The sequence below is a fragment of the Lemur catta genome, chromosome 25, assembly GCF_020740605.2.
Source record: "Lemur catta isolate mLemCat1 chromosome 25, mLemCat1.pri, whole genome shotgun sequence".
Lineage (NCBI taxonomy): Eukaryota > Metazoa > Chordata > Mammalia > Primates > Lemuridae > Lemur > Lemur catta.
In genome coordinates this window covers 472,249-603,438 of record NC_059152.1, presented here as the reverse complement: position 1 = coordinate 603,438, position 131,190 = coordinate 472,249, and the positions used below count along the sequence as shown (strand labels likewise).

Genomic DNA, 131,190 nt, shown 5'->3' with positions numbered 1-131,190 from the left:
TGCAAGGCAGGGTCACCAGTCAATCACCCCCATCCCAGGTCGCCAGTCATTGTGCTCAGGGAGCCCGGACAGCGAAGACACAATGCATTGTGAAACATTGTTTCCCGACAGTGCGGAGACAATGAAACTATTCCTGAAACATTGTTGCCCAACAGTCCTCCCCTCTGGGCCACTGTGGAACAGGGGATGCCCGTACCCCAGGGGGATGAGGAAAGAACAAAAGGAGAAGCCACATTTCAGCCTCTTGTCACTTGAACCTGGAAGGAACATGAGCCGATTTACAACAAATCATCTCTGCAGTTGCTTTCCTACAAATACCAGGCCTGCAGTTTAAAGGCGAGGCTGGTGGCCTTGCCCTTCCTCCTGTGCATCACATGAGGCTTCCTTGAGGTACAGAAAGCACTCTAGTGAGCTCTGGATCCCCTGAGGATCTTGGTACCAGGCAGATGCTGGCTGCATAGGTCTGGAGAGGGCCCTGCAGCTCTGCATTCTTAGGAGCTCTGGATGCCTGGCGCTGACCACGCTTGGAGTAGCAGGGCTCCAGGCAGCATGGAAGCGGGCATGCTGTTTATCAGGGAGCGCTTCCTGGAAGAGAAGTTTGGACCAGGTTTTGTAGGAAGAAGGGATATATTGTCTAGCAGGGCAGGCAATAATATTCCCAGTGAAGGATCAGGATGGTTGAAAGGTGGGAATATTAATATGTCAGGTAGATGTAAACGAGAAGCAGACTGACTCAGCGCTTCTGGAGAGCTGGAGACATAATAGTGGAAAGAAATAAATAATGGATTAAGGACTTTGGTGGCCCTCTTATGACATCTGAGTGTGTCACACCCAGCCGGCAATTCTGAGGTTGTGTTCACTGGTGCAGTGTCAGTCTATAGGCTGTTCATAGGAGTCGATTTGATGGTGCAGTCAAATTAGGAGAGGAAATTCTGAGGTTAAACACATTTCTTTCTAAACTTAATTTTTAAAATGCTTATTTTTTTCTTCTCAATGCCAGGCACATGTTATCTATTGCTTTTGTGCTTTTTTTTGTTTGTTTGTTTTGTTTGAAGACAGGATCTTGCTATGCTGCCCAGGCTGGTCTCATTTTCTGCTCTTTTAAAAATGGTTCGGGTTACTAAGTATAGGTTTTCTTACAAGTTGCCAAATGACATCTCTTTTTTTCTCTCCCTTTAAAATAGTGATTTGAATGATCTGGGAGCTTCTCAGAAATGTCATTATCCAGGTCTTGTCCCTAGACACTTTGATGTAGTAGCCCTGAGGTGGGGCCTGGGAAACAGTACTTTTGAAAGCTCCTCAAGTGACTTGAATGTCCAGCTCTCTGATCATTATCTGACCCAGCTCTGTGTGCAGCCGGTCGCCTAGAGGGTGAGCATGGTGTCCACGGCCTCACTGGTAGCGAGAAGTTGTTGGAAGAGTCAAAGGTTAGGACAGTCTCACAAATTCTTTGTAGATCATTACCTGTGTCTGACAGATTTTATTAACACACATTAGGGAATACACAGCAGTGGTCAGTAGTTGTCTGTGAGAGCCAAAATTAGACCCACTATTTACAAGGAACATTAGCTTAAGAAACTCACGCTTGCAATTTTAAAAGATGAACATTGGCAGTTTATAAGAACAGACCAGGAAATAAATGGGTCTAAAATTTTGGAGGAGTAGAGGATTCTCCTTTTTAAAAAGATTGGATCAGTGGCTTTGAATCCATTTGGAAAGGAACTTAGTCTAACAGTTATGAGCAGTTTGGCAAGAGCCAGAGAAGCCCAGACATCAGTGCAGACTACAAATAGTTTTGGTGGCAAAGAGCCTTCATTAAGAGCTTTATTTTATTTGTGTATTTTCTTCTTTTTTTTAAATTAATTCAATTGTTTTCTTTCTCTAGAGTTTATTGAAGTATAATCTACCTAAAATAGGATAGACCCATTTTAAGAGTCCAGTTCAAGAATAGTGATACATCCAACTACGTAACCATCATCCTGGTCAAAACACAGAACATCACTCCAAAAAGTACCTTTGTGAACTTTGCAATCTCTTTCTCCCCAGCCTTGCCCTAGATAACTCTACTGGCTCTCATTTCATTTAAGTGAAATGAGAATCAGTAGTTCACTTTCTTAAAAGTATCGAACAGTATTGTGGAGGTACTACAGTTGTTTTCTTTTTAATCCATTCACTTGTTGACTGACATTCGGGTTAATTTCAGTTTGGAGCTATAATGAGTAAAGTTGTATGAAGATTTATTTACAAGTCTTTGTGTGAAACTATGTTTCATTCATGTAAATAATTAGAAGTGAAATAGTTAGAACACAGGCTAAGTGGGTCGCATGCTAAATTTATAAGGAACTGTCAAATTGTTTTCCAAAGTGGTTGTAACATTTTACATTTCCTTCAATAATGGATGAGAGTTACAGTTGCTAAACATTCTTGTCAACACTTAACATTCTCAGCCTTCTTAACTTTAGCCATTCTAGCTGGTTCCTAGTGGTATCTCACTGTGGTGCTAATTTCCATTTCCCTGATAACTAAAGACTAAACAAATGTCAGCCCATACCTCAAACCATACATCAAAATTAACTAGTAATTAATTATAGATATAAACATAAAAGGGACAACTATAAAATTTTCGTGAGAAAACATGGGAGAAAATATTTGTGACCTCTGGGAATAAGCAAATATACCTTAGACAACTCACAAAAAGCACTTGAATATGGAAAAGAAAACGTGATCATTCAAATTTCATCCCAATTGAAATCATCTGCCCTTCAGAAGACAGCATTAATAAAATTAAAAGGCAAACCCCAGACCAGGAGACGATATTTTCAAAGAACACATTTAGTAAAGGGCTTGTATCCGGAATATATAAACAATTCTTACAACTCAAAAGTAAACCCATATAATAAAAAGGGAGGCAAAAAATTTGAATAGATACTTTAAATTTATTTTTCTCACCCATAATTCCACACAAGTAGTAGGTGCTGTGGAATTGCTGGCTATGCCCATTGTTCGGTTCACAAATCTTGAATAAGCACCTACTAGTTTTTCAGAACCCATTTGAGACTCCAGGGTGAAAAGAATTGACAAAAATCCCACTTTCCCAGTGGAGCTTTCATGCTGGTGTAAAAGTCTGCAGTTGTGTTTACAGTTTAAAAGTATTTTTGTTGTTCTGATAGATATAAAGTAATATCTCATTATTTCTTTTGATTTGCATTTTCATGAAGTGCGTTTACCATCTTTTCACTTATAAATTTGATGCTTCTATTTGCATTTCTGTGGGTTATCCACTTATATATTTTTTGTCCACTTTAAAATTTTTTGATCACTTTTGTTTAGTATAGAAATTAATACTTTTCTGTCTATTACAAATTCTTTTCATCCAAGTCTGTGGCATGTCTGTCGACTTTGTATGTGGCATCTTTTGTCAGGTTTGTTTTTCATTTTGATATAGTAGCTAATTATTTCCATTGTCATTTAATAGCTTTTAGGTGATAAGATTTGTCACATTCCTTTGTCCCTGTAGTTGCTAAAATATTGCTGACAGAATTTTTATTTTTTAATTTTTCACATTTAAATCTTCATCTAAACTTGACTTTTGGAAACGATGTTATACAGGGTTCCATCTTCTTTCCCTTCTAGGTGAAAAGCCAATTGTACTGACCCTGTTTCTTAAGTAGTTCATTATTTTCCTCCTAAATTGAAATGAATATTTAACATCTTATATACACCGTATGTTCTGCTTCTGAATTACTTATTCTATTTATAAGTCTGTTTGTTCTTACACCAATGCCACTTTGCTTTTATTATATTTACTTTTGGGGGGTGTTGAATAGTGTCCCTTCCCTGTTCTTTTTCAGTTGCTTCAGTGATTCTTGGACATTATCCATCCATATTGACTTTAGGATGATTTTCTCTAATTTTAAAAAGCAGGAGTTCTAATTGGAATTGAATTAAATTGATATTGTCTCTTTAAGAATACAGTATGTCTTTCCTTTTATTAAGATCTTATTTCTGTATTTTTAATTACATTCTACGGTTCTTTCCATATGGGCACTGTGTTTTTCTTGTTAAATTTATTCCTAAGCATTTTGTAGATTTTGCTGCCATTTTCAGTGATTTAAATTTTTCATTTTCACTTCTAGGTGCTACTGTTGAATGAAAGAAAATTTCTTGATGTATTTATTTTATCTTGCACCCAGTCACTTTTCTAAAATTACGCTGGTAGTTTTGATCAGAGTATTTTGGGTTTTGATGGGTGAGAAGAGATAACATTTTCTTCCTTCTTAGTGTTCATATCAGTTATTTCAGGTTGCTGTCTTATCCTATATGTTAACCACCCCCCTCAGAAATGCAAAAATTAATGGTAGCAACCATCTCTGTCCAGTTTCTCTTTTTAATTAAAACCATCTTACTATTTTGGTATTCATTATAATATGTTGTTATTTAAGTATATAACACCTGTTATGTTTAAAATATTTCTTTTTATTTCCATCTTACATAATGCCTTAATACAAATGGCTTGTGAAATTTCAAATTTCTTTTCAGAATTAATGGGTATGATTTTTCTACTGTAACATAGTGGTGAGTAGTTTACACTGACACATCACTTGGTATTGATCTCTCTTGTTTTTCTGGAGTAAATTCCGTCTACTCATAATGTAGGATTCTCTAGTTACAAGGTTAAGTATGTTTCTTTACTGCAGATTCTCAAAATCTTTCATAAGCTAATGATCCTTTGACCCCTTAAGAGGAGAACTGGGTGGAACATTTCCTAAATTATTTTTGAACCCCTTTATTAAGGTATGTTTGACATATTAAAAACCAAACATATTTAATGTATACAACTTGATGAGTTTGGGAATAAGTATATCCCCATGAAACTGTAACCACCATCACCCTCAGCCCGGGACGCCCCCCACCATGACATGTCACAGCAAGGGGACCCTCACCGGGCGATCGCACCTTGCTAGTGGACTTGCCAGCCTGCAGAACTATAAGAAATAAATTTGTTTTCTCTGTAAATTATCCATTCTGTGATATTCTCTTATAGCAACAGAAAACAGACTTGATCTCACGTGAAGTGGTCATGTGATTCCAATTCAGTTTGTTAGTAAATTAAAAAAATTCAGTCCGTCCAGCTGATTATTCTGTTGGGGCAACTAGTTGGACAAATTTTTTGCCCACGTTAGAATAACTGAAGTTGTCAGGCTTTGGATTTATTGAACCTGCATACCTTATGTTTATTGGATCTAGGTTTGGTCTCTTCACAGCCCTTTAGGATTACTGGATACCATTTAAGCTGTGAAGTTTGGGGATTAGTTTCAATAGTTGCTTCGATTTACTTGCATAAAAAAAATTGAAAGGCAACAGAAAATAAAGAGAAAAAATAATTAAGGACTGTGATATAATGCCCCTCCCCCAACTCCCACAATCAGAGGAAACTCCCAGGTGGTTACAGAGTAAGAGAACAATAATTCCCATTTATTGAGTGGCTACTATGTGCTAGTACGTCCAGGTCAGCATCTTCCTTAATGGCATCTCCTTGAGGCAAGTGTTGGATTCCATGTGACCGTCCGGGAAATCCAGGCTCCAAAACTGTCTGTTTCTTTCCCAGGAAACTGAGCAGAGTTGGGATTTATATCTACGTCTGTCTCCCTCTAACATTCTTAACGCTAATCTCTCTCTTCTGTGATATCAGAATACAAACTTTAAAGATGGCAAAAAAAGCCATAAATAACTAAAATATAACCAACTCATGAGCTACAAAAATGTTGTATTTAAGAATAATGCTGGACAAAGTCAATGAGTGTTACTTTTTGATGGAATTAGCAGATTAATGCACCGGGAAAGCAGTGGCTGTAATGCATTTTTTATATGAAGATGGTGCTCCCTTTTGTTTGTCTTGCAACACAATTTTTCGGTTGGTCTAAATTGCCCTTTTAGCGTCTCCAGGAAGCTGTTATTATCGACAGGAGGAAAATCCAATTGCCTCAAGCATCTTTTGCAGTGAGCTAACTCCCGGGCTAGCTGTTCTTTAGCTGGGCTTCTGTCGTTCCTGGTACCGGCGTTTGGGGTAAGCTCCTGAGCCAGAGAAGGGGACCCTGCAAAGTCTCTGCTGCTTCTTCACAAGCTCTTTCCTGAGGCCCTAAAATCCTGCTCTCCCTCTCTGCGTACCCAGCTCACACTTTAAGACCTAGTTCAAGTGTCTTTTTCTCCATGAATCATTGCTCAATAATAATCCACATTGAGTTTCTCTTTTCCAAACTATTGTACTGATGGAATCATTTGGTCATTTGCTATCCTCTGTTGTTGTCCTTAATATCATCAATCTTGACCCTCCAATAAGGCTTATAGGGTCCTAAGGCTGAGCAACCTTCAGAATCACACTGAGCTTGAAAAAAGTTGCTCATAAACACGACTGTTATAGACTTGACCTGAACTCCTGCCCATTCGGAAATAAATTGGGGCACGGTCTGAAAGAGGCTCTGGAAGTTTGAGGAAATCTATGCCCCTTTAATTAGCTAAAACGTGGTGAGGGTTACAGCCAGAGCACCAGGGTCTTCTTTTAGTCCTTTCTGGAAACTCATCAGCATCCCGAGTAGACAAGGGGTTTCCAGCCAGACCGTGCATGTCTGCTGACTGTAGGTTTCCCCGGGGTTTCGGTTCAGGTGTGGTGTGTCCGCCTCTATTGAGAGCCACAGCTCAGAATGCAGCGGACTGTCCCCCAGCCCCGCAAGCCTCCATTTGTAGAGTGGCGAGAATATTTCCAGAGCCCTCATTGCGAAAGGATGAGCCCTCGGGAAGAAAGAGAGCAGCACAATTCCCACCATGCTGCGGAGAGGAAAGGAATGACAGCAGCATGTGGCCTGCCAGGAGCCCATCTGTAACTCACTGGGACACAGTGTGGCTGGTCGCGCTTAGCGGGGCTGCCCCTGCCCAGGGCTTCTGAAGCCAGCCTTTCTCCTCCCTCCTCATCACGGGAATCATGGCAAACGTCTACCGCAAACAGCAGGCTGTCTGGAACTCTGGGGGGCAGCTCACGAGAAATTGATGTAACTAAGTATCGTTTCATAAAGAACTATGCAAACCAGGCCCGGTGCGGAGGCTCACACCTGTCATCCCAGCACTCTGGGAGGCCGAGGTGGGTGGATCGCTCGAGGTCAGGAGTTCAAGACCAGCCTGAACAAGAGCGAGACCCCGTCTCTACTAAAAATAGAAAGAAATTATATGGACAACTAAAAATATATATAGAAAAAATTAGCCAGGCATGGTGGTGCACGCCTGTAGTCCCAGCTACTCGGGAGGCCGAGGCAGGAGGATCGCTTGAGCCCAGGAGTTTGAGGTTGCTGTGAGCGAGGCTGATGCCATGGTAGCCCGGGCAACAAAATGAGACTCTGTCTCAAAAAAAAAAGAACTATGCAAACCGTAGGATACCATTCTGGGGATTAGCATTGCAATGTTCGAGAAGATTCTGAGTGCACACAATATCATGGTTGTCGTAGACTTACCTTGCTTTAGTTTTAACCTCTGTTGCAAAATAGTTGCATGAGCTCAATTAACTTACCCTCCTTGTCAGAGAAGGAGCCTACCCTACCCATCTCTGCATGAAGACGGAAGTTGAAGCCAGTGAGGAAAACCTTCCCCCCTGGCTGAGCCACGGTTTCTGCTGGGCTCCTTATTTGGCTTTTCGATGTGCCGGATGCAGAGTAGCTACTCGATGAAGAGATGCTGCATCATCTGCTGATTGATTTTGTAGCTTTTAAATTGACTTGGAATCCTCCTCTCCTCAAAAGTCAGCCTCAAAAGTGCCTGCCAAATGTGGGGGTATCCTAAAGCCCTGCAGCAAATAACGGAATGAGAACGGCCAGAGCAGGAACAGAACTTGGGGAGTCCTGGCTTCCCAGGGACTGTCCCGGAGAGACACGCAGGGCCGTGGCCCACCGGGGAGGACGAGGACCAAGGTCGCCGAGAACGTCCTCCTGCCTCCCCCTCGGGCCGCAAGTTTGGACTCCGTCTCCATCCCGCTCCAATCACAGAAATAGGCTGGAAAAGACCAAATGAAATGAGAGAATCAAATCCATCCCGCAGCCAACAAACGAGGCCATCCAAAACGCAAGAACAAATAAAATAAAAACCTTCTGGCAGAGCTAAGAGGAAAAGAACTGCAATTCAAGGGGGAACTGAAATTACTTTTAATAGATCTTCGTAAAGCTGGTGAGAGGCCTCCGTCTCTCAGCTCTACATATTATTTATTGATTGGGCTGGAGGCCTTGCTGCATCTTGAGTGCTTTATAGATTTACACACGATTCGGGCTACAGAATGCAGCCCAGGAAAGAGATGCCTTTGCTCTGGGGCTATTTCTCCTGCAGCGATGTGGTTTTGTGGTTTCTCCCGTGCCTCAATTTGCTCATCTGAGAAATGGGGAGAAACACATTTCTCACCTCTTGTTCTCAGAACTACCTTTACTAAGCAACCATGGTACAATGACGAAGACTTCAGAGCTTTCGGATTTAATTAGGGACTCTTCCAAGCCACACTTACTACATTTTACTTATAGTTTATAAGCCCATGAATCTTCAAAAAGAAAGACACTAAACATTCTTGAACTTGACTGCAACCAGTCTGTGGTTACACGGGCAACCCAGGATTCTCTGACAGTTACCACGTGGTCCGTGAATTGTCCTGAGAGGATTACTTACGTAAAATCAGAATTTGGGTTCTAGTCTTGGCTCCACCACCAGCTTGTTATAAAGGCTGGAATGAGCCCATTTATTTATTTCACTTGTAAAATGAGAAAATTGGACTAGGTACCTTTCGATATCCCTGCCAGCTCTTACAGTCTGTAACATTGTAGTTTTGAAATTGGTGACATTGCTCTTTCAAGAAGCGTAAAAGTTTGGCATGAGAGACACAGAAAAAAAAATGGTATCTTTCCTTCATGCCATTAAGAATAATCTTCTGTTGCCAAATTAGTGACGACGTGACTTGGGGTCACAGTATTCAGTGTCTCTCCTTGGCCGGCACAAGTTGGTAGTCAATCCCCGTTCTGTGAAATAGAACATTCTCTTTGAAACAAGGCACCATCAGTCATGTAAATAATAAATTCAGAAAACATAGTTTTTTTTTTTGCCTACATCTGTTGTTAAACAAGCAAGCTTTATGTTTGAGGCTAAGACAAGAATATATTTTATGAAGTCACCAGTGTCCATCTGTACGTCCCCCTGTCTGTCCATCCGTATCTTTCCACACTGTCCCTTCTGCCTCTACTCATGGATCTTCAGTCTTGTATTGAATATACTTAAAATTCTCAGCTCAAAGAAAAAATAAATCATCCCATCTTGGATATTAATGCTCAGCTGTAATATTTCCTATTAACCTAAGAGCCTGAACGTAACCCCTGAGCCAAAGACTGAGCTGTGTTTTATTTTCTTTTGATTTATTTAGTGATGATGAGAGGAAGATATAACCTCTAGAATTTGCTAAAAAACAATAGCTAACGTAGGATTTCACCAAATGGTTGTACTTTTTCATTTTATATGGATATTACAGATATTTTTTCTTTTCTAAAAGTCAGCTTAAGTGAGCTGATGCCCAAAGAGCCACTGCCGAGAGGAAACGCTAAGGACCTTCAGCGTTGCTACTCTGACCACTCACCCACGGCTGCGTAGATCTGGGGGGAAAGGCAGGGAGGGGCCCAGGCCAAGGTCAAGGGCAGCGTGTAACACGGAGAAAGGCCCAGCACTGCAGAGGGACCCTGCAGGAACACACCTGTGTGGTGGGCAAAGCAAGCAACATGAAGAACAAAGAAATACAGCACATAAGTTTTGGGCAGTGAGTCCCGCCTACTGAGCTTGCAAAGATTTTTGGCAAATCCGGCCACCCCTCAGTGCACACACTGAGACCTTCGGTGTGCTCAGCATCCTGCAGGACAGTGTGGCAGCTACAAAAATCCCATCACATTCTCCACTCGAAAATATTTCTTCATCATCCAATAAGCGCTGAGCTCTGTGCTAGCCACAGGGGACAAAAGAGAAGGATAAAATCAGACGTAGGCAGCACCTCAAACACTGTGATTCAGGCCGTCCCATGGCTGAGGGCTCCACTACCGAGATGTCTACGCGGCCTCCCAGGGCCCGGCCAGCTCTGTCTAAACGACTCAGCCAAACTGACGAGTGCTTCGCCATGTAGAAATGTGTATCTAAGCAGAATCTTTCTCCAAATGGGTTTATGTTCTCCTAGAACTTTCTTGTGCTCAACGCCTAGTTTGTTAGGCCTTTTCCTTATTTATGTTCCTGAGACACTCCTATTGGTACTTTTTTTTTTCTATTTTTTTTTTGCCCATGCCCCCCACCCCCTGAGTCAGAGCTTCAAGCGTGTCCATTCCCCAGACAGTGCGCATCGCACTCATCATGTAGGCATACACCCATCCCCTCCCCCACCCCACCTCTGCCCGACACCCAGTTGGTGTCATTCCCAAATGTGCACTTAGGTGATGATCAGGGAAACCGATTTGCTGGTGAGTACATGTGGCGCTTGTTTTTCCATTCTTGGGATGCTTCGCTTAATAGAATTGGTTCCGACTCTCTCCAGGAGAACAAAAGAGATTCTATATCACTGTTATTTCTTATAGCTGAGTAATACTCCATGGTGTACATATACCACATTTTACTAATCCACTCATGGATTGACGGGCACTTGGGTTGTTTCCACATCTTTGCAATTGTGAATTGTGCTGCTGTAAACATTCGGGTGCGGATGTCTTTTTTGTAGAATGTCTTTTGTTCTTCTGGGTAGATGCCCAGTAATGGGATTGCTGGATCGAATGGTAGGTCTGCTTGAATCTGTTTAAGGTATCTCCATATTGCTTTCCACGGGGGTTGCGCTAGTTTGCCGTCCCACCAGCAAACTACTTGTACTTTAAGACTCACCTGCACATGTTTTCCAGGTGATGGGTCATCAGTTCTCCATCACCAAACCCCGCTTCCTCCATTTCTCTGTGCAAGTCTCGTAACACCGCTGAAGAATGCGTCATTCTCGGGGAGTGGTTTGTGGCTTATAATTAAACATCACAGCGCATTTGGCTAATAACAAGTATGCAAAGCATCACGGAGAGGTCAGTGCTGTTCTCCGGTCCTGTGCTCACGATCTCGGTCTCTTTATCACCTTTACCGTTTTCAGTGTAATTTAAAGGCATGTCAAGGAACACTGGTGTTTTATCGGTATTTTTTACTTGCTGAAACTCATGTTTTAATTTTTTTTTCTCAATGGAATCATACGTAACTGGACTTTAAGCAGCTTCTGTTCAATATTAGCTGGAAGGTTCGGTCAAATTAATGTTTGGTGTTTTGACAACAGTCCTGGATTCTGCGCAGATGAGAACTCTCATTGCTTTGAAATTTATTCTTAATGTTCCAAGGTATTGGCATTTTCTCCTTTCTTTAGTCGCGTCGCTTACTGTGTGATGGGCAATTCCTTTTCGTGTATTGTGGGAACAAACGTAGCACGGCTTTATCTACTTGGGGGTATATTCCTTTCTTAGGTCTAGCAAAGCATTTGGTAGCTGGTTTGCAAGAAAATATGGAACCGTCGTTATTCCTTGTCTACTGTGGAAATGTACCTCACTAATATGAACATGTGCCCTGATGATCTATTTCCACTTATTTCTGCATCTACGATAACTTTATTTCAATGCCAAATGATAGGGAAAACTTCCAATTTCCAAACATGAGTCAGTTTTCAGAACCAAGAGCTATTGGCTAAAGAAATGGCCAGGTTGGTGCCTCTTCTTGCCCAATTGTGACTGGGAATAAACAAGCAAGAAGGAGACCAGACCCCCCAGAAATGAGATTTGGGCCATCCCGCACCCCCAGTTGGGCCAGTGAGTGTAGCAGAGGTCATTGTGGAGGATGACGGCAAATTGACATGAGTCACTCATTGGGCCAGTTGGGGTCTTTAGACCAAGGGCAGCCACAGGGCTTGGAGTTTGTTATACCAACTTCCCTTTTTTAAGTTTATACTTAGGGGGAGAGGGGCTGTTCTCTCCCGTGTGTAGACAAGTAGATTGCATGGCACAAACTTCCCGGACATGCAGAGGGATGCACTTTGCATGTCGGAGAAAAAGAGATGAGCCGCTATTCTGTTTCCCCTTCGGTAGAATTGCTGCCCAGCTGCGAGGAGCACAGTGAGCCACCGGTCCCCAGTGGTCAGCTCTTTTCGGGGTTCACTTGAGCTTTTCAATTGAGGTTATGCTTTCCTCGAGGGGACTCTAAGCCAGTGACTGAGCCAGACGGTGGCTCGAGAGTGTCATCATTTCTGCCCAATGCCAGGCTCCCTTAGTGGGCAGTCATTGGTCCAGAACCCTGAATTTGGCCGGTGGAGACTTTGTCAGGACTGTGTCACAGTTGGACGACACCCCAGCCCAATCCTGTTTCCTCCTCTTTCCTTTCACGAGTCTTATTTCTCAATAAGCCTTTTGCACTCCTGACTCCATCTCAGAATCTAATTCTGAGAGAACACGACTGGCACAATTTTATGAAAATCATAACTAAAAGGACACAATTCCCTGCCTCTCCGAGGTACTCAGATGCCATTCAAGGCCCTAGAATGGTAGCACTGCTGTAGTCACAGCTGAGCCAGCTGACAGTCTCAGATCCAAATTCATACAGCTGCAAAGAGACAGAACAGGGACCAACAGATATTCAATACATCAAAACTATTAAGATTTATGGAACAACTGACAGGCCCGAATAAAACTTGGAAATAGAGGTCAATCTAATTAATGCCACGATGCAGCTCCAGGTATTCGCACATATTTATTTAAAAACAAACAAGCAAACCAACAAGGCCACAGGAAATCAGCCAAACAATGGAGCAGACCGTCTCAACATGAAAGGATTTTGAATCTTGGAACTATTTCCTCAAACGTCCACTTCTGGAGGAGAAGAGAAAATGTTCTTATTAACAGCAAAACATGAAAACGGGCTGATTGAAGAATTAAAGGAAAAAATTAAAGAGAGAGAACTTGCCTCTTGAGAGCCAAAGAGATTGTATAAATGATGTCAGCTGAACAGACTCAGGTTCCCGCTCGACATGATCAAAGCCACATGTTACGAGCTGCAAGACATTCCCAACAGCCAAAATACGTCCTCCCTCCCAGCCCCAACGGAACGTCAATGATCCCAGCTCAGAAAGTACTAGAGGCTTTGGACTGGTTCCCCGAAACACAGAGGGGTGATGCATTTCGTATGTGTTGCCCACACAGACCACTGCCTGGGTGGTCTGTAATCAGCCTTCCTGGAATCTTTCTTGCCCTCGTGCCAATCCATTTGCACATGGCAGTCAGAAAGAGCATTTGAAAAGCAAACTGGATCATGTTAGTGCCTTGCTTAAAAACTTTCAGTGATTCCATAAAGATCACTGTTTAGGAAAGAGAAGGATGTACAAGACGGGGCCTCTCTCTCCCCTGAGGAAGTTAGAATGGAGCTGAAAGTACCTGCTCAGGTAGAGCTTGGGGACTTCCTAAGCCAGAGTAATTAGAGTAAGTTAATACTGAAAAATAAAGGGGACCGTGTATGATAGGCCACGTGCTTTACATGTACAACCTCATTTAACCTGCACAGTTAATAATGTCGCTGTCGACATTATTCCCATTTTACAAACCAGGAAAATGAGATGCAGGTAGTTTGAGTAACTGACCTCACACGTAGCTAGTCAGTAGCAGAGCCAAGATTCAAGGCCAGTCTAACTCCGGCACCTTCTAACTTACTACACTCTCTGCCTATCGCAAAGGGGTGTCAGGAATAAATTATTCTTTAGAAAAAAGACTTTGATTGTGCTAAGTCAGAATAAGCATTCTCACTTAGGTCTTATGTCCTCTAAGTCTCATACGAATTCCTACGGCCAAGAGAAATGCCCAGTTGGGAGGAAATCCTTGGGCAGCTGCAGCAAACCCGGGCAGATCACCGGGTGCTTTGGAGGGGTGCTCACGTGTGCACCCCTTCTCCGCCAGACAGTCCCATGGGGAGAGCCTTTTTTAGGCTTCATAGGAACCCCAGCATTTAGAGTAGTGCCTTGTACGTAGCCGCTGCTCAATCAGTACTTGTTGAATCAAAAGAACGAATGTGCAGAAGCTCATCAGGGCTAAGGAAGATTCAAAACAGCCCCCTGTGTGCCACCTCCTCTCTTCTCCCCGATATCTCCATCCCACCAATCCAGCATCCCCGTCCCCTGAAGACTTGTGCAATAGAGACATGCGTTGTGTTGCAGGGGACCTGATTTTCCTCATGCCTCAGGCCACTTGGGGACACCTTCGTGTGGCCTCACATGCCCCGAGGTTGGCCCTGTCCCAAGCACAGGGAAGCCAGCCTTGCTGAGTTGCCGGACACACTGGAAATAGCAGCCTTAATTCTTGGACCTGAGCCCACCCCAGTCTCTCCCCACTGGATCAAGTTTCCTACTAGAGAACAAAGAGGATAGCTCTCACACTCCCAAACGCTACCTTCAAGTCCGCACGCTTGAGCGAATGATTTGCTTCCTGCTTCCCAGAGAGGTTCCCAGTAGGTGATGTGACAAATGTTACTCTTGCTGACCTCGCTGAAAACGTCCCCGTGACGACCAGATTTCCAGTTCGGTTTTCGGCCGCCTCGCCCAAGACGATACATAAAGTCACCGAAGACCAGGAAACCTATCGATCAACCCCGGTCGAGGGACAGATGCCTGTCTGCTCTCTGCCTGTCGTCTCCGTACTTCCATCCCAGGACCTCCGCGCGGTTTATTGTTTCTCCCTCCAGCTGCGGTGAGATTTTGAGAGCAGGGATTGAGTCCTGTCCACCTGTCCATTCCTTGCGTTTATCACAAAGTCAACGAGGTGGCTGGGGCTCAATAGATATTGATTGATTGCATAAAAGTTTGAATGAACAAGTGAATGAATATCACCAGTTAATAATAACAAACACGAGTGACTCTCTGTGTGTTTCTAAGTGATGGAATATGAATATAAGTATGTATATACGCCTACTGGTAGTAGCCCCTTCTTAATACATAACCCATAAAATTCAAATCTCACAAGAAACAGCATAACAGAAAAGGCCAGGAAAAAAAAACAACACTGTAACGTGACATTCCATTTTCATCAAACTTCAGAAACACAAATCGTCCATCACTGGGTGAATCACAGGCAGATAATGGCCCAGTCTCAGCCAAACAGTGCTATTAAAAACACAAACAACCGAACGCGGCGTACATTCCAATTTCCCTTGTGATTCCAATTAAGACCACACCAATTAAGTGAACTTACCATTTTGTATCACGGAGTCCTTGAAAATGGCATAAAATTCAAGTTGGCATCTTCTCCCTTCCCTGATAAGGAAGGGACATGATTGCATCACACTGATTGCATATTTAGCTCGCAAAGCAGCTGCACAAACATTATAAGCAATAAAGGAAAACAACAAAAAAATTGGGAAGAGACTAGTATCAAAGGATGCATTTCTGAAGCAGAGCATGTTAGGATGTTACGGATGGCTGGTTCTGATGGAGGGATGACTCAGAAGTGGGTCAGCAGAGGAGTAGGCACGGCCGGGGGGGATGGGATGATTATAAACCCCCTGCCACCCCCACACCGAATCCTAGAGTCAGAGTCTTTGTTCACAGAACCTCAAATGAACTTCCCTAGTGACAGACAGTGACAGCATCACCACACCCATCAGAGTGAACAAATGTCCCCAATGCCAGGATACCCGGAGGTCAGACTTCCGCTGGTACCATCTTCCCACCCTTTAGAAACCTTCCCAGAATGCCCACATGATCCCTGCCTAGCACAGCTTCCTGAGGATGGAGGATCACGAATGGTAACTTAGGTCCACCCTTCAGCCTATGTATTAATATTAACTGTTGGTAAGAGCTTGGGCTTTGGAGCCAGAGCCGAAATGCTGGCTCTGGCTCAGACCAAGCTGTGCGATCGTGAGTAAGTTACTTAACCTCTCTGTGCCTTGTTTCTTCCTTTATAACATGGAGAAAATAACTCTAAGTATGCGATAGGGTTGATTTGAAAATTAAACATAATAATGCACATCAAGGACATGAGGAGCATCATCATCTCTCAGTGAATGACAGCTGCTACTGCCGTCACGTGTTCTGTGGGTATCGCTGCTGTCACCAGACTGACCCGGACGTTGTTGGTTCGAGCAATGCTCTCAAAAAAATGAAACTGTCCCCAGATTGCAATCTTCCCTTCTTCCCGGTGACGCTGCCCACAGATCCCCCAGAATTGGAGGCAGGGCTCTCAGCAGTCTCCTCTCTAAGACAATAAAATGTATTTTCTCAGAGAAATGAATGCTGATTGGTCCTCAGATAAATACACAGAATTTATAGTGGATAAACGGTAGAAAATCATATTGCTGTCAATACTCAGTATGGAATTTCAGCGACCTTTTGCATTAAATAGGCTTTTGTGGCTTAGTCCACAAACCTGCATAATATTATTATTTTGTATTCCAGGTACTGACTGATTTGTGAAGGGACTTCTGGACTTTGTGTCCGGGTACTTCGTGCAGCAAGGTGGGTGGGATTAAGAGAGTATCTCTGTCTTATAGAGGAAGCAGCTGAGGCCCGGAGAGGCTGTTCCCATGGCAAAGCTTCAAGGATAAACGCAAACCAATATTCCAGGCACAAACCAGCTCGCTGGGATCTCAGGTCTGAGATACAGGAGCAGCTGATGGCTGCCAGGAACCACTTCTCTGTTGCTCTGCTAGAATGTTCTCCCCACTCCCACCCATCATCTCTGCTACGTCTTGTTCCTGTTGTCCTTCCAAATGTGGTTGAGAGAGAGAGAGAGAGAGAGAGAGAGAGCGCAGAAGGAAAGCCACTGCAATGTTAATTGTGGTTTCTCTGGGAGGTTGGATTAATGGGGAGACTAATTTTCTTTTCTTGTCCTATTCTAATACAAATTTTCTGCAATAAACATCTAGGACACAGTAATCAAATTATTTGTTAAAATTATTTTTAAAATCCTGCTCAGATTCAACCGTTTCACAAAGCCTTTCCAAATGAGTCCCATTTGTCTCTAACCGCTCCACGCAGCCAGAGCTTCAAGGATTTGGTTTCGATGTGCACGGACGCTTCCTTTCCCATTTCTATTCCTTTCCTTCCTCCTTCCCTCCCCTCTCCCTCTTCCCCTCCTCCTCTTTCTCTTCTTTAAATTCATATTATATAACAGCTTCTGTGCTGAGAGATTTAAAAATGACACTAGTGGTCATGAAAACATTCCAGTTGTTAAAGATTCAAAGGATACCAAGGTTCCTAGGGTGAAAGTTAACATTCTTTTCTAACTTTACCCTTTTCTCCCAAATCCCATTCTTCTCTACCTATAGGCAGTGACTGTTAAGTGTGGAATGTAATTTTAAATCTGTCACAGGCAAATAGATAGTATATGTGTATGGGATTGTGCATTTGTACATATGCATAATGTTTTTGTTTTTAACAAATGAACTGGAACATTTTCCTTCCTGTGAAACAATTCTGATTACTGCCTCGGAACGGGTTTGGGTCTGAGCCGAGGGCCTGCAGGGGAGAGGGACCAGCAGGACTGTCCTCGTCTGAGGGCCACGGGTGACAGTGGCCTGCCTGCAGCCCCAGCCCCGGCCTCACACGTGCCCACACGTATGACAGCAGCACACACAGCCCGTTCTGGCCGTCGCGTCTCCTAACAGCAGGTGCAAGTGCTCCGTGTCACATGTGTCCTCTAAAAATAGGGTGGAGAAAGAAGGGGTCTCACGGCCAGCCCCCTCAGGGGCCTCTGATAAAATGTTCAGCTCGTGAACTCTTAGCGGAAACAACACGATTTCGACATGATATCGCTTGCTGTGTTCCTACTGACAGCCGTGTCGGGCTCAGTCGAAAACCCAGCTCGGTACTTTGACCAAAACGGTAAAGCCAGGATCTCCTAAGCAGCTTCTGTCGTCATAAAGCTCCTCAAGGAAAAAGAAAGGTGAAAACGCTGAACGCGTGTGTCGGGGTGAGACGTGGTCCTTCCACTTTTCTGGGGCAGGTTTTGCCTCGAGCCTCTGCTCCCCCTTCAGCCTGTGTTAGCTGTGACCTGTCGTTCATTCGGGAAACTTCTGCAGACAGGAAGGGATGTTAGCCGATCACGCTGATGATGCTGATGGAAGAAAACACTAGACGCTCACTTTCTGCATCCCTTTTTCAGGACGAAACAGAGAAAAAGAATGCTTTTCTAGCAGGCATTTGGGGAGATGATTTCTAAACTAGAACAAGTAATGAAGAGAAGCAATTTTCCATCTAGGTCGAGGGCAGTACCTCATTTTGGTGTGTCCGCGAACGCGAGTTCAGAGAACTCGACCAATGCCGATGTGCATGCAGCAAACACAGAGGCCGAGCACCTCCCGCGTGGGAATCCCGCAGCGTGGGGGGGTCTGCCGTGGGCCCCGACTCGGCGCGGTACCTGGTCCCACGCGATGGGATCGTGCAGGTGGCATCTTCCCCTGCACACGTTCCACACCTCCTCGTGTCAGTAACCCCATTCATAACTGACACGATGGTATGACAAGCAGCGTTATTTTTACCGCTCAATAAAAGCAGGGAAAAGAGTCACAATTGGGCAGAACGGCAGATATTCGGTTATCAGTTGAAAATTACAAAGGACATCAAATATTAAAGAATATCAACATTAAAGAAACAAGTCATTCTAATCATTTTCAAATGCCGCAGGCATGTATGTGTGTCTTACTCTTACAGAGGGATAGTTAGCTGCTTCTGCCTGAAACGGAGAACTTCACCCTGGTTTGTGCGGGACAGAAAGCTCCCTAAGGAGTTGGGAAGGAAGTTGGTGCTTGACTGGAAGAGGTCGGGCTGGTCTGGATTAGTGTGGGAGAGACAGATTTTAGGCATGAGCCACAATTTGAATGACCCATGAAAACGTCCTCAATAATCCGGGTAAACTTCCGAACTCCACCTCCTCTGAATTCCACACTCTAGTGGTATTCTATTCTGCGTTGTGATTTTCTTTTTTTCTAGTTGTTCCATGTGTTCAGCCCTTGTCTCCTCAATTTATAAATCCCTTAAGGGCAGCCACCAGAACTGTCTGCATTCTGATGGTCTTACATTGGGTACGTGGTAGATCCTTCTAGATTGGCAAGGGCTCGTTGAGGACGACAGCCTCACGTGAGTGTGGGTGCGTGTGACATCCGAGCTTTCGTGTCCCTGCCCTTGCTGTGACCCTTGTCCTGCGCTCTGGTGGCTCCTTCTCCCCCCGCGGCCGGGCAGCGACTCCTAGACGAGGGAGCAGAGCCTGGTGGGCCACACACCACGTCTGCTCTGTGACCCGAGCCTCCCGACGTTCCAATCCGCCTTTCAGGTGACAGACAGGTCCCTGAGTGCAGCATCTCCCCCCCCGGGAAGCACATGGACCCAGGCCCACGTTCCTGGGGACCGAGTATGACAAGGCCATCTGTGCGGGGGACGTGGGTGCCTGGAGCATCCGGGCTCCCCTTGGAGCAAACGTCTGGGTCGTGTGCCCAGCCTCCCTCGTGCGACGTCCCCGGGGGGCAGGCTGGGTCGCCAGCGAGCTGGAGCTATTTTTGAGGAGGCCCCTGGCAGAGGTCTCCCCATCCGCTGCCCAAGTGCCCCCCAGTCTTCGTTCTCCGTGCCAAGGCTCGGTGGAGTGATTGCAACAGCGGAGAGAGAGGAGCCAAGGGAGGGGGGGGACCGTGAGCAAACCGGCACGGTGGGAGCCAGGACCGGCTACTCCCCATCCTCACCCCGGCTCCGGGTGTCCTCAGAGGACTCGCTGGGTCCTCCGCCTTCGTCTGCTCCCGTGACATGGGCCGGGACAACTGTCTCCCCTACTGGAAAGTGGGGAAAGACAGTTGAAAGAATATTAAACCATACAAGTAGAAGTGCTTTTTAGCATTAAAAAAAATGCTAAAAACATTTTCTATACACAGGAGACCATCAGCTTATTTGACCCACGAGCAAGGGCTCTCGGGGACAGATTGGAGCAGCTCTGCTGGGGGCACTGGGAACCTGGAAAGTTCTGAGGGGGCACAAAGTGATGGGATCGAAGAAATGCGGCCCCGTGGCCGGTGAGGGGCGATGCATAGATCGTTTCTCTATGGTTTAGGTGCCGGGCCTTGGTTCATCCCCCGCCCCACCTGCACGGTGTCAAATTAAACAAGCAGGAGGCCAGCAGCCTGAGGCTTTCTCTGAACTTTGAGTTCCCATGCAACGAACTGCAACTTGGTACATCCAACAAATCGAAACCTAACTAGGAGTGTATGTTTTTGTAACAAATAGCTGAATTTCACCCAACACAAACAGCTCCGATTCAGCCAATCACTGCACCTGCCAAAACAGGGCACATGCCGCACCCCAGCCAGTCGGGGGGTTCCGTTCTTTGCTTCCTGGTTTGGCCCCTAAAATCTTCCTGCTCATACCGTTGGGTAGAGTTCTCCGAACCTCTGCTGGTTCTAAGTGATGCCGGATTAATAAATTGTTCTTTGCTCAGATAAGCTCTGTTAAATTTAATTTGTTTGAAGTATGTCGTTTAAAACTCATTATTGACATGTTTAGAATCGCATTTATATTTATTGATTCACTGTATTGAAACAACAATTGAGAGAGACAGAGGGGGAGACAGAGAGAGATTCCTCTTTTTGTTTTGTAGAAACGGAGCCACAGAAAGGGTCAGTGACCCACCCAGAGAAAGTTCATGATGGGGACAGGACCCGATCCCAGGAGACAAAGCGGGGCTGTTTATTTGGGTTCTTTGTGGGGTTTTTTGAGGGCTTGAACCCATTTGAATTTCAGATAGTCTTTAGTTACTACTCACAGGAAACTGGCTTTCCTCTCCTCTAAGTGCACGGAAGGCTGCATCGCCTGCCTGATTGTGGTTGAGTGAGTCTGAGAGTGTTTCTAGATCGGCCAGAAGCCTTCGAGAGCAGGGCGCAGTCTGCTGAATCCCCAGGGGGCCACCCGAGCCGGGTGCTTCATGTTCTGACAGGCCCCCCCCAACCTGAGAACAAGGAATGCTTGTTGTTTCCAGCCACTGAGAATTTTGCAGTTGGTAATTGTTGCAGCCAGACTTATCTTGGCTGATAGAGGATCATGGAAATGAGTATAAAAGTCACACAGCATGAGAGCATTAGAGTTTTTTATTTAGAAAGAGTCCAAGAGATGGTTTTCCATGCAGGGAGTTGAAGGCCGGGTTTCCTGACCCCTGCCTCTACTCAGAGTCCTTTTTGCCTCCATCCACCTTACAGTACCGGATCCCCCTGAATTCTGGGCACGGCTCTCCTGACGACACTGCCAGGTGGTCTCTGAGTATTTGAGCATCTACTTGGATACCTCCAGCAACGGGGAATCTGTCATACTCCCCAAGCATTTCCTTTCATTGTTTTCTCAGCAACCAGTGATTAAAAAGTTCTTCTTTAAGTCAACATTTTCCTGTAATGTATATTTAATTGTCCCTGTTCTTTTCTGCAGAGCCACAGAGAACATGTGTCATTCTCTCTTTATGTAATCCTTCTGAATAATTTAAACAGCACGAACTCCCTGAGCTACTGCTCCGTGTCGAACACTCCCCGGTTCCTTCAGCCTCTCCCTGTGTTGAATTATTTTGAGGCCCTTTATCATTTTATCTTTTTTACCAGGATAGGTTCAGCTTTTAAATGTACTATTAAAAATCTGTGCCAGACGTGCACATAGTATTATTGATAGTACGACCTAACCCATGAGAATGAAATGACATTATTATATTCCGAGTGTTCTAGTTCCATTAACCCTAAATTTAACGACAGCAAAAGGTTTCGACTTAAATCCCTCAATTTTGTGGCCTGATTCTCTCACTACAGTGTTGGGTTCCATTCACTAATTGCAGCTGTAAGCTATTTACGAACTCATCACAGACCGTGATGTAATATTGAACTGGGTGCTGGCCGGATGGAGTTTTGAGCAGCACCAACGAAGACATCAGTCTGTTAGCAAAGATTCTCTGGATTTAGTCACTAAGAATTTGCATTTCTCTGCCAGTGACATTATCACGCGGTTGCACTTCTCTGTCCAATATACGAGGTCACCTGTGAATTCTTTGTCAAATGACAGACATGTGATTATTCCACCTTCTGATCTAGTGATGACTTGTCACAAACAGACATGTGATGAGTTGGCTACACTCTTCTTTTGCTAAACCCACACTTGTTAGTAGTGATCACTTCTTCGTTTCTAAGCACACACAACCTGTTCTGGAATCCTACTTAGAATTACTGGCACACTTGTTGGTTTATCTACACTTTTCCCCTTTGGAAATATTATGGCATCATTTGTCCACATGTGTCCTGTTCTCCACATTGTCTTGAAGAAAACAGACTGTCGCTTGTTATTTGTATGTAACCCCTGCGTGTCCTGAGATGACGTTTGCTACAATTAATAGACATAAACATGCTGAGAGCAGGTTGCGCTTTCTTACATTTTTTTCACCTATTCTAGTGAACATTTGTTCTACTTTTTTCTTGTCTGAAAAATCATTCTCCTGTCAGAGAAGACAGAGGTGAATTGGGAGTTCAAGATTAGGAGTTTATGATCCAGTGAATTAAAGTACCTTGGGGTCCCCCGTTTCAGAGGCTCGTGAATTTGCAGCACACGTTTGTAAATATTTACTACATGTTGCTCCTCTTTCTCCCCAGCTCCTCTTGCTCCCTACTTGCTTCCTCCCAGACCCTTTGCCGTCTTTGTTCTACAGCTTGATCGGATCTTCTAAGGGGTCAACGACTCTCTAACATCTTAATGGAAAAGAGAAAATGTCTCTTATCTTTGTCCCTGGTGCTCACCAAAAGGAGTCTCAGTACGTAGTGGGGTATTCATACACTTTGGTTGCCTGAATAAATCAGTACTTCAATGTTGCATCTTTCCCAAGAAAAGGAGCTGCAGTTTTCTCCTTCTTATTTACGCTCCAAATGTGTCTTATAAAGAGTCCTTTTTCTCCCTTGAGCTCTTTTTAAGCTTTAGCTTTTCTGACATTTCGCCTGCATGCCCGCTACGCTCCTTTTTAAAAGTAAAATCCATTGCTTTTATGATCTTCTTATCTTTTGCATGCGTTCATATCGATTTCTCTAATTAAAATGATTCTTCTCTGTCTTCATGGGATGAACTTTATGCGTAGTTATTAGTAAGACCCCTCCGTGGCTCCCGATGGCAAACGACTCAGATCTCCTTGCGGGAAACCTTCCCCTAGCCAGGAGCACAGCTGCTGACCACCTCCTGGCTGTTGTCCCTTCGGATCCACCCTGGGGAAGTTCCCTCAGGCTGCTCCAGCCGGTGCCTGGAATGGGACGGCTGCTAGGGCAATGCTGGGGCTTCTGGATCCAGGCCATGTCGACCCAGTGCAGACCCCCTCCCCCCAGGCCGTCTCTGCTCAGGGACGACCCACTGACTTGGCTGAGATGTTCTCCGAGTCACCCTGTGCAGCTGAGTATGGTCTTGCTTAATCACTCACTCATTAGGGTGAATTTGTCCCTTCCTTGTTTCTCAGATATGATGAGCTGTGATGAAATGGGATCGAGGAGGTCAGAGTCCTGGCCTGTCAGTGGACTCCTTACCCTTCCAGTCTTTGACTTTCCAAATTCTCGCTGGGGAGAACTGGGTGACCCAAGCCAAGGGCCGTTCCCATGATTGGAGCCCTCTCATCTTTTGAGGAACTGCAGGGGGGAGGTGATTGGTCTTTTCTTTTGCTCTGGGATGTTACCCTCTTTTTCATTTAGTTTTCAGCAGCAAAACTGAGGGGGAAAAAAGTTACATGAGGTGATTAAATTTGCCATTTTCCCGTTTCAGTACATCTTTCTCTGTTCCTGCCCCATGTCTACTTGGGGGAAAAGGGGTCAAACCTCAATAGGGGTTTTGGAAGAATCGGCCACTGAGGTTTCTTGCGTTTGGACATAGGCAGCTCTTTATAAGTTTCCTTGGACGAGAAGCCACTTCTGACCCTGCGTGAGATGGGACCGGCCAGCTGGACGCCAAAGGCCAGGGCTGGTGGATGGACGTAGAATCCTCTTCTCTAGGAAAGTCGGTTTCCAATCGATGGGGCAAACAGAACAAAGCAATAAAAACATAAAAGAAAACAAAACCCAAACCACTCGCGTCTGAAAAGGCGGGGGCTTTGCTTTCTCCATCTGACCCCTGAAGTGCTGACTGTCAAAGGCGAAGTGGACATAACACACAGACGCCAATATTGCAAAAAATGTGATTTCCAAAAGACAAACTATTCTATTCCTCGTCGCCACGTGTGGCTGTCGCGAGGCCATTCGAGCTCACCTCTTTTCGGCTGGCGGCCCCGGGCCTGTCCCGGCCTGGCTGGGGGGCCTGAGCGAGCCGGTCCCCCTCCCCGGCCCTCCCAGGACAGCCTGGGCCCGGCCTCGCCGAGGGGGCTGCAGCCGGGGCCTTTCGGGTCGCAGGTTCTCTGGGCTGTGTCCCCCGCGTGGGTGTTTGCAGAACGGACAGACGACCTCTCAGTCCCCGACACCAGAGGGCCAGTCAGCCCGCGCTCGCCCACTGAGAGGACCGAATGCGGCCTCGCCACTTGCAAAGCCAGTGGAGCATGAATGAGCATAAACACAGGCAAACCCTCCCCCTGGAGCCCAGGCAAAGCCGCGGCGCCGTGTGTTTCAGGGCGCCCACGTCCCGGCATGCAGGAGGCTTTTGTCATGTTGCGGAAAATCATGTCACGATGCAGAAAATCATCCCACTGGAAGAGATTTCTGCCCGGCGGGAGAGCACGTGTACCGTTGCACAGGCCGTGCACCCCGCCGCTCCCGGCCGCGGGCGCTGGGGCTCAGCTTCCGCTCGGACGGCCGGCGGGCGGCTTATGTAATCGTCACCTGCCTGGGGACAGTGGTGTCCACTGTTGTCCCGGACAACTGCACTCCCTTGACAGGCAGGACTGAGCGACCACAGCGTGCCCAGGACAGCGGTGACAGAACAATTCCCGCAGGAGGCTGGGCGGGTGGCTCAGCCTGTGACCCCGGCGCTGTGGGAGGCCGAAGAGGGAGGATCGCTCGAGGTCGGGTGTTCGAGACCAGCCTGAGCCAGAGCGAGACCCCCGTCTCTACTAAAAATAGAAAGAAATTATCTGGACAGCTAAAAATATATACAGAAAAAATTAACCGGGTATGGTGGTACATGCCTGTAGTCCCAGCTACTCGGGAGGCCGAGGCAGGAGGATCGCTTGAGCCCAGGAGTCTGAGGTTGCTGTGAGCGAGGCTGACGCCACGGCACTCACTCTAGCCCGGGCAACAGAGCCAGACATTGTATTTAAAAAAAAAAAAAAACAACTTAATGTCATGGCTCCATTCATGTTTTTGTCTCGTTCTTCCAGTTGGTATGTGCAGCTTTCAGAGCCCTTGTATTTGGAAGGCTGGAAGGGCCCAGACTTTGAAATAGTGTCTTGGTTTCACTGTTTTGTTTTATTTTTTTAAACTAAAGCTGTATAAGGCCTGTGGATTAAACAGAATAAATTTCTAAATTAAAAATAATAATAATAATAATAATTCCTGCCGGAAACGCGGATTCCAGGGTGGGAGGGGCAGAGAGGCGGGCGAACCCCCGCAGGACGGTCCCGTGCGGGCTCCGCCCCGGCAGGTCCCCGAGGTCGCGCTGCGGCCACCGCGCAGCAGGCGACAGCTGCTGTCGTCTCCAAAGACGAGTGAGGGAGGCCGCGTATGTGAACGTCCATGATGAACGATTTCTGTGTTCGATAACCTTTGACCGGGCAACCTCCCTGAAATCCATCCGGGAAATATCTCGAATTAGGAGTCACGGAACCCGGATGGGCACCCGCCCCTGGAATCCACCATTTGCACAAACCGGAGCAGATCACGGGTAGGTTGGACTCGAACGCGTCGGCCTCTCGCGTAGCTTTGAATTCTAGCGACCCCTCGGGGTTCAGGGGTCACCACGGAGCGCCTTTGATTGGACAGTCGGAGTTGCCTTACTGCGCATGCGGGTCGTTCTAGGTCAGGGACTGGACTCTATGGTCCCTACGTGCGGCTTGTTCTAGGTCAGTGTCCGGACTCTATGGTCCCTGTGCCGCCTGGCCCGTGGGCTAGAGCGTCCCCTGCCCGCGTTTGCAGCTGGCGCGCTGAGTTATGGGATTGGCGGATGGACAGGGCGTTGCGTGCGCCCCAGGTATGGCGGTCGTTCAGGGGGTTTAGGGCGGACGGACCGAGGTGGTGGTGGGGGGTCTTCCCGGGTGGGGCAGTTGCGCCGAAGCAGCCCCCGCTTCTGCCCCTGGGAGACCCGGGGTCCCTGGCCATTGACCCAACAGGTGGACTTCCGGTTTAGGTTTTGCACAGATTGACTATTTTCTAGTCGTAAAAACCGTTTTTGAGCGTCAACCTAAACCGGAAGCGACCCCTGGTCGTTGATGCGACATTCAGATGCTTAGTCACGGGGAGTGAGGTGCGTTCTGCCGGCATCTTTATAATGGATGGGTATATATGTATATATATTCTTTAACATGTTATTGATACATAGTACACATGTTCATGGAGTACTTGTTATATTTTGATACAAGCATATAACGTGTAATGATCCAATCAGGGTAACTGGGACGCGATTCACCTGAAACATTTATCATTGCTTTAGGTTGGGAACATTTGGAACCTTCTAGCTATTCTGAAATATAATAAATTACTGTTAACCCTACTTCCCGTATTGCACTATTGAACACCGGAGATTTTTCTTCTGTTTAACATTTTAATCAACTCTGCTTTGACTTGTTTCAGCCCCTTTCAAGGAAAGGCGACCTGTAAACTGAACCCATAGATTCTGCAGATTATCCGGGGTGCGTTCAGCAAATTAAAATTACTACTAAGCCTGATTCCATTGAAACGTCGCCTTACTCAGTAAGCCTCCAAAAGGCTCCGGAGTCTTTGAAGGGATCCATTTTTCTCCAGGATTCATAAGCTGCCTGTCGATGAATTTAATTGGATGTTTATTGAAATTCATGGCAGCTGCAGCTGATTGAACAGGCTTTTCTCGACGTTTCACTTTTATTTTTTATGGCTGTTTTCCCTTCTCGTGCATTTCCGTGCCGCAGGCTGATGAAACGATGAGCAACGTAAATGGGGGAAACTCCGCCGAGGAATTGAGAAACAGCTCTTCTCACCACCCCTCACAAAATGGGAAAATATTGCCAATAACGCATCACCTCCTACCTGCACTTTGTCACTGTGCAGATTATTTAAAAGCTCATTTTCACGGGCAGCTACTGTACACACTGGGGGTGAAGGGCACAAACAGCCCGTGTTCAAATCCCCGGCGCCCACGCATTTGCTCTGTTGTCTCGAGCAAGTTCCTGACCTGGGCGTGGGTCAGCCGGTCCCCACCTGTAGTCACCCCTGGCTGTCCCTGCAGTCTTGCCCCTCACTCACCCTCCACATTCAACCCTTTCCCACCGATTTCTGATTCGAATTCTGCCAAATTATACATCGTTTGGGACACAGTGGAAGGAGAAATGGGCTGTCTATTGAGGGACGTGATCACTGAATTTCTCCTTGGAGTACTTCTGATGATACTTTAAATTCTAACTGACCTGAAAATTCCCCGAACAAGCCATTCTTTGTTTTTATTCCCTTCCTTTGCTCTTGGAGACAAAAATCTCTACATCAAAGTGTTTAACTGTCACAGAACTATATAATCTTAAGATTGGATCTTAGATCTATTCTTAGATGAAAAATAAATAGAAGACATTAGGGAGAGATCATTTCTACCTGAAATGGCTAATTTGATGTTTTCTTACTCCAGAATTGATGGACGGTTGTATTAGTATAAGGAGATCCTGGCTGTCTGTTGAAAGCTTTTCAGGAATCGTTTGTTTCTGCACGTCATCCAAAAGAGGCTTGAACTAGCTTTCTTTCTTCCTATTCCACGTACCGTCTTTTCAAGGATGTTTGTAAGCAGTTTTGGAAGATAGAGATAGTACCTAGAGCAGAACTAAGAGCAGATTTGCTTGCAGCCTGGAATCATAGAAATAGCATCTCTCTCTAGAACAAAGGGCAAGCATGCTTACTGCCCATTGTAAAATATTCTATTCCCTAAACTCAGGGCTCCTCTCCTGTGATGTAACCCACCGCTTGTGCAGACATCATCTGGCCCTCTTGGGTGTTGGTGCTTGAGGAATCAGCACAGAAAGCTTATACTCTGGCTACGGCCATTGCAGGGAATAATAAACTGTCTTTTCTCCCTGAGCCAGAAGTCTGCTGAATCCTACCGTCTCTCATGAAACTGCCGCAGTCTGACTTATTAGCTTGCAAGTAGGGTAAAAGCAAAAGTCTCAGAAAGGACCTCATTATCCTATGTAAACTTCAGAATAAATGGACCCTGTTAGGCACACAGCATCTATTTGACAGTCATTAGTGCCGAGGAGAGTCCGGGGAAAGGGAGCTCGTGGTGTTGAGGTCCTGGCCCTGGTCCAGCCCGGCCCTGGATCGGGGGGCAGCAAACTGCAGCCCCCACAGGCCAAATCCAGCCTGTGGCCAGTGTCTTTGTGATGAGCGAAGAAAAGTCTAACACATCTATGATCTGGACCTTTACAAAAAAGAAAAATGTCTGTCAGTTCTTGTTGTAGATACCTACAGCCTTTCCTTGTAGATCACAGAACCAGAAAAAAATACCTCTGATGTAATTTCCAGAAAAATGTGTCTTTAGAATTCTAGCGTGGCTCTGAGCATGGGTGAGCTCCTGTCTACCCCTGTCAAGACCATGGATAATAATCCACAGGACCCCCGGAGATGCTAGGGGTGGGGAGGGGACTGTGTATCTGGGCTCAGGGTCTGACACTCCCAAAGGTGGAGGACAAAGGCCACCCCCACCTGCGTGGCTGTCCCTGAGCTCACAGGGCTGAGCTGGAGGCTGTGTGTGGCTTGGAGCACTGGTCAGTGCGGGCAGGAGGGAAGAGTGTCACTAACTTATGGAGACCAGGGACCTCGACTCATGTCCCCTGTGTTCCCTTCCACTGGCAGGGATGCCAGAGACAGGCAGGGACCACAGTTTCATTCCCACACTTGATTTCCCCTTTGCCCCAGAAAGGAGCCTCACAAACATTTAGCAGTGGTAGCCGAGAGGAGGCACGTGCACTTCAGCAAATGGGGTCTCTTACAGGGTCTCTTTTTACGGGTCCGGAGAGGTCCTGATAGTCCTGGACAAATGTCTGGTGACAGTTTGTCCAGCCCTGTTGAATGCAGTTTTCTGTTAATTTCTCCGTGTGACCATGTTGTGAACAAGCTGCACTCTGATCTCTTCCCTCCAGGCCTGTCACGCACGCGCTTCCCTGGGCCTGGAAGCTTCCCGACATTCCAGCATCCAGTAATTGCCTGCTTGTCGTTCCTGCCTCAGCTCAGACTGCATTTCCTCGGGGAGCCTCCCCAAACCCTTCAGAGTAAGTCAGGACGCCCTGTTTCCTGTTTTCTTCACGACTCTCAGCACATTTGCAATTCGTGTTCAGTGTCTCTCTTCCCCGCTAACCCTCTAAACCTCATGGGTCCAGGGACAAAGGGACCAGGAGCGCTTGGCCCCCTGCTGCATCCCAGTGTGTAGCAAAGCACTGGGCGCAGAGAAGGACCCAGACTCTCTGGAATAAATAGCCAGAACGGGCTTTCACGCACCCATTTTATAGATGCGGAGAGTGAGAACAGGATAGTTCAGTGAGATCACAAATAGCCCGAGGTCAAAAGGTTGCTAAGTGACAAACCTGGGTTCAAACTCTGGTCTTCTGACAACAGTAAGCCTTGCTCTGGTTCCCCACAGCTGCTCCTGTTGCATTTAGCGACACTCTGGCAGGTAAAAGCTACTTCTGCTGCTGTTTCCCTGTAAGTCTATACTGGGATCCTCTGGCCTCTGAGATCTTCAGAATTTTAGGAGTTAGTTGTTTAGGCAACGAGTAAATGTAAGAGCTTTGCTAGGAAGATGGAAGGAAGAGGGAGGGAGGGAGAAGAGAAGAGAAGAGGGAAAAGAAAAAGAGAAAGGAAAGGAAAGGAAAAAGGAAAGGAGAGGAAGGGAGGAGACCATCCATCCTTGCACTTTGGAAGCAGCAGGCGTTAGGACAATATAGTTCAGGATGAGCCGTCTGGCTCCGTCCCAGCATCTGCATTTGGAAGAGATCATGACTTTGATAAAACGCCAGAGAAGAGTCTGGGTTGATGACTGGGTGACACTTCTCTAGATTCATAGGTTCAGAGCACGTGGGAGTTTAACAGGCGCATGATACTAGGCGCTCTCTCTCCCGGCTCAGAAGGCTCCCCGATACATTCATCTCTGTGCGTTCTGCCCCTTTGGCACACCGCGGATATTTCCAGCAATATTTTACGGTTCATTTACGTCACCACTCATGTCCCCAGGCCAGGGTTGGGGGAAAAGAAGAGAGAATGAAAGAGCAGCCTACGAACAGTGTCCTGAATGCCCGCACACCGCTGCCTGCATCCACGGACCCTCCTCTTACTGCCTGAGTTGCCCCAGCATTGCCACAGCTGAAAACCATACATTAACCCTGTCATGTCTCTGGGAGACCAGAAAGCGTCAGGGTCCAGATTCTCAGGGAGGAAAATGTAACTCAGAATCTTTTGACTCTAGTTGAACTAGGTGAAGGAAATCAGGTTCGGGGAATACGCTGGGACTTCGTAGGAATTGCAAAGGCGTCAGACGGCCAATGGCTCTGTGCAAAGCTCTCTCTCCCCCTGAGTGTATTGAGTCAGCTTCTTACCAAAAGTCTGCTGAATCCTTCTTGTTCTAAGCTGCAGCGCCCAAATCCACGTGACCTTCCACCTCAGCTGCCCAACCCTGACGCTGACCCACTTCTGAGGCCGCTCCCAGTTTCTGGGACAGAAACCACATTGGCCCAGCTGGGCTGTCCTGTGGTTCTTGGCCAACCAGCGGCGGCCGGGCGGGGGGTGGGTTGTCAGTTTGCTGCCCCCTGTAGGCTGTGCGCAGAGACGTGCGTTTGGGAAGGTGGGGAGGAAACGTGGTGGTGAACTCAGGCACATGTCTCGGACACAGTCAAACAGGGCACCCCGGGGCCAGTAGAGCAGCCATTCTTTGAACTGGCATTGTTTCATGCTTGGCTCTGTCTCTTTGCTCAAGCAGTGCCCATCATTGGAAATATATTTCATGTCTTCCAAAATTCAACCTCTCTTCAAATTTATCTCCAGTTCCCTCCTCCATAAGTTATGAACTATATCAGACCACGGTGACTGCAGCCTTTTTGTGATCCATAACCACATATCAAGTTAATCGTTCTCGACTTAACTGTAATCTCTTTATTGACATAAATCATATTTCATAGATTTTTTTAAAATTCCTTATATTCTGTATATGTTAGGATCGCAATACAGTTTGATTAATGGGATGTATCAGGTGAAGCCCTTCATAAAAATTGAGATTCATTTTAATGGAATTATCCTGCTTCTCTAGAAATGCTCACATTTAAAAAGGAGTGTGGTTTCAAGAATTCTATGAAGGGAGAATATAAATTTTACATACGCAGTACTCTTAATAGCACCAGCGTGTTTAGATGGCACACGGATAGCACACGGGAACTATCTATGAGGCACTCACGTGATTGTCACTGTGCTGTCCTTGAATGAAACCAACACCAGGTAGAAGTGAAAACTACTGTGGCTGTTCCATGTAAGCAGCAACCCAAATCTAGGTTTAAATTATTTTTTATATATTCTATTTGGATTTATTCTGTGTGCTTTGATTTTTGTTTGTCAAAGAGAAAAAGCAAATACAAGATGTTTATGCTAACATTAAAATATAAGAAATAGTTCTGTACATGTAGGAAAATACCAAGCCTAGAAAAATGTGTCTGAATCACTACAAGCTCATCTGTGTTATAGAGACTCAACTGACAAAGAGAGTTGGTCAAATTTGATGTAAAATAAAAATGTGCCAATATTATTTTACCTTATATTGCATAGAGTTTATTTATGGCTGGTCCTCTATAGAAAGCTTAGTGCAAACCCTTCACTTTGGAAAAATAAAAAGGTATTAATAAATATTTATAGCTGAATAAATTGTGTGACTACTCAGAAGGCAGGTTTCATTGTTTATAAAGATGAAGGCAAAAAAACATTTAAAGCAGATAAAAATGTATTTAAAAAGTCACAGCATTATTAAAAAAACAAGTGACTTTTTCATGGAACTCACTTAGGAATTTAGTCTATTTATTAAATATTTTTACAAGGCTGATGTCAATTGTGATTACATTTATAAAATGCTTCCCCATCAGATGCCAGTTAATCCAGAGTTGCATTCAAATTTAAGAAAAGGCCAACTGTCTTTGCAGGAAGTACCATAGAAAACTGCAAAGGAAGCAAATCTTTAATGGCTAGAATGTGCAACTTTCCAGCTTTGAAGAGGGTCACAGATACTGTTGCGTCTTTCCTGTTGCAATGAGATTAGGAGCAGATACTGTTGCATCTTTCCTGTTACAATAAGATTAGGAGCAGATACTGTTGCATCTTTCCTGTTATAATAAGATTAGAAGTGTCACCTGATGCCCGCTGGAAGGATCAAAGCCAACTTTAAAAAATGGCTTAGGGAAAACTGTGACCTGTGCTATGTTTTGCGAAAGTGTTTGGTGATGGTGAAGCATGTGGAGGCTTTGAAGTAACCCCTGTCCAAATTGCACCAGCACAAAGTCTTAGAGTGATAAGTACTATTTCTCCTTCACACTCCATCTATACTTAGAACCTGCAAGAAAAAAAAAAGAATAGGATGAGATTGTCATGGAAGAGCGATTTGTCAGTAGCATTCAGAATATGTTTTCCTCTGTGATTAGCACGAGGAACAATGATAATGCTGAAATAAAACTTCTCCAGAAGATTAAGAAAAAAAAAAAAAGTACGTTGGAGCCTTTGACTTCAGAGTCTGATTCACTAATTGATTTTGCAGGAAAACAGCCACATTATACCCAATAGGTCAAGTAACATACGACACCTTCTTTATTATTAAGAAAAAGAGGTAAAATGGCCAGAAAAAGCTAGCTTATTTTCATTCAAGAGCTATTCATTGAGTGTTTTTTTTTTTTTATCACCAATGCATTTGCTACTTGTTGAATAAATGAATGAAAACAACAGTAAAAAACCAACCAACCAAACAAACAAAAAACCAGACAGCCATAAATGCCGCTATCAGAGTTCCAAAAGGTAGTGTTTACTTTCAGCCTGAAGGGTTCAGGGAAGGATTCCTGCAGGTCCCATTGGATGGCCTGGAAGATAAGTAAAGTGTAAAAGCTCACAGTTGGTGGAACAGCATTTTAGGTAAGGAAAGGTGAAAGAGCAGACGCTAAAGCACAGAGGATCAAAGGCTCCTGCAGACAGGAGGTCTTGGACCAATGAGGCCAGATCTCCAGGGCCTGGCAGACCGGGCTGAAGAGTTCCTTCTTGACTCCGTAAGGCCGTGGGGAGTCCTTGAAGGTGTCAGAGCAGGGGGACGACACCATTGGGGCCACCTTAGGGCCCGGCTTTAGGAAGATTTGCCCGGCAGCAGTGGCCGGGCTGTGCTGGAGGCAGAAGCAGCTGCAGGAAAATCAATAGGGGGCAGTTGGCCCGGTGTAGACGGCCTAACCAGGGCCTGTGTTAGCCTGGGGACCAGGCAGACAGGTGGGGGATGAAAGTGAGAAATAGGTCACCCCCAGACCTGTCAGATCTGCAGCTGCGCAGGTGTGGGGACAGGGGTGAGGCAGGAATGAAATCCACGCTGTGTCATTCAGCCTGTGATGACGGTGCCTTTCACAGAAGCAGGGAAGGAAGTTTGGGGTGAAAGATGAGGGATTTCAATCCAACGGGCAGTGGAGAATACAGCCCTCGAGCTCAGGCAGACGGGCGGTGCATAATAAGTAGGTGTGGGTTGATTAATTCCCACCCCTGCTCCTGAAAGAGGGAGGAGCCAACGTGAGTTGGAGGCAGGAGGCGGGGAGGTGGGCCATGAGTGTGTCCCCGGAGAAGGGAGGGGCGAGCAGAGTTCCTGCAGGTGCCACAGCCGGGAGGACCAAAGTCTTGCTCAGAGCCAGGCTGCCAGGGCTTGACCACTGGCATCTCTCGACGGTGCCCCTTCCCTGCCTGTCCTTGTCCTTCCTCTCGCACAGGGTCCAGGGTCTGAGTCCAGTTCCGCAGCATCTGAGCCAAGTGCAGCTCCCTCCTTCCCTCCTCTTACCTCCTGCGAGACAGCAGTCCCCCTGTGAGCCATCAGCCGCTGGGGCACCCTACCCACTTGTCGTCTGCTTTGCCACGCTCCAAACATTGTGGCTCTGAGGTCGTCCTCCTCCTGGGAAGCGAAATGCACCGTTGGGTTCCAGCGATGCTCTGGGAAGCTTCTTTCTGCAGCTGCTCCGGGGTTCCGGCTGCCGGTTTTAGGGGAGAGGGTTTTCTGCTGCTCTGTGCTAGGAGTGCAAGGTCCAGATACCATCGGCTCATTTTCTCCGTGCACACGGGGCAGCCGGCTCTGTGCGTGTCGGGACAGTTGCCCGGGCACCGAGCAGGGGGCTTGGAAACATAAACCAGGCCCCCAGAAACAGGAAGGAGGAAGACCAAGAGGGTTCTTCAATCATTCGTTTCAGTCTGGTAGGAAATAAGGGCTGTGCCTGTGTTCTCTCTTTGCAGCCTGCAATCAGCACTAGAAAAAGAAACAAGAAGAAAAGTCTTAAGAAAAAGAGCCATGAAAACTCCTTCTTCTGGAATAGTCCTTCAGAAGTCAAGGCAGGTTGCCTGCACCCCCATGAGCTGTGCGGCACAGACTCGGAAGAGGAGCCTAAACTGGAATCAGGTGGGTTTAAATCTGCCCCTCAGTGGCTGCCAGACCAAGAATAGGTTATCGAAAGTTTACAATTCTTAGTTTCCTCATTTGTTGACGAGAGATAACCGAGCACCCGTCTCAAAGGGCCGATGTGAAACTAGAAGGAGGTAAGTACATGCTCAATAAATGGGACCTATTATTGCTGTATTTATTATTATCTCTGGGTAGAGTTTCTCGTAAACCGTTTGAGGGACTTTCCGCACACAGAGCACAGGGGATGTGGGGCTGGCATCCTCTCTGATTTATAGAAAAATATTTTGCTGTTTGTTTCTTTTCTGGGCTACAGAAAAGCTACAACCCTGAGCCAGGAATTTTGTCCCAGGCCTAAACAGTTATAGCTTTAAATTCCAGAGCTCGGCCGGGCGCGGTGGCTCACGCCTGTAATCCTAGCTCTGGGAGGCCGAGGCGGGTGGATCGCTCGAGGTCAGGAGTTCGAGACCAGCCTGAGCAAGAGTGAGACCCCGTCTCTACTAAAAATAGAAAGAAATTATCTGGCCAACTAAAAAATATATATACAAAAAAATTAGCCGGGCATGGTGGCTCATGCCTGTAGTCCCAGCTACTAGGGAGGCTGAGGCAGTAGGATCGCTTAAGCCCAGGAGTTTGAGGTTGCTGTGAGCTAGGCTGATGCCACGGCACTCACTCTAGCCCGGGCAACAAAGTGACACTCTGTCTCAAAAAAAAAAAAAATAAATTCCAGAGCTCTAAAGCAGATTAGGGGGAGCCCTGAAGCGTGGGGTGCTACCTAGGCAGATAGTGTTGTGATAACTCTTAACAGGACGTCTCCGGCTGAGAGAATGCCATGGTGCTTGGTCGGCACGAACAACGTGAGCAAAATGGTGGAATGGGCAGAGCTCATCTTTAGAAGTTATTCCACTTTTTAATTTCATCCCCTTAATTCATATTGGCAGCTGTAGACTTCCAACTCTCTTTTTCTGCTTCCTGGACTTGCGTAAGATAACTAATACCTATTATTTTCTTGTTTTGTTTTGTATATGACTTATTTCAACCATTCAGAACATAGTATAATTTACACTTGTATACCCATCATGAAGATTTCATAGATACTAAAATTTTGCTACATTGGCTTCAGCTTCTACTTCTTCTATTCCTTCTTTTGCATAGTTATTTTGTAAAATATCAGATATAACTCAAAACTTCACTTTCCATTGCTTTTCTCTCTCTGCCCCCCCAGAGAAAACCATTGTCTTGTGATTAGTGTATCTCACTCCTATGAATTTTTTAAAAATAATTTTCTACATAAGGATATATTTGTAAATAACATAGTATTTACATTAATGTAACATCATCATAATATCCTTTTGCAACTTGCTTTTTCCACAGAACTTTATATTTTAAATGCTGTGAACATACTATAGTGTTTTCTTTTTCTACTGCTTTGAAGATTTTCTCTTGTCTCTTGTGTGCTTATGCAAGACTTATTCATAACAAAAAGCTTAAGAATGTGTCTTCCACGTTACTAGATACGCCAAATTCCTATTCAAAGTAGTTGTACCAATTTATATTCCCACCAGCATGCAATGAGTGTTTTCATTTCCCTATACTTTTGCCAATATTTGCTATTATCAGACTTTTAATTTTTTTTGCAAATTTTTGGGGAGTAAAATAGTATGATTTTATTTTAATATGCCTTTCCTGCTCACTCATGGATTTGAGAAGTTTTTATGTATTTATTGATAATTTGTATTTTTCTTTGTGATTTGACTGTTCCTGTCCATTGCATATTTTTCTGACGGGTACTTTGTCTTCCCACTGATCTGTAGGCATCACGTAACGTTAGTTATATCTTCTCCTTGTCTTGTTTTCTCTGCCTGTATAAAAGTTTAACGTTTTAAAATACTCATAGATATGAGTCTTTTTCTTTACAATGTGTGGGTTTTGTATAGTGTTTAACAAATTCTTCCCTGAGATAAGGAAATTGTGTATCTGTGATGGTCAAGTCTCGCTTCCGCTCGATGCCCTCCTTATTGCAGGGGGGGGTCCCTCACCAGCCCCGAAGTCTCCTTGTCTCAAAACCTTTCCTGACTCCTCCAGAAAGAATTAGGCTTTTGTCTTTCCATTGTCTCATTACATTCTGTTCATGTTGCCTTTCAATACTTTCTTCATTATACAATTCTTTGATTTTTTTGATTTGCACTTATTTCATCCAGAAATGCATATTGAGCATTTCCTGAGAGCCCGACACTCTCCTGAGCTCAGGGGACAGAGAAATAAATACAAGAGCCTGTCGCTGCCCTCGTGCAGCTCACATGCTAGCAGAGACATGCAGTAAACATGTGACAGGTACGTAGGTGTAGTGGCAGCAGGTGGTAGTAAGTGGAGAAGGACAACTGAAATGTAGGCTGTGATGACTAGTTTTGTATGTTAACTCAACCGGGACGCAGGGTGCCCAGATATTTGGTTAAACCTTATTCTGGGTGTATCTGGGAGGCTGTCTGTGGGTGAGTTAACATTTGAATCGGTAGACTCAGTAGAGCCTGGTCCCAGCCGTGCAAGGCATGAACAGAACAGAGGGGCTGAGTCCGGGAGAATTTTCTCTCTCCCTGTGTGCAGCTGGGAAATCCGTCTCTAACGCCGGTCGGACCTGGACTGGGACTGGAATCGCACCGTCCGCCCTCCTGGGTCTCCAGCTTGTCAGCTGCAGATCTTGGGACGTGTTAGCCTCCCTGAGCACAAGATCGATATCTGTATCTGTATCTGTGTCTGTGTCTATATCCGTCTCCCATTGGTCGTTCCCTGGAGAACCCTGACTACTACACGGGCTTAGGAAAGGTCATGCTGAGAACATGACGTTTGTGCTGAGCTCTGCAGAGTGAAAAGAAAAGTAGGAACCAGAAAACAATAATTCTAGCACAATGAAATAGGAGACCAAAGGCCTGAGGCTGAAGAGAGTGAGAAAGAAGCAGTTAGCCCGAGATTGGATCAGAGAGAGAAGCAAGAGCCGGGTCGTTTGGGTCTGATTGGTACGAATGGCGCCTGATGACTTTGCCTAAAAGCATCGCAGATGCTGAACGACTGGCCCTTGATGAATGTCTGTGTGGCAAATGAGTTAATGGAGATATAGTTATTTTCCAAATGGTGAAAGCAATTTGAAAACTCTAAAAAAAGAAAAACGATGGCACTGTTTTTGTCCTTATTCCTTGGTGATTTCCATGTAGAGGCCTGGCAGGTGGGGTGGACAGGACGGAGGCTGATAGAGGTCGGCCGTGTCACGTGTCGCGTAGGGACAGCAGAGGGTGACGGACGTGCAGCCTCCACACAAATGCATCTCCTGAATCTTCGCCGTGTGGGGTGTTTGCCTGTTGTCACAGAACGCGTGTGCTCTGGCGCAGGCCACATTCCCCAGGTATCACAAGCCGTGAATCCTCCAGTCGGCAAGGAGCAAGGAGGCTCCTCTTCGTCCCGGGGCGCGGCCGCAGCTTGACACAAGAGCACCCTCTTCTGTGCGGTTGGAGCCCCGGCCTCGTGCAGTGCCCCCCACGATGCCCCTCCCGGGGCTGGCACAGCTGAGCAAAAAAAAAAAGTCCTGATCAGTCTAATTCTCCTCCTCCAGTGTCCGGAGGGTCATGCAACGCAGAATCCCTCTGGAATTGCCTAGGAAGGAGGAAAAAACAGGAAAGCAGAGTTCAGGACCTTTTATGGAAAGGAGAAGGGAAGAGCTTTCTACGCAGTAAAATTCTGCCTTCTCCGACGGTACGGGGGTCCCCAGGACGCTCCGGGGAGCAGAGTGATGCCGGAGTCCACGCGGCAGAGAGACACACAGAGACTGGAAAAGAGGAACACGACCCAAGTCCTGCACGTGTACCAGATTGCGCCATGCTCTGTGTGTAATAACTTTGAGACAAGGGAATTGGGCTCTGGCGTAATTCTACGCTGCTTTCCGTGGACTTCATCAGGGCAGAATCCCCGGGACGGTGGAAGATTAACTACAGTTGGGCGCCTGCTACTCACTTAAATATTTATATGCAAATAAGCGTTGGCTTCCCGGGTCTTTCAGGGAAGGGAAAGGGTCAGCCTTTCAGCTGTTCCTGTCTTGCTTTACTGGTTATTTCAGGCAACTGTGGCCGCCGTGAGGGGAAGAGAGGACTCCCCCTCAGCCCAGGCAGATTCGCTGAAAGCTGAACTCACGATAAGGAAGATTAATAAGACTAAGAGCTTACAGATTACAGATTTTTGTACTGTGTGCACAGAGAGAATCGCAGAGTGATTGCCCAATATCCCAGTGGGGTCCAGCAGTTTATAAACCCTCATTTTAGAGGGGAGGGGAGATGAGGGGCGATAAATGGCCACTAGGGAGGTTGACCACACTTGGGAGGATGAATGAATGGGGGAAAGAGATTGATTTGTAAATGATTCTCTTTGGAAATTAAATCAACCTGAGAGACAGGAATTAACTTTAAAATGGGTTGGGCCAAATATGGTTACATTTTGGATCAACTGCAATATATTGAGATAACAGGGAGGAGAAGGAAAGTCAATTATTATTATTTTTTGACGGATCCATCTGGTTTTATGCAGATAGAGGGAAGCCCCTTCCAACACCTGGTGATCTCTAAGGGCCTTTAATTCAAAGTGCTGTTTATGTCAAGGAGTCATATTTTGGGATGAAATTCCCTAAGCTCCTTCAGCACAATAATACAGAAATGCGTGTGTTTGTGTTGCCAGTGTGCTGGCTGGCTCTGTATACTGTGTCTCAGCTGGGCTCGCTCGTGCGTCTGCGGCCGGCCGGGGTCCCCTAGGGGACTACGGACTTGGGGTACCCTGGGCTTGGGTGGTGCAGCTTCACTCCCCACGACTTTCGTCCTCCTCCCGGGGTGAGCTGTCTGTTCTGGGCATATTCTTCTCTCGTGGCGACGGCAGGAGTTCAAAGGTGCAAGTTCAAGCAGAAAGATGCGCTTCAAGAAGCACCGCGTCACGGATGCGGCATCCCGTTGCTCAAAACAACTCACAGGGCCAAGTTCACCACTGAGGGAGCTGGGAATTCTATTCCTCCTATGGGCTGTGGGAGGAGGTGAATATTTCTGAACGTTAATCTGATCTACCACCCAGAACCTGTCTTGTAAAGTGAGTAGAGGCCGGACACGTTAGCATGAGAGCGAGAAGAGCCCAGGACACAGAGTCCCGGGTCTGGGCCGTTGAACTGCTGCCTAACTCAGTTATTCCGGAAGAGGACGCCATGAGGTTGATAAGATCCACGTCATTTTGCACAGGGAGATGCCAAGGCTAGGGGCAGACGCATCGCAGCGCTGAAGATACCTTATCCGGGAAGTTGCGGTGTCGGACTTGAACCCAGTTCTGTCCTGTCCCGAATCCTACGCTCTTCACCACCGAGACTAAGATCTAGAAACTCCCCTGGGAGGTGGCCCTGCCGGGTCTCAGTTTTTCTCTTTAGCTCGACGTAGAACAAATGTAACTCCTTTTGCAGAAGTCTGTGTTCCGTGTTCTGGAATCGGCTCCCCTGTCTTCTCTCCTGGAGTCCTTGAGGCCGAGCCCACGCTCCGCCCGTCCGTGCAGCCCCCTTCTGGGGTGGCCTCTGCTCGGGCTGGAGCACCTGCTTTCCCCCCACCGTCCTGGGTGTCTGAGGATTGCAAGAACACGGCAGCTTCACAGATCTGGATAAAAACCCTCAGAGAAGACTCTCACGAAGGAGCAGAGTTCAGAATGAAGACAGATGACAGGTGGCAGGAAAAGAAAAAAAAAGGAAGATAGAGACCTGGAGAAAGGTGAGCAAACGTGGCTGGCGAAAACATCAGGTTGTGTTTTTAGACACACTGGTCACACCCTACCTGGATAGTCAGTTGAGAGAGACACGTTTAAAAAAACAAAGAAATAGAAAACAGAAATACTTAGAGCCGACCAATTAGAATGATGGGGCAATCCAAAATCCTGTCACGGGAAGAATGTCTGAACACATTCAGGCACCCCAGCCGGGAAAGAGAGGATTTCAGAGCGAGGCAGGAGCTCTGCTAAAGCATAAGGGCCGCCATGTTGGAAAAGGGACGAGGGCTCAGGAGGCAGAACCGGTCTTAAAGGACAGAAGCTGAGGATTTCGAAGCAGGAAATGTCAGAGCTGCCCAGCGTGGCTCAGATTCCCCCGGGAGGCGGCAAATCGTGCTGAAGTTTAAAGAAAGGGTGGACAGTCGCTTCACAGGGAAGTGGTCAAACAGACGCAAACTGAAGGACGCTTTGGACAAGCTGAACTTCAGTAGCCTTTCCGGATTTGGAAATTCCATCACATTGAGGAAAATAGCTTTTTATGATTAATAATAAAAATATAATAACTATCATAGGAATGCTTTATTCGTCTATCATGCTTTATAGTTTGGAATATGCCATCACGTCCTCAAAACAGTTCTGCGAGGCGGGTAAAATAGGCCTCTGGTTTCCATTTGGCACATGAGGAACTGAGAGGCTCAGAGAGTGGAGTGACGTCCCCAGGGACACGCAGTGAGTGGAAGAATTAAGACGAGCCCCCAAGAGACGATTGCACGCTGTCCTCTTGCTGCCAGATTTGATCACGAGGAAAAAGTTAATGGCCGTTCTAGGTGTCGCTGGAGGAGGGAATAGCTGAGTCATCGGCGATTGAACCGGGGAGGTCAGTGGGGACTCGGGGGTTCTCCGGGTCATTTCTCCTTTTATAATCGAATAAGGGCGCATCAGTGAGCTCCAGCAAGCCAGTGCACATTCTTCTGCAGCCACACGCTCTGCAGGGGCTTTGCTTTGCTTTGCGTCTTTCCCGGGACGTGGCAAGAAAAGGGCTTCCTTGTGGCACCACGTGACTCAAGGCAGAGAAATCCATCTGGGAGCACGTTCTTGCCCAGATTTTAAAACAGAGCTTTGATTTGCTTTACATAGTTTTTCCCTGTTCTCACCATTGAGGGCAGTAGCTCCCCAATCCTGTGTGTGTGTGTATTAATATATGCTTTGTGTGTATATATATGTTTTCTGCAATCTCACCTTAGATTGTGTTGCAACATCCAGAGATTTGCAGCATCACTCTCCCCCCTTCCCTTCCCTCCAGCTCACCCCGGGCTGGACGAGGGGCAGCAGGAAAAGACGACCTCAGCTCCCCCCGATCCCCCCGACTCCGCACCCCCCGCCCCTCACCCCCTCTCTGCGGTGGGTGTCTCTTCGCTGGGCACCGTCCGGCTCCAGTGACCCTGAAGCCGAAATTCCCAGACGGGCTCAGGACACTTGTTCCCAGGTAATTTCTCAGCTCCCTATCAGCATTCAACAGCCTTGACTTCCCGGACTGAAAGGAGACCAATTAAAATGACAAATCTCACGTGGATTTATTACCACTTGGGTGAGGACGATAAACAACCGTGACATTGCTAATGCGTTTGGTTCTCTCTCCCCCCCTTTCCCGGTGACAGAGACAGTGGGGAATGGTGACAGCGGCACCGTGAGTCCTCTCTGCCCTTCCTTGCCATCCGGGTCACCTCACCTCGTCCCCATCCCAGCCCCCGTCCCCTGCCGTCGAGCGAGGGAGCCCCTGCCAGGGTGGGACAAGTCAGGTGGCCGAGGGCTTTCTCGCCCCCTGCGTCCAGCCCCAGGGCAGCACGGAGGCCACTGCCCCCGTCTGCGTTTCGCAGATGAGAAGACTGAGGTCCTGAGAGGTTAAGTGACTAACTTGAAGTCACACAGCTGCCGGACAGATTATTTATTACACTCTGTCACTGGAAGGCACCAATGCTACTTTGCTCCCCACAAGCGTTACGTTTTAGCGGTTAAAGTACTCGAGCGAAGCTACTTAGCAAACGTCTGCTGAGCACCGGCTGGGAGCAGACGCTGCTCTCAGGGCTCGGAGATGAGGGACACGGTCGAAATGGGGTCCTCCTTCAAGAGAGGAGCAGGGAACCTCTGATCTAACTCTGGGGACCCCAGTGCCACTCCATGGCCGGATGTGTTGGCACAAGGGACCAGAGACACCCGATGTCCTAGTGTGCTAAAGTACAACCTTCATTGTTTTACGTCGTTTTTTCATTTATTCACTTAGACCCTCTCTTGACCTCACGCCTTCTCTTGCTGCCATCTCATTTCTCTTCCTTTCATGCTAAAATCCCCGTAGCATGAATACGTCCTTCCAGCCTCCTATTCCTTTGTAGTGAGTACTCTTTAGCACTAGTACTATGCATTTAAATTACACAATATCAAGTTTCTGCACAAAAGTCCCTTCCAAAGATTGCCTGTGACAAACCAATCTAATAATATTTATCCCCCAACACTGAATTCTCTCTACCCTATTACCCTGTTTTCTTCTCTTTATAGCTCTTACCGCTCTTTGAAATTATCTTGTTTGGTTATTAGTTTACTGCCTGCCTCTCCCTCTGCAAGGACTAGTTGTAAACTTAGGGGGAACTAAGTTGTGAACGCAGCGGGAACGTAGAAGGAAATCAAGAAATACTTGTTGAATAAGTGAAGGACAAATGTCCCCATTCCAGGCAGCAATTAATCACCCTCCACTGTCTTATGCAAATCTATCTATCCAAAATCATCAGTGATTTCTCTATTATGCGTCCTATCATTCAGTCCTATGAGGCTGCTTAAGGATTACTGAAAATAGGTATAAACTATCTAACCAGTCACCTGGTAGGCACAAAATAAAAGCTAGCTACTATATAGCAATTATTTAAGGGGCAAGGAATATTTCTGTCCTCCCAAGACCTCAGTGCTATTCTGAACACTATGAAACATCATTAGTGAATAAAATAACATTATTTATTGATGATAATTGTTATGCGAGTAGCTGAGGTAAGAGAGATCCAGATAATTGCAAGCAAGTAGTCTGGGTATTGATAACCTACTTGGGTTAAAACCCCTATGAAAATTAACTGCCAGTGTGACTTGAATAATTGAAGATGCATTTGCTTAGAAGGACAATATAATAATAATTGTTATATATCATTATCACTAACATTTACGGAACTCCAGTTACATGAAAGTAACTTACACCCAGGGTCTCATTTGATTCCCACACAACCTTCGGAATTATTATAATCCCTCCATTACAGATGACGAAAGGACTTTAGGGAGGTGATGTCACATGAAGAGTCACAGAGATGGGAAATGAACAAGTCTAGACTTGAACCCAAGCCTGTCTGTCGGTAAAGCTCATTCTTTTAGTGTTTCTATAATGCTGGCATAGTAAACTTCTAACTTGTGTGAAGTTGACGATTTTACCAAAGCCTATAGGATACAGTGGTAGTTTTTCAAATTTGGAGACAGTGGGCTTGGAGCTACCCTGAGCTGCCTCATTTGGGAAGACGGAGCGAAGACCGAGGGGGGCAAGGAGCTTTGCAGGGTTATCTCGGGAGTGTCTGGAGGACGGAGTGAGGCGATGATTGAAGATGATTCCTGCTGCAGGATGAGCTGCAGTTCTCTCATTGGATCTGTGCCAGGGCAGTTCCCCAGGGCACTGACAGTCAGGCGCTTGGTGGAGCTGCTATGTAGAGGAATGAGAGCTCATTGCAGAATACATTTCGGGAAATCAGCCTTGCGTGTTCCTCAGCCGGCATGCACATTCTCTCCTGGGTTTCATGCCTGGCATAAAGGCGTGTCCCCTTTCATATGGGAACCTGCTTGAAGGGTCAGCTCCAGCCTTTGTCCAACACCATGACTGAGAGACACTGTCTTGAATGACAGAAACCTTGTCATTTCAAGCTTCCTTAAGAAAATGGGGGATAGAGCAAACGGTAGACTTGAATACCTTCCAAAGAAGTAAAAAAATTATATATGTGACCCAGGGCAGGTTGATAAAGGATTTAAAAAGTGCTTTCCACAGAGTTTAGAGACCCCTTGAAATTCTGATGCCTCATTGCAGATACCGTGTTTTTGTTTGTTGGGAACAATTTGCTTCCATGAGTGTAACAAATTCCCTCTCCTTAGAATAACAACAAAAACAGGTCCGAGAAGGCCTGAGGCCTAGTTAGGATGGACTGAGTCATTGTCACCTGAGACATCATGACTTTTTTCATAACCAGTTCACAGAGAAAAACGGTTGACAGTCAGGCCTGGTGCTTATCCACTCGCTGGTGTTGGAGCGGGTCAGTGTGAGACCTTCAGCTTCGGATTATGCCGCAGACAGTTGATCGTGTCCAGTGGTTAGAAATATCCAGGATGCACCTTGGTGTCGGGTTGGGGTCGGGGAGAAAGAGAATCGATTAAATCCTTCAGAAAAAGACTCGTACAGACAGTGTAACAAATTTAAAACTATCTTTGTCCGAGGTGGAAATAAATCCATGATCACTAAAAATGTGTAAATTTAGCCAATCAGAAAAATTGCTTCCCAAATGCTCTTTCTGAAGAGGGTGGCTTTGCCCCAGGGCACTTCCCCGATGCTTGTGGACCCCTCTGACAGATGTCACCATCTGGGAGGCATCGTTTAAAACCCGCCGTGTGTGGTGCAGCGGAAACTTGCCTCTGCTGCCTTCCCCTCTCTCCTGCCAGCCTCAGCGAAGCCCGTTTGTCTCATCGCGGGAAATGATGTTGCTTTCTTACAGTAAAGACGTACAATGTTTGCTCTCCAGTGTGAAATTGCACAGTCCGGCCCATTTCCTACTGCGTCTTTCTCATCATTATCTAAAAATGCTGTCGTTTTCGAGATTACATTGTATGTGTGTGACATTCCCTTGGAATGTCACCGGTCAGACCTGTCAGGACAAAATTCTCCCCCCTCCCACCCCACACATTCCCATTGAAGACAAGGGTCAGGGAAAAGCCAGTTCTCTGATATTCATCGTGGGTTTTTGTTATATTTTGAATAACATAACACATTTCTGACAACTAAAAATAGAGCCTGAGGGAAAGAGGCAAGTGAAGGATAATATTAGGATTTTCATTTTGAGACCCTGGATAGGGCAGGATGAAGGAGGCATAAGTGTAGAAGAAAACTGGACATCTTGAGTTTGAGACATCAGTTAGATATCCCAGGGGTGACGATAAATAGATGATTGGGTATTTCACTGTGGAGTGAGCAAGTGAAGTCTGGACTTGTACGTTTGGAAGGTCATCCATGTACAGATAATACTTAAACCCTTTGAGTGGATGAGGTCACCAGAGTGAATGAAGATTAAAAGAGAGATGAGCCCCAACGATTGACCCCAGAGTACTTTACTATGAAGAGGGAAAGAGAAAGATGAGAAAATAGCAAAGTGGATTGAGAAGGAGTGTCCGCAACTTAGGAGGAAAACCAAGAGTGTGTTATTTTGGAAGTAGAGAAAGTATTTAAAAACTAGAAGTGATCCATCATCTCAAATGCTGTCAATTGGCCGAGTTAGATAAGATCAATGATAATTGGCCATCGAATTTGGCAATAAGGAGTTCATCGGTGACACTGACATTTCCTGTGGAAAGGTGGGGGGTGGGACTCAACTGCAGAGTAGAAGAGAACGGAACAGCCAGGATAGAAAACAACTCTCAGGGGCGTTTAGTTGCACGGGAAAGTTGAGTGAGTCAAGAAGGTGCTACTTTAAGACAGAAATGACCCAGGAAGGAGGAAGGAGAAGGCAGAATCTCTGCTCCACCCTTGAGTGGACCAAAGAAACTGCCTCTAGATAGGAATTAAAGTTACTTTTTTTTTTTTTCTTAAGCCTTGAAATCCTTTTAGGATCATTCCACCAGCTTCAACAATGATACATCCTTTTTATTAAAATTAGAGGGGGGGGCTCTCCTTAAAAAACTCTCAGTCCCACAAAAGGACTGAGGTTAAGACATGAATCGAGGAGGTTAGTGGTTGGTGGTGGTGAGAAGCAGAAGAGACACAACGAGAGGTTTGTTCTGGTTTTCAGAGCACCTCACTGAGGCCCCAGCTGCTGGGTAGTTGTGTGCTCGGGTCACAAAATGGACCAGACGGAGACCGTGTGAGTCCTCACTCACACTGGGCCAAATTCTCTGTGCAACTAGAAAAAGACTGCCAAGTACACATTGTGCTAGTAGTTTGCTAGCATCTTTATCTTCATATATGTATATATGAGTAATTATCATTCTAATGAGACAATCTGGTAGGACTACGGACACCCCTTTTCAAATATTTCCCAGCCTGCCCAACCTGTATGTCCATGTTCAGAGCAACATGGGTCCACTTGACATTTCTAATTACACCTGCATCTTCCCGACTCCTGCAATTTCTTACACTTGCAAATCCTCCCATCTTCTTTCAGCGCCCCACTTAAATTTACTCTTTGTGAAGGCTTCCATAAGCATCACCCCAAAGTGAGCTCTTCTTTAGGCTTCTAGAGCATTCTTTCTGCAGCGCTCGTTCGGCATTTGTAATGCGATGTTTTGCTTTAGTGACGTGTGTAAAGTTTTTATTCTATTTTTGTGATAAAACACCATGGCCCTAAGGAAAAATATTTCTTTCCTAGTGTAGCAGTCAATGTGTTAAAAGTTTAGGATTGAGGCCGGGCGCGGTGGCTCACGCCTGTAATCCTAGCTCTGGGAGGCCGAGGCGGGTGGATCACTCGAGGTCAGGAGTTCGAGACCAGCCTGAGCAAGAGTGAGACCCCGTCTCTACTAAAAAAATAGAAAGAAATTATCTGGCCAACTAAAATATATATATACAAAAAATTAGCCGGGCATGGTGGCGCATGCCTGTAGTCCCAGCTACTAGGGAGGCTGAGGCAGTAGGATCGCTTGAGCCCAGGAGTCTGAGGTTGCTGTGAGCTAGGCTGATGCCACGGCACTCACTCTAGCCCGGGCAACATAGCGAGACTCTGTTTCAAAAAAAAAAAAAAAAAAAAAAAGTTTAGGATTGAAAGAGATTTCGTGGCCTCTTTTCATTCACCCTCACCAGAGTCTTGGTGGTTTAAAAGAAGCACTTCCAGAATGTCCGATACAGAGAAAATAAAAAGCATATTAAATCCCCGGCAAGGCTGCTGTAGTCTGAGTTACATTTTATTTTAGGAACACAGAGGCTAAGATACCCTTAGAAGCCTTGGCCCATTAGGGATGTAATAAACCCCTTCCTTTTTTTAGCCTCTTCCCTGAAGTAACTGAAACTCCTTCTCATGGTTACATGAGTCTAATAGTACAATATCTCAGTGAGGAAAATTTCTACTTATACACCAGTTAAGCCTAGCCGTTTCTGGCAATGACTTAGTTTGGACCAAGGCTAGTCGTCCCTAAGTTTTGGAGAAGACTAGCTTTCTAAAAGGGCATCTTTCTGAGTTTTGTTTGAGGAAAACTCAGCACTTGATTGCTTTCTCAGAAGCTTCTCTGAGTTAGTTTTTCATTAGCGTGTGAAAGAACGCAGTCTGACCACAAAGCTACCTGGAAGCATTTCTCTACTGATACACTGAAAAACTTGGCTGGGAAGACTTGATATGAAATTATTTGGCACTGTTTACAAGTGAGTAAATGATCTACAACCACAGAGTTTTTAAAAAATGGAGAGGAAAACAGATTATATAGGACCTATTTTCATGCTGGCATTCCCTATCACACAAAACACTACATATTGGCTCTTTTATTACTAGTTTATTTCGTGCAATTATCTGAAATCATACATCATTTTGTTTGGAAATTTATTTTACATTCTGACCAGAACTAGGCTTGGAATAAGGAGAAAAAAACAAAAAAACCAAAAAACCAACTAAATTTATTCCTAGAAGGTATAAAAAAAGTTCTGTTTGTCTGATCCAGAGTAATTTCTGAACAAAGGTATAGTTCTTGTTTAGGTGGAAATACCCATTTATTGTTCTAAGATGTTGGAACACTAAGGAACAAGGTTATATGGTTATAGCTGGCAGTAATTACCTGAAAACTACTTTCGTATCTATATATAACAATTGGTTTTTTCAGAATAAACATAGAAAGATCGAAAGAAGCTCTTCTCCAGTCCCCCAACTTCTTTTCTCTTTATAAATCCATGGATAAGTCTCAATTCTTTTTAACTCGCTCGAAAAAATCCAAGAGAAGTGTATCTACCAGTTTAATAAGCAAGTATCGAAAAGAATAGAGTCTTGTATCTTGGGGAACTGGAAAGGTCTCTCAGTGTAATCTCTCTCAGCCGACAAGAGGACCAGAGATATTTCCAGATCACTAAATTTGATGGAGAAACTCAAAATTAAGATTCTTACCTCTAGTTTACAGGCAATGAGAGCACAGGTGTGTTTCACTTGAAGGAAATCTGATACACATGAAACTTTAATTCAAGCAGTGGTTGCTCAAATTACAAAATGATTCTTTACTAAGTGGAAAGTTTTCAATAGATATTTGTTACTATTAGTTTCTCGAGAGAGGGGGTGTTTCAAAAGAAGACAAAGAAGTTCATAGCTATGATAAGTGGGGGATTAGACATCACTCATTGAAGATAAATCTGAAGGTGAACTGCCTCTGAAACTAGACCATAAACGCTTAGGAAAAAAATCTGGTTAATCAAAATGGGATTTGCTGTAACTAGTTTATAAAATGAGACACATCCAAATTGTCTTCCTTATTGCAACAGTATCTGTGCCCTTGCCCTGCCAGCTCTCCCCAAACAACCGTTAATAACTTGGTCCCACGAAAAGCAATACTGTATCTCTAGCTTGTGTGTGGGGCCGGTTGCCTAGCATCGCAGTAAATTCTACACAACAGTTGGCAGCTGGATCAGGCCAGCTCGGCTAAATGAATTAAGCAATCACATAATACTGCAGGGCATATTAAGGAGGAATGTCCAAATTAGACCACTTGATACTCCCTTCTCACGGGCCGACTTCCCCCCGTTTAATGCTTTGGCTGAACAGGCTGTAATTCGATATTAAACAAGGTTCTTATTAAGTAGATACAATGAAATAATGCTGAGTTTTTGTTGCATTAGTGGAGCTAAATGCATTTTATTAGCACTCATTAGGAGAAGGAAAAACCTGGAGCTAAGGAATCATTAGCCAAAAGCGGCCCCTGTGAGGCGGAGCGATTAAACTGCTTGGGGCCAGCGACCAGGGTCTGGGCCACACACAGCAGATTCTGCAAGCCTGTCCTCTCTCCTCCACGGCGAAACTGTCTGAGCACAGTTGGGGGAAGAAATGATAGGTCCAACTGCAGGTCAGCCGAAAATATGTGCTGCTTGCTAGAGCCGTTAATTTGACAAAAGGCAGAAGCCTCAGAGAGAAAGCATGATTATGATTTATGTTTTAGATTTGAAAGGAAGTCTCTTACTTTTGGGGACTTAGAAAAAAAAAATGCTACTGGCTGTCCAGTTTTGAAGGACACGTCATGAAAATTGCTTTTATTCTGCTTGTAGGGGGGGGAAAAACACATCGAGTGGAACCATTTATACATAAAATGAACTTTATTTCTTAAGCTTCTCATTAGCAATGCCCACCACAGAAGAAGAAAATCTTTATAATTTAGCCAATCTGAGTAGCTTTACTCAACCATAGTTCAAGTTCATGTTCTAAATGACTTCACAGAAGTCTCTTTAAGGCCTTCTCTTATCATTAACACTCAAAATACACAGGGACAAGGGCTGGGCCCGAAGGGACTTAAGTGAGATGTTTATACACACACACCCCATAGCTCTAGTTTCCCCAAAAAGTAAAAAAAAAAAAAAGAAAGAAAAAGAAAACGAAGACATTTTGAAGAGCTATTCTTGCTTAATTAAAATTCACTAAACATAATTTTGAGCTAAATGGTTGTATGATAATAAGTTTCAAATACTGCTGTAACTTCAGAAATTGGGAGTTTGCCTGGGCTGTTGTCTCTGTGATGCGACAGATTGTGACCAGTTCTGTGAAATGTGCCCAGTTACTGGCCTATTCTTAACTCTTACGACATTTCTACTCACAAATTTTTGTCTCTTGGGTTCTAACCTCCTATTTCCCGTAGTCTGCCGGAGAGGTACTTCCGGCTGTTCTAGAAACCTAGTATGTTCCAAACCACCTCCAGCTTCAGTCCTCCTAAGATCCTCCTGTTCTCCCTTTGGAAAACAGCCACCAAGTTAATTTTCGGGGAGCACGTCTCCAGATGGGACAATTTTTCTTACCTAAAGTCTCAGTGGGACTGATCGTCCCGATACGTAAAATGAGCGTGATACACATGATGTAGCACAGCACCGCAGGGTTCAAGCAAGATGTTACGTCGAGCCTCCTGCTCTGGAGTTACCACATGGGCAGTGCACAGCGCAAGTATTTGTTGTCTGGTGTCCACACTCTTTTCTTTGGCCAAGCTACGCTGTTTATGGCTTTCCATACACGCCCCTCGTAATTCACTTTCCTTTGCCTTTTCTCATTCAGTTCTCCTGGCCTGGAGTGCGGGGCCCTCACCCACTCACATTCCAGTTCTGTCCACCCTCTGGGACTCACGTTAAGCCTTTCCGTACTCTCTGGTTGTAAAATTTATTATCATCCCTACTCTCAACAACTACAGCACTTCAGTTAGGGTTCTTTAATTATTCTTGCAATTTTCTTATCAGTTTGCTAAACGCTGACAGTTAAGGGAAAGATTTACATCTAATTTATCTTCATATCTATTCTCTCATAATGACTATCAGGAGTCTTATAACTACCTCAAGGACCTCTGCACAACTCCAGGAATCTATCTGAGCCCCTCCCCGCCCCCAACCCCATCTCCTGTCTGTGCAGAGACCGAGCGCAGTGGGACTGGAAATGAGATAGGGTTTGTGTTTGATAGAGCAGCGCTTAAGGCTCAGGTGCTCACAGTAATGTACACAAGCCAAGTACACATTTTCTTCCTATTCTTTTAGCAGTTCAGTGTCAACAGCCAGGCCCTCCTTAGGATAATAGAAAGTGTATTTTGGTTATTGCCTTGTGCTTTTTTAAAAAAAATCAAGAGAAGCTCTATAAGCCAATATATTTTCATGCCCCTTTATGTTTCCTGTGTGTGCACCACATAAAGCCAGGCAGCCAGCACAGTGCCATACTCACGGAGGTATTCAGATCGTGTTTACCAAGCAATAAAAAAATACTCAAGAATTTCCCAGCTAAAATCCTTGATTCTGTAAGTTTGATCCTATAAATCTATTTTGGTTATTTAATCTAAAAAATTTTGGGTTTGTAAAAAGGAGTACTTTGGAAATGTAGCAATAGGGAACAATGAAATAAACTCTAGTATTAGAAGAAGTGGCAAAAGTAACACCAAGAAATTACACTTTTTGAGTGGTTGCTACGGCAGGGGCTCTGGTGCTGATTTTAACGACTCTTCAAAATATCTGCAATAAGTGTGCCCGTTATACAGATAGGAAAACTGACTCTTAGGAAGCTTAAATCATTGTTGGAACTGCCATGTGTCAGAGTGTTTGAGGAATCATCATGCTGTGGCTGGAATAAACCCAGTATCCCCAATGCAATCACATAGGATTGCCCGGAGGCTGCTGGGTTTGCGTCTGTTCGTCCACACCACCGTCCAACTAGTAAAAAGGGTCTGAGGCCGACTCCTTCTCAACCAGTATAATAGTTGGAATAAGGTGTTTGCTGTTACTAGAATGAGTATGGTGCCGAGGACTAATAGAAGATATTTAAAGGACTGATTGATCTTGGGGTCCGAGTGCAAAGATCATACTGTGAGCTCTATGACAGATCAGGTGCGAATAGTGCTGCTGGTGCAAATAACGTTGAGAAGGGGTCCAGCTGGAAGCTGAGGTTAATTTTAGGGTTTGGAAGGTTATTCGATGTCAGCTGGAGATAATTGCCTCTCGTCCTGAGAAGGTACACGCTGTGGTCGGGACGAGCTTGGTGGTAAAGCCCAGGCGACGGGAGGCTTCACGCAGGGTGCGCAGGGATAGTCGTTATGAGTGTCTGTCACGTTTGTAATGATGAGCAAAGTGGGGATTATCAGTGTAATAAGGGTGAAGGAGGAGAATAAATTTATTCCTTTTACTTGGAGTTGCACCAGTTTTTTGACTCCTAAGGCCCACGGATTGCTTCTATCCTTTAAAAGCTGAGAAAGCCGTATTTTTACGTGCAGGGTGCAGTTAGCAGTTCTTGCATTACTTTCTCGGTAAATAAGAAGATTTAAGCTTCTATTGTCAGATTCACAATCTAGTGTTCTGTGTAAACTGTATTTGGAGTATGTGGGCCCAGAACAATCTTGGGGTGTAGGGTGAGGAAGAGGAGGGGAAGTCTGTGCATAGATATGAAGGTATTTTCTCGTGTGAGGGACGGGTTAAGGGTGTGTGAGATACGTGGGTTTCCCGCTGCGTGAGGGGTAGTGTGTGGAGGGAACAGAGAGCAGTGATGAGCATGTTCAGGCCTGTTAAGATAATTGTAATGTTTGATCCTGTAGGGGTGTCGTGGTTACGAGTAATTCCCCAGTCAGATGAACAGAGGGTGGTCGGGCTAAGCTGGCCAGCGGTCGCCAGGTGGCCGTAGGAGGAGGAAGGGCTTGGACCCCTCGTGTGAGCAGCACCGAGCGGCTGTGAGTGAGTTCGTGGTTTGAGTTGGCGAGACAGACGGCATGGGCGATGTGAGGCCGTGTGCAGCTGTGAGCATTGTCACCCCTGTGAAGCTTCACGGTGTCTGGATGGGGGTGGCTGCAGCGACTACTGCCATACGACTGACTGACGAGGGAGCAGGGAGTGACTTTGTGTGTTGTGGGCAGATTGAACTAGTTGTGATCGTGCCTCATGGACACAGTGTAAGGAAAGAATATGCTGTAGATTTTGTTACTGGGTCAAGGATTGTGTAATTCGTATTGTTCCCTATCCGCCTGGCTCTGGAGGTCCGGCTGCCAGGACTGTTGATCCAGCAGTGGGGCCTCTACGTGGGCTCTGAGTAATCGCAGGTGAAGGCCGTGTAGGGGCATTTTAACCATAAATGCCGTGTTGCATGCTGTTCACAGTAGGTTGTTAGATTAAGGAGGGGCAGTTCCTGAGGTCAGAAGATTGTTAAGAAATTTAGTGAGTCTGGAGAATTTTGTATGTGGATTAATGCCAGAGCAGAGGTGGGGACCCAGCAAGAGTCTAGAACAGGAACTACAGGCCTGCATGTAATCGTTCTGTCTGGTTACCTCCTCGAGTGATGATAATTCAAGTTGGAATTAATGTGGCTTCAAAGAGAATGGAGAATAGAATTAATTCAGTGGCAGTGAATGTTATAACTAGAAATATTTGTAGGAAGATTAGTATGGAAAACAAGATTTTTTTTCGTGTTCAGGACTCTTCTGTAAGATGGTGCTGACCTGCCATGATCATGAGGGGGGCGGAGTCACACCATTAAAATAAAAGGGGTGACAATAGCGGGTCAGAGAAGAAAGTGAGGAGTTATTACTGTTGCCGTTAAATTGATTTAGGGACGATAAGCCCACGAGGGGCTGATTATTAGCCCGTGGGAAGTTGTATTAATTCAGATTATAGAATTGCTAGAGTATCAGGTTACTGGCAATAACATAATTGTTGGAACAATGATCTTTAACGTTGGAGGAGATTGGGGCTCTGGGCATAGTCTAGGCCGTAGGTATTGGATACTGTAGCTAAGAGGGCCGAGCACAATGAAGCCGGCACAGCTTGTCACAGAGGCCGCCTGGGGGGGACAGGGGCCAAAGCACAGGCCCCCAGCGCCCACGAGCCGCCTGCCCGAGGCTGCCGCTGCCGACGGCAACCCCGTCCCCTCCAGCGGCAGAAATAACGCACTCTGGGCACGTCCCTCGGGGAGGCCTGGGCCCCGCCTGCATGGACGCTGTCCGGGCCTAAAAATACAAAGGATCGGCCTTGCCCCCGTCACTTGTGTTTTTTTCAGGTCTGAGTGACCAGCCTGACACTTTTCTCAAGTGTCAGAAAGTTTTTATTATCAGATTGTCCCCATCTGGCTAGTTTGGCAGCTCATTTCTGATGGCAGGTTCAGTTGTTTTAAGTGTTTGAGCCTCCATCCTGATCTGGCTCGATCGCCTAGAAGAGTTTTATAAAGTGAACTATGTTACGTATTGTAGAATTAATTCACTACTAATAAGACAGCACTACAATACTCTCGTCACCTATAAAAGGAGTAAAAATTGTTCTTTAATTTAACAAATGTGAACCGTGTCAACTTCCTCTGGGCTCGGTCTTTTAGCCCTGATCGGGGACTCGGGGTTCTCAGTAGAATGACGCGTTTGGAGGCGAATGCCATGCTCTCTTTCTGCAAGACTCTTCCCGGACGCCAGGAATTTTATGTGGTCCGCAGAGGTTTATGTTCTACCCGAGAGTTCACAGTGGGCCTCCCTGGCACACCACCCACCGTCGTGGAACTCTCTGAAAGTCTTTTTCTTATGAGCTCAGGGCGTTACAGGGAGGAAATAATATGCAATAATTAAAACCCTCTGAGATTCCTGTTGGAAACCTATGAACACTCTTTCCAACAATCGGAGCATAGCATTTCGTTTCCAAAAGTGTCCAAGCTCACTTTTTTTTTCTGATGGAAAAGTCAGCCAGAAGCATAAGCATTTGAGCCGCTCCCTGTAAAATACTTTGCGAGTGTGTTCAGAGCTCCTGAGGAGAACACACTGGGATACACAGCGTGACCTAAGAACTGCGTTGCCTTGGGAACAAGAATTACGACGTATGACCAGGGCACGCTAAGATTGGGACGTGGTGGTCGTATTCATTACTTAGTTTTAATGGCAATATTGAGGGTTTAGTTTGTATAAAATCCCCAAGTGGAAATTCTGATTCCAAGTTTAACTGAGCACTTCACTTATATTATTATTGTTTTTAACACCCTGTATGTTTTTTTCTTTTTGATTACAGATTAAGTACTCGTTCACTCACTCTTCATGCCTTCAAGAGTTTTGAATACTTTTTATGTGCCAGGAATGGGCTAATCCTTGGGAGACTAATGCAAATAAGATAGAGTCCTTGTCATCAAAGTGCGTACAATTTAGTGAGCATATGCTTGTGGAGGAAAATATGAAAATTTTTAAAAAGTATAAAAAAAGGAACTTTTAAAAAGTAATCCTGTCTCGAGCACTTGTTACTGGATGACGTGCTTTCCTGCTAGGACGGCTGGGAAAGTCAGTGCTGTAGCCGGCAGCCGGTGCTTGGTCCCCAGAAGGAAGCCGAGCCGGGGCTGTTGGTCAGGGGCCCCAGTTCCCCTCCAAGGCCAGCGCGCTCCACACAGCAGAGCAGCCGGACCCACAGGGCAGGGGCCGGCACTGGAGGTCCGTCTACGACTTGGATCTGGAAGTTCCGGAGCATTATTTCTGCCGCATTCTGTAGATTAAAGGCAGGCAGGAGTCTGGCCCAGAATTCAAAGGCAAGTGAGCGCAGAACCTAGAGGAATTGTTAGGGGACATCGCTGGAGACCAGCAGGCAGAAGTGCATTATTTTTATCTTATTTTTTTTTTATTTATCTTGGAAAATGTTTATATTTTAATAGTAAAAAAATAAGATGCATATAGACACACATTATGTTCTCTAGTACGTAGAAAATTAAACATGTATGAATACCCATAGGGAAAAAAGGGAGCAGCATTTACAAATAATAATAATGCTTATCTCTAACTGTGGTGAGACGATGGGTGATTTTTACTTTCTTACGCATTTCTGTAATGAACATCGATTACTTTTATAATCAGGAAAAAGGTAACAGAAATGCATTATTAAGGAAGGAGACGTCTGCCGGACGTCCGGCGTTCCAGAACTGTGAGGGCTCGTGTGATTCCGTTAGATTCACCAACATAATCTGGGATAATATTCCCGTCTCAAAGTCCTTAACCTTAATCACACCTTCAAAATCCCTTTTGCATGCAAGGTAACATGTTCATAGGTTCTGAGCTTAGAATGACAAAACCTTTGGAGAAACCATTATTATTCTGCCTACCGTACTTCTGTTAAGATAAAATCAAACTGAAACTTTCTTTTTTGGATCTTTGAGAATCACAGTACTGCATTTACTTTTCTGTGATGCCTTCCTAGGGCTCTTTCTTTGTCATGCGGCTATGCAAATCCGTGCGTCTCAGTTCCAGTCCACGTCAGGGCGCAAATGACACCTGGCTGCCTCCCTGAGGTCTTCCTCAACTCTGATTCTTCACTCGCCTTCCTCTCCCTGGAGTTCCTTCCTGCCTGATCAGCTGCGTCACGAAATAGCCTTTTGGTTTCACATGTGTCATTCAGTTCCTCACAGGACTTGTCAGCGCCCGGAAGGCGGGGGACACGCCCCAAATGCCACTCTGTCCTAGCTCGTCTGTGTTCATGCCTTGATTGCGTGAAAGGCCCTTACTACCTTCCGTAATTTCAGTCTCGTCATACGTAAACCCACGCTCCACATTTCAGTCTGAGCATCCTTCTAAGATGCCCCAACAGTTATGTGCCATTTCCACCCAAAACTTGTGCGATGTGTCCTATTGCCTGTACAGTAAAGACAAAGCGCTTTGGTCCTGCGGCCGATGTCTCCCTTCTCTGTGGTCACAGCCTTTCTCTCCTAACAGGAACCCACTCATTACCTAAAGTAGTGTTCTCAAGCCGTGTTTTCTCTCGTGCTCAGACAGAGGGAGGGAGGAAGGGAGGAAGCAGATATAAATCATTAATTATTTCCTCCCTTCCTCCCTTCCTTTCTTTCTCTCTTTCTCTTCTTTTTCTTTCTGTTCTTTCACTCTCTTTCCTTCCCTCCCTCCCTCCCTTCCTTCCTTTTTTTTTTTTTAATATGGATATCCAATTGTTCCAGCACCAGTTTTGAAAAGATTATTATCCTTTCTCCGTTCTCCGTTGGATGACCTTGGCTCCTCTGTTGAAAAGCAATTGCTCCGGTACACGTGCTACCATTCCCGGACTCTGTTCTGTTTTGCTGATCTGTGGGCTTCCCTCTGCCTTGCCCACATTGGCCTGATTATTTTAGCTTCATAATAAAACTTGAAATCCTGTGATGTAAAAGCTCCAGCTTCGTTTCTTGTTCAAAATTATTTTGGCCATTCTGGGTCTCTGGTACTCCCTTATAAATTCTTAAATCAGCTTAGCAGTTCTACCCAAACACAACAAAAGCAAACACACAAGTAAAAAACTCTTACTGGGATTTTGATTGTGATTGCATTGCATCTATAGATCAATTTGGGCAGAATTGGCATTTTAGTGATATTGAGTCTTCCAATTCATGAGGACTCATTTGTTTCGATGTCTCTAATTTCTCTCGGCCACGTGCTAGAGTTCTCAGTGTACAGTTGGCCTCTGTATCTTGAGGGGGGTGTCCACATCCCTGGATGTGACCAATTATGGGTTTAAAATATTCAGAAAAATAACAATAAAAATAATGCAGCGATAATAATACAAATAAAAATATAAACTATTCATGTAGCATTTACATGGCATTAGGAATCATAAGTAATCTAGGGATGATTTAAAGTACGTAGGAGGATGTGTGTAGGTTATGTGCAAATACTGTGACATTTTATAATCAGGGACATGAGTCTCCTCAGATTTTGGTGTCCACAGGAGTCCTGAAACTGAGCCCCTATGGATACCAAGGGGCACTTGTATTAATGTATGTCATGCATGTATTTTGGTCACTACATAAAATGTGTTGAGAAGGATTCTTTTCTGTTTTCTGGAAGAGTTGTGTGGAGTCGGTATTATTTATTACTTTATCAGTAGGACTCAAGAATCAGAAAACTCCTTTTGTGAAATATCAGGTATTAAATGCTTTACCCTTTACAGGCCCCATCATCTCCGTCCCAACTACGCAAGCCGCCACCGTAGCGCCAAGCAGTCCCAGGCAGGTTTCTTGACATAACTTTGAATTTTATTTAAAATGGAATAAAAATGTTCTGGTAGCCGTGGGCCATCACCCCCAAATGCGCCCCTCCCTTCCCGTCTTCTTAGCAGAACCATTGTGGCGATCGCCAGCTCTGGTCCGAGTTCTTCCTCTTCCTGCGCCCAGTCTGCTCTGCAGGGCTGCGGAAGCAGCTCCGTGGTCGCGGCACTGCTTTGTCCACTGACCGTCCACAGCTCCTCGCTGCTCCCCGAGTAAAGCTCAGCTCGTACACGTCGGCACTCAAGGCTCTTTATCTGAGGTGCCCAACTGCCGTCGCAGCCTCACTTTGCACACTCTCCTTCACCAGTGGTTTGCTGTAGGCCAAGCAACATACTGCAAATACCTGCCTTTCGCTAACCGCCTGCTGCGTGTTAGGTGGGTTCCATACAGTGTCTTGAACACCTACAGGAACTCTGAAGAGCGCAGTTGCTGTTTCTAGTTTGTTTGCAAAGAAACCGAGACTCGGAGTGTATGAGGGAAAGAGGCAGCATTTGAATCCTGAGCTTTTCCACTATACCCTCTCTTTTTCCAATTTTTTACTGTGGTAAAATACACATAACGTAAAACTTACTGCCTGAAACATTTTAAGTGTTCAGTCCGGTGACACCAAACGTACTCACAGTGTGGTGTGACCGTCACCACCGTTCATCCCCGTGACTCTCGGTCTTGTGAAACCCAGACTCTCTGCCTGTTGAACAATCGCTCTTGTTTGCCCTCCCTGCAGCCCCCGGAGACCACCGTTCTTCTTTCTGTCCCTGCAGTGTTGACTGCTCACACTGTGCCGTATAAGTGGAATCGTACGGCATTTTCTTTGTGCGTCTGGCCTATTTCACGTGCCGTGCTGGTCTCAAGGTGCATCCGTGTTGCAGCATGTGGCAGGCTTTCCTTTCTTTCTAAGGCAGCTCCACTTATGTATGTGCTATTTGCTTTCTCCATTCATCCACCGGTGGGTGTTCGGGTTGCTTCCTCGTTTTGGCTGTTGTGAGTAGGCTTGCTGTGAACACTGGCATATGTGCACGTGTGTCCTCGAGACCCTGCTCTTGGCCCTTCTGGGTGCAGACCCAGGAGGTCGCCGTATGCCCTTTTTCTTTGTGTTTGCTGCTCGGAGCCGTCTGCCTGGCCTTGGTCTTCCTGCATCTGAGCTTCTTCTGCCCAGCCTACCTGTCCTGCCCCACTGAAATCCTACACATTCCAGAAGGCTCTGCCATTTGGACCTTGCGCAAGGCCTTGTACACAGTAGGTGCTCAATGACTGATGCATAACTAGGTAAATGTTTGCTGTAGCTCTGCTAAGACATCTTAAAGTGGTAGGAGGCACAAACGATGCCTGAGTCCCCACGTGGCCTCCACACGGTAGAGAGTTTAGGAAAAGTTTATTAAACAAGTGAAGGCCCCTTACCCCGGGGACAGAAAACACTCAGGGCTGCGTACCCCGCGGGCTGTCCAAGACCTCATGTCAGAAATGTAATGTCGAGGCAGCAGGAACACACAAGAGGCAGGAGAGCAGGAAAGCACACTGGAAAATTTTGTTCGCTGGGTCAGTTCCAACTTGGCAACAACAGGCCTGCTGCTTTTTCTCCGGGGCTCTTTCTCCCAGCATCACTTATTAACGCTAATTAGTCAAGGGTGTGCGTGATGCAGAACACTTGTGACCAGTAAGGATTAGCGCGAGAGACTGTCATTTCTCAAAAGACCCCTGAGAGGCAGCAGGAGGCAGCGATGAGGAAGGAGAGGAGGGGAGGAAGAAGAACTTCTCTCCTAAGAATTGCACTAAAGTAAGTGCAAGTAAAAATAAATCCACATATAAAACAACTGTGCAGATGTTAACAGTATTTTCACAGCTGGGTCTCTTTGCCTAAAATACTTAGCACTTACTTTAGAAAACTCCCTTCTAAACAGAAACGCTCTGACCGATCACAGAAGCTGAGCCCTGATACGCCTCTGACTCTAGACTTCATTTTTGCCCGGATAGGAGTAAAAATCACGACTTCTCTTAAGCAAAGACCTTCGTTGTCGTGAATTCACACCAGGCTGCGGTGGGTGACTTTTACCTCACAGGAGAGGGGGTCGAGGTGAGGCTGAGTTCAGGAAACCAGATTCCTCAGAGTCAGCACGTTTGTATCTGATGGGGACTCTGGATTTGGAGCTCTCTGCCCTGGAAACCCCACCGTTGTCCGTTTCCATGGCGCTGCAGACACCCCGCCCGAGTAGCTGCCCGGCCACGTGCCAGGGCAGGGTTAGTGGTCTCCTCTGCATCCGCGTTCACAGTCCTGGCGTCTGTTTCCTGTAGGTACTGGTTTCAAAGACTGATGCCATCGGACTTGAACGATCGCTGTGACTCAGGTTCAGGGACTTTCCCTTGGGAGAGCCACCCAAACAGCAGAGGATGGACCGCCACATGTTAGTGACGACAACAGGAGCTATACTGGGGAATGTGGCAGCTAAATAGAAAATAATATTGTAAAGCCTAGCAGTGGTTACAATGTTGCATTCGTGATGTCGTCTTTCACTCATTCATTTAATGCTTACTCAGTGAGTTACGAGACGTCTCTCTGCCAGTGCGAGTCGTTGGAATATGTAAGTGGCACCAGCCATGGCCGTGTTTCAGTGAATTCAAGTCTAGCAGGCACCTTTCCTGTCAACTCTTGAGATTTTTGTACATTTAGTGTTTCTGATCAAAGCAAAGGGGTCTTTAAAATTACCAAAAAAAAAAGAAATACTTGGTAAGGAAACAGTAAACACAAATAATTACTCCTCCTTGGTCAAGTTAAGAAGAAAGCGATCTCAGTGTTTACAGCCGCCAGGCATGGGAGCCGTCCAGCCCTGGAGTTTCTGGGGCGTCAGTCGCTGCCGTCTGCCCATCTCCGTCCGCTTCCCCGGGCAGGTTGTGACCCAGCCCGAGTGTCAGGGCCGCTGCCTGCCTCATCCTCGTGGCCGCGGTGACTCTCACAGGCCTCCCAGCCATGCCGAGTGTCGGCTGAAACAGGATGTCATCCGTTAAGCCAAAAACAGGGTTGACAACAAACTGTGACTATAGAAATCAAATAGGAATGCGTGAGCCGTTTAAAACATCTTTATTTTCTAAATTATCATTGAGTAAAACTGACTTTTTTCCTTTGATGTACAGTTCTCTTGATTTCAGCACATAGGTTTGTGTTGCCACCACCGTGAGGATGCCGGGACATTCCATCCCTTCCCAAACCTCCCCCAGCCTGTCTCTTTGTGCCGCACCCTCTCCAGCCTGGTCCCTGGCGATCCCTGATCTCTTCTCCACCGCTGTGCTTTTGTCCTTTGAAACCGGCTTCTTTCATTCGGCATAATCTCAGGTTCATCCCAGTTGTTCCTTTTAACTGTTGAGTCGCGTAGTGTTCCACCACATGGGGCACCCCCGTCTGTGGATCCATCGCTCGCTGAAGGACATTTGAGTTGTTTCTAGTCTGGAGCTTCCACAAATAAATCCGCTTTGAATATCTGCGTATCAATTTTCATGTGCATGTATGTTTCCATTTCCCCGGGTTAAATTGCCACAGCATATGGTAAGTGTGTATTTGACTTTATAAAGAAACTGCCAAACTGTTTGCCAGAGTGGCCCTGCCATTTCCCAATCCCAGCAACGAGGTCTGTGAATTCTACTTACTCAGCATCCTTGTCAACACTTGGTATTGTCAGTATTTTTTTTTTATTTTAGACATACTGATAGGTGGGTAGTTTTATCTCATTGTGGTTTAAATTCCCATTACCTGAGTGGCTCGTGGTGTGGAGCAACTTTTCTTGTACTTTATACAACAGTCCCCCCTTTTCTAAGGTTTGGTTTCTGCAGTTTCAGTGACCTGCAGCCAGCTGCGGTCTGAAACTATTAAATGAGAAATTCCAGAAATAAACAATTCATAGGTTTTAAATCGTGCACCGAGTATCGTGGTGGAGTCTTGTGCCGTCCTGCTCTGTGGGCCGTGAGTCACCCTCTGTCCGGCTTATCCGCCGTGTAGACGCTGCTGGTCACGGAGCAGGCATGCCGGCGATCAGACCGGCTGTCGCGAGACCCCATCACACAGGCCTGTTATCATCTCACGTCGTCACGGGAAGGAGGGTGAGCAAGACCACATTCACATAACTGTTATTAAAATGTGCAGTTATAATTGTTACATTTTATTACCAGTAATTGTTACTAGTCTCTTACTGTGGTGACCTATACATTAAACTTGACCAGTATATGAATAGATAAGAAAACACATGGTTTATCGAAGGTTCAGCCCTGTCTGTGGCTTCCCTGGGGGTCTCGGAACGTGACCCCCGAGGACGAGGGGGGACGATTGTCTCTTCCTCGGAGCACCTGTGCGAGTCCTTTGCTCATTTCTAATTGGGTCGTTTGATTCCTTCTTGTTGAGTGTTCAGAGTTTGTTACATAATTTGGGTACAAATTCTCTGTTAGAGATGACATTGGAAAATACTCTTTCCTAGTCAGTGGCTTGTCTTTTTATTCTCTTGACAGTGAGTTAGCGGAGCAAAAGGTTTTAGTTTTGATAAAATGCCACCTTTCTCTTACAGATGATGCTTTTGGTGTCATTTCTGACTCTTTGCCTTACTCCGTATCATGGAGATTGTCTCCTGTGTTTTCCTCTAAAAGTTTTAGTTTAATGACGAATGCATTGACTTTGGATGAGCAAAGGGAATGAGTTAAGTGAAACCAGGTTTCCTTTGCACACGTTGTCCTCGCTGGGCCAGGGAGTCGCAGGGGACTCTGGACGGGAAGGGCCTGCATGTCCGTTGCCGTGTGCAGACAGGGCCACGGGCTGGTGTCCAGCACTTAAAATTCAAAGAAAGTCTGATAAACAAGTTTCTCATGTGTATTAGATTTATCCGATGACCACACCTGATCTGGGCGAATGTCAGACTGCTTGTCTTCGTTCATCCTTCTTAGTGTGACCACGGCACACTCAGTCACAGAGCTCCTCGTGCTGGGTTAGGGGTTCTGCTGCAGTCCACGATGGGCGTGTTCCCTGATATTCAGGAACGTGGACTGTATCCACCATCTGAAAAATTCTGAGTCCTGAAACACGTTTGCTCACAAGGGTTTCAGAAAGAGGCTTGTGCACCTAGGTGTGAAGGGCTCTTGTGCTGTGACAGTTCTCACAGTCAGTGCAGGGAGCCCTTCCGCAGGTTCCCTCATCCTTGTCAGCAGCTCTCGGTGATGTGGCTGAGGATGGAGAGAGGTCACTCCTCGCACAGCTCCATGCAGCGTCAGTGAATGTGTCTCTCTGGGAACAAAGGATGTCTCTTCCCATTCTCCTTCCCAGTGATAAATGTACTGACCGGTCAGCCCCTGGATATCAGAGAAGCATTTAGCTTTCACAGTAGGGGGTGCGTGTGCATGTGTGTGTGTGTGCGTGTGTGTGTGTGTGTGTGTGTGTGTGCATGTCGGAAGCAGGACGGGAGACCCGCGTTAGACGTGAGCACGGCCACCCCAGTGCCCTGCTGGCCAGGTCTGGGGGCCGCTGTGTGTGCATCAGGCCAACCAGAGACAGAAGCAGGAAGACGGTGGGTGCTGAGCTGAGGCCGTTGGGGCACAGAGCTGGGCACAGAGCAAGGACCAATAAAAGTCAGGCAGAGAACATGCTGATGACAATGTCTTGTCATTTCAGATGTGACAGTGCCTGTAATGATATCACAGGGAATTCAGCCCATCCGATTAAGCTGTGCCTTCGGGGGCAGCTTAAGGGGAAACCGAGGTATCTCCAGCCCTGCAGAGTGTCCCTTTACCAGAGGCTTTGACCCCCTGGAAGACACACTGTGTCTTTCTGACGTGCGTCTCCTCCTGCCGCAACAACACGATGGGATCCCATTCCCTGTCTGGAGCCAAGTGTATCCTGAGAAAGTTCAGGAACTCTTCTCTGTCAGCTTCCAGAAGTTATCTCAAGACTTAAAAATGAAAGAGAACACAACTGGGAGCCAGGAACCACCAGAAAGAGGGGTTTTTGGCTTTCCCTTTCTCTCAGTTGTGTGTTTTGTCTTGCAGAGTTCAGTTTGGAGGAAGGCACTTAGGCCGGAGGCAGGGTCGGTGAGGGGGCAGGGCCACGTTTAGAAGTTCAAGATGCTCCTTTCTGTGGTGCCAAAGGGACGACACTGTTTTCTTCCCCAAAGAGAACAGAAGCTTGTAATCCCGACAGAGGAAGCGCAGAAGTTTTTAGGTGGGGATTAGAGCTCCCTCCCAAACACCGAGGCTCCTGTTCAACTTCTTGAACAGGGTTCAAGAGATTTTGGTAACTTTTAAAAATTGTTAACATGTTACACTGGTAGACTCTCTAAATAATTTAGAGAACTTGTGACCTGAGGCTTTCACGGAGTTGATGTAGCTGTTGTGGAAAGCTCTGCCTGAGACCCGCTCGCGCACAGCTGCAGTGTGTCCACCGCCAGCCGCAGTCGGAACCCAGCAAGCAGGGGGGACACGGGAAAACAAAACCAAACCAGAGACGTCCTCGAAGTCTCGGCCCTTCCCGGGCTGCAGTTCCGCACACTGACCACCAGGTGTCTGTCTTCACACAGGCAGCCCGGCTGAATGCCGGATCAACTTGACACCCAGAGCAACTGAGGCAGGAGGATCCTTTGAGCCCAGGAGTGTGAGGTTGCTGTGAGCGAGGCTGACGCCACGGCACTCTAGCCTGGGTGACAGAGTGAGACTCCGTCTCAAAAAAAAAAAAAAAAAAAAAAACCCAAAGCAAATTTTTGGATGTTGGTGCAAATGAGCATAAATGTGCAAATGTAAAGTGAGGTCTCAAAGCCAAGCTAAGTAATCTACAATTTCTCATCTAAGTGGAGCAATCGATTGGAACCAGTGCTGGGTCTTCTAAAGTTGTTTGGGCAATAAGAGGCCAATGGATTTGGGAAATGGTAAGGGAGGAAAAAGAAATATGTGTTCTCTTCTTAAATCTCATCATCTTGTTTTGTAAAATTCAAGGTTCTTAGCATGCAAATAAGTTTATGTTCACAGGGACATTTATTTTGGTAAAATGAGACACATTATATTTTTTTTTTGTTTTTTTGAGACAGAGTCTTGCTCTGTTGCCAGGGCTAGAGTGCTGTGGCGTCAGCCTAGCTCACAGCAACCTCCAACTCCTGGGCTCAAGCGATCCTCCTGCCTCAGCCTCCCGAGTAGCTGGGACTACAGGCATGTGCCACCATGCCAGGCTAATTTTTTTCTATATATATTTTTAGCTGTCCAAATCATTTCTTTCTATTTTTAGTAGAGACAGGGTCTCGCTCTTGCTCAGGCTGGTCTCGAACTCCTGACCTTGAGCAATCCTCCCACCTCGGCCTCCCAGAGTGCTAGGATTACAGGCGTGAGCCACCGCGCCCGGCCTACACACACATTGTATTTTGAACTGGCTTCTGTGCTCTATAGTTAAATTAAACGGTTCAGTCTCTACATTAGCTTGTTTTCCAGTTTCCAATCCTAGCCCCTAAAATAGTTGAAAAATGTCACTACTAGGAAGTGCAGGAATAAGGTTTGATTTCTTTTTTTCCCAGAACTTGGGAGTGACATTGTCATGGCGTCAGATAACTCTAGCAAGGTTTAGAATGTACACCTTGTGCCTCTGAGTCGATCGCAGGGAAGAAGTGTTGTTCTTGTGTCTGCCAAGGAGGGTCAGCAGGCTGAGCAGCCTCCGTGATATCTCTTTCTATCTCTCGCTCTACTTTTGTTTTTTTGTTTATCTGTTTTGTCACCCCGAAAATAGTTTCCACAAGTTTAGAAGTCTTCTCTTCTCATCTTCCTGATTGCCCAAATACAGAAGTTCCTGAGAGGCCCAGATGCCCTTCTTTATATTTTTAATTAAATTATACATAGACATGACTAAAAAAAAGTTCAACTAGTACTAGATATACTTTAAGAGAAAGAACTGCACTATCCTACTCAGCCATGTAGGAGCAGGATAAACACGCTGTACATCAGAGCACCGTGTGCAGCCTGACAGTTTCCTTTGGTTGTTATTATTAATTTTCATTTGATTTTGTTTATTGTTTTTGATACCATTGAGACATTAGAATAAGTTTCTCCAGCAGCCATATTTATCAGGCTGTTTATAGGATGGTGCACTCACCGATGCTGGCTTGCCATGTCTGTTCCCTCAAATATTTATAGAAATATTTACTAAAGCTCCGTTTGCCGGCACATTGTGTGTTCCTAAACACTATTTCTTATGATACGTTCATTTGTGTGTTAACTTGATTTTTTTTTTTTATTATTCACTGTGAACTTCGTGCTGTGAATAAAATTAAAATGACTAGGAACCAGTTGGTGCTCTCAAAAAGCTGTTAAACCAGTGAAAAGAATTTTATAAGCTATTTCCTAAAGACACTTCTGAATCCTATTGAGTAAAATGGAAATATGTTATGTTGCCTGTATGTGTGGTATAGAACCAGTTTCTGTTTTATGTCATGTGACGTGCTTTCCGTGTATAATTGTTATGTTTAAAGAGCATTGACACTGAAATACATGAAAAATGAGTCATTGCAGCAGAGGACAAATACCGTCATTTGCATGTTTACGTAAAATTATCATACGCATTATCTCCTCAGTGTTACTTCATTACACCAGTGGGTGAAACAGAGAGGTAAGGATGGCTACATCCACTCTATAAAAAGGAAAACAGAAATTCACTTTGTAAAATTATTTTCACTTGGCTTCAGTTGTCTGTATATAATTATTTTACTTTTATTATTACATTTAAGTCATTACATCTGTTTCCAAAATGTTCTGGAATGGAAGAATTAGCAGGAAGCAAGTTCTGCGACTGAAACCCCTTTCTCTCCAAGCATAGCATCCATGGTGATGAATGAACTAGGAAAAGAAATAAAAGCAGCACAAAACTGGAAGAAAAACCTCTAAATGCTTAGGTTAACTTTAGATAGAATGAAATGGAGAGGAACCATCTCTCTGTTTCCTCTGGAAACCACTCTTTAAAATCCCAGAGTGTGAGTTATAGCAACAGACAAAAGGCCAAATAAATGGATTTTTCATTAGGCAAGATAAAACAGTAGAAAGAAGTTTGTATTATTTTTATTTTGAGGATGCCAAGTCTGATCCAGTTGTCATGATTTGAAAAGAAACCCAGCAGGGTACTATGCCGCTTTGTAAAACTGAAAATCATAAGCCTGATCAAGCAGAAAAAGCCTCTGTAGTCTGTGCAAGATAAATTTAGGGTCAGGGAAGTTCCCTGTACTCTTTCACTCACTTGGTGAACTCTGACTAATTTGCTGACTGTAAACTTTTGCATTCATCCTGCTGTTTTCCACTTAAGGAGGTCATTCGTGTCTTCATTCACTTAATGTTTGTTGAATGTCCGCCGGCGTTCAGTGGTGGGAGTGTATATAAACAGGCATGGGCCTTAACACCAGGGGTTCCTTGTCCAGTGAGACAGCAAAGGGACTCCTCAACTCATCAGAAATTCCAAGTTATTGAATTATAATAACGTGAACACAATTTCAGTAGCTCAGAGAGTTGATTCTGACTACCCTGTATAGCCATGCGGTGGTGGAAGGCCTTTCAGGGGAAAATGAAGAATACCATGAAAAAAACAGACAGCTTATAATTGTACACTGAGGACGAAAGGTAGAATAATGTGGCTGCAGACTGGGCACATGGAATAAAAGTAGCAAAGATGAGAGTAGAAATGGTAAATTGAAAATAGGTTGACAGTTCTTGATACCATAGGAAGGAGGGGGAAAAGAGCGTGTTAGATAAATAGCTACTTTTGGAGAATGCTTTATAGTTAAAAACCTTAATTTTCAAGGCCCCCCCACGCCAGGCCCAGCCGCTCTGCCTCCTGGCAGTGGGGGCGGCGGCGGGTGGAGCGATTCCGGCGCTGGCCGGTGATGACAGGGCCGCCCGCGGGCAGAGCCGGGCGACTCGGGTCCAGGCCGTCCGCGAGGTGCGGCCCGGGAGGCCCCGCGACTCGGGCCTGAGTAATCTAAGCCGCAGCGGCCCCGCAGCCGGAGTGGCGGGGTTCGGGGCCCCAGGTCCGTGCGGGGCGCAGCGAGACCGGCCGCCGTGCGGGTTCTGCAGGTCCGTCCCGTCGGCGCCCACGTCCCCCCTGCTGGAGGGGCTGCCGAGCCCGGGCCCAGGTGCTGGCACCAGGACGCGAGCCCGAGCTCAGGTGCTGGCACCAGGACGCGGAGCCCGGGCCCAGGTGCTGGCACCAGGACGCGAGCCCGAGCTCAGGTGCTGGCACCAGGACACGGAGCCCGGGCCCAGGTGCTGGCACCAGGATGCGAGCCCGAGCTCAGGTGCTGGCACCAGGACACGGAGCCCGGGCCCAGGTGCTGGCACCAGGACGCGGAGCCCGGGCCCAGGTGCTGGCACCAGGACGCGGAGCCCGGGCCCAGGTGCTGGCACCAGGACGCGGAGCCCGGGCCCAGGTGCTGGCACCAGGACGCGGAGCCCGGGCCCAGGTGCTGGCACCAGGATGCGGGCGCCCTGGAAGAGAATATGGACCGGCAGGAGCAGCCCCTTCCCCGGGCTGTGCGGGAGGCCTGGAACGCAGGGCGGTCACTGGCGAAGCGGGAACCGGGTGGTGGCCAGCACGCCGCGGGGGTGGGGGACAGGGCCCCGGGGCCAGGCGGGCCAGGTGCGCCAGGTGAGCCAGGCGGGCCAGGTGAGCCAGGCGGGCCAGGTGAGCCAGGTGAGCAAGGTGGGCCAGGTGAGCCAGGTGAGCCAGGCGAGCCAGGTGGGCCAGGTGGGCCAGGCGGGCCACGGCCGCTGAGAGTCGCACACCAGCGCCTGCTGCTGCTGAGGATGAGCCACGGTTCCTGGAGGCCCCGACACGCCAAAGCGGGAGAGACCGGAACCCACTGCGTTGAGCTGCCGGAGACAGAGGACAAGGAGTGTTTCCAAGGGTGGAAGCCTTCGCGGAAGGAAGAACCGTCAGAGAGCAAGGAGGGAGGCAGGCGGGTGCTGCTGAGCCTACCACAGCTGGCAGCAAGCCTGGCCGGAGAGTTGATCCCAGCCTCGGTTCCCCAAGAAGTGAAGTCGCTGTCACACAAAAGGGCCCTCCTCCTCTGAGGGGATCTTTTTATATTGATGAATCAGAGGCTGTTTTTTTTTTTTTTTAGAGGTGTGCACTGCAATGATCAGTTCTGCCCATTCCCTGGAGAGGTATAATTACATTTAAAGTATACTTTTTGCATTGAAATAATTTTAGATTTTTTGAAAATTAAATATTGATGTAATTTAACCCTCAAATTACTTTATGCTATGCTTTCATTTCTAGTGTTTTTGTGAAAAAATGTGGTCAACTGTTGCTGCATCAGAGCTATGAAAGTCCTTCCAAGTTAGGTGGGCATCATTTGTATACTCTTCCAAGGAAAATTAAGGACACAGAAGTGTAATATGCATGAAGAAAATCTAAATGGAGAGACTGTTTGCGAGCCAATTATAGCAATGTTTAATGTATGAGGTGGGTGTTCAGAGTAATATTCTTATGAGAGACATTTTGAATTTTACAAGTAAACTGTTTCACCAATTGCGTGTTAAGATAATAAAATATAGTGGATTTTGAAAAAAAAAGGTGCAATTTGTGATGTTAACAGCATGACATGGGAAAAGGAGTAATATGAAGTTGTGTATGTAACTAAACTCAAGTTGTCATCAGCTTAAACTGCATTGTTATAACTGTAAGACATTTTACATAGGCCCCATGATATCCACAAAGAAAATACCTATGGAAGGTATACAGAGAAAACGAGAAGTGAATTAAAGCATATCATTAAAAAAATCAGCAAAGGAAGACAGTTATAAAAGACAGTAGGGATAAAAGAGCTACAAGGTAGACAGAGAACAACTAACGAAATAGTAACAGTAAGTCTTTCCCTGTCAATAATTATATTAAAATAACAATGAATTGAAATTCCTAATCAGAAACACACACATGAATAAGAAATGGGCCAAAGAAGAAATGAAATGGGAAATGAGAACATATCTTGAGACCCATGGATGTAATGGGAAGAGGAGGGACAGGGAGACAGACTTCTTGTTCCTTGTCCCTCCCCCTGAAGTGTTTCCCCAAGCGAAGTGATCAGTTCCTTTCATATGAGCTGAAAGTTATTCATTTAAATTTAATAAGCTATCTCTCTAGTATCTAGTCACGGCGGGTGCTTTATGTGTCTGATTCAGTGCTGTGGCAGAAGGAAACCCGCATGACAGAGACCCACTCCTTCCTTTAAAAAGCCCACGCACACCTTATCGGAGCACTGACAGTGGACTGGACACATGACGTGTGAGATGCCTTTGGGAAGTTGGCAAGTGTTGCTTGGATACGGAGCTCGTGTTCTAGCTGAGGATAAAGGCTTGTGAGTCACCACAGGTGACGCTGAAGCTTGGAATTAGGTGAACTCATACCGGGGAAGAAGGACACTAAAAATTAAAGAAGACTTAGGCCCGGTGCCGTGGCACACGCCTGTAATCACAGCACTTTGGGAGGCTGAAGCAGGAGGATGGCTGAAGGCCAGGAGTTTGAGACCAGCCTGGGCAACATGGCAAGACCCCATCTCTACAATTTTTTTTTTTTAAATAAGAAGAAAGTGCTTTCTCCACAAATATGTTTAACTGCAATCCCTGTGCACCCTATACTCCTTTGAGTATTTATGTACTGTCAAAAGAATTTTTATTCTGAAGAAAGACTGTAGGTGCTTTCAGTTTTATGTTTATTATGAGCTATATCATCCGTGCAAAAGAGTATATTTACGCTTAAGTAATAATAATAACCCTAAATTAACTATCCTTCCAGTGTAAGAGATGGAACATTACCAAGAGCTCAGAATTTCCCTGTGTGCCTCTTCCTAATACTTTCTCCCTCAACCCCCAGGCCTAATGCTCAGCTAGTACACGCTGAGATGACCTTACTTGAAATAGTTACATGTTGTTTTTCTGAAACGTGGCCTCAAGATGCCCCAGCCACTCAGGGGTCATTCCTGGAACCCTCTGGACAATTCCATCATCCAGCATCTTGAAGAAGTATGAAGAAATAAATAATTTGGGGATAACTGTATTATATCTTGGGTTCATAATTCTTCTGTTTTTCTTTAAAGACAAAAGCATGTGTCCTTAAATGATGCATTTTATGTGTTTTTAATGTGTATATACATCAGAATCACACTGTGCATATATTATTTCTATGCTTGCTTTTCTTTCACCTTTGCAAGATCCAGCTCTGTGAATGCTTGAGGTGTAGCTCATTCATCCTTATTGATGTACAGAACTTTATTGTGAGAAAACGCTACAATGTATTTATTTTCCTGCCAATGGCCTGACTAGTCCTTTGTTTTATAAACAATGTAACGAAGAATATTTTTGTGCGTGTCTTCTGCTCCACATGTGCGGAGGCTTCGGCGGCGTGTATGCCTGCAGCAGAGTTGCTCAGGGGTTGATCATCTGCATCGTAAATGTTACTCGAGAATGACACATTGTTGCGAAAGCGTGCTCTGTGCGACACACTGTTGCAAAAGTGTGCTCTGCGCACATACAGTAGCAGAGTATAAGGGCCCTCAATGATTTACATCCTTGCCAAAACTGAGTATTGTCAGACTTTTTAATTCTTGTGAATTAGTGAGTGTGAATTAAAATCTCAGCATCTTCATGTGTACTGAAGCTACTTAGCGTGTTTTGTTCCGCATACAGCACATACGTCTGTGAACGTCACAAACAGATGGGAGACAGAAATGCCACGTGACCTCCTCCTCTGTGAAATGCCTGTTTGTGGTTTTGGTCCCCTTCCTATTGATGTGCGTCTGTTTCTGATTGTTTTCTGGAAGTTACTTGTGTTTCCTTAACGCCAGTGCATTGCTGGTTACATGTGTTGCGAATATCTTCTCTGTGTTTCTGGCTTATCTTCTTTATTTTCTTCTGGAAATCTTTTGATAAACAGATGTTCTCAATTTCAACATATCCCACTGTATCAGTATTGTCTTTAACGATTGTATGTGTGTCTGTTTAATCTTAGGATGCCCTCCCCTGCTTCCAGAGTCATAAAGATGTTTTCTTAGATTTCTTCTAAAGATTTTAAAATTTGGCCTTTTGTAGTTAAGTCCTTAATTTATTTCAAATTCAGTTTTTGTGTGATGTGAAGCAGGTATTTAATTTTTTTCACATTGATAGTTTTTCAACTGAGTATTACTCAGCCAGGTGCAGCATCACATTTGCCATATATCAAATTTCTACGTGTGTGTGGGTCCGTATTTGGGACATCTGCTGTGCTCCATTGATCTTTCTGTCCTTGTGCCAGTACAAGTCAGCACCGCTCCTAAAGCTTTGCATAAACGTCTTGATGTCTGATTAAGAAAATTCTCCTATTCTGACTTCCACAGAGGCTTCTTGACTACTCTTGTTCCTTTGCTTTTTCACATAAATTTTAGGGTCAGTTTGTCAAGTTTTATGAAAAACTCCACTGGGCTATTGAAAGGAATAGCATTAAATTAATTAAATTTATGGAGAATTGACACAGTTGTAATTTTAAGTATCGTTAACCATGTACGTGGTATCTATCTTGGTTTAATTGGGCATTTAAAGTCATTAAATGTTTGTAAAGGTTTTACATGTATTTTGTTATCTTTATTCACGGAAGTTTTCTCTTTTCACTGATACTGTAAATGACATCTCATGGTTATATTTTCTAATTGTAGCTCGTATGTATAGACAGCCTGCATAACTTTCTTCTAAGTCTAAAAGTATCTTCAGATTCCTCTGGGATTTCTATATAGAATATAATATCATCTGAAAATAATAAGAATTTTTTTCTTCCTTTTCATCAGTTATATCTGTTTTCTTTGACTCATTATATTGGACAGACCTCTAATATAATATTCAGTGGAATTATTATGAATGATATACGTGGAAATGAGTGTATATATACTTAAAATAATTAAAATAATGACAGTAAATGGGCTCTCCTTGCAGTATAAGAGATGAAACATGACCAAGAACTCTGAATGAATGTTGAATATCATTGCACACTTTTCTGCACAGGTTGAGGCATTCATATGATTTTTTTTCTGTTTGTTTTTTGTGTGATGAATCGCCTCAGTAGATTTTCTAAGATTGAGCCAACCTTGTTTTTCTGGAATATACTCAATTTAGTCAACATGCATTATTGTTTCATATAATACAGGATTCAGTTTGCTAATATTTTCCTTAGTATTTTTTTGCATCTACATTTATAAATGAGAGCTTGTCTGATTTCCTTGTCAAAATGCCCTTATCTTTTGTTCGTTTGTTTATTATGCAGGTTATAGGAGACTCATAAAATTAATTGGGAGTAGTCCCACTTTTTCGATTCTTTGGAAAATCCTTTGGTGTAAGGATAGAATTACCTGTTTTTAAACAGTTGAATAACATCTCTAGAATCATTTTGTGTCACATGGTGTTCTTGAATCAGCTTTTATAATTTCTATTTTTTATGAAATCTGTCCGTTTTATCTAGGTTTTAAAATATGTTGGCATAAACTTTTCATAACATCTTACCTTTTTTATCTCAAAATATTAAGAGGGTACAGACGTTTTGTTACATGCATGTACTATATAATGCTGAAGTTGGGGCTTTCAGTGTGCCTGCCCCCAGGACAGTGTTCGTTGTACTGGATAGGTAAGATTTCCCTCCTCACTGCCTCTGCCCTACGCCCTTGTTAGTTTCCAAGATTCTTTGCATCTTTTTGTGCCTGTGCATACCCATCATTTAGCGCCCACTTATTAGTTAGAACATGTGGTGTTTGTTTTTCCATTCCTAAGATACTTTGCTTAGGATAATGATCTTCAGTTCTATCCAAGTTGCTGTGAATGACATTGCATCATTACTTTATATGGCTGCGTAGTACTCCATAGCATATATTAATATAGGCCACATTTTATTTATCCTCTCATGAACTGATGGGCACTTAACGTTGATTTCATATCTTTGCAGTTGTGAATTGTGCTGTAATAAACATTCGAGTGCAGGCATCTTTTTGATAAAATGATTTCTTTTCTTTCGGGTAGATGCCCAGTAGTGGGACTGCTGGATTGAATGGTAGGCCTACTTTTAGCTCTTTGAGGAAATCCCCATAACGTTTTCCATAGAGCTTGTGCTAATTTGCAGTTTCACCAACAGTGCGTGGGTGTGCACTTTCTTCTGCATCCACACCAGCATCTGTTGTTTTTTGACTTTTCAATAGTGGCCATTCTGACAGGGGGAAGCAGGTATCTTATTGTGGTTTTAATTTACATTTCCCTGAAAATTAGTGGTATTGAGCATTTTTTCATAGGTTTGTTGGTCATTTGTCTATCTTCTTTTGGGAAGAGTCTGTTCATGTCTTTTGCCCAGTTTTTGATGGGCTTGTTTGTTTCTTGCTGTTTTGTTTGACCTCTTTGTAGATTTTGGATATTAGTCCTTTATCGGATATATAGCTTGCAAATAATTTCTCCCATTCTGTAGCTTGTCAGTTTACTCTGTGGATTGTTTCCTTTGCTGTGCAGAAGCTTTTGAATTTAATTTAAGTCCCATTTATTTATTTTTGTTGTTGCTGTGTTTGTTTTGGGAGTCTTAGTCATAAATTCTTTGCGTAGGCCTACGTCTAGAAGAGTTTTTCTTATGTTTTCTTCTAGAATTTTTATGATTTCAGATCTTACATTTAAGTCTTTAATCTATCTTGAATTAATTTTTTATATGGTGAGAGACATGGGTCCTGTTTCATTCTTCTGCATGTGACTGTCCAGTTTTCCCAGCACCATTTACTGAGTGGGTGGTCCTCCCCCTAGCATGTGTTGTTATCTGCTTTGTCAAAGATCAGTTGGTTGTAGCTACATGGTTTTATGTCTGGATTCTCCAGTCTGGTCCAGTGGTCTATGCCCCTGTTTTCGTATCAGTAACATACTGTTTTGGTTACTTGCCTTGTAGTATAATTTGAAGTTGGCTGCTGTGATCCCTCCAGATTTGTTCTTTTCATTTATGATGACTTTGGTTATTTGGGCTCTTTTTTTTGGTTCCAGAAGAAGTGTAGGATTATTTTTTCTAGATTGTGAAATAAGATATTGGTCTTTTGATGGGAATTGCTTTGAATCTGTAAATCACTTGGGGTAACATGGACATTTGAACAATATTGATTCTACCAATCCACGAGCAGGGTATGTTTCTCCATTTGTTTGTGTGATGCACAGTCTCTTTCCTCAGTGTTTCATGGTTCTTCTTGTAGAGATCTTTCACCTCCTTGGTTAAGTATATTCCCAGGTATTTTATTTTCTTTGTAGCTATTGTGAATGGTGTTGAGTCTTTGATCTGACTTGACTGTTACTGGTATATAGAAATGCTACTGATTTGTGTGCACTGATTTTATATCCTGAGAGTTTGCTGAATTTATTTATCAATTCCAGGAGTCTCTTGGTGGAGTCTTTGGGATTTTCTAGATACAAGATCATATCCGTAGTGAAAAGTGATAGTTTGACCTCCTCTTTCCCAATTTGGATACCCTTCATTTCTTTTCCTTGACTGATTGCTGTGGTTGTGACTTCCAGCACTGTGCTGAATAGAAGTGGTGACAGTGGCATCCTTGCCTTGGTCCGGGTCTGAGTGGGGAGGCTTTCAGCTTTTCCCCACTCAGTCTGCTGTTGGCTGTGGGTCTGTCATACGTGGCTTTTGTAATTTTGACATAGATTCCTTCTGTGCCTAGTTTTTTTGGGGGGTATTTTTTTATCATGGAAAGTTGCTGAATTTTGTTGAATGCCTTTTGTGTATCTGTGAAGATGATCACGTGGTCTTTGTTTTTGCTTGTTTATGTGGTGAGTCACATTTATTGGTTTCTGTGTGTTTAACCATCCTTGTGTCCCTGCGATTTCCGCTTGTTCATGGTGGATTATTTTTTTTGATGTGCTGCTGAATTCAGTTTGCTAGTATTTTATTGAGGATTTTTGTGTCTGTATTCATAAGGGATATTGGCTTGTAGTTTTCTTTTTTTGTTGTGTCCTTTTCTGGCTTTATACCAAAGGAAAGGCGTCAGAGAATGAGCTAAAGGGGATTCCCTCCTTCTCAATGTCATGGAATAATTTCTGCAGTACGGCTACCAGTTCTTCTTTGTAGTCTGGTAGAATTTAGCTGTGAATCCATCTGGTCCAGGGCTTTTTTGTTGTTGTTGTTGTTGGAAGACTTATTACTGCTTCAGTCTCATTGCTCATGATTGGTCTGTCGAGGAGTCGAGGAGTCTCATTCTCCCTGATTGAGTCTTGGAGGGTTGTGTGTTTCTAGGAATTTGTCCATTTTCTCTACATTTTCTAGTTTATGTGCATAGAGATTTTTGTAATATTCATGGATGATGTTTTGTATTTCTGTGCTATCAGTTGTAATATCTCCTTTTAAATTTCTGATTGAGCTTATTTTGGTCCCTTCTCTTCTATTCCTTGTTAATCTAGCAAGAGGTCTATCAAGTTTGTTTGTCTTTTCAAAGAACCAACTTTTAGTTTCACTGACCTTTTGTATTATTTTTTGTCTTCCATTTCATTTAGTTCAGTTCTGACCTTTGTTACTTGTTTTCTTCTGCTGGTTATGGGTTTGGTTTGCTCTTCCTTTTCTAGTTCCTTGAGATGTAATATTAGGTTGTTAATTTGTGGTCTTTCTGACTTTTGGATGTGGGCATTTAATGCTATGAATTTTCCCTTAGCTATGCTTTAGCTGAATCCCATAGATTCTGATAGCTTGTGTCCCCTCTGTCATTCAGTTCAAAGAATCCTGAATGGAAAAACTTAATTTGTATTTATTATAATAACAGTATATGCAGATGTATTTCTACTTTAAGTTTTTTATTCTGATGTTTCTATGTTTATTCGTTCTCTTCTTATTTTGGCATGCTTGGTTTTCTTTATCCCTATTTTTTGGAAAGTATACGTTATAGTATTTTTAGTGGTTACTCTGGAAATTTTATTTGTGTATACAACTTATCAACACTTATAATTAATTGAGATTTTCTCCCTGTTGAAGTATAGTATAAGAAACTTTGAAAAACCTTAACTTAGACTATCCTCTTTTTATTTTATATATTACTATTTGATCAGTACATTCAGTATTTTCAACCTTCTGAGTTAAACTCAAATACACATTTTAAAGTTTTTTAAGGTATAATGTATTCCACACTGCAAGAATTTTCTTTTGTTTATAATTTTAAGGACACCTTACTCGTATTGGTAGAAATAGAAGTCCAACTCCAGATTTTTAATTTCCCAGAGAACTCCTTAAAATATCTACAGGCTTGACTTTCACAGTACCTACTGATCACATGATTGTGACATGCATATATTAACATTAATTCTCTCCTCCCTTAACAAGCATCTCTTGGCAGGAGGGAGCCACCATGGAGAAAGCAAGTTGAACATGTTGGCTTTGCAGTGGAAATAAATGCTCAAAGTTTTCTGAAGCCTGATTTTCTTTGTTTAGTTTAAGTACATAATTGTTTTTCTCTTGTTTATCATAACAGCAATATTTCCTTCTACCGACTATCTTCTTCATTCAAAGGAGTAGATTTTTAATGACCTTTGGATTGTAACAATGCATTTGAATAATCTGCATTGTTATACGTCAATTCCATTTAAAATCTGCGTTCTGTGCTAGAAAAGAGCCAAGGCACACCCCACGCTGTGGGAACACATGGGACATCTGAGCACTATCTGCAGCGGGCACATCTGGTACCTAAGCAAGCGTGGAGAACTCAGAATGGATCTGCCGCCATTCCAGAGCTTGTATGTAAGCACGGAGCATGTGCGAGCTGATGGAAAAGTATCTCTGGGATGAGACACCACTTGCGGAATATGGAACTTATTACTGGGTTTTTGGCTATTAACAATTTCACCAGAGGATCTTGTGACCAGGCTGCGCAAGAATTGTATTCGTGACTGAACACAACTGTGTCAACACACCCATTCTGAGTCTAATGTCCTCAAAACCCAGACTTGTAGCCAAGTTTTTCCCGGGTCTCTAAGACTGATAAGGTCTTACTTTTAATGTTAACTTTAAATACAATCCCAGCCCAAAGTCACAGAGCTTGGGTACCTACAGTGTGGAGGGAGGACAAAGGCCCCGTTACCCCAGGAAGGTGGCAGTTGTGCGTGTGCTCATCTCTGCCCGCAGGGGGCTTTGCGTGTAGGAGCCGTCTCCGGGGTCTGGTCCCGCTCACACACACAGGAAGCACATCTGGTGCCGCCTCTGTGAGGAATCGCGGGTGTTCATATCATACATCTCAGTGGTTGCCGAGACAGTCGTCGTAGTGGGGCCCGTTGTCAGTGTGAGCTTTGCTCAGACCCTGCCGGGGTGCCGGGCTCCTTGCAGATTAGCCGTCAAGTGTGTTGGCTGTTCCGCCGTTCCTGGGAAGAAGAATGAGGAGAACAGAGACTGGGTCTCGCTGTCCCCTTCAGTTCTGGGGCCCGTCCCCGTGCTACACACCCAACAGGAAGGGCTGAGGTCGGCATCTGGACCTGGGAATAGGAGGTGAGAAAGGACTTTAGGACTAGCATCTCCCCGACCAGAGCTGACCTGAAACTTACTTTGCCATTACATGCCCCCACATATTCATAGTGATTATACCCCAGATGTTCTGAAATGGTCCTGCTTGGAAACAGCCTATTCTGTTGTCCCCAGGGGAACATTTACACTTATGAGACCAGCTGTCTGTTTGGGTTTGGAAACTGTTTTCAGAATACCCTCACTCTGCTATGCCCCCAACAGATAATTCTACTGTCATTTGTCGTCTTTTGAGTTGAAATTGATGACAAGGCAGAGTCCCAGTTCACACACATTCTGGCCCTTGGGGTCCTGGTTCTCTTCCTTCTGATGTGACTTTCAAAGACATGATTTGGGGTGTGAGCTTAGGGACCGAGTAAGGTGAACAAAAAAAAAAAAAAAAGATGGGTCCGGCATGTGGTCTGTGAATTGGTTTTTTCCCCACCCAGGGCTCCTCCTGCACTTGGCACAGCCCACCCATGCTGGGCCAGGCGCCAGGTCTCGAGGACAAGGGCGGCTGCCATTTGCATATGATTTTCAGTGAGTTGCCTATGCATTTCCTTTACTCAGTTTTCTGGCAATTTACAAGAGCTGTTTGGATACTATTAACATAATAGACATTCCTCTTGCTTATCATCTACCTTATAAACATTTTCTAAAAGTAAATATTTGTTGACATTGCTTATACTTTTCCATATACATTTTTAATTTAATTTAATGAAATAAATAAGTTTTAATTTAAATTTTATTTAATTTCAAGCATCTATCTTCTCTTTTATAGATTTTGAGTTTCTAGTTTTCACTCAGAAGTTTCTCTTACCTCTGGATTTACCTGGAATCCTGCAAATTTTCAACTATGCAATGCCACTTGTAAGAATCTGTCCCATGAAAATAAAAACACCAGGACATAATGATATTTTCAAAAGGATATTATTTTAGCCTGTTTCCCCAGGTAAAAAATAAAATGTGGAAATAAATGTCCGTCAGTAGAAAAATGATTGAGTAAATGATGGTAGGTAAGTGCTGGTAAGAGAAGGAAGAAAGAGGGCTGTGACAGCTGTCTTGAGGAGCTTTCCCATGAAATAATGTTGAATGGGAAAAGCAAGTTGTAGGAAATTATGTATAATATGAATCCATACCCGTAAAACGAAATACAGAAGTGTGTAGGGATATGTATAATGCATACATGCTTATGCCTTTACATCTATATGAACATAGAAAAATATGGAAAAGGTCATATGCTGAGGAGCATGGGACGCACCAATGGGGAGGTGAGAAGAGGAGGATAGAGAAGAGAGTCATAAAGAAATCAGGGAAGATTATATTAAAGACAAGTATAAAAATAGTAACCTTGACCTCAAAACGATCAAGCTACATTTTTTTCCCCATTTATTTATTTATTTCAGCATATTATGGGGGTACATAAGTTTAGGTTATGTATATTGCCCTTGCCCCCCCCCCCCAGTCAGAGCTTCAAGCGTGTCCATCCCCCAGACAGTGCACATCACACTCATTATGTGTATATACACCCATCCCCTCCCCGCCATCTGCCCGACACCCGATTAATGTTATCCCCAAATGTGCTCTTAGGTGATGATCAGTGAAACCAATTTGCTGGTGAGTCCATGTGGTGCTTGTTTTTCCATTCTTGGGATACTTCACTTAGTAGAATGGGCTCCAGCTCCATCCAAGAGAACGTAAGAGATTCTATATTCCCGTTATTTCTTATAGCTGAGTAGAACTCCATGGTGTACATATACCACATTTTATTAATTCACTCATGGATTGATGGGCACTTGGGTTGTTTCCACATCTTTGCAATTGTGAACTGTGCTGCTGTAAACATTCGGGTGCGGATGTCTTTTTTATAGAATGACTTTTTTTCCTTTGTGTAGATGCCTAGTAATGGGATTGCTGGATCGAATGGTAGGTCTGCTTGAATCTGTTTAAGGTATCTCCATGTTGCTTTCCACAGGAGTTGCGCTAGTTTACATTCCCACCAGCCGTGTATGAGTGTTCCTGTCTCTCTGCATCCACGCCAACATGTATTGTTTTGGGACTTTTTGATAAAGGCCATTCTCACTGGAGATAAGTGATATCTCATTGTGGTTTTCATTTGCATTTCCCTAATGATTAGAGATGTTGAGCATTTTTTCATATGTTTGTTGGCCCTACTTCTGTCTTCTTTTGAAAAATTTCTGTTCATGTCCTTTGCCCACTTTTTGATAGGGTTGTTTGATTTTTTCTTGCTGATTTTCTTGAGTTCTAAATAGATTCTAGTTATCAGTCCTTTATCTGATGTGTAGTATGCGAAAATTTTTTCCCATTCTGTAGGTTGTCTGTTTACTCTCGTGAGAGTTTCTTTGGCTGTGCAGAAGCCTCTTAATTTAATCAGGTCCCATTTATTTATTTTTGTTGTTGCTGTGATTGCCTTTGGGGTCTTCTTCATAAATTCTTTGCCTAGGCCAATGTCTATAAGAGTCTTTCCCACATTTTCTTCTAGAATTCTAATAGTTTCACACCTAAGGTTTAAGTCTGTTACCCACCGTGATTTGATTTTTGTGAGAGGTGAAAGCTGTGGGTCCTGTTTCAGTCTCCTACATGTGGTATCCAGTTTTCCCAGCACCATTTATTGAACAAGGAATCTTTTCCCCAGACTATGTTTTTGTCGGCTTTGTCAAAGAGTAGATGGCTCAAGCTACATTTTTAATCTTTGTTTTCTCAAATGTCTTACCTCCCTGTAAATGCACCTTACATCTATCTTCACATTATGTCACCAAGGAGACAAAACTAGAGGATGTGTTTGACAACAAGCGTGTGGCAGAGTGGAAAGAGCCGGGTCTCAGCTCATTTCCAGTTGTGTGATCACTGCGTCAGTCACCTGCCTCTTGCAGCCCAGGTGGCCCGAATGGTCCACGGGGACGTGGCAGCACCAACAGCTCCTCACCTGCGCCTAAGCCAGGGGTCCCAGGGGCACCGCGCTCCACAGTTTGGTGTGAATGTTCGTTGCCGGGTGGGTGGGTAGGGGGCACGGGTGGGGGGCACGGTCCCGTGCGACGTGGGATGTGAAGCTCCCGCTTCCCTGGCCTCCACCTGCAAGATGCCAGTAGCAAGTCACCCAGTGACGCAACCAAAAATGTCTCCAGACGTTACCAAATGTCCCTTAAGCGGGAAAAATCACCCCCCCCCCCCCAGTTTGGAACCACGACTCTAATTTGAATGATTATTGTATCCTTTTCCTGAAATTTGCTTTTCTGGTGACTTAAAAGGACACTTCTCAGTAACTCCTTTGAAAGTTGACCCCTGAATTATTTCCGTGCCCTTTATTTTGATTAAGCGTGTGTCACCATTGTGCGTGAGAGAGATACGGGCGGCTGTTTTCCTCCTTGTGTTGCACAAACAAGTTTTAATGACTCATTCGCCGCAGGCACAGGGACCTCAGCCTTCAGGTGCTCAGGGAACACGCACCATAAATCATAATTATCTGAATTGTTACACAGCTAGGGAACAATGAGAATTTTTTAAAAATGAGGGAAGTTCCTTTCTGCTCATTTGCTTTATTCCCGCAGTAATTACGCACACACAGGAACTGCTTTATTCTTTATTGCGCTCTTTTATCTTTGAATTCCGGGCTTTTACGAACGTGATCCAGGATAAAGGACTCAATCAGAAACCGGGAACGTGAAAGCTCTTGGGCTTTGATGGTCTTGCTGTAAGGAAACCGCCCTGCCTTTGGACGGTCCGGAGGTCTCTGGAATTCTGAACAGCCCGACTGTTACAGCCTCAAGAAAGTTCTCCCCAAATGTCATACCTAGATTAATCCCCGTCAAGGATGCTCTTGTATTTGTCCCAACTGTAACTTTCAAACAGTCTTTTTAGACAACCAAGATGCATGGAGAGCTCCGAAACCACTGTGTTGGCAGAACTGATGGTGTGATTTTGGGTGGGGGTGAATGTAGTCCGAGACTTGCTTTTGAGGCAGGGACCAGCAGACCCTGCTCGATAAGGAGTCGTAAGATCTCAGCCAAGGGCGCCAGTAAACCAGGAGCCAGCGGAGAAGCCGGCCAGAGCCAGCCAGGAGCAAGGTGCCCGCTCGGTAAATGACCTCAGGTTACCCTCTCCCTGTACGCTGGTCACAGCACACGGCACGCTAAGGACACTGCCACCAATGCCAGGACCGTGGACAAACGCCACGCAACGCCTTGAAGTTACCCTCCACGGCTTAAAAAGAGGAGGGACCCCCAGTTCCAGGAACTCCCCACTGCTTCCCCGGAGATCTTGTGAATAACCCTCCCTTCACGTGTGGCACGAAGCTAAATAGAAGGTCAAAAGTAAGAAGCCAGAAACTCCGGGTGCTGCTCTGTGTTGCTCAGGGAGAAAGCCACCGCTGTGTCCCCGGGGCGGCCACGTTAATGTTCTCTCTTCGTACTCAGTACATTGCTTTTGCTGCAAGCTCTTGCCTGAGCTCTTTCCTGCACGGAGCCGAGAAGCCCCTCGGCCCTCAGGCTGGACCCCGGCCTGGGGCCCACGTTCCCGTCTCGGTTTCATCCTAGCCTGTTGGTGAGGTCGAGGGGACCAGCCCCGCCACCTCTGTCCGGCAGGTGGGCGGCTGCTGAAATCCTCTCTAGCTCCTTCCTTCCCATTTTTTCTTAAGCTTCCATTGAATCCAGCTGACCTCGAATTCCCCAGGACCTCTTCCCTGTTCCAGTCTCAGTCAGGACGATCATTGCTGTCCGGGGAGAATGACGTTGCGGGGCCTCTCCGGGCCTGGGCGGTGGCTCCTGGGGGGGACAGCGGCTCAGCCAGACGTGAGACAGTGTGTTAGCTCAGCTCGGATCTTCTTGACTTTTTAAGCCCCTCGGGAGTGAATAGAACACACGAGATTGTGTAGCCCTGGTCCCACACGTACCAAACTTAGAAAACAAACTGTCTCCAGCTCCAGAGCGCTCTCCCAGGGAAACTTGTATTGCTAGAATCCAAAACTGTTCTTATCCGTCATCCCTGGTCTACGTTCCCAAAATTCAAACAGAATTTGATGGTCAATGTTCACCTAAACTGGTGTGATTTATTGTTTTTATGTATCATGCCGGGTATGAATGTTCATATACTTTGCTTTAAAATATGAATGTTAGGTTGTGGGGTGCTTCTGAAGACCCTATTAGAAGTTTTTCAAGATCTTATTAGAAGTTTTATGTGATGTTCAGTATACATAACCTCAATAACTTTGAATTCAGAAACACATGTGGCTCCAAGGGTTTTGGAGAACAATCTGTGAACCTGTTTTGCCAAAGAGCACGTCAACACTGGTAGGATTAAGACAGATGGAGATTTCATTTGCTTCAGCTACACCAAGGTGCAATTCAATCTGTCAGAATCTGTAACCAGAGAACTCAAAGTCAATTGGAAGAAATCGCCTAGTAAAGATTAATTTTGGCACCATACGTGTATCGAATCTAGGGGGGAAATCTTTATATGCATTCTGTCCTTTCTTTCCAAATGGCATCGAAGACATTGTTGTCCCCTTGCGACCTTGAGGGATTTGTCACGATGGCAGCCACAGTCACCAGGTCTCACTTGAACCACTTTCTCTCCCTGGCCATCCAAGGGCTCCCAGGAGCTGCAAGAGGGAACCCGCCGAATCTGCAAGTGTTTTTGAAGCCCCTGTTTGAGTTACGTTTGCTGACGTCTCGCTGTGCAAAGCAAACGCAGGGCTAAGTCCAGTCGGAGAGGAAGAGAGCACTCAAGGCAGATTGCAAGGGGTGTGACTGCAGGGAGGGAACGGATTGGTGCCCACTGGGTACCCGTCACAAATTCCCCCCACGTGGAAGGAAACACCAGCAGGAGGAAAGCAGTGTTTGCTGTCGACATCCACCGTCACACGGCCGGAAAGCGGTGGAGACAGGCTTCAGTCGGAGTCCAGAGCCTGCTCTTAATTTCTCTATCAACCTGCCTCCCTCCGTGTACCCCGTGGCTGGTTGACTCCTAGATCCTTCCCGGGAGAAATGGGGTCTGTGTGCCAGGATGGACTTGGCCAGCAGTACGAGTCCCGGTATTTAGGCACAAATGCCACAGAGATGAAGCAAAAGAATTCAGGCCACAGATGCTGACGGACCCTCGGTCCTCAGCAGGCTACCCGAAGGAAATCCACCTCACGACAGTTTTCAAGTAACTGCTGTCTTAGAAGCTCACAGTAGATGCACTGAAATTTAAGGCTACCTTAATTTAAAAAAGAAATGACTGCATCCAAATGAAACATACTTTACTCTAAAAAAAAAAAAGAAAAAAAATCCCTGGGCTACTTGATTGTTTTTTTTCCTCCTTCTGTATCCTGTGAGTCAGCCTTGCATTGTAAGGTGACTATTGATTTAGAGTTCTCTTGAATGAGGCTGATTGTTCCATTCAAGGGTTTTCTTTGGCTACTAAATATCAGTTATGATTGTTAGCCTTCCATTCATTTCAAATACTTCAAAGCTCCAAATGTGGAATTTGGGAAGAAGTCCAGGAGTAGATCTATAGCGTGGTAATATTGCAGGGGTGAGGGAAGAGAGTTTCAGGGACGGGGGAGAAGAGAGCGGGGCTCTGGAAGCGATGTGAGAAGTTGTGAGGTTTGCATCCTGCAGAAGCACAGTTAGACGTGTCCCGTTCCCACTGCAGAATGTCTCTGTTTTAAGGAGATGGGGGGAAAAAAGTGAAACAGTCTGCAGGAAGAATACGCAAAGAACAAAAGCTTCAGATGCCACGAGGAGGAGGAACACTGGGGACAGATGTCCTTGGCTTATTGGGGGCCCTCACTCCAGACAGCATCGTCATCCACTCTCGGATGCGGCTTCTCCCCTCGAGCTTGCAGCAGGCAGGCACCACGATGGCTTTTGCAAGTGTGCTCAGCAGAGGGAGGCCCCGAATCGCGGCATCCCTCACACCCAGCACCTTTCCAGCAGCCTCATAAATACCTTCCCCTAATCCAGCCTCCCAGCAGGACACAGGTCTGCCGGAGAAGAAATCCTAGGCCGTAGCACAGGTTCTCAAAGGGAGACCGAACTTTAATCCTACTATGTCTGGGTCATCTTAGCTTTTAGGCTTTTAAATGTCTCTGACAATCAGCCTACCACTCAGTATATACTATAGAGAACATAAAATATCTGTGTGTATGTATGTGTATATAGACATAAGCACATATCATTAGTTTATTTTATTCATTAAATGAGTTTTGGTCAGCACTACCAATTCCTGAGACTAGGAGGGGGTTAGATGCACCAAAGAGATCTTTTTCCAGCTCAAAGAGGAAACATTTCCTAAGATAAACCATATTCTACGCCATAAGACAAGTCTCAATAAAGTATTATACTGATAAAAAAATCATGCAAAGACAGTTCTCTGACCACAATGGAATTAAATTAGAAATCAATCACATAAATGTTTATATGAAAAATCTCCAAATATTTGGAAATTACTTAAACAGTCAAAATAACCCAAGAGTAAAACTCTCAAAGAAATCAAGAGGAAGGATATAAAAAGTAACTGTTTGAGATGCCAATAAAACAGTATTCAGAGGGGAATCTATAGCATTTAACGTCTTTACTAGAAGTGTCTCCATCAGTAGCCTTGGTTTTTGCCGTAAAATACCTCAAAGGAGGAATCTACTTCTACTTTCCCATTGCCAAAGCAGAGTGAGTTAAACCCAAGGCCAACAGAAGAGAGCAAACGATAAAGATTAGAGCAGAGATCAATAAAATTCACTTTCCACGTCACAGAAAGATCAGAGATCAAAATCAGCTTAGTGTGGTGGGACTGTTGCTTGGAGTTTCAGCCGTGTGTGAAAGGATTCTCACCACCGATTCTCAGGGCAGATAAGAAAGGAAACACAGGCCACTGGACTACGGAGAGGAAAGTGCAAACAAAGGGAAGAGGGGACCGAGCAGCCCTTCTGCTTCTCTGCCCCAGGAGAGACACGCTCCTCTTACCTGCTGGGAGCTGGCAAGGGAGAAGTCTAGTTTGGAAAGAGAATGTATTCTCTGGAACTGCTGTTTGAGAGTCAGGATTTTTGTAACCCAGCAGCTACCCTTATTTCCTGTCCTTTTACTTTTCTGGGCCCCATCGCCATAATAAAATGAGAACCACGGACGCAGTGCTTATTTCTAATAATTCTTTATAGCTCATGTTAATTTTCTTTGCTGTTTATCGTCTTAGGTGATTTATCAAAATCCATCATCCTTTTTTTCTCTTCATATCCCTCCCACGCCCAGAATTAGAATCTTAGAAACAGAGAAAGCAGAACTCACAGATGCAAACTCTTTGCATGAAGGTACCAGACACATTTCTGACAACACACATGGGAAGAACCGTGTTCTGCCTACCGTGTGGCCCTGCTCCTACGGGAGCAGCCGACCTTCCGTCCTTGCTTGGACGCAGAGGAGAGCAAACCCCCTCACGTCCTGGACGTCAAGCTGCTACTGTCTCTGGCGACGGGACAGAAGAAGTAGCTCTGACTGAGTGTTGGCTAAAACCTCGTGAGAGAGGTATTGTCATTAATCTCACTTTACAAATGAGAAGTCTGAGTTCTAGAAAACCAATTCGACTCGTAGCACGTCAGAGTAAGAGCAACTCAAACACAGATTTCTGACTGCATTTCATGGTGTCCCGCCACCTGCTATGTAGGTTTTATTGATAAATGAGCCATACTTTATCCTATAAGTTATTTTCTTATTTATTTATTTCATGATCTAATTATATAGTCAACAGTTATTTAAATTATCATCTGATTATTTATTGAAACTTGGCAATGTTTCATTTTTCGTAAGACCCCATGTTTAATATTAATTCCACGTATGATATTGTTTCTGCAGTAGCTACACCAGTTCACACTTCCTCCAGCAATGCACGGGACTACCCATCTCTCCTTAGCCTTGCCGACACTTTTTATTTTCTGGTTTTTGCTTTGGTCTAGGATAATAGCCATCCTACAAGGTGTGAGGTGGTATCACACTGTCATTTTGATTTGTCTCTCCCTAATGATGAGTGATGGTGAGCATCTTTCCTTGAGCTTATTGGCCACTGTGTGTTTTCTTTGGAGAAATGTCTATGCAAGTCCTTTGCCCATTTTTCAAGTTGGGTTTTTGTTGTTGTGGAGTAGTAGGAGTTTCTTCTTTAAAATATCCTGAATATTAATCCCTTATCGGATATATGATTTGCAAATATTTTCTCTCATTCTGTGGTTGCCTTTTCACTCCGTTGATAGTGTACTTGGATACACAGAATTTTTTATTTTGATGAAGTCCAATGCATCTACTTTTTTCTTTTGTTTTTTTGCCTATGATTTTGGTATAAATGTAGTAAGATATGGAGGTTTTATGGTGGAGAGATGAACAAGGGAGAAAAAAGTTATGTGCCAAATACAGCAAGCATGTTCAAATTACACATTAGTTGTGTTTCTTCTAGAATGTGCCTTAGTCATCTCTCGTGGGACGCCAGCTACTGGCTGCCTCCACACTCAGACAGTCGTCTGTCGTCCGGGCGGACTCTGAGTTCTCGCTCTTCTCTCTCTCTCCTCTCTCTCTCTCTCTCTCTCTTTTCTCTCTCTCTCTCTCTCTCTCATTATAAAGCAAATTACTAATACTCTTCCCTGCACACCGATTTAGCATTTTTCTCGGAAGCCTGGGCTCTTGCCCACAGAAACTTCGACCCCTAGGGGCTCAGAAATTTATCTTTACAAATGCAGACAGTTGTTCCTTCCCTAAGAGGAATTCTGCCAGCTCTTAGGATAATTAATTTTCATGTCCTTAAAGAGGAAAAAAAAAAAAATGAGGCAAAGGAGAAAGACAGAGAAAGAAATCTTTCTTTTGGAGATTGTGGCAGGAGAGTCATATGCCGGAGTCCTGAAGTCACAAGATTATGGGAGGAGTAAAAGCGCCAGATTTGGAGGGCGTTTTAGTTACGTGCACCACTAAAGACCTCTCCACCCTCAGCACACGAAGCGACAGCCGTTTATTTGCTTTCCGTTGGGACGGAGGGTGGTGGTGGGGTCTGGTCTCTGCCCCGCGGTGTCTGGGCGCGAGCGGCGGGGACCGGCCGGGACTGTGTGACGGAGCCGAGTTCTCACTGCCCTCCTGCTTCCCTGGTTCTGCTCCAGGCTGCCTGTGCAGCCTGTGATGCCCCACGGGGTGGCCCCAGGGACCCCAGCCTGACCCGCCAGCCGGCTTGTGCAGAGACAGAGCGTGAAAGCCGCCAGTCTTCTCTAGGTTTGGGCTCAGAATTCTCAAAATGTCATTTCTCCTTCGTAAGAAGTCGCCAGAGAGGAACAAGTGAACTCTGCGTCGTGCAGAACGGGGCTCTCTGCCCACAGCGGGGCGGGAGGAGGCGTCCGTGGGCCACCTGGCCGTGAGGAGCGGGGGGCGCAGGTGGGAGGCGGCTTCTTCCACCCTGAGGGTCTCAGTCTCCCGCGCTGGCGGCCCGGGCGCGCCGTACCCTCCTTGCTGAGCCCCGAGCTGCCAGGAAACAGCGCCGGGGACGGCCGGGTCTGGGGTGCGCCCGTCCGCCCGTGGGAAAGCGCCCCTTGGGGACCGCAGACGGAGCCAGCGTCCAGGCTGCTGCTGCGGGCCGGGACGAGGGACGGGGCTCCCGAGGGGGACGGCCCCCGGCCCCCTGCCCTTCGCGGGGGCAGCACGGGCCCGGCCAGCGCCGCGGGCGCTCCGACGGCCCCGCTCGGGCCTGTCCCGCGCGGCAGCGAGGAAGCCCGGGCGGACGCGGCTGCTTCGAGGCCGTTCCCGTCTTACGAGTTTGACGTGCGCTTGGCCGGGTGCCCGGGCGGAACGCACCGCAGGCATGATTTGGTCTTCCTGCCATTGTCCGTCCAGCTTGGCAATCCAGGCTGATCTTTTCCTGCGAAGTGAGCCCAGGACGTCACCAGGACAGCGGCGGGGTTAATTAACGAGGCATCATAATGTGCGTAATAAAAGCTCGTGATCTGGGTTCTCTTCCCACCATTTTCCTCTCTCCTTCCCACCGCTGGTCTCACCGGAACCTGTGAGTCACGTTTTGTTAGAGGAGTCCCTTCTTGTAAACAACAGCAAGGGGAAAATAATACCTTGAGAGCCATCTGTTTGACTGAGTCCTTGACTTTTTTTTTCCCATTTCCCCCCATTGCATGTTACAGGAAGTAAATAGGAAAAAAAATTCTAATTATATTGCTGTTTACTGATTACAGGATAACGTTTATTGTATTTATTTTAAATACCATTCTGACCCACACCCAAAGCCGTAATCATATTTCTGCTTCCTGCTCCTGCCCACTCCCTCTTCTTTTTCTCTTTGACTAATTCTATCTAACCCTGTTCTCCAGCTTGTTCAAGTCCTTGCAGCTCCGTGGGACCAGGGACAGCGGTGGGGACAGTGGCCTGCTTTGGTGTCAGTAGTCACCTGGGGAACAAAAGGGTTTTCACAAGCACCAGTGTGAAGACCGGGGCCCTCGGGGCGTAGGATGCGGCTTGAAGTCTTAGCGGTTTCCCCTGATAGGGCTGAGTTTGCAGAAATCATTAAACATTCTCTCCTCCTCTGAAAAGTGTGCATTCAACAACTTCAACTTTATACACAGCTACTATGGAACCAACGACGTCTGCAGCGAGCGGTAAGCTAGACCTGGACGTGGCAGTAACAATGCCGGGTTTGCCCATCACAGGGAATCACTGTTAGGATGTGGACTTCTGTAAGGTCTGAAAGAAGCCAAAACAGAAAGCAAAAACAGGTAACCAATGGCCAATGAAAAGCAAGTCCCTGGACTCGTTTGTCTCTTTGCTGCCAAATAGTTTGTTGTTTTAGCTCAGGATGGTTTGACTCATTCCGTGGAGATGTCCCCAGCTGCTTTCCACCCACAAATTCTTCCCTAAATGTGCTTCTCCTCTGAGCCCCAGCCAGAGACTCAGAGGAGCGGAGATTGAGCGGTAGGAAGAGGATGGTCTTGGACGTGGTGCCCTGAGTCGCTGGTGTAGATTTCCCTTAATGTGCTAATGCTGTGCAGATCCGTGACAGATGTAGAAAAGGCCAGAAATACAGAGCTATCTTTACTGAAGCAAACCTCTTTGTTTATTTTGCCCTTGGCAGCAAGACACGTTGGTTTAACAATTACATCATTTATTATCAACTTTGAGATTAAGGACACCTGAAAACATCTCTTCTGCTTGTTCTTTGAATCAGCCAAGGGCAAATCAGGGATTTTACCAAACAAGGCAATGGAAAAAAAATCATCTACTGGGAAATAATAAGGTTTAGATGAGTCAAATTAAAACCATTCACTGTCCTCATAAATGATTTAGAAAATGAAGTAAAACAGTTACCACTGCTTTGAGCCATGACACGCTTTCAGAAAATTTAGGAGGCCAAATGCCAGACCCTTCATCGGTCACTGGGGAAAGCAGGGAGTCTGGAGAAACAGCAAGAACCGACGGACCTGGAAGAGAAGCAGAGAGTCCCTCCCCCAGCTAGGAGGAAAAGAAAAACGTAACATCTTCCGACCCATCTCCCTGCCTCCAGAAATGGCCAAATTTGCAAGAGAAACAGAATCCCCAGCAGTTACGAGCCGGGACACGGTCACCCTGGCACAGGCCCACCGAGGGAGGAGGACTCTCTGCCCAGATCGGGGCTGGCAAAGGGGACTCTTCAGACTGGGGATGGCCGGCCAGTTGCTGCCAGGGTGGCCACATGCCTTGGGTTGAGCTGGGCAGACTATTTTAACTTCTAGTCCAGGGAAAATATGAAAATAGGTCATGTCATTTCTCTAAAACAATTTTTTAAATGTCCCCGTTTCATGGCCAGGCGCTGTGAGGTGAAACCTTCATGTTTCCCAAACCTTGATGGGTGGGGGGTTAAGCACAAAAGAAGTATTCAAAAATCACCAGGAAAAAAAGAACTCACCCCCTGTGACTCTGAAGGTAGAAACAGGAATTCTCTGTACAGCAGCCTCGTCAGCGACTTCGTGCGTCTTCGCGGTCAGTGAAGTTCCCGTTATCCTCGGTATTGACACTGGGCTGCAACGAAGTGACACACGATTTTTTTCCTGTGAACAGCGTTGTGTTTAATGATGTGCGCTGGAGCCGGGAGGGATTCTACAGAGAACTCACCCCCGGCGCTGGCTGGAGGTCCGGTGTTTTGGTGGAGAACATGCGGGAAGCCTAGTCCCCAAAATGGCATTGAACAGCTCTGGGAAAGGAACCAAACTGAGCTGATAGAGAGCTGGGGAGAAGAGAGAGGTCTGAACAGGCCCAGGGAGCCAACTGGGACGAGCATCAAACAAAAGACGTCAAAGAAACGAGAAGCCATCGCTGACAGCTTGGGACGTGTGACATCACGGGTTTCCGGACTTGATCCCGTTTAATCGTATTAAACTGTCATCGGAGGCAGTTTGTGGGGATGTGGTAATAGCTCCCCGATGCAGATGCCGCTGGCTCAGAGTGAACAGTGATTGAAGGCCAAGGTCATGTGTAGGGACAGCACCAGGCAGGGCTGACCTCTAGGGTCTCCGTGTGTCGCTGGAATCCCATGTGAAGACCGCGGAGCTCTTACCATAGACGGCCGGAGAAATCCAGAACTCTTTCCGTAGGATTTCACAGGTTTCATGCAACAGAAGTTTGTTGTGAATTGCAGTGATTTCATTATTTTACTTTACTAATTAGTATCCGTGTTAGTACCTACCTACTTAGTGGCTACTAAACTGGAATCATTCTCCGTTTATTTCAAAACCTTGTACGATGCAGATTTTCCACTAAAATGTACCATTTCCTCCCCACTGGCTCCTTGATCACCATGACAACCACAGCTGCAACACTGTGGATGTTAAGACCATGGGCCGTGTCTTTGGTTCTTAACCTTTAATTACACACTTCACGCAAACTAGTAATATCGTCTCATTACTGACTTCACTCCCAGTGAAGGGTTTTTCCCCAATTCCCTCAGGTGCTGCTTTCCAGTCTGAAAAGCCGTCCTTGACCGCGGTCGCTTCTACAGCCATGTGTGTGCGTCCAGGGCACGGCGGACCCGGGCTCCGGTCTCAGCCCCACCACCTACTCACAGGCAGGGACCTTGAGGCCTCATAACGTCTCTGTGCCTCAGTTTCCACATCTGGAAACTGAAGCGAATGGCAGTACCTACCTCACAGGCTTGCTGTGGACTGAACATGAGAGAGCCAGTGTAGCTCACGTAGCCAAAGCCCCCATCCTCCCAAGAAGTTTGTTACTGGTTCCTCATTTTGCATTTTCCATCAGGTAGTTTCGCTTGTCACTACTTTGCATTCAGCGTTTCAGCCACAACGATACCCGCTCTGTTCTCCTCGGCTTTCTACTCTTGAAAGGACATAATTACAGATCCTTTGACCCACTTTGCTGGAGGGTCTTGTTTTCCTAAGTGTTGCCCACCCTCTGGTTCCGCCCGGGGTCTGGCCAGGGCAGCGAGGTGGGAGAACTGGTCCACGGAACAGGAGAACATGGTGCGGTTTGTTGAAAGTCAGGGGCACCCGGATAAGCGAAGCCTCTGCCGCCCATTAGCTCCTCAGCTTCAGTCCTTCTGCGAATCAGAAACGCAGTGCAGACATGTGGGGCTTGTTAATGAGAAAATGTGTATGCAAGCACGAAATGCTATGGAGCTGTAGGTGTTTATTGGTACCTAACCGTAATTCTCCTATTTATGAACCATAGCAGCCCTTTGCTGGTTCTGCTGTATAATAACAGTGTAATTGTGCAAGAGCACATTGCGTCTTCAGCTTATTCTATGTCAGACCAGAAAATCTGTTTGTCACATGTGCCCACAATTATTCCTCTTTGCAGACTGAGCCCCCTTGATGCTGTTCCCGCTCCCCACATGTGCACAGACTGCTCTCAGGGCTGCCGTGCGCAATTATCTGTCCCCAGGCCCCCCCGCAGCGCATGATGTATTAATCGCACGTGAGACTACATTGCTTCATCCTTTGTCCCCTTTCTCCTGGACCACGTCTTCTAGTTCTTGTTTGTCTCTTCTAGTCTCCTTCGTCCCTTCCATTCCCTGGCACAAGGATGTTTCGGGTCCTCTTCCGTCTCTGAAAGTCGTTGGTTAATCCAGTGGTGAGAAGAGCCCAGTTCCTGGCTCCTTGTGGTTGGAGGTATCTCTCAGACAAGCAGCCCTTCTTAGCCTCTGACTCCGCCCAGCTCCAGCGAACCTGGGTCAGACCATGCTTGTACTTGTTTGTATTCATTAACTGGCAAACTTGCCTTTCCCGCTGGGCAAGGCTGATGTTCCTCGTTAGATTGTACACGGGGCACCCGGCACAGAGAAGGGTCGTCTCCAAATGTAACTGAGCCGCTGAGCTCCTCTCCTCTCTTACCAGGGAACAGAGCGAAGAGCCTGTCAGGAAAAAAAGCTGAGAAAGGCTTTGAAATGGACGAAAAACTTTACTGAATACCTTTTCAGTAGAAAACTAGGCGTCGCTCGGATATTGTTTCAGATCATCTGAGTCTGTGAGGTCAGCACCTTTCGTTGTATTTGAGCTATTCTGCAATTCTTTAAATTTTGGAAAACTGATATTTGTGCAGATTATTCTTGTCCATAGACCTGCAAGTGAGTTTTATCCTGTCGAGGTGCAATTGGTATAAACTTGTGCCCATGTAATAAGTTAATTTTGTGTGTTACAGAAATTCATTTTAGTATCTCTGATTGCCTATCTATGATTCTGCTCTTGGAATTCTTCCTTTCCTTCCCCTTTCCCCTCTCTCTTCACCTTTAAATCGGGTCTCACCCTACTGCTGGGGCTGGAATACAGTGGCGTCATCACAGCTCACAGCAACCTCCAACTCCTGGGCTCCAGTGATCCTCCTGCCTCAGCCTCCCGAGTAGCTGGGACTACAGGCAGGTGCCATGATCACCACACCCAGCTAACTTGTTGTTGTTGTTGTAGAGATGGGATCTCGCCATTGCCCAGGCTGGTTCTGAACTTCTGGGCTCGAGCGATCCTCCCGTCTCGGCCTCCCAAAGTGCTAGGATTACAGGCGTGAGCCACCTCGCCCAGCCTTGGGATCCTTTTTGAGCAAATTTTTTAACACCTTACTAGTTCCCTCATTAGCTAATGAGTTAGATAAAATCTTTGACATGTTCATTCTATGATTGTATGAAAGTCAGGATTTACCTTTTATTTAAAAAATAATCATCTAACAGCTTTATTTAGCCTTATCATGGGACCTCCAGCTCATCCTCACAGGGCACACTCTGGACTCAGTGGACTCTTTGTGTTGCCCTGCGTTTTATACTCAGTTGACTTATTTCTGAATTAGGCCCACAAAGCACCATAGTGGAATTTTACACCTTCTTGAACTCTCAGGAAGCAGAATTCTGAAGTTGTCTTCTTTATTAAACTTCTACTTTTGTGGGCCTGAAATATCCAGATATGTACACTTATGACTTTTTCCATTATCTTATTATCAGTATTCATATTTTACAATATATGAATTGATTACTAAATCTAGGAAGGTCTAGAGCTGCAACCCCCTAACCCCTGGCCTGCTGGGGACCGGACTGCAGAGCTACCCCCAACCCCCGTCAGTGGAAAAATTGTTTTCCATGAATCCAGTGCCTGGTGCTGAAAGGTTGGGGACCACTGGTCTAGAGCATCCAAGTCTATGGGAAGGAATTTCAGTAAGGGGATTCCAGGGAGAGTGGCTGGTAGGGCAAGGAGAGCAACAGAGGCATGTTCCGGAGGGTTCCCTGGATCTTGGCAGCTGGGGACTGAAAATGAGTACTCTGTTGTTCATCTGTTTTCCTGCGTGTCTTTCCAAACAGTCTGTAATGCCTGTGAGAGTAGAAACTAAAGCTGTCGCGTCCACTGTTCTATCCTCAGCACTTAACTCAGCGTTGGAACATATTAAGTGCTCAGTAAATATTTATTCAACTAATGCATGAATGAGTAAAAGGATGAAATAGTGAAGCAGAATACAGCTTATGGGACAACTGGAAATACCAGTTTCCTGGGTCATCCAGGGTCTAACGCTGACTTTCTGGCTTGAGAGTTTCTTGGCTGTGGCCCTTGTAGCTCCGTCCCTTGGACAAGTCCTTCTTGCCTTTGTCTAGAGATGGGAGTCCTGGACACGGGGGTGTCATTAGAAGCCACACGATGACTAAATCATGGTTTCCGGTGGCCGGTAGAGAATCATGAATGGATGAGGTTGGAGAAAGAAGGGACATGGGCTCCTTCAGCTGAGACAGCCGGAGTATTATCCATTCTTCATAAAAGAAAGTTCTAGAGAAGGGTAACATCGCTGGGCAACCCAGCTGGTGGAATTAACTGGTTGTGATCCAGGTTCTTAAGGAAACAGAGTAGTTGTCCCCAGAATGAGCTCTTTTGGAGCTGGAGGTCACCATTCGTGTGCCGTCTTGAAAACATTTTTGCCCAGCACTTGGTTGGGGAGTTGAAGCAGCCTGAACACGGTTGCCTGACACTCAGTGTCTCTTACAGTATTAGGATCAAATTGCCTGTGTAATTTAATCACAGTGAACTTTCCCCCGTTCTCACCGGCCTTGCACTTCCCCAGCCATGTGCTTTTACCCGGGTATGGCCGTTGCCTGGGATACCTGCCCGCCCCTCCTGACCTATCGAGCTCCAGGACCCCAGCGCGTCTTAGCTGCAAGTCCAACCCTTCTGCGACTCCTCCCACCAGCTCAGTCCCAGCCATTCACTGTCTCCCATCTTTCTGATCTCTGAGTCTGACGCAGTTTGTGATGTTTATCTCACTGTCCTGCACGTCCCCTTTCTGTCCCTCCCCAGATACACAGTAAGGTCTTCGAGGGCAAGGACCGTCTCACTCATCTCTCTATTCCTTGAAAACCTCCTGTGTGTAAGAAAACGATCTCAGTTAGCGAACCAGTGAACTGATAGGCACAGCCCGGCCGCTGGCGGCTGCAGTTACCTCCGCCAGCTGTGGAGGAGCAAATTCCGACCATTGCTGGGGTTTCACAGATTGCAACAAAGTCCTTTTCTGAGGGAGTTCAGGCTCCGCACCCAGACTCAGTTGCTCCCGGGAGTGCAGCCACCTAGGCCTTCTGTGACGTTGCCACTTCCCTCCCTGCTGCTGCTGGGTCACGTGCAGGGTCTTGGGGAGATGTGCCCTGCCCCCCCCACGGATGAGGCTGCGGCCCGGACCCCGCGCTCTGCCCTGGCGGGGCCGGTTTGCAAAGTGCTGCAGAGAATGCGGGAAGGACAGTGTTAGAACGCCAAGTACAGGTTCTGGGATTCAGGCCACATGGTGCAGTAATGGGGTTATTTCTCAGCAAGGTTTTTTTTTTTTTTCTTTTTACAATAAGTTTGTTTTAAAGGATTAAAATATTTGAAATATAGGAGACAAGCTATTGGCATCACCACCTCAAACAAAATGCTTTCCGTTGCTTGTTATGTTACTTTTAACCGTAGTTGTGATTAGAACGGAGAAGGAGGGGCCTGCAGGTGACAGCGACTGTGTGACAGCCGCTAGCTCCAGGCTGGAAGTGGGGGGGGGCGGGGGCGTCCCTACGATACTAGTCAGGGCTTCAGGGCTCCCGCCTGCGCAGGGACTACACCGTCTATTGCATTATTGCACCTTGCCTCATTGTCTCCACCACCAGCGAGCTGTTTGCTGGTGTTTTTATTTGGTCTACTTTGAGCCATAGCCAGATGCGTGTTACCTCATTCACTGTTACATTCGTCAGAGCTGCCGCCTTAGCAAATATAGGTCACCAAGAAGTTTGAAAATGCAGGTGACGCCGCCGGTTGCCTTTGTTTTGGAAAAGCCACCTCCCTTCTTCTGCAGGAGTCTGACCTCTTAGCAGCCCTCTCCCCTCTCCCAAACATAACTGGGATAACTGTGTCGGCCCTCTGGTTTTCCAAGGAGCCAGGCCGTGCAAGCAGTACCCACTCTGTGGGCTGCTGCAAGCTGCCTTCCTGATTTAGAAGACTCAGGGGGGAAACAAAAGCCATCTATAAAGGCTTTTTAATTTCTAACATAAGTGTCAGCTTGAGTTGCACAGTGTGTCTCACCGGTCATCTTGGATCTGACGTTCGTTCCTGTCCCTAAATTCGTCAGGGTGTAGCTGCCGCAGCTGCAGAGATTTCGGCACCTGCAGGGCCCCCTGAGAGGGTCTCTGCAAACAGGCGAGTTGAAAGGTAGGAGTCTGATGGCCAAAACTGCAAGATTTCTTTTTCAAAACAGTACATGTTCAGTGGAAAAAAAAAAAAAACCTTTACAATATCAATAAGCCAGAGAAAGCTTTGTTGGTTCAGAGAAGGTTTACAAGAGATCTGTCATACAGCCTCTGGTTTAGAAATGTAAATAGAACCAGATCAGCCCAGATCTAAATAAAAGAGAAAGACAAGAAAAACAAAAATCTTCCGTGAGTGTGATGCTGGTGTTCAGCCGTGATGTGTGTTTCCAAGGAGGGAGCGTGTCTGCATTTAGAGGCCAATTCTCGGAAATCACTGTGGAGGCCAGAGCATTGCTTGGGTCTGGGTCACTTTGCTTTAAATCTCTGAGGGCCATAAAAGCAAGTGAAGGCACGACTGGATGGGAATCAGCAGCGTTGAGCTCTGATCCACTTCCTGCCGATACTTTGCTTTAAGGTCCTCACTTTCTGACTTCATGCTCCATTTGTCACCTGGGCAGGACCCCAAGATGGGTGCCGAGAGCTGGGCTGTGTAGACCTGGGCTCCCCAGTCACGGCTGTCAGCACAGAAGCAGCAGGAAGGGCCCCCCCCTCGGCAAGGTGTTCCCCCCAGTGCCCCCTTGTGCCCCCCAGGACGGGATGCAGCCACCGGCATTCCAGGGCACAGAGCCCCAGTCGGCCTAAAGTCAAGCCCAAAAGTCTTTGAAGTGTCCTGTTCTATTATTGAAATGCAGATAAGTTTTTCATAATATATCCTGATTTTTTAAAACAAAAATTTCAAAATAGAACAGAAATCTTTTGAGTATTATTGATTTTTTCCAGCAAAATGAACCACATTTATGCTGTGGCTACCACTCCCAGCACACTCTCTCATAGCCCAAGGGCTTCTTTCTCATGAATTCATTCCTAAATCGGTAGGTATCTCTCTTCAGCAAGGACTTCTAACGCTAAACTTTAGCAAGTAGTACAGTGAGAGAAGCAAGGGCAGTGGAAACACTTGTGATCGCCTCAAACTCCCTCTGCCCATCTGGGCCCAATCCCCGGGCGGCTCAGCTTGTAGACACAGTCCGGCCGCCTGCATGGGGGGGCCTGCATCTGGCTGTCCCCATGCTCGGGGCTGGGGGGAGAAGTTAATCCAGGTGTGTTATGCCATCTGTGGAAAGGTAGGTTTCTGGTGTGGCCCTGCTTGCAGGGGAGGTTCCTGCATGGAACTAATCCCTCTATTCCCCGGGGTGTGACTGTAGACTCGCCACATGTGCTGTTGGTCAGAAGGGGCCGGGAAGGAAGGGGCTCAGGGCTCAGCTCTGCCCATCGCCGTGGCTGAAGCACAGCCTGGTGTCCAGGGGACGAGAGGTCACTTGGAGCCTCCTCCCACCCCAGCCAATAGCACCTGTGCCCTGGGAGGCCCCCCCCCCACTGAGTCCGGCAGGTGTCGCCTGCAGGACCCATCTCCAGTGCCCTGAGAGGGAGGCAGGGAAGAACGGGAAATGCGAAACAGGAAAAAGCACAGCTGAGCCAGAGCTGCAACTGCAAATGGCCCTTAACGAACACCAGGCCTCCTCTGCTGTGGGTGTTTGAAGTCTCAGACAGAGGCCTGTGCCAGTCCCCGCTAATCCCCACGCTGGAGCTCATCAGTGCTGGGATGCAGAGCCGCCGAGCCTCGGGCCGGGCCCAGCTGTCCCCGGGGGCGAGAGAGCCACAAGGAGACCGGCAGTGGTCCCCACTCGGGGGAGGGAGGAGGCTGGTCTGTTTGCCCCATGGAGGAAACACACAGCAGGACGGGGAGAGGGGAGAGAGGAGGGACAGCGAGGAGCCCGAGCAGCGACTTCTCGGGGGCCCCCTCAGAGCTCTGGACCTAGAAGGGAAGGGCAGTTGTTTGTGTCCACGGGGAGGAGCATGTGCCCTGGCATGGGACGGCTCGCTCTTGCCTTTCTCCCCTGCCTGCAGCGTGGTGGTTTGTAAAACAAAGGGCACCGTCCCGGGGATGGTCACCCAGTCTGACTCTGCGTTGTTGGCAGCACCACAGCCTTGGCATTCCGCAGTAACAGGGCCGGGGGGACGCCCATTGCTGAGGGCAGCGGGGAGCTCCGTGCCAGGATTCGCAGTGGTCGCCGCGAGAGGCACAAATAGACCACGAGTGGTCTCACATTCGTTCAGATCAGGTGTCGTCACCAAATAAATCTGACCAGATTTTTTTTTTTGAATTTTAAATGGTGGCAGGCAGACTGTGGTCCCGACTGTGAAGGATGAAGGAGCCAGTCGCAGACGTGCGACAAACTACAACATCAAGCTGGAGATCTCTTAGCAAGTAAGTTGTTTCCCGTGCTCATCAAAAGTCAAGGAATTCATCATAAATCTGTAAAAGTTTTAGAAGAAAAAAGAAAGTCTTCATGATCTGGAGTTAGGCAAAGAGCTAGAATGCCACCAAAAGCACAGTCCATAAAAGAAAAATGGGATTTTATCAAAATTAAAAACTGTGCTCTACTAAATCAATGTCGAGAGAATAAAAATCAAGCCACGGACTAGAGGAAAATGCTTTCAGGCCTCACATCTAACACAGAACTTTGTCTCTAAATTATATAATGAATTCTCAAAACACAACAATAAGGAATCAGCCAAATTAAGAATGAGCAAAGGACTTAAACAAATGCTTCCCCAGAGAAGACACAGCAGTGGCCCCTCTGCAGGGTGTGTGTTCCACGGCCCTTAGTGGCTGCCTGAGACAGGCCCTGAACCCTGCGTACACTGTGCTTTCCCTATGCGTACTGCCCTGTGATAGTTAAATTTATAAAGTCAGCACAGTAAGAGCTTAATAAAAATAACGGATCATAAAATAGAATAGTTTTAACAATATGCTGAAATGAAAGTTATGTCAATGTGATCTATCTTTCAAAACGTATTTTTGTAATTTAGGTACCTACTTGGGGACGATGGTTGACTGCAGGTAACACACCATGGATCGGAGGGGACTTACTGTGCTGTGTCCATGCATTGGAAGGCTCAACATAGGAACTGATATCCAAGTTCAATGTAATTTCTATCAAAATCCCAAATACACAGCTACAGAAGTGAGAGTGAGTTTAAAAAAAAAAAAAAAGGAGGGGCAAGATGGTGGATGAGAAAAATGGCCAGCCAGAGTGTCTCTGCAAGAAAGACAGATTTTAGAAGAAAGTAAAAAAAAAAAAAAAATAACCAGGCAGACAAACATAGATCGGATGAGGGCCTGAAGGGGGAGGTGCCTGAAACCCCAGGAGACCCCACGGGAAGAAGCTGCGGAGGAGAAAGACCCCTGAGAGGCTGGGAGCCCAGCGACAGGGTAAGTGGAGCAGCTACATTTCCCCTCCCCTGCGTCTAAGGCTGCTGGGGGGCTCCTGGGTCTAGAGACCTGCCCACACCAGCCCAGAGACGGCCACCAGTGAGCCTCCTATGGACAGGACAGGGCACCAGACCCCCAGCTCCCTCGGGCACCTCCCGGCCTGCAGACCTGAGCCCATGGGCAGGCGCCATATTGCTTCATTCTCCCTTCCCCTTCCCTACTGGCAGCTGCCGAGAGAGGTGATTTAGCCACCACCCGGAGGCCTCCGCAGGGAGCGGGACCTCTCCCCTTGGGGACCTACAGCAGACTGAGGGGTACTCCACTGTGAGCTCCCTCCCCACCCACCCTCCCAGGCACCGCTTGCCTGGCGACTCCAGGAGAGCAGGGCAAATCCCGAGGCGGAGAGAGACCGACCCAGCCTTGGCACCCGTGGGGGACTTGAGGCCAGCTCTCCTCTCCCTGGCAGGGTCAGGGACTGATCTCCAGGGGACAGGGCTGCAGACCAGATCCCGCACACCCAAGCCTCCATCGCATTGCCCTGGGGCACAGAAGGGACATTTGTGAATGACCCTACTGAGTGTGTGTGCCCTGAGGGGCAGACCAGCGAGCCTGAGGGGCAACCCTCCTCCCATGGGAAGGCCGTTGCCCAGCCCAGGCTGCAATCTGGGCAAGCAACGTCCTGGCCTGCAGGACAGCCCGGGGGGATCCACTGGCTGGAGGTCCTGCTGCACACAGAGGCCTCGGAGAAACTGCGGAACAGGGGAGGGTGGGAAGGAGCGAGGCTGCTCCAGACTGCGGGTCTCAGACAGCCACCCCCCCCACGCAGCCTGTCCTGCTGAGAGCGGCCACTCCAGCCCCTCCCTGGCAGCTCTGCCCAGAGGCACAGACCAGACCTTTGACCCCTGCTGACAGCATCTGTGGAGCTTGAGGACAGCTCACCCCACCCGGCTCTGCCCACTCACTCCCTGACCTGCCCCCGCTGAGGTGCAGACTGAGGACACACCTGGAAGTCCCAGGGCCCCAGCCACCACCTGAGGCACTAGCGTGTCTCCAGAGGAACCAGAGCCGGTTACAGGACCCAGAGACAGCCCTGCAGCCTGTGCCTCCCGGCAAGTGCCAGCTACTGCCAGGGAGGTCACTTTGCACACCTTCTAAGTGCATTTACCGACTCATCACACAGGGTGTGGTCGAATCCCACCCACAGGCGCCGCGTAGTGGCTCAGAGACTAAACGACATGTCATCATCCAAACGAAAATCCAAAGGCAAGAAGCAGCAGGTGATCCAGATGGGAAGGAATCAGAGAAAGAACTCCGGAAGGATGAAGAATCAAACGGAAAGCACACCCCCAAAGGGGAACACCAGCTCTCTAGCAATGGACGTCAACCAAATTCAGAACATTAAAATGACAGAAGAGGAATTTCAAACATGGATTGTAAAAAAGAAACCACACAAAAATCCAGGACTTGGAAGAAAAAGTCACTAAAGAAATTGAAATATTAAAGAAAAATCAAACAGACCTTCTGGAAATGAAGAATTTATTCAAGGAATTACAAAACACAGTGGAAAGCCTCAAAAGCAGGGTAGATCAAACAGAAGAAAGAATCTCAGGGATTAAAGATAACACTTTCAATTAAATCAGTCAGTCACAGAGCAGAGAAATAAGAGCAAAGCCTACAAGAAATGTGGCATCCTGTCAAGAGGCCTAACGTGAGAATCACAGGCATCCCTGAGGGTGAAGAAGAAAATGCACGAGGGTTGGATAAGCTATTTCAGGGCACAATAGAGGAAAATTTCCCAGGCCTTGCTAAAAATCTAGATGCCCAGGTACAAGCAGCTCAAAGGACTCCTGGGAGATTCGTCACAAACAGGAAGGTACCACGACACACGGTCATCAGACTGACCAAACTAACCACCAACGAGGCCCTTCTACGAGCTGTAAGGCAAAAGAAGCAGGTAACCTACAAAAGAAAACCCATCAGAATAACAGCAGACTTCTCAACTGAGACCTTCCAAGCCAGAAGAGCCTGGGACCCCATCCTCACCCTTCTCAAACAGAATAACGCCCAGCCTAGAGTCCTGTACCCTGCCAAACTCAGTTGCTTATGCTGACAAACTATGGGTATTCAGACTTGGGTACCTGGCAGACAGTTTTTCAAAAATGAATGAAATGAAGCTGTCACTTCAAAGAAACCACTGACAGTATTTGTTACCAATAATAACATCTAAGCTTTCTAGAGAAAAGTAGAATTTTGGAAAACTTACCATTCACCACCATGAACTTGACGACTTCCCAATGCCTGAAGGTTTTCCTGATGAGCTAAGTGGATTAATGAATGTAAATTTTTGAAGTTATATATATATATCGATAAGGTGCAAGAAGCCCCTTAAAATAAGAGACTGTAGCACTCTGCCCTGAAAGAGACTGTGTTGCCCTGGCCCTTGAGATTGTTCGAAGGACTCAAAGTGAGAATTACAGGGATACGCTACATCTCAGCATCTCCGCTACAAAATAGTTCCAAGTCCTCCTGCACACACCAAAAATCACAAACAGAATGAGCAACAGAAATATTTTAATGACCCTTCAGCTGACAATTTCTTAGTTTTCCACCCAATTTTCTTGAAAGCAAAGTCTTGGAAACCATCTAACTTCCAAAAGGACTTATTAGGCTACTATAAGTTTCATTCACTTTCTTGATTTCCAAAAAATAGACCAAAAAGAAGTAATAATTTATAATAGGTACTATATATGCTAAATTATTACATGTACTATAATTATTATATGTACTCTGTCACTTAAAGGTACCTCATTTATGAAAATACAACTAGATGAAACTAGGGTTTTTTAAAACTCATATTTGGAGTTTATGATGTATTTTAATGTTGGCAATTACCAAACTTCAATTTTCTAGGTAGTTTCAAAGTATATTAAATGTCATGACAGAGAAACAGAAAAACATTCAAGAATCAATACAAAGGTAGATTGATAATGTCTTGGTGAAGAACAATTGCACTTACACATATGCGTTTGACAGAATTAGAATAGACTATCAGCATCTGAGAGGAATTAATCTTAATAAAGTAGAGTCATTTCTAGAGCTTCTTGCCTGTTGTTTTCCGAATACCAAAGAAATGTAGGAAATATAGAAAAAGAATAGTATTCTTCCCTGTACCAAGATTAAAGTAGGCATTTCTGCTTTTAAGAGTGCAGTTTAACTTACTCCATGGAGTTCACAGTCAAAAGAAAAGAAGATATTAAACCAGTAGTAATTGTGCGACTTGCAAGAAGCAAGTAATTATTGTAATAAAGTATATCATTCTGAGCATCATTCCCAGTGTTGTCCTATTACTGTAACTCTAATAAGTACAAGGTAGGAATGAATGAATGAGCAGAGAAACACCTGACAATGACAGCAGAAGAACACTTGCACCAGGAAACAAGAGTTACTATAAATTCACATTATCAAGTAATCTTCTAAGTACTCAAGGAATTAAAAAAACCACTTTTAACAGTAATTTTAAAAGTTAACAAAATATTTCTCCTATGCCATTTAATACATGTTCAAGAAAATATAGAACACTGTCTTACCTAAATATATGGAACCTTTGCTTGAAGACATCGTGTAGACCCACGAGACACAAAAATGGAATTTTTCACCTTCCTTAAAATCGTGCAGAATACACAAATAAGACACAGTCAGGTCAATGAGACTATGCATAAGATTCTTTCTTTTGATAAATAGCAAGGAGAGAGGATACCTTTCTTTGTGGATTCATAGAATTTTTTTATGAATATACATTCCAACAGGAAGGAGGGTAGGAAGGAAATCTTTGAGATTATCCAAGAAATGGAAGAGGCAATTATGTAACTTCAGGTGTCACACTGCACGATGTATTTCAATTCACACCATCCTGACCAAGGTCATCTCTACCGTCACTTCCTCACCTAACAGAAATGTGCGTGACACACAGAGACCCTGCTGTGAGTCACGGTGCCTTGACTGAAAAGGTTTTTGCTGACACCTTTATTTTGAATTATCTTTTAATTTAGGGCCCCATAGATTCAGGCTAGGTGGGTGGGTAGCTTTAAAACAAGAATTCATATGTTGAAACCTCACCCCCCATGAGATGGTGTTAGGAAGTGGGGTCCGTGGGTGGTGATTGGGGCGCGAGAGCTTCGCTTTCGTGAACGGGCTCAGTGCCCTTAGAAAACAACCCCCAGAGAGAGCTGCCCTGCACTTTCCCCCACGTGAGGACGGTCAGAAAGTGCCACCTGTGATCCAGTCGGTGGACCCCCAGGTTCCAGATCTCACAGTGCCTTGGTCGCAGATGCCGCGGCCTCCGGAACTGTGAGCCACAAATTTCCTTTGTTTTAAAGCTACCCAGTCTATGGTGTTTCGTAGAGCGGCCCACACGAAGGCTGGGCCTTGCACTTTCAGTTAAAGGCAGTAATCAATCACAAATCTGTCCACTCAGTTCTGGCTCCTGCTTCAGTCCACGTTCTCGTCCCAAACCCCACTACTGTTGCTTCAAAAACCCCTTAGGACGAAGCCCACGGCCCACTCTCGACTCTAGAACCATTACGTAATTTCTGCCATCAGACACATTTTAACTAAGTTCTGAATCTATAATAACTTCAGCCCTGCTTAACAACAAATGGAAAATGGCTTTTAATTCCTCTGCATCAAACATATCTAGCTACCACAGTCCAAGCTGGAGGCTAAAGTAAAAGTAGAAAGGCCGGAGAAATAAAGGAAAGGTCATAACGTGAAATTATATGAAGCAATATATTATCCCCTGTCGCATGCGTCCTAATATTTCTTTAGAGGACAGACACAATAAACAACACTTTCCCTAAAGAGTTGCAACACCTGCTACCGATTTTTTTTTTCCTCCCCTCAGATTGGAAATCACTGGAGGAATTCTACAAACAAGAGGATTCTGGCTATTGCTTTTAGACAGCTGGGAAATATGCTTTCAAGATGTCCCTGAGCACCCAGATGGGAGCCCAGAGACGGCTGGGGGAGGAAGATCGGGAGAGACAAAAACAGGACAGAGACAGAGATAAACCTGGAAAGACAGAGAGAGAAAATAAAATCCAGTTTCCATTTCTCATGGCAACCTGGGATATTCGCTTTGCTTGCCGATCATCTAACACACTGCTTCCATATTTTGGATTTCATAAAGCCACAGTAAGCCTTTTGCCCCAAACACCTTTTTGTACTTAATTATCAAATTCATATGCAATTGGAAGGAAATATACTCCATATGTTCCGCTCATTTACACTTAAATCATCCAAATATGGTGGTTTAACCCCAATTTGTCATTGACAGGAATTTTGGAGACTTAAATAAATTTCTGGATGCCTGTCCCCATCCTACTCTTTTGTGGTCCTCAAGTAAATACATACATCCTATTTGAATTCAAGAGTGTGAGAGATTTACAGAAGTTCCAAAACAAAGTTTTCCTCCCTCTGTTGGTTCCCCTCCAACCTCAGTGAACTGTCTCTTCCCCAGGTGCCTTTGCAAGCTCTTCCTCGTCTACCCAAACTCTCGATGTTGGGCTGATCCAGGACTCACCACTGGTTGTCGCCTTTAGTGCCACTGTCTCCCCAGGGATATCTCTTTGTCCCAGGGCTTTAGCACCATCCATATTAATACCAGATTTACATCTCTGGTACTGATCATTCCCCCGAGCTTCTGTCTTGGACGTCTGCTCTCAATTTTATGTTTGCACTTGGAAGTCACGTAAGTATCTCAAATTTAACTTTCCAAAATGAAATACATGGTACCATTTTAGCAACCCCCAGATCTTAACGTACTGGATGTGGAAACTTTGCTCCTTTATTTTCATAAAAAGAAATCGATTCCTCATGTCCCTTTGAAGGGCGTTCTCTGTGTATGGTGTCTGTGTGATTAACAACACATACTGTCAGGTTATGTTGATTCCACTTGTGAATTGTCACAGTTTAATCTGATTTGTGAGTGGTGAGAGATACGGATCCTGTTTCATTCTTCTGCGTGTGGGTATCTAATTTTCCCAGCACTATTTTTTGAATAGGGATTCTTTCCCCAGTGTATATTGTTGTCTGCTTTTTCAAAGATCACTTGGCTGTATGTGGGTGGTTTTATATCTGGGTTCTCTGTTCTGTTCCATTGTCTCTACTTTTGTGCCAATACCATGCTGCTTTGGTTACTGTCACCTTATAGTATAGTTAGAAGTCTGGTAATATGATGCCTCCCAATTTATTACTTTTGCTTAAGATTGCTTTGGCTATTCAGGCTCTTTTCTGGTTCCAAGAGTACCATAGAATTAGTTTTTCTAGATCTGTGAAATATGACGTTGATATTTTGATGGGGATTGTATTGAATCTGTAAAATCACTTTGGGTAGCATGGACATTTTAATTATGTTGATTCTACCAATCCATGAGCATGATATGTTTTTCCATTTGTTTGTATAATCTACAATTTCTTTCCTAAGTGTTTTGTACGAGATGGATTCACAGCTCAATTTTATCAGGCATACAAAGAGTTGGTACCTATTCTGCAGAAATTATTCCCTAACATTGAGAATAACTCCCCAACTCATTCTACAAAGCCAGTATCACCTCGATGCCAAGGCCAGGAAAGGGCACAACAAGATCAGAAAACTACAGACTAATATCCCTTATGGATATAGATGCAAAAATCGTCAATAAAATACTAGCAAACTGAATTCAACAACACACCAAAAAAAAAAAATAATAATAATCCACCATGACCAATTGGGCTTCATTCTAGGAATGTAAGGATGGTTCAACATTTGTAAATCAATAAATGTGATTCCCCACATAAACAGAAGCAAAAACAAAGATCACATGATCATCTCAATAGATGTAGAAAAAGCATTCAACAAAATTCAGCACACTTTCATGATAAAGACCCCCAACAAACTCAGGATAGAAGGAACATATGTCAAAATTATAAAAGCCGTATATGACAGACCCTCAGCCAGCATCTACTGAACGGAGAAAAGTTGAAAGCCTCCGCACTCAGACCTGGAACAAGGCAAGGATGCCCACTGTCACCACTTCTATTCAGCACAGTCCTGGACGTCCTAGCCAGACAGTTGGGCAAGAGAAAGAAATTAACAGTATCCAAATCAGGACAGAAGAGATCACCCTATTGCTTTTTGCAGATGATATGATCCTATATCTAGAAAACCCCAAAGATTCCACACCAAGAGACTCCTGGAATTGATAAATAAATGCAGCAAAGTCTCAGATTATAAAATCAGTGTCCACCGATCAGTAGCATTCCTGTATACCAATAACAGTCAGGCTTGGAGTCAAATCAAAGACTCCACACCATTCACAATTGCTACAAAGAAAATAAAATACTTAGGAATATACTTAACCAAGTAGGTGAAAGATCTCTACAAAGAGAACTACACAACACTGAGGAGAAAAATCTCAGATGACACATTATATTTTTATTTTTTTCAATATCTATATTAAAAGTTTAAAAGGAACATGATTAGGCCGGGCGTGGTGGCTCACGCCTGTAATCCTAGCACTCTGGGAGGCCGAGGCGGGAGGATTGCTCGAGGTCAGGAGTTCCAGATCAGCCTGAGCAAGAGCAAGACCCCGTCTCTACTAAAAATAAAAAGAAATGATTTGGACAACTAAAAATATATATAGAAAAAATTAGCTGGGCATGGTGGCGCATGCCTGTAGTCCCAGGTACTCGGGAGGCTGAGGCAGGAGGATCGCTTAAGCCCAGGAGTCTGAGGTTGCTGTGAGCTAGGCTGACACCACGGCACTCACTCTAGCCCGGGCAACAGAGCGAGACTTTGTCTCAAAAATAAATAAATAAATAAGAAAGGAAGGAAGGAAGGAAGGAAAGAAAGAAAGAAAGAAAAACTAGGCAAAACCTTTAGATCCACCTTCAAGGGAAAGAACAGAATTGCAAACCGTGATGGTAGTGTAACTGCAGAGCAATGGCCGACCTCAGCCGCAGGGCTGGACACAGAGACCAGCCGCACCAGGGTCCCTTCAGACCCATCTGCACACACAGCACAGAGACACCAGCATGGAGAGGGAGGCACAGCAGCACTAAATACCGGGGGGATGCCTGCAGCCCAGGGTTGAGTGGCGTGGGCTGGTCCAGAGGGGCCGGCTTCCTTCCAGTGAGCACCTGTCCCTTCCCGCCGGCTGTGGCCGACCCCATCAATCGTCCGTTTCAAGAGGCCTCGATTCATCACCAACTTGGAGAAAGAATTAACCTAATGGTCTTGCCACTGATGAAAAATACACTGACAGGGTTGGACCATTTCGTCCAAATTTGCCTCTATTAAATTCACATGTGCGGCAAAGCAGTTGGTACCCGCGTATCAGTTACAACATGTGGATTTTGCAAAGTGAGAGCATGGCCGGGGCGGGGGGGGGGGGTTAATTGTAAATGCACCTTGTAAGCAGCCCTAAGTCATCAAGGAGGATCATTTCCCCACTGGGAACGTTAACACGCGTGCACACACGCACACACACACCTTAAAACACATGAAACTCTCTCTTTGCTTCCCCCATGCCTAAAAATACAAAAGGAGAAAAAGAAAAAAAGAAGAAAAGAAAAAAGGAAATAGAGAGTGAATGAATGAATTGCATCTTTGACCTCTCCCCTCAGAAAGAACATAGCAAAGCAACGCTTTTCTCCTATGGGCTGTTCAGTTCACAGTTTCCAGGCAGCGTCATGGGGGAAACTCTACGCGCAAAAGGAGAAATCCCGTTTTCATAACAGTTACACACCAAGGACGCTAAAGCTCAGGAGCTTAGATACTGTCCCCTGTTTCAGTTTGTACTTTTGCTACTGTCTCTCCCGCTAGGCTTTCTCTAAGAGAAACTGTTCTTGGTGATTGGCAACATTTTCATTAACACTGGAAGCGTGAGCTTGTCCCACAGTAAAGGAGAGAGCTACATTTTGGTATTGGACAATAACACTCTCTCCATTCGAAAGATCAAATGGTTTCCATGTATCAGATCCCTGGATGAGAAATAAGTGTGTGGAGGAGAATTCTGATGTCCTGGGGAGGGGGGGGGATCCTATCCAGGCAGCTGACAATGAGACCAAAAAAAGACTCTGAATGCGGTTATTGCTGTTACTATATTCCTTAGGTCCTCAGCCTTAGACCAAAAAAAAAAAGAAGAAGAAAAGAAAATACATTTTCATATGGGGCTAGAACACCTTCAAATTTAACTTTTACATAACCATAAAATATCAATATTATTAATAATAATAAACTTACTATTTTGAGTGCTTAATGTACGCCAACGTCGTGCTTTCGTGTTACCTCTGAACCTTCGCACGGACTCCGCGGAGCAGACGTGATTAGCGGCATCTGGCAGATGGGACGATGAGGCTCCTCCGGCCCCAAGGCTGGAGGACAGCAAGAGACGAAATGTCATGCACAAACGTCCGACTTCAGAGCCTGCGCTCTGAAATACTACGTAATTCCACCAATAAATCAGTGTTCACTAAGAACATACACACAGTCAAAAAAATAGAAGTGAGAGGAGGCCAGGGCCCCAGTTGAGGCTCGGCTTCCCCAACCCCTTGAGCTCCACGATTCCACGACGGCAGCCGGCCGTACCCCGCACGGGAGAGAGTTTCGCTTCGAGCCCTTGATTCTGAAACCCTGGGAGGGACACTGGCCGGAGCAGCACCAGGCAGCGACTCCAACGGGGCAAGAACACTCTGGAAACATGCACCGTATTTTGAGTGAGTCATGTCGCCCGGGTGGACGTACCCTGGCTTGGGGCTGCTTCCACGGAGCTCTAGCGATGGGATCACACTGTCGTGACACTTGTCCCAGGTGCCAGCCCAGCCACAAATCTCCCCTGGAGTGACCCCAGCTAGCTTGTTATCCAAGGAATAAAACTTGTGACCTTGCTAAGTTAACCTTCCTCCTAAGCGGGTGGATAGATGCTTTGATATTGGCTGAGATTGCATTTCATAATCGGACAAAGACAAAAGACTACAGAATGAAGACATGCTAAACACAAATATTTAAGTGTCCTGAGCCTGTATTTGTGACAGAGATGCCGTCATTACCTGGTGTGTGTGTTTGTGTTTTGGGGGGAATGCAGGCGGGAGAAAATGCATTCTTTGTTTTTAGCAGGGCGGGATTCGAGTAGTGCCGTCCACACTGCAACCCGAGGCAGCTGCTATTCACTGGGGAAATACCAAGGCCGGGCACAGTCAGAGGCCACAGAACAAAATGGTTATAGCCGGTTGGTGCCAACCCCCACCCCTCCAGCTTGTTGATGGAAAAATCAGCCGAATGACTCTGGGTTGACCTAGTCTTTGAGAGGGAGGTATTGGGTGGCAGTTATTCCTAAAGAGAGGTCACTGTTAAAGACGACAGAAAGCAGCTGGTAGAGTCATTAACCACTGTGGTTTCAAAGCCTGGGTATTAACGTAAAGCCTCGTGCTTGTTTCAGATGGAAGCCGGAGTTCCAGAAAAGACTAAACAGTCTCTGTGGGTGTGAGAAGGTCCTGTTTGAGGAGCTGCGTGGTCACAATGAGCAGGAAAATGTTTACCTGTGAACACTGTCAGCCGAGAGGCTCCCAGAAGCCTCGGAGCAGTGGGTGGCCGCTGATTACCGTCCCGGAGCAGAGAGGGACACTAGAGCCCAGATCTCCATGGTAACCGTCTCCGGGTCTCCTGGTGACGGAGGAGGTTTCTGCAGATGACACTGTCCGACACGTGGGGCCTCTGGGCGGGAGAATGCTGATTTTGACAGTGACGAGAACGTAAAGAGAAACGTGTTCCTTTGTAGATCATGAAACAACTTCTGAACTCAGCTCACAGGCTGAGCCGCCGCCCCAGGGAGAGGGGACGGCACCACTGACAGAGCTGGGCCAGGGCGGTCTCGTCACCCTGACACTGCCCCAGCTCTCGGGTACCGACCGTGCTGGTGCCAGACCTTAGCTGTCTCCTGGATCCTGACATCAGAAGAAAGAAGAAAAAAAAAATGCAGTGCCTCGAGGGGAAAAAAAGTCAAGGTGAATAAATAAGAAGGAAAATGACTGGTGAGTTTCATCCGGAAAGGAGACTCGTCTGTTTCCAAGGAGGAGGAGAGACCCAGAGAAGGGGGTTCCTCCGTGTCGTGAACTGGAAGCTCGGGCAGCGGCCTGGTCGTCCGAGCTCCCCAGACTCCCTGATCTTGGCCCAAAATAGTTTCTGGTTTCCATTCTGCCAGTCGCCTGGAGGCTTTACCGGGGAAGACGATTCATAAAATGACCCAGAATTCACCCTCCGTAGGTGACAGGACACTTACTCCTTACGTATCTTCTAGGCCTTAGCCCGTGACCAAATAATTTCCTAAAACTGTTTCTGTGTCTGCCCGGCTCCAAACAGTCAGACTGGGTTTTGCCACCACCTGGAGCCGCTTTCTGTCCCCGACCCTGGGAGCCGAGAGCCCCCCCGGGCTCCCTGCGCCGTCTGGGACGGAGAATGCAGAGGGCAGGTCTCCGGGTCCACTTGCGACTCAGGGTTTGTAACTTGTTTTTTTATTGTTGTTGTTTTTCGAAGTCCTAACCCTCAGGCCAGTGGCAGACGGGTTTATGTTCCCTGGGCAGAGACCGTCCCCCTGGGGCTGGAAACGGGAGGGGCTGCGTCTACATCCAACGTCCGAGGTTTTTAACATTGTGTCCCTGTCGTCGTCTACTGTCATCTCCATGTAACCACAGAAACGTGGCAGCCTCCATCGTCTGATGTTTTCTTTCTCTGTAAGACATCTCCGTCTTCCCAAAGCACGAGCTGCTTCCAAAAAGAGAAGCAAAAAGGAAAACCTTTGCATTTGCCGGTTTTCGCCGTTCAGTCACCTGCGTCCCTATTGGGGTTCGGGAGCTGGCCTGCCTCCCCCGTCACCGTGCAGGCTGGGTGACGCCTGTCTCTCCAAGAGCATCGTTTGCGGGCACACGCCTTCGCTGGCCGCCTTGCTCTTCCTCCTCCTTTCTGGAACGGCTTTGAGAATTCCGACAGGGGCTGCCGGCCTGGACGTGTGTTTAGTTTTCCCTGGGAAGACTGACCAGCAAACTCCTCGGGTGCCCTGGAAATCGTAGTCACAGGGCCCAGGGGTGACGACTAACCACCGCAGGTCACCCTCTGCCCCTTTTAGTCCATTCAAGAGGTCTTTTCCCTGATGAGATAAAAATGCTTTTTTAAAAAAACAAACAAACAAAAATACTGCTATTGCTACAAATCTGTAGCTCGACAGCCCTGGGAAGCAGTAGAGAAAGGATCCCCCAGCCCCCGAGAGCCAGTCCTCAAATCTCAGCTGTTTGTCCAAATACTTGACATCAGCTTCCTCTTGGAATGTGCTCTATCTCAAAGAGAAGGAAAAAATAAGCCAAACAGTCCGTTGCTTACAAGCTGGTAGGAAAAGGCCAACCCATGATAAGCTTGAGCTTCTATTTTAAGGCTTTATTTTTCCAAATAAATCCACATAAACAAGAATTTCAGAACCTAAATAGCCGCTAAAAAGCTACTTCATTGCCGGTTTGCCTGAAAGCCGAGGCTGGAGCTGCCTGGGCTGGATTCTGGCGGGACAGACCTCCGGTCGCAGTAAAGAAACAAACAACCGAATCCTCCTCCCCCAGGTCTGAAGTCTTCCCTGAACTGGCAGGAGTCTGCACAGCGGGATGAGGGGATGTCCCAGGTCATTTTCCTGTGGACTGTGTGGCTCTGCGCGAAACAGAGCCTGTGTCCCCTGTGCCGATGGCTGTCACTGGCCCGTCTGGCACGAAGGCTCAAGGTCCTCCCTCACCTTTTCTGGGGAGAGTCTGCCCTACGCCGGCGTGTGTGCCTCCCCTCTCGTTCCTCTCCACACACAGGTGCTTTTCAATGTCTGGATTTCCCTGTGAGTCTCACGTTTGCCTCTCGGTGCCGTGGATGTTCGGTTGCGTTTCCTGAGACACCCGCAGATCGGCAGTTCCTCGGCAGCTCCCGAGCCCACAGCACCATCCCTGCCTCCAGCAGCCCCAGCCTGATCCCAGACTACGCCACCCTCCTGCCAGCCCTCTGAGTCAGAGGAGACAGAAAACTGTCCCTTGGGAGCTTCCAGATACGCCAGAACGTCACAAACAAGTTCCACTATTTTCCTTTCATCCTGGGAGGGGAACCATGAATCGGGCAACTCTCTCCCCCTGTGCTGCATTGCACCAGCCAGGTGGGACGGCCAAGGTGAGCAAGAACGCCACGAAATTTCCTACCCTTTGAATGTTTCTAGATTAGGCATTGGCTTAGATGCTGCAGATTCTTAACTGGTTTCTTGCATTCCTACAAAGCTGCTTTTCCCCGTATGTTGTTGTTTAACTGGAATTTCCATGAGGGAGTAAGGCCTGCAGCTTCCTCCTCCAGCACCTTGGTGACATCACTCTCGAGCCCACATACCTCACCTACACGCTGTCGCTTCCTATCTGAGGACAAGACACACACACACGAAACAGAGCGACTTCAGCCAGTGTACAATTAAGTAGAAAATCATGAGTACAGGGTAAGGATAGAGGAGAATAATTAAATCTAGAATAATAAGAATAAACTTCATGGAAGAAAAGAGGAAATTGGGCTGGGTCTTACACAAATGCACGAATTTACAGAACAGGCCAAATTTCCTTCCATAAAGGAAGAAATCTTGGGTCTCCAGACCCTGCTAAGATCATTCTGAGACATTTTCCCTGAGTCCAAGGATGAGGAAAAGGAACTTGGTCTTTCATAATAAAGGGTGAGAACAATTTATTTATTTATCTATCTATCTATCATCTATTATTTTGGCAGACTGACAGCTGACATGTAGAAGTAAGCTCTGTGGTCTTTATTATCTGCAGGGACATAAACATTTTGAAATCCCATCACTCGGCAGACAAGAAGCTCTGTCGTTTGAGGCATTAAGTGGCTGAAATACTCCGGCCCGCCGTGATTCTCAGGCATGCACAACTAGCTTAGACCAAGGTCAAGCCGACATTTGGAGTCCGAGCTGGTGCTGTGCTTGGCGTTTACAAGATCGTCTGAAAGGCTTGTGTGTTTTACTTCATATTGTTTTTAACTGCTCCATTTTCCAGATGTTTATTCCTAGAGCAATTCCCACAGAAGTAGGGGAAATCCTTTCGAAAACCCGGATGGCTCAGACCCCTTTGGGCCAGAGATTTTAGACTAAACTAAATAAAACTGGGAAGAAAAAGGTGCTGGCAAATGTGTGTTTGAAGATTCTGAAGAAATCCTCTACCCAAAAACAACAAAGGCGGGACCAGGAAACAAAGGATTAATTTCACGTTGCCCCATTAGCTTACCACCTGCTCTGTCTGATTGTTGCTCGGCGGAAGGGGGAAAAGGCTAATCTGTAGCACATTTTTATCAACAAACTTGCAGAAAACCCGGCCTAATTATCCCACTGAACCTGTGTCCTCCCGCTGCAAGGCCGTTTCCCGCCCTGGCCGAGAGCCAGCGGCCGCAAGCTGGCGTCCATAAGCAGGGCTAGTGACAGCCCGTGCCGCTGCGGGACCGCCGTGATTGCCCGGGGCCGCTTACAGATCCATCAGTTTATGACCATATTCCAGAAGGAGGGGTGGGAGGTTGGCAGAGCGGGATTCCTGGTGCTGCAGCGTATGGACCAGCTTCACTCGGGACCCCAGATCACTTCCTGCTGAAGAAAATTCAGTGGGCTTTTCCCTCTAAACTGGATGCTTTCCTGACAAAATCAGGGTAGTGTGGGGGAAGAGGAGGGATCCTTCTGGAAGTCAGAAGTCCCTGTTCACCCTGTTTCTCTAGCCCTGAGCAACCTGGGCCGGCCACGAAAATCACAGAGACCAGAACTCGATCCACTTACAGGCCGGTGGTTCTGCAGGATGCTGTTCTCCCGGGTCAGAGACTTACCGAGTAGACGCGCAACGGATACTGCTCGTAAAACACATTATGCACCAGAGACTAATCCCGATTCTCAGACTCTAACTTTAAATAAGGCAAAGCCCGCCTGCCCTTCATGGAGCTTACAATGCCGTAGCAGGAAGACAATAAACAAACATACACATAACACAACGTCAAGAACTACAGTAGTATAATTAGTGCTGTGGGAAAAATAAAGGAGGAGCGGATAGACAGTGGGGCTATTTTATCTGGGGCCACGGGGGACATCTTTCAGAGATCTTTGAGCAGAAATCCCCCTGAAGGAGGGAAGGAGTCAAAGGATCCATGAAGCCCGAGAGCTTGAGCCGAGGGCACTGCTGGGTGTGAACCGAGTACAGCAAAGGGATCCGTGTGAGCACAGTGGTCAAAGAAAAGGCAGGAGGTGAGAACAAGGAGGAAGCAGGGGTGTCGGGGTCTTCCGGGCTTTTCCAGAAGTTTCGATTGACCCTGCGGTGCTGCTGGAGCACCTTGAATGGCGGAATCGCAGGCTCTTGCCCTGGCTGTGAGGTTCCGGCTGCTCTGCCGGCAGGGCCAGGAAGGCAGGTGCAGGTGGGAGAGGCCAGGACGGTGTGATGGGGCTCGGACGGTGGTCACGACTTCGCAGCACTGGGAACAAGTGAAGCCCAAACCCACCAGGAATTGCTCCATTACTCCACGCAGCGTGGTGTTTCCTGACCCTCCCCCCACCCTTTCTTAGGGTTAAACACATTCAGGCTGTGATGAACGGTTTGCCATTTGGCTGTTTCTTGCCGAGTACAGGCCTCATCTTTTCCTCCTGGTTTTCAGAAACACCAAGTGAATGGCCACACTCGGTGGCCCCTGTTGCCTTCGGGGATGGGGACTCACCTCTTTTGTTTTCCCCCCGGGTGCTGCGATGCTGCTTGGAGGAGGAGGGCAGGAGACCGTGACGGTCACACGTCCCAGGCCTGGACGGAGAGAGCTTGGGTTCAGGCCCCGGCTCTGACAGTCACTGGGTCACTTGGACAAGTGACTCAATCAATCTCTTTGTGCTTCAGTTTCCTCATTTGTAAAGTGGAGATTATAGCAGTGCCTTCTTCCTAGGGTTTTGAGGATTAAGTAAAATATGTAAGAGCCTTAGAATAAAAGTGCTCAACAAATAATTATTATACTCACAAAATGAGTGATCCCCCCCCCCAAAGTCAGACACGAAAGGACAGACCACGTAAGCAATCCTCCCCGGTATCGCCTTAAAGTCTGGGGACTATAACATAAAAACCCTGATTTCCCTTGGCACCCATGAGAAATCCATCTCTCGCTAATAAATCTAGATTTGCTTTTCTCAAAGTGAGTTTAACGTTCTGCAGGATCTTAGTGAGATTTGGGGGCAAAAAAGATATTCTTTGATAAAATAAATGCAAAATAATCAATTAAACACATTCATTTTCCAACAGATTTCTTAGAGCCTTTAACACAGTAATTTATAGTGTAACTATCCAAGGATCAGATGCATAGGTGACATTTTTTTTTTTTAATTTGTAGGACCGTGGAAAATTTTTTAAAGCAGTACCAGATTAACGCTTTTGGAATACATGTAGTAAAATGATAGTATCAATTATATCAGCTTATTCTCAGCCCCTGTCACTGGGATATAATTAATTTTAAAAGTTACTTGTGTTTGCTGTTCCAAAAAAAAAAAAAACACCTATAAGTAATTTACTATATAAAATATTTAGTGAACTGTAAAGTCCACGCACTGTTGCGATCGGCTCCCTCGGATTACAGGGGCGCCTCCTAATCGCACTCCTTGGATAGAGCAGGGGTCACTCATGCTCACGTCATCCAGATGCTTTGTCCTTCATCTCGTTGTATCTTTCCCCGGCACAGGCTGCCCTGCGGCAAAATCCTTTTCTAAATTTTTCCCACTCTCTGCTAACGATAGTTGTCTTATTGAAGACTTTCTCCATGGTCCCTGTCTCTGTCCCAAGGCAATGGTGACCACAGGTCCAGAGTCCCCACGGCTTTGGCCAAGGGTAAATATCACAGCAGTGCAGCAGACCCGCCGTTCCTGGGGAGAGGCTTTATAGGACTTCTGACTGAAGCCGGACATGGAGCTGACCTCCCCAGGGATGGGCTCACAAAGATGCCCACACCATCCCGAGTCGCAGCGGGAACCGAGAGTTCACCCTGTTCAGTTTCTCCGGACGCACGTGTGACCACAGCGCCATATTCCTGCCCACGCGTACAGTTGGCAGTGGCTTGGCATCTCACTGGGAAAAACAATTTTATGACGACTTCGATCTTGATCTTAGTCAGCAAAGTCACCATCCTGTGCTATTTGTCACAGGTCAGAGAGGCCCTGTGCAAATACCCCTTTGTGAATAAAGGGAAGGATTCAAAGTGCACGTCCTACCAAGATGGGTCAGTCACGGCCGCCCGACAGAAGTCCAGTTTGACATTTGAACCGACGTCTTTCTGTATCAGGGTGTGTCTGTGTTCTCTCGGACACTCCGGCTTGACCACGTCCACCCACAAACGTGTGTGTGGGTCTCAGTCCTCCATTTGCTGGCAGGTAAACTGGCAGTGTACGTGCCACATGGGATCGCTCACGTCACAACAGCAAATCAGATGGTTTGTGTGAAAGCCTCACTTTCCCTAATGTTCGTTCCATCCACTGCTGATAGTCTTTAAAATGCTCCAGAAAATAAATCCAACTTTCAGGTGTGAGGGAAGTTGCTAATTCTCCTGGTGTCTCTTCTACACAAGCTCTACCCTCCACCCTCCGACCCACGGAAGCCCCAGATCACAGGAAGTAACAACTTCTTACAGGAACAGACGTGAAACTAATTTCTCTTTCCAGCTCAGCAATGTAGCATGGAACAGCCAGGAACCGGGACGGAAATGTGACTGTATCTCTGTCTCCTGATCAAAAGATCCTGAACCCGATGTTAAGATGAACTGCTGGGTCTTTTCTTCATAAAATTTGCATTGCTCAAAATGTCAGGATTTAAAAAAAGAAAAAAATCCCCAAAGATGGAATCATGAAGATGAGGCAGAACCTTTTCATAAAATAGGAAGTTAATTTCCTAAGGTCACCTCCAACCAGTCTCTAGAAAAGAGAAATACGAAGTACAGGAGACCCAGTATTGGGGGCAAATGCTCATTAGTTCTCTGAGTCACCCCACCCTGGTCACCTGTCACTTAGAGAAACCCACTTGCCCAGAGAAACCCAGATGAGAATAAGGTTTTATCGTCTTAGCCCCTAAGTCATTCCCATTCCCACTGAAAATATGCGTCTGTTGTGTCCACCAATACGAGGTCACAGCGATAGTGTGAAATTAGGAAGACCCAGACATAGTGCTACTCCAGGATGAGGTACGAGGTCCTCTGAGACCTTCTTCTCCACCCCCCTGCCACTCCTGTCGGGCTCCAGACACCACGTGAGTCCCCTCAAGCCACAGAACTGTCTCCCACACCGAGGAGGCTGCCAGGTGAGGGAGAAAATGAAATGACATGAAGACAAGATCCTTGTCTCAAAGGCTTTGTGCCCCCAAAGTGTTAGCTTGCACACTGATCTGGAAAATAATTAAACCACACAAAATACTGGTTTTCAGAAGTTTGGACCCAAAATTTAGCTCATGTTTCAAATGTGCAAATAGATAGAAAAAAGAAAATGCGGTATCGATTTTCATCTGAAGTCTCTGTTCCTTGGGCTACTGTGGGCGGCGCCAGCCACTTCTTGCGCCTCTCCAGAAATGGCCTCAAGTGCAAGAATATTATTCCCCACCGTGATCACGAGGTTGGAGCTAAAACAAAAGCCTCTCCTTGCAGCAAACAAGCGATACGTTGATAATTACTCTGGCCAGTGTCTGGCCAGGTTAGATTTCAAGTCAAGTCAACTCAGTTTTAACCGAGCATTCCCGAGAGCCCCACCGCGCGGAATGACAGCCAACAGCCTTGTGCTCAAACGCATCAGACACTCCGATGCCAAAATCACAAGCTTAAATATACCACTGTGTACAGGAAAGTCTGCAAAATCCATTAAGATCCCAGAGGTCTTCTGAGATATTTTCTCTCCTCCTCAATATTTTTAGCCAGTGTTTCTACAACAAGTTTGGGGCAGTGAAAGGGTGTCACCTTCCCCCATAACCGATCTTTTCCTTTTGGTTTAATTCCACACTGATTCTGTTGAAATCATAATAATTTTACTGGCTAAATACGTCGATGTTTCAAGGTTCTTTTCAAGTCTGTGCCATTGGAGACACAAGGAATCAGAAGGTGAAATATTATTTTCAATGATGATTTCTTCCACTTTTTTCAAAAGTCAGATTGCTTTAGTGAAAATGAATATTTTTCAGAAATATGTCTTTAGTTTTTTCTGTTTTAAAATATCCACCCGTGAAGTGATCTCTTTTTCCTCAACTGTGCTAGGATTATAGTTGCTACAGTAAAACCCTGGGAGTAATGTACTGTACATAATAAAACTGATAGTTTATTAAGTTTAATAATAAAGCTATGGGCAAAGCAAAGGCTAACATATTAGGGAGGTAAACCATTCTGACCCGGGCCATAGCTTTATAGATTTTTAGCATCTGCAGGTAGTTATTGCAGCATTTTACTATCTCCAGTTCAATATAGTCTTCTGATTAAAAGCCCACTTACTCCTTATCTGGTTATTCTTTTATTAACTTGAAGCCAGCATGCCTCACAGAATGCAATTTAGCCAGACACCTTGTCTAGGAGCAGACGGGAAGAATGCTTTGAAAAGATGAACAGTTATTCATGTAAAATTATAAAGAAGAAAACTGAGAATCCAAAGGGGAGCCATGATCCTCAGAGGACTTTGGCTGTAGAAAAAAACTCTATCCCTCGCGTGGGAGAGTCTGTTCTCTGCAGCCTGAACCAGGTCTTCAACCAAAATGCTCCACTGAGGCCGAGAAGGGAGGTGGCTGGAGTGAAGCCATGGCTGAGCCCGGGGCACTCACGGAACATGCTGGAATGTGGCCAGACATCCCCGGAGTCTCCGCACCTGTCTTCTCTGCCAGCGTTCCCCAGTGCTCACGGACAGGTGTGATGGAGACATCACCAGACTAAGACGGCTCACGTGGGTGACAGAGAAGTGAGGGTGTGTGTTGGGAGAACTGTGTTGATCAGGGTTCTTCAGAGAAACAGAGGGAGAGATGAGAGGGGATTTATCGGGGAAATCATCTCACAGGATTATGGAGGCTGAGAAGTCCCCGACGGGCTGTCTGCAGGGTGCAGACACTGGGACCGGGGCTCAGTCCAAGTCCGAAGCCTCAGAACCAGGGAAGCTGACGCTGTAGCCGTCCTGGGCTGACGGCTGAGAACAGGGGCTGCTGGCGTGAGTCCCTGGAATTCCCACGTCCAAGGACAGGAGCCTCATGTCCCAGCTCTGGGAGACAGAAAGGAAACCACCTTTTTGCTCTTGGAGTTTACTCTGGTCGCTAAACTACTAATACACACAACAACATGGCTCTTAAAAACATCTGAGCAAAGGAAACCAAACCCAAATGTAACAAGGGATCATTCCATTTATAGGAAGTTTTAGACGAGGCAGAACTAATTTATGGTGGCGGAATTCAGAACCTCCCCTAATGGGAGGTGAGAATTGATGGGAAAAGGGAAGAGGGAAACTTAATGGAGATGTTTCATATCTTGATTCGGGTGGAGGGTGCACCAAGGAGAACATCGATTGATTCTATGTTTGATTAAAACACACACAACTGTGCACACTGAAAATCCGTGCACTTCACTGCAAATTTTACCTCAATTAAAAAAAAAAATCAAGATAGAACTAAAATACTGGACAACGGTAGAATATAAGTTGAACGGAAATATGGTTGCAGTTTACATTGTTCTGCTGTCTCTTAGAATGAAGGGAAAGATAGTTAATCTTTTCACTTTTAAAGTTAAACATGGATGTTAAAATTTCTAATTATCCAAAGATTAGAAGTAGACAGCGAACCTCCCCAAACAGCAGCAGGGGGAGAAGGAAACGGGGGGTGTAGCGGGAAGAGGGAAGCACATTTCAGGCTCTTGAAGCCTCAACATTTACAAACTAAGCCAGCTGGCAGAGGCGGGGGAGAAAACACAAAATAACCAAAGTAACACAGTAGAGATTACACATCATTGTGGCATGACGACAAGGGTTTAGCCCATGTCATTTCGTAACCAGATGTTACATTCATTTGTGCGAATTTACACATTTCACTTAACTTCCCTTGTAAAACAGTTTCAACAAATTCATCTCTAAGTTTTTTCCAGTTAACTCAGGGCCCAATTTGGAAGAAACTCTTGAAAGAGACGAAAATCACAACATAGACACATATTCACATGTAATCATAATGTATACACAAATATTTACCTTTATGAGACTCCAAATGCCTTTTTTGTTTGTTTGTTTGTTTGTTTGTTTCCTTCAAAATGTAAACTCCAACGCCCCAGTGTAGCTAAGGGTTTGGCTCGAAAATGTTTTCAACTGAGATGAGAGATCCTCCCATTAAGGCATTTAGGAACCAGATAAATAAACATCCGTCCACTCCCTTCGGCTCACCGGGTCTCTGGGGCTCCCCTGTCCACCTCTTCCCCAGTGTTTGCCTCATTAATAGATTCATTTGATACTTCCCTGGGAATTTGCCACCTTTGCCGGGTGACTTGGGGCAAACAGCTCATCAGAGTCTGGGGTCCCTGCAGGTGGCAGACACTGGCTGGTGTCTCCAGAGAACCCTGGTAGGTCCTTAATTAGCCTGTTAGCGGAAAGAGAGAGGAGGGAGGAAGTTACACGAGCACTTCTAGCTACTCCCCTTTCAAGGCAAACGGAGGTGGCGTGTGAGCCAGACCTCGCCTGACCAGGAGGGTTTCATGAAATAGAGAAAAAGACAGACATTCTAGGTGGAAATGCAGGGAGATGCCAGAACACTGTGGATCGGGGCCCTGCGTGGCCTGAGGGGTGGACGGTGGCTGGAGGGCCAGAGCCCAGAGAGCAGGCGCCGAAGATCAGGACAGCAAAGAAATTAATTAAATGAATTACATTGTATTTTAATTGAAGTAATTAAATTACTAAAAAATGATTTATTTTTTAAATTTAAATTAATTATAATTAATCAATTCATTTCTTAAAGTAAGCTTTAAGAACATCATTTTATGCACTCCTATAAATAAGAGGAAATCCCCACTCTTTTTTTATTGCTATATAATATTTATACATATTTACGGGGCACCTGGGCTATCTTGTTCCAGGCACAGAAACGCCCGCTCTTTAAGGTTGAAAATGATCACGTGGAAATGGGTGGTCCCTGGCCTCCTCCCCATCCCTCCTCCTCCCTGTCCCTCCTCCCTGGTCCCTCCTCCCCTGTCCCTCCTCCTCCCCCCATCCCTCCTCCCTGGTCCTTCCTCCTCCTCCCTGGACCCTCCCCAGTCCCTCCTCCTCCTCGTCCCTCCTTCCTGGTCCTTCCTTCTCCCCAGTCCCTCCTCCTCCCTGGGCTCCTCCATGCTCCCTCCTCCCTCCTCCCTGGACCCTCTTTCTCTTCCCTGGTCCCTCCTCTTCCTCCCCGCTTCCTCCTCCCCATCCCTCCTCCCTGGACCCTCCTCCCCCCGGGCCGGCCCTGCGGGCTGCCCGCACCTGGCTGGTGGCACCTGGCAGGCATTCCGGGCGCAGCCGCACCTCCGGGAGAGGCCGGTGTCTGAGCCGCTGCGCCTTTAGGGGTCCCCGAGGTCCCCTCAATCAATAATCCCTGGGGTGTTTTACGAGGGTTGGATTATGAGGATTTGGAAAGGAGACGATTAAGCCGCACTTCAAAGACCTGCTCCGGCCGCACCTGCAGCATTTACGAAGATCTATTAATAGAAAGCACACGACCGAGCCATAATCCCTAATTCATAGAGAGTCAATGATTTATGCCCCCGGGCCCAAAAGGCCCTAAGGACCTCAGTGCACCGGCTGCCTGGAGACGGCGGTCCCGGCCCCACATCTGGCCAAGGCCGGCCTGGGTCACCGGGGCGGCTTGGGACCCTGTGGCCAGACCAGCACGTGGAAAACTATTCCGCAGTCGGGCCCTCCAAGGCCTGAGTTTGTCTTTCTTTCCCCCCATCCAAGGGTGCCGCCCAGTCTGGTGCGGGACCAGGTAAACTGAGGCCTGGTAAGCACAGGACCCATGCCAGTTGGCGAGGAGCCGCCAGGCCGAGGGTCTGACCCTAGGCAAGCTCCTCCTATCTCCCTTCCCCCACTGGGCCCTTCACTTTGTCTCTTGGAGAATAGCCACCGTCACACCCACAAACGTCAGAGTGCCTTGCTGGTGGCCTGGGAATCCCAGAATCCTTCTGGGTCCTATTTGATCCTAAAAGTTTATGTATTTGAATTTCTCATGAAAAGAATCACAGAGCAGATGCATTCATTAATGTCTACAGGCACCTCCGAGAGCCAAAGCCCAGCGTCCTTTGGGGGCTACTTGTGCCGAAGACACAAAGAGGAAAAAAGCCACGTTTGAATCACAGAAGGGAAAATGCAGGTCATACAAAACTGAAAAGAAAATTCCGCGAATAGCAAGGATAGTTAAATAATCTTTTGTCATTCTTTAAGAAAAAGACATTTAGCAGACAGGGAGTAGAAGGGGGGGTGTTCTCTTAGCAGGGAAGTAGAGGCCGGATTGCTCCTTGTGCACAGTTGGATGATAATCAGGGTGCAGTGGACCTGATGATGTATTTTCACTGATAATGCATTAATCTATTTGTAAATGAGCAAGTGTGGATGGTCATTTCTAATACTAAGAGGTTTCATATCCCCCCCTTCCCGGGTTAAATGTAAATATATTGTCTACCTGTTACCAGTTGAGTCAAATCCTTCGATTAAACCTTCATGCGGATCTTAACCCAGCCTCACGGGTAGCCTCAGCCTCACTTTGTGGGCACACGGAGCCAAAACTTCAAAACATCATCATTTAGGATTTAGGATTCCAACACTGAATGAAGAATATCAGGAAAGAAAACCAGAAGCTCATTTCACTTTGACATAGATACAAAAATCATAAATAAAGCCTTAACTAACCAAATCCTTAGGGACATTTTTATTTATTTTCAATTCTTATGTGTACATAATGGCTATACATATTGACGGGGCGCATGTGGTATTTTGATACAAGCATGCACTGTCTAATGATCAAATCAGATTCACTGGGATGTCCGTTACCTCAAACATTTGTCATTTCTTTGTATATATTTTATAAATTACCTCGGGATTAAGTAAAATTTATCTCATACAGGCAAAGATGGTTTAATGACCAAAAGAAAAAAAAAATCACTCCATAAAATTTACCATGTTAATAGAGCAAGAAGAAAATTCATACAACTATGTCAGTTGGTTCAGGAAAAGTATTAAATAAACCGTAACCTATATTTATGACTTAAAAAATCAACGAGCAAGGAATAGAAAGAAACCTGCTTACATTTGTACAGGGAGTGCAGCGTTTTGGAGTATTTCGTTCCTGAACAGAACTGGGTTCCTCTGTCGCCGTGTACATCTCTGTGCATTTCTAAAGTATCTCAAGTTCAGCCTCCACTTCTCCCCCGAGTCCCTCCAGCGAGCATCGTGTGCTAGAATCTTCCCAGATGAGACATGACATTAATAACTATCGCCATGATGCATTTTTTTAAAGGAATATTTTATTTTATTTTATTTTATTTATTTATTTATGAGACAGAGGCTCACTCTGTCACCCGGGCTAGAGTGCCGTGGCGTCAGCCTCGCTCACAGCAACCTCAGACTCCTGGGCTTAAGTGATCCTCCTGCCTCAGCCTCCCAAGTAGCTGGGACTACAGGCATGTGCCACCATGCCCGGCTAATTTTTTCTATATATATTTTTAGTTGTCCAGATAATTTCTTTCTATTTTTAGTAGAGACGGGGGTCTCGCTCTTGCTGAGGCTGGTCTCGAACTCCTGACCTCGAGCGATCCTCCCGCCTCGGCCTCCCAGAGTGCTGGGATGACAGGCGTGAGCCACCGTGCCCGGCCTGCATTTTCTGTACAGTATGTTAAGTTCTTTATTTGGATGATTTTATTTTATTCTCAAAGCCACTCTAGGAAGCTGCAACTTTCATAACCCGTGTTTTGCAGATGACAAGACCAGGGCTCAGGGCAATAGTGAAACGCGTGGAAATTAAAGACTTTGTCCGAGGCTGCACAGCCAGGAAAGAACGGGGCCAGGATGTGGGGCCAGACAGACTTAAACGCAGGTCTCGGGGCCTCTCCCTGCTACGCTGCCACTGTTCTCTATGTACTGCGGGATATGGCATCCTCCGTCACCCTTGATTAGCTCATGGAGCTTGGAGGAAAATTCCAGAAAAAAAAGCCTGGCTGAGACAAAGGGAGGGCTTGCAGGGAGGTGAGCCCTAAGCTCCGAGGTGTGGAATTCTTGCATCGGAGAAGGCAGAGTTCCCCTAATGGCTTACCCAGCCACACTCTGCAGATTTCAGTCTGCGACAGCTCAGTTTCAGGCTCTTGTTGCTCTGATTTACGACCAGGCTTCCGTCCCTCGCAGAGCGGCCTTGTGCCACTCTGTCCAGACTCTGCACTCAAAAGATCGCCCTTGTCATGTCAGCCCCGGTTTAATGGGAAACCCAAGCCACCCTTGAGAGGAGAGAGCCTCCTGCCACCGACCAGAGCAGCTCCTCAGCTCTGCAGAAACTCGAGATTTCTGTTTTCGGAGCTTGGCAGGGCAGGAGACCTGCCGGGTGAGTTTTGGTCGAGGCTTCCTGCTAAGGCTGGGTTTGCAAAGCGACACAATGCAGCGGGCGCAGGAGCCAGCCGCAGTCTGTCCCCTCAATGAACGGTCTGTCCCCTGAATGAATGGTGGGCGTGGACGGCAAGTTGCCATCGTGCCACAGACAGGAAACAGAACACAGCCTTGACTTCTCTGGTCTCAAAGCTCTGTGGGATGATACATCATTTATTCTGTCTGGATGGTCAGACTCCTTGATTTCCATTAAAAGAACTGGATCAAGCTACTTTTGGCAAAACGAAGGGATCTCACATAGAAAGCAATTAGCTGGACAACTAAAATATACATAGAGAGAGAGAGAGAGAGAAATTAGCCGGGCGTGGTGGTGCGTGCCTGTAGTCCCAGCTACTCGGGAGGCTGAGGCAGGAGGATCGCTTGAGCCCAGGAGTGTGAGGTTGCTGTGAGCGAGGCTGACGCCACGGCACTCACTCTAGCCCGGGCAACAGAGCGACACTCTGTCTCAAAAAATAAAAAATAAAAATAAAAAAAGAAGACCTGCACATACAGGGACCCAGAGCTCCAAAGACAGCTCTGGCCAGTCGGTGCACACTGGGGGACGTGTTTGTGCAGCTCAAGGCACGAGCTGGGCGTTTCCCTAGCGGATGAGAAGCGGGCAAAGGATGGAGCACATGAGACGTTGCCCCATAGGTGACGATCGGGCAAAGGGGATCCAGTGAAGGAGCCAGGAAAGATGGCCAGAGTCGGAGGGAAATATTGGAGAGGTCACAGCCAAGAAACAAACGAACAAACAAAAAGTCAAGAAATCAGGAGAACCTGGCATTTCCAGCAATTCCACAGACTAGACATCCTGAACAATCCTCCTTCTGAAAACAAGTGCTGGATAAAATTTTGAAAACACATATTCAAATGAAATTCTGAATTGGTAAATAAGTAAGAAATCCTTGGAGGCAAAAACCGTGATGGGGGGAGGAGGATCCAGAGACACAAGCTGGCACCGAGGTCGGTTTTCTCAGAAAAGCCTCAGCTGAGGCCCAGAGATGTGAGATTTCACTTCGACAGCCACGCAGGGGACACAAAGTAAGATGCAATCAGGAGAAAAAGCCTAAGAAACCCTGTGGAATTGCGAGGATCCTGGCATAAAAGTGAAAAATAAATTATCCAGCCTAGCGGGAGAGAGAAACCCACAATCTTATCTGCTTTGACCTGTTCCTATTTGATAAGAAGGGAAAAAAATGTCCCCTAAGAAAATAAATCTCCCCTAAGAATTTGGAACCAGAAACTGGACCTTAGATGGTTTGAATATGAAATCATAGTAAAGAAAAAAAAAGGGAAAGACACAAAACACTAAAATAGGAAGTAAACGTGGCGCGGAAGTAATAAATTAACAGACCCAGCAGAGATCTGAGTTGCACCAACAGAGACTACAGATTACAGAATTACCAAGCAAAGAATAAAAACAAGCATGCTTACTATGCAAAAGAAATAAAAGTGGGCATTGAAAATAGAGCCAAAAGTCCAAAATATTATTATACTGATCAAAGTTACGGAAGGAGGCCAGTGAGAGACTGAGGCAGAGGCGACATTTCAAAATACCCTGGCAGAATTTTACAGAACTGATGAAAGAAGCCAACCCTTAACTTGAGGCAACCTAACAAATTTCGAGTGGGACATGTCCAAGACGCAGTAGTGATATCCAAGGCACCAAAGAAAAAAAGAACATGGTAAAAATAGGCAGAAAAATACACCCGGAAACAGTGAGGCCAAACTCTGATTTCTCAAAGGAAACGGCTGGCACCACGATGTATTCAGTGTACTGAAATCCCAGAGCAACGGGGCCTCCACCCCGCGGGTCTGGGAGGGCCCGGCAGAGTGTTCCCGTGATCACATGGCTCCTTTTTTTTATTATTTCAGAATATTATGGGCATACAAATATTTCGGTTACATAAATTGCTTTTGTAGCATTTGCATATAGTTTCTTCAATTCTGCAAAAGATACTGTGTTTCATTGGTGAGGCCACTCTCCGAGTCCACAGGGACCCCGTGCCTGCCCACCCTCCCCTCCTGTCAGGCACAGGCGTTTTGGGGGATCCAGGTTATGGGAAGTCGAGTTACGGGCTGAGCTGTAGCAGAATCCGTTTATGAGATTTGCAGACGCTTCCCCTTTGCAGTTAAGTTCCAGTTTCGTGGTTAATTCCAGCCTGGGATTGGCTTTCCGAAAACCCCGCTGCTCCCTGGCACCTGACACTGTGGCGTGGATTTAGGGCCAGGCGTCCTCCCGTGGGGTGTGTGTGTTCTACAGCGCCGGCACCGCAGGGCTGTGGCCGGCGGTTAATAAGTGTTGACAATCCAAAGAGTATCCAAGATTAGCCATTGCACAAGAAAACCTGAAATGCCAGGAAATCTTAAACCTCATAAACGGGAGAAGCTTGATGGAAATTTCCCCTAGTTTGACAATAATCCCCAAATCTAAATGACATTGTCAGGCCAAGCTGTCAGGCTGAAAGAAAATTTTCTAAACTACTAAGGATTCGAATTAACTTCTGACTCACCAAACTAGGCATCAGCGTATATCCGTAGTGATCCCATTCACAGTAATGCTACGTCCCAGCAAACGGCTGCTTCGTTTTCTCTTCCAGTGTAACTCGTGCCTGCGTATTTATGTACTACAATTAATTGATCATAATTATTATTAAATGTTTCCCTTTTATTATGGTTAGGGTGTTATATTGATTTTTAAATAAATTATATGCTCAGATCATATTATCTATGATAATTTCAGGATAATGAAGCGACCTGATAAAATATTTGCTATCAAAGACGCGTTGATTCCGGTTGGGTCGAGAACCACTGATCCAGGCCAACGATGTGTTTGGAGCTCGGATTTCGTCCTTAGGACTCGGCTCTGCCTTCACCTCTGCCTTCCCTCCTTCAACCCACGACCTTCGACCTCCCACCTCCCTGGCTGACTCTGGAGGGAGCAGGGCTGGGCCCAGAGGTCTGCCTCGGCCCACTCTAGTCCTCCTTTGGGGCTGACATGAATCCATCTCAAATCGCTTTTCTCACTCGCTCTGGCCTTTTTCCTGTTCCTTGGAGTCATTAATTTGTTCCTGCCCCAGGACTTCTGTGTCTTCTCCAGACCTTCGCACGCTGAATACCTTCTTTTTTCCAGGTCTCAGCTCTACTATCACTGTCCAAAGGCCTCCCCTGAACACTCCATCCACATCAGCCCCGCATTGTCCTGTTGTTTCCTTCATACCCCTCAGCACCCTCCAAAATTAACCTGTGCATGTGTTTACCTTGTCAGTGAGTTTACAACAGCAGGGACCTTCTGTCTTCTTCAGCTCTGTACCCCCAGCACATAAACAACCTCTGGCACAGAGCATGGTGGCGCACGCCTGTAGTCCCAGCTACTCGGGAGACTGAGGCAGAAGGATCGCTTGAGCCCAGGAGTCTGAGGTTGCTGTGAGCTAGGCTGACTCCACGGCACTCACTCTAGCCGGGCAACAGAGCGAGACTCTGTCTCAACAACAACAACAAAAACACAACGGTGAGGGGGCCACACTGCAGAGAGATGCCTGTGGGGGGGGGGGTCTGGCGGCCGGGTGCAATCAGCCCTGCCATCTGCAGCTGTCTGGGGGTTGGGTTTCCTAGTCACCTGCTCCGGCCCAGGCTGCAGGAACTGAGCTGTCACACAGAGCTCCCTAATTACCCCAGACTCATCCACACCTTCCCCGTCTATCTCCTAATTGAGGATTAATGGCTTTGGTCACAGGAGGGGCTTTTCCTGCCTTTCTGGACGAGATTCTTTCATCCGAGCATCAAGCCAATTAGTTTAGCATCTGGGGTAACGGACAGAAGTCAGGCCTGACCAGACCGCGTGGAATTCCCAGGCTGGGGAGGTCTGTGTGTGTGTGTGTGTGTGTGTTCACGTGTGTGTGTGCTCACGTGTGTGTGTGTGTGTGTGTGTGTGTGTGTGTGCGTTCACTGTTATTAGGACACAACTGAACGTGGGAACTGCGGTGCCGATGCGGGAACTTGGAGTACATGAGGCTTTGTGGTCTCAG

At 46.1% G+C, this 131,190-nt stretch overlaps 1 protein-coding gene and 2 long non-coding RNA genes across 4 annotated transcripts; all 3 read left to right on the top strand.

The window, feature by feature from the left end:
* The first annotated feature begins 24,728 nt into the window (after positions 1-24,728).
* Positions 24,729-101,307, top strand: LOC123627409. Its single transcript, XM_045536948.1, has 6 exons — positions 24,729-24,868; positions 25,640-25,879; positions 29,310-29,438; positions 34,660-34,822; positions 100,383-100,466; positions 101,072-101,307. The coding sequence occupies exons 1-5, from the start codon at positions 24,729-24,731 to the stop codon at positions 100,461-100,463; spliced, it is 753 nt and encodes a 250-aa protein (XP_045392904.1). The 3' UTR covers positions 100,464-100,466; positions 101,072-101,307.
* A 7-nt stretch (positions 101,308-101,314) lies between these two features.
* LOC123627491 lies at positions 101,315-112,268 on the top strand. 2 transcript variants are annotated; one of them, XR_006731307.1, is made up of 4 exons: positions 101,315-101,474; positions 106,375-106,664; positions 106,990-107,220; positions 111,628-112,268. It is a non-coding gene; the product is annotated as an uncharacterized LOC123627491 (long non-coding RNA). The 2 variants fall into 2 exon arrangements; XR_006731308.1 differs by lacking the exon at positions 106,375-106,664.
* Positions 112,269-112,304: 36 nt separating this feature from the next.
* Positions 112,305-117,135, top strand: LOC123627490. The gene is made up of 2 exons (XR_006731306.1): positions 112,305-114,696; positions 115,341-117,135. It is a non-coding gene; the product is annotated as an uncharacterized LOC123627490 (long non-coding RNA).
* Positions 117,136-131,190: the final 14,055 nt, after the last annotated feature.

Coding starts and splice junctions, on each gene's coding strand:
- LOC123627409 (XM_045536948.1), top strand. CDS start 24,729: ATGCAGAAAATCATCCCACTGGAAGAGATTTCTGCCCGGCGGGAGAGC. Junction 24,869..25,639: donor ACGGCCGGCGGGCGGCTTAT/GTAATCGTCACC, acceptor CCGCCCCGGCAG/GTCCCCGAGGTCGCGCTGCG. Junction 25,880..29,309: donor CAAACCGGAGCAGATCACGG/GTAGGTTGGACT, acceptor TCTTCCCTCCAG/GCCTGTCACGCACGCGCTTC.